Source organism: Triturus cristatus, chromosome 1_1 (genome assembly GCF_964204655.1).
Source record: "Triturus cristatus chromosome 1_1, aTriCri1.1, whole genome shotgun sequence".
NCBI classification, from domain to species: Eukaryota; Metazoa; Chordata; class Amphibia; order Caudata; family Salamandridae; genus Triturus; species Triturus cristatus.
The window spans coordinates 387,760,403-387,904,581 of NC_140579.1; the positions used below are offsets into that span (position 1 = coordinate 387,760,403).

The following is a 144,179-nucleotide window of genomic DNA, read 5'->3' on the forward strand; positions in this document are numbered from 1 at the left end:
GGCTAGGGTTCGGAAGCTGGGCCCGGACCCGGGGCTTGTACTCCGTCCCAGTGTCCCATGGTGCGGGAGCCCCCCGTCCTGCAAGCCAGCCGAGGGTCCGGGCGCTGGGGAAGGGTGTCCACCGGGGCCCGGGGAGGCTCTCCCCAGCCTGGCTAGGGTTCGGAAGCTGGGCCCGGACCCGGGGCTTGTGCTCTGTCCCAGTGTCCCAGGGTGCGGGAGCCCCCCGTCCTGCAAGCCAGCCGAGGGTCCGGGAGCTGGGGATGGGTGTCCACCGGGGCCCAGGGAGGCTCTCCCCGGCCTGGCTAGGGTTCTGAAGCTGGGACCGGGCCCGGGGCTCGTGCTCCGTCCGGCAGGCCCCAGGGTGCGGGAGCCCCCGTCCTGCAAGCCAGCCGAGGGTCCGGGCGCTGGAGACAGGGGTCCACCGGGGCCCGGGGAGGCTCTCCCCGGCCTGGCTGCTTTCAGAAGCAGGGACCGGGCCGGTGAGCAGGGGTGGATGGCTTTATCTGCTACGGTGGCGGAGCGGAATTTTCTGCCCACCCCTAGTAAATACGCCTATCTTAAGTGCACTTTTGTACATACATCTATCTTAAGAGCACTTAAGTACATACGTCTATCTTAAGTGCACTATTGTACATACGTCTATATTAAGTGCACTGAAGTACATACATCTATCTTAAGTGCACTTAGGTACATACATCTATCTGAAGTGCACTTTTCTACATACGTCTATCTTAAGTGCACTGAAGTACATACATCTATCTGAAACGTACTTAAGTACGTACATCTAAAGTGCACTGACGTACATATGTCTATCTTAAGCGTACTTAAGTACATACATCTATCTGAATGCACTTTTGTACATACGTCTATCTTAAGTGCACTTTTCTACATACATCTATCTTAAGTGCACTGAAGTACATATGTCTATCTTAAGCGTACTTAAGTACATACATCTATCTTAATGCACTTTTGTACATATGTCTATCTGAAGCGCACTTTTGTACATATGTCTATCTTAAGCGCACTGAAGTACATACGTCTATCTTAAGTACATACATCTATCTTAAGTGCACTTTATTACATATGTCTATCTTAAGTGCACTGAAGTACATACGTCTGTCTTAAGTGCACTGAAGTACATACGTCTTTCTTAAGTGCACTGAAGTACACACGTCTATCTTAAATGCACTGCAGTACATACGTCTATCTTAAGTGCACACTTAGCAAAATCAAAGGGGATGATGGATGGAGTGATGAACATTGCAAGCACTCACCCCCAGTCAACTGATCTTGGTTTAATCCATCATCATTCTTTAGCTCACTCCACCACCCCAGTTCAGACATGGCCATATGCAAATCAGTCTTGACCCTGTGCCTCATGGGAACAGTCCAGCCCGAACTGCCAAGCCATGTCTTCCCTGGACCGGAAACAAGCATCCTGGGACCGGTTTCGATTCCCAATTTAGGCCGAGTTTGCGCCATATAAAATTGAAAACAAAGGAAAATAATGATAGCTTGCTTACTGATATCGCCTACCGTCTATATGAAATGTATTTCATTGAGATAATTACCCCAATAACATAGCGTCGTAATTGACATAATTGACTACAATGAAAAGGTCATTATAGTTACCTCATTCCAAAGAGATGACTATTGCATGACATCACTTCCTGTCTCAAAACATGTCCCCCAAAAGACGAGCAGCCAGATCACGTCATATCTGGGTTCCAGAATTTTTTTTTACCGTTCCATTTTTGTTGATAAAGCTACCTCTGCGCCTTTCAGGTATGCCTGAATTTGCCTGTCAAAATCTCCTAAAGCACCCGATGAATCTCCTTGTTGATTTCTCCAACATGCCCAAGAGAGTCTTGAACAAGAATATTTATGTACAGCAGCCTAAACCATCGATGAAATGTATTTGTCGCTATATTTGGATCTTGGTTTGAAGGCGAATCCCTTAAGGACGGCGAGCTGGATTATGCTCCTCTTGGGGCGATTACCACTTTGATGTGACTTGTTTGTTTATGAAGAGGTGCATCCCGCCCACCTGCTGTGGTGGCGTGTACACATCTTACTTTTCCCACGTCTGTCCTGTTTCTGCGACCTGCTGGGAGCGTGCCTCAGTGGCGGCTCCCCCATAGGGGTTTTTGGGCGCCGCCCCCCTGCTTTCTCGCAGTGCGAGAAGGCAGAAACATAAATGGTAATAACTATTTCTGCCTTCTCGCACTGCGAGAAAGCAAAAGTGCCTGGTTGGGGGTGGGCTGTCCTGCTTGAGGGCAAGGGTGCTTGAGGGCAAGGGGGGCTTGCCCACTGTTGTGCATAGGGACTATTTGGTCGGCCCTGGGGCCGATCAAACAATCCGTATGCACAACAGTGGGCAAGCCACTCCCCCCCTACCCTTGAGCAGGACCGCCCACTCTCCCTTATAGAGAAAATGGCCCAGGTGGGGCGCGCTCAGATTCGCCTCAAGAGTTCTGATTAGTGGAGGGGAGGGAGGGAGGCTTTGTGTCCCGATGACGCAAGGAGAGCTGCAGCCTGCCGGCCGGAATTGAAGAACGCACGGCGGGAGTCGGGACCCATCTAGAAGATGGCGCGGGACACGGGACAGTAAGTTTTATTTTATATATATTTTTCCACTCCCGCCTCCACCCCTCCCCACGGCGCGACGACCCAATTTCAAATCCCCCCCCACCCCCCAGCCCGTAATGCAGTCCGCGAATGCTTGTGTTACCGTAAATAAACGGTTTTAGTTGTGCGCCTACGGGTCTGAAATTGAATCCCATCGTTTTTTCATAGATCTTGCTCCTGGCTTGTTCTGGTTTTATGCCACTCACTACCCACATGCCCTGCCCTAATCCCTTGTCCTCGCATAGTCTACTGTTTGGTACAAGTCCAATGCCCCGAGCAAGTGCCCTGTCCAGTCATGGACTCATGCTCTGCCCAATCAGCGTGTCTTTTTGTGCCACGCAGTACGCAAACGCTCTATGTACTGTTCCTGGTACCATGACTTGTTAAGTAAATGTTATCTCCTAGTCCCAGGCATCAGCCACCTGTCCTCGTTGGGCTGGTGTGCCTTTTCCTAACCCTTGCTTTGATAAGAGGCTGCTTTGCAGCTTGCCCATGGCCACTTACCGCTTCTTGAGGTACCCTGCCCAACTTGTATACCCATTGCCTGCAATAACCCCAGGCTCAGCCTTAACTCCTTATAAAGCTTCATATTATGCCTCGGGAAGTCCACACGCTGCCATATCCGGTTTCCCTTCACTAGTCCTCATATGTATCCTGTGCTAGACCAGGACCCGGCCCTGGTTCCGGGTAATCGGCTTTTCGCCCACATCCCACTGTTGCCTTCTTCCTGTGATCTGTGTTTAGGGGAGACATTTGTACGATTTAAGCTTAACAGGGCCCGTGGGAGGAACCAAGGGGCCACAATCTCATTGACACTCTCCACTGCACCCCTCTACCTTGAACTACGAGGATACACTCACTGGGATGTTTCCGCATTGCGCCAAATATGCGCTCAATCTGGAGGTGGAGGGAGATGTTGCACTTTCTCCGACCGTGTCCACCTCCGCAAATAAGGACCTATCCCACTGTGCACCCCAACTCCCCCCGCCCACTCCTCTCACTGCTGGGTGCAGCTGAAGCACGCATAATTTGCAAAGTTAACCTCTAAAACATGCGCAAAATATTCAGTCAGTGGCCTCAGGGCGCGAGAACCATACAATGTTGCAGAGATGTCTATTCAGGGCGAGGCAGGCTCTGACGCTGATTGGCTACCTTGGTTTCTTCCTGCACATCACCTTAATAGCCACATCCAACCTGTGCAGCCACAGAGAGGAGCCAGCGAAAGGCAGAGACAGGTAAGGGGAGAGACAGGGAGGGAGATCGGGAGGCATGGGGCTGAGGTGAGATGCACTAGAGAGAGAAGTGAGGTGAGGAGCCGAGGGTCCACTAAGAAAGGTAGGTGTCTGAGGAAGGTTGTGAGGGTGAGACCCAGAGGCGTGAATGTTGAACGGTGCAGAGAGATGTGTGGGTACCCTCAGCGAGAGCTATGTAGCCTACGTTAATAAACCGTGATTCTGGTGCCCAGAGCAGGGAGCTGCCCAGAAATGAGGTTAATTAATAATCTGTACCGAAAATCATACTTGTAAGGTGATTCATTTGAGCCCTGTGAGTCGTTATGTGGCTCGGTGACGGAGGGGGGGGGGGGGTTAGAAACAAGTGGCTCTTCTCAAGTGGTGTCCTTCTCATCTTTGGGCGGCCCTATGAAAATAACGTTAGTAATTTGCCTTAATAAAGTGTTTCACGATGCCTTTCTGCCTTTGCTAGTTGCTAGAAATTGCTGTCGCCAAGTTTACTGGCATGCATTGTCTATGGTTTGATGCAAGGAAAACAAGGATTTGATTTCTGAACTGTGAAGCGCCCAATGGGGGTTTCTTCTAGTCCAAGGTAGGCCTGTTTAAAATGTTGGCAATTGGTTTGTCTGCAGGGAGCGCCAATGACATTCGCCAGCTACTTATCTTTAACTTGCATTTTCAAGCGCAGCCTATGTGCTGTTAAATGAAGTGTAACATGTGCATCTGGCGATTATTGTCAACCCTATTGTTTTAAAATAATGCAGTCAGGCTAAATGGATGGCACGGGCGGAAGCAGGAATGAAGCACGATATGGGACAGTTTTAAATGTGTTTAATTATTTCAACTAATCAAAGAGGGGGGACTGAAGAGCTAATATTTTAGAGAGGTCCTGAACCCATGCTCCTCAATTATAACTGAAAAATATACAGGGTTATCAGTTCCTCTGTTTAATTCTCACTGGCACATACGTGAAAGGTGTCACTGTATGCCTAGAGATATCTGTCGCTAGGGGAACTTATTTCCAGATCTTTAATGCTCTCACACACCTTTTTAGGGGTGTCATGCTTCATCATCGGGCGCTCCTCGTCGGACCGGCGCTGCAATATCTAACGGGCCTGGTGGCTACTTTGGCGGAGTTCTTTTGATCTGTGAGAAGCTGTATGTGAAGTATATTCTTGTGGGCAATCAATACTATGTGTATGGGTAACGTGACTAAGTGACATTAAAAAAGATTTCCAGGTCTGTAAAGTGAGTTTATTCAGTACTAGAACTGGGTCTCGGGTAAAAACAGTGGTGCCAACAACAGGACTTAAGGTACCCAGGTGGCGATTCAAATGTCTTAGGTCAACATGTTTCGTGTCAATGAAAGCTCCAAAGATGAGCAACACTTCTTCAGGACCTCGGGTGAATAGTAACGAAGACCACTGGAGGACGTCATTAGGGGAAAACCTCCTCAATAGGAGGATATCATAGGTTCACAGGTAGATTACTGTGAAGGGCATAACCCAACCTTTCCACCTGTGTAATTGGGAAACAAAAGGTGGGGGGGGGGGTAAAGGAGAAAGCGACATGAGCTAATAGACTGAAAAACTAGGAGTCTACACGAAGTATTAAGACATCAATTCATCAACTAATACTCCCAAATATATCGAGGTCATATATTGAATAAAGCAGCCCTTAAAACAGAAAGATTCTGAAAAAGGGAGGCTCTAAGTTAAAAATGGTTCAAGAAAACCATAGTGTTAAAAACTATTGTAAGTCAGAACAAACACATAAACCAGCATACCAAAGACCAAACGCCAATTCGTACTTTCAAGACCCCTATCAGCACGTGACCACTACACACCAGGAGGGGTAGGTCTTACCTTAGTGTTGCAGAAGGTAATGCCACATGGGGGAGAAGGAACAGTCGGCCCAATAATTTATTCAGGATGCCAACTGCAGGAGTATGAGGAGGAAAAGAGGAAAATAAACAATTTAGTAGAAGGTGTGCCACAATAGACCCGTCTCCAAGGGGATGGTCAGCGGTTGATTGGGCTATGTAAGCGGGGAAACCGCCTATCGGTCTAAGTATATTCAGAGTAAACAGGGGGCAGTAATAGACCCGAGAAGGATAGAGACGGACTCGATACTAGTACCGCAACAATAGCAGACCGCTGGGTCTCTTAACAAGTGAATTGCTGAATTAGCAATGTGTCTACCAAACGATTAGAACGGGAAAGGTTAAAATTAAGCAGAGTAAAAAAGTACGAGACGTCTTAAATATCTCAAAACTAGTGCCAGAAAAATCGTACATAGAGGGCCTCCGCAGAACCACAAGCGGTATGGCAGAGCAAATGAGTACGAGTTGTCTTAAATGTATGAAAGGAGTGCCAGGATAATCGGACATACAGTGCCTCCGCAGGGCCAAAAGTGGTAATGGACCCGGAAGTGACCGCTAGAATCGCGGGACGCCGTGGTGGTAAACGAAATGGGGAAGTTCAAATCAAGAAAAGTGGTTATTAAACTGGGGAAGTTCCAAATGGGATCGAGACCACTGTAATTGTCAGTGGTACGGGCCGTCATAAGGAGACCGGGAACGACGATTTTTCTGGCACTAGTTTTGAGATATTTGTTAAGAGACCCAGCGGTCCGCTATTGTTGCGGTACTAGTATCAAGTCCGTCTCTATCCTTCTCGGGTCTATTACTGCCCCCTGTTTACTCTGAATATACTTAGACCGATAGGCGGTTTCCCCGCTTACATAGCCCAATCAACCGCTGACCATCCCCTTGGAGACGGGTCTATTGTGGCACACCTTCTACTAAATTGTTTCTTTTCCCCTTTTCCTCCTCATACTCCTGCAGTTGGCATCCTGAATAAATTATTGGGCCGACTGTTCCTTCTCCCCCATGTGGCATTACCTTCTGCAACACTAAGGTAAGACCTACCCCTCCTGGTGTGTAGTGGTCACGTGCTGATAGGGGTCTTGAAAGTACGAATTGGCGTTTGGTCTTTGGTATGCTGGTTTATGTGTTTGTTCTGACTTACAATAGTTTTTAACACTATGGTTTTCTTGAACCATTTTTAACTTATAGCCTCTCTTTTTCAGAATCTTTCTGTTTTAAGGGCTGCTTTATTCAATATATGACCTCGATATATTTGGGAGTATTAGTTGATGAATTGATGTCTTAATACTTTGTGTAGACTCCTAGTTTTTAAGTCTATTAGCTCATTTCGCTTTCTCCTTTCCCCCCCCCCCCCCCACCTTTTGTTTCCCAATTACACAGGTGGAAAGGTTGGGTTATGCCCTTCACAGTAATCTACCTGTGAACCTATGATATCTTCCTATTGAGGAGGTTTTCCCCTAGTGACGTCCTCCAGTGGTCTTCGTTACTATTCACCCGAGGTCCTGAAAAAGTGTCGCTCATCTTTGGAGCTTTAATTATTTCAAGTCTACATATCCTACCTACTTTTATAAATAATCTTGCTTTCTGAAATGTTGTTTACCCTGCACCATTTGGTCCTTTTTTTTTTTTGTTGTTCTTCAAAATGTCCTTGGCGTTAGGGTCCTGCAGTTCCCCTTTAGTCAATCAGGCTCGCTACGATACAAAACACATTTAGACCCTTTTTTTTTTACGCCTCACCACTTTCAAATGTCACCAGCCGCCACTGTTCAATACCATCTCTGTGAAATGATGGGTGCTTGGATGCCTGTTCTGCCTGCCTGCTGTATCACCGTGGTGAATTGCTGAAATAAGTGACTATCTGTTCTACCTGTGTGACCCGCTGGGAGGTGTGTGTGCCTGTTCTATCTCTGAACTGCTTGGAGGTCTGCCTAACTGCTCTATCGCTGAACTACTGGGAAATGTTCCTGCCTGCTCTGTGAACTACTGGCCTGCCTCCCTGTCTGTCCATCTCTGCTGCCTACTGGGGTGCTTGTCTGCCTGTTCTGTCTCTGAAATGCTTGGTTGTCTGTCTGCCTGATGGGGGAGGTGTGTGCCCAAAGGCTGGGGTATGCACTCCCCCCAGCTCCGGGCAAAGGTAATGCAAAAACGTCTGTCTTCTCCACCAGCCCCCAATGGTGGGGTGCAAAGCCAGAAGCTGCAGCTTTCTTCTCAGCAACTTATTTTTTCACCACAACTTGAACAAAGCCAGATACAGCTAAAAAATGGAAAAGTCAAGTGTCCGGAGAGGCCTTCCCAGCCTAAGAGGCTGATGGCTCAGCGGACTGTGGAACTGTGTGTGAGCCCATTGATACAGCGGGGCACTGTCTTTCATCCCTGAGCCTGTTCAACTGAGCACCTTTGAGGTACAATAAACACATTATATGTTATACAGCGCCAAGAAACCCTCGGACGAGGGCTCACGTTATAACAAGCATTTAAAATGCAATAAGTCTTGCCTTTGATTATTTGCTTTGCTAATTGTATTGTATAGCAAAGCAAATGGCTTTAATTTAATAAAAGGCGAGATTGCATTTTTAATGCTTGTTTAGACAATCCACTCGACACAATGTTCGCTGGGTTTGGTTCCTGCCTGCATCCAGTGGCGTATCTAGACCTACTGCAACCCAGGGCAGCTCCTAATTTTGCCGCCCGGTACAGGGGTGTGTGTGTGTGGGGGGGGGGGGGGGGGGGGGGAGTGCAACAGGTGGATGACTTGTTGGGGGGGGGGGGGGTTGGCTCGTACTTGGGGGGGGGATGGGGGCGATGGGCGACTTGTTCTGGGGGGCAGGGGGAAGGTGGAAGTCGACAGACACGGCTTGCACACCAAAAATAGTGCCACCTGGAGTGAAGCCCCCCCCCACACGCACCCTAGCTACGCCAGTGCCTGCATCCTTCTTGTCCAACATGACAAAAGTGAAAAATGTCCCCGGGGCGAAGCTTTAAGGGGGGGGTGTTAAACCCCTCTAATAAATGTATTATTTAATAAATAGTTGGGTACAGAAGCTTTCAGTATGGTATGGTTAGGTCTCTGTCGGATTTCATCAAGAATTTTAAGATGTTGACTCAGAGAAAAACATACACACACACACATAGACACTCACACTCTCGTCTCTGTTTTGATGGTCTTAAAACACAGCATTTTTACAAAATATTGTGTGTTAAGCATCCCTCACAATACAAAATGCTTTCCCTTTCCACTGGGCCTTAAGCCCCCTCATGCACTGCTTCTCATGTAATGATTAACATGTGCCAGTGTTTTGTCAGAAAAGCTGAAGCTCACCACCGCCCCCAGTCTTACTGACTAAGTTATGCCCCTGAATGTCCCCACAGCCTAGGACAGCAGCCTTAGAGCAGATGGCCCACCAATAGGAAAGGGAGACACTTACGACTTTGTCTCCATCTTGTTGATGGCGGACGGGATTGAAAGGATGCGTGCTAACAACTCTAGGAGTAAAATAAATTAGTAGCAATTGCTTCTTTCAGGAGCATCAGCTCCCCCAAAAAGGGGAATGTGCTACTTTTTGTACTTCTTTATCCTCACACAGGCGTACAATCCGTGCTAGTAGGTTTAGCAGTTTCAGCTGTTGTTTCATTCTACACATACAAAATGCGCTGATATGCAATATCTGACTCTTTCGTTTGTCAAACTTTACACATTTTTTTATCATGTTACAGGGCCACCAGACATGGCAAGATTCTCTGAGGAGAACTATGTTGGTTTGATTTAAGAAACAACATGCAAGATGCAGAGATTGGAAAGATAAACGCTATCCACATAGGGGAGATCTTCGCTCAAAATAAGTATAACGCACCAATTTTTCTGCTTGTCCAGGATGCACTATATAACTTCCTCAGGAGTTGTTTCATCAGAATGAACTCACCTCTAGTGTATTTTATTTGTGCACAAAATTCACGCAGTTTAAGTTTGTCGGCTATGATCTCCTGGGAGATGGCCTGTGGTTTCATAAACATAACATGGAATAGCTTAAATAATTCTTTAATAAACATTTGGTGATCCAGATAACCACTGGAATCAGTCATGAAATTTCAGTTAAACATCCGATGCTGGGCATACTGCTGCAGCCAGCTACCATTGTCATTGGCAGAGAGACACGATGACCTTGGGCATAGCCTTTACACCCCTGCCTCCGAAAATGTGACAGCGCTCCCCATTTTACTAAAATAAACAGGGGGTCTCTTTGGATTATAGATTAGCCAAGCCCACTCCCTCTCCCCACCACCAGATATATTTTAAGAATTCTGCATTTTCATGTCATCACTGCATGAAAACATGGCAATGGATTTGTATAACATTTGTGACTCAAGTTATTTGTGCAATAGAATTGGCTGAACTAATAGAGATATCCTCAAGGTTTGGTAGATGCAGGATATTCACTGTAAATTGGGATATTTCCCATTCCAACAACCCTGTGGTCCCCCCACACCTCATTTAGAGGTGGAGATACCGCATGGTTTTTGACAGCAGAGCCTCAGCAGCTACGTCCCCTTCAGAATACTTTAGCAGGTGGCCATCCAACACATGGCCTTTACATTCTCTTTCGAAAGTCCCACTCTTTTTAGGGCAGGGTTTCCGGGGTTCATTTGTCCTGCCTGCTTCAGGTGTGTCCCTAGCCAGGAAAGTGGAATAAATATCCCACAAATGCAGGGAGAAAACAACTTTTTGTATTTCAAGCACAACCCCTTGTTTTGGGGAGTTGTTTCTGAGAAACAGAAAGAATGCAGAGTTTATTATCAGGACACGGTGGCCCACCTGGCATTTAATTTTCTCAGAAAGTACGCCTGCTGCATCTGAAGAAGCACTTTATGTGAAAATGCAATGCCACAGCAGTGGGGAACTCATGATATTGCAGGTGGGCTGTAGTGGTGCTGGCAGTGGGACAAAGGTGGCCTGACTGCCCCACATGACAGATGCAGAACTCTGAGCTCCACTAGTCTACTCACAGTAATCCTTAATAATCTGTGCACGGCCCGTGGACTCGCGGCCAAAGAAAGGCAGCAACATACAATCAATGGTGGAGTGACTTTCCAGCTGAGCCCTTCGCAGAATCTGCATGCCATCCACTCTGTGACATCTGCAGCCTACCTGGTGTTCACTGTGTGGCCTGGAGGAATACCGGAGCAGGGAGAGCGACGAGTCCTGGGACCACCATTGGCCTGGTCAAGGGGTGCCTGCCCGGCATGCAGGGAGTGGCACAACAGATCACAGCGTAAGTTACGCAGGAGTGACTCGAGGCCTACGGAGAAGCACAACTCTCTGCCCGTGGTGGTGGGCAGAGAACAGCAGCCAAAGGCAGTCTGGTGATGAGTTGGTAACCCCTGTGGGGAGATGACTTGTCCAGGGTCCTGAAAGGGCCCTGTGAAAATCCTAGCCTTCAATCTCAACTGGAGACTGCATTGGTAGTTGTTGATGCGCGGAGGAGGCTTCTGTCAACCTACGGAGCACCTGCCCAAATGAATAATGCTATACCCTGCCGGGAAAAAGCCTGAACAGACAAACTCAGCTGGGATAATTCAAGAAGCACCATGAGGCCTGCAGGTTCTCATCCACAGCAATGTCAATGATTGGCATCCAACAGGTAAAACACTAACCCGGACTGAGACCAAGTGAGGGACGTCCCTGCGCTGACAGTGAATTCCCCATGTCAGCCGAAGACCACTTGGGTCCACTGAATACCCCCACCCCTGCCCGTTTCAGGGGAGGAGATGTTTGGAAGCACCTAGATTGCCCTTGACCCCGGCCCTTGGAGAGCACTGTGGGGCATATCACCTTGGGAAAGGCGGTGCTGTGGCTGGACTGAAAGTTCGGGGGCTTCCCCGTAACATCGTACTGTGTGTCCGACACCACAATTTCATAAAGACAGAAGAGAGCAACGAATGCCTGCGTTTCAAGGATTGGTGCAATATTGTGGGGTCTTGAGGAAAGACTGTGCTCAGGGACTGCTCACAGCCTGAGCCTGTGGGTTAGGGAGAAATGTATCCTCTGGAAAGGACAGCTGAGTGTAGGCTCTTATGGCAAATTCCTGAGCATGAGGGGATCAACAAGGAGAGACAACCTCACCCCCTGATAACCCCCAACAAAAGACAACATTAACTATCTGGGCCCAGACAATGGGAAAGCATAAGAATCCACCACAGACTGGCCAAGACCACATTGATGTGGAGCTGCTAGTCCCATCACAATCCCCAGTAGCCCACACGGAGGACTCCGCGACAATGATCTTGCAGGCGATTCAAGACTCCAGACTACCTTTGGAGGGGAAAATGGAGGAACACAGCGTCAACCTATGGCTTCTTTTTCAGGACCTGCCCAACACAGTGGACACGGTACTGAAGCCGAAGGCTGCATCTAGGAAACAGAGAGCACTGTCGGCACACTCTGAAAACACATCATGCAGCTCCAAAAGACAGTCCACACACTGGAGGGCCAAGACAAAGATGTGGAAGGCCATTTAAGGTGCAACAATATCCACCTCATGGGCATCCCCAAGGGAACAGAAGGGCCCAACCATACACACCATCACACAATGACTAAAATCCTTGGTACGAGGAGAGGAGCTATCCTCGTGGTACCTGATTGAACGTGAACACAGATCCCTGGTCCTTCGGCCACCCCTGGGCATGCCACTATGTCCTATAATAGCACCCATCTTCAATTTTGTGAATAGGGATGCAATTCTTCAACTATCCTTCAAGCACAATAGCTTTCCCGATGACTTAGCCAAAATCATCTTGTTCACTGATTACACACTGCAGGTGCAACAGCTGCGTCGCTCCTTCCTTGGCGTCAAGCAAAAACCGAGAGCCTTACAAATTCTGTATGTGCTACTTTTCCCAGTCCGCCTTAAAATCCTGTATGGGGAAGAAACTTCCTTCTCTGACTCCTCAGAAATTGCATGGCACTGGATCGAGGAGTGCCCAAGCTGTCAGAAAAGAAAAATTTATAGCGGGGAACGTCCAATGAGCAGAAGGTCCTTTAGGGCCTGAATGCAGATACTGCGTCACAATCAGAGGAACAAATGCTGACACTGTTTGGTGGAGGTGATACCGGGTAAGACCAGGTACCAGGATTCGTCCCCTGGAGGGGGGATCACACAGCCAGTTTACCCGATGATCCATTAACGGTAGTATCCTTGATGGGCGCTGTCCCCTGGCCTGTGATAAGTGGACAGTGTGCATGCCATGCTTTGATGCATGGTGAGACATGCACACCCAAACTGAATATATTTTGTTGATGGGTTGCTTCCAGTTCTTGGTAGGGAGGGGTTTGGAGGGTAGGGACAGTACAGACGTTCAGCTGCCTTGGCAGTTGTTCCTATCACTATCTGTTGTAGATACTTCTTGTTTCGAAATACTGGGGGTGAGGGTTTTGTACACACTGTCCAACAATGCACCACCACTTTGACATGGGCCCACATGCCATATATCACGACTGATCGGGCTCTCAGGGTGCCCTCTGCAATCAGTCCACACAGATGGCATTGCACCCAAGTGACACAAGAGACTACCCAGGGGACCAGTGCCACTTGAGACTCCTCACCTGGAAGGTTATTGGCATTCTGGATAAGGTAAAGAGAAGGGCAGCCCTAAAAGCAGCACAACATATCGGCCCTGATGTGCTAATGCTCCAAATCTAGCGGGTGACGACTGCCCTTCCCTGGTCTGAGCTGGTTTTTCACAGGTTTTCCATACTTCTTTCATGCACGGTTCTCTCAGCTCGGCAATCTTGTTTTAACCCTCCACCTCCTTCCAGAAATCAAGGGAATGGAGGGACAAATGGGGAAGATATGCGGCAGTCTTGGACCAATTGCAGGGAACACACGTTTCTTTCAATGCCTATGCTGCACCTTCATTGTCGGAAAGATACCTTAGGTCTCAGGGTGAAGTCCTGCTTCTGTACCCCGAGGGTATTTGGGTCCTGGGTGGCGATGCTAATGGATTGGGTGACTTGGTGTTCAACAGATTCTCATGGGTTAGCTTGTCCAGGAACCCTGATGCGCCTGTCCAGTTTCTTGGACAACATGAATCTGAAGGACGCTTGGGGACTCCATCACCCTGACGTGCTAGGCTATACCTTCTACTTGAATTCCCATATAGCCTTCTACTGCCTTGTCTACTTCCTACTCCCCTCTTCTGAAGCCCAGTAGAAGACTCACCCATCCAGACCTGTAGATTGTCCGACCATTACCCTGTTGAACTTACCCTGAGACTTGGGCCATGGCAATCCAGGCCTACATGGCCGCTTGAAGCTTGGCTGTTTAAAAATTCACATGCAAGGGACCACTTTGGAACAGAAATAGTCTACTACCTGTCACATAACAAGGGGACGGTCACCTCACACAGGGTCCTCTGGGAGGCCCTCAAGGCTGGACGGTCACCTCACATGGGATTCTCTGGGAGGCCCTCAAAGCCACACTAAGAGGGGTAACTTAAGTTATCACATCGGGATGAAACGGAAAGCGAGGCAAGAGGTTGTGGAGCTGGAAATGTAGTTGCTCGAAATGGAGCAGACAATTCCCAACCTGACACTCCTCCACAACACTGTTTACATCCAGTCCCCATTTCAACAGACTCATGGACCAGGCACTGCTGGCATGGTTAGCCCTGCAAAGTATCATCTATCTTTGGAGAGACCAGATGAGCAAAATTCTGCACTATCTCTGTTCACCTCCTACCAAACGTACGTCAATTGTCTGCTTAGTGGACAACACAACAATTTCACCCACTACGAGTCACAAGTCACTGCAGAATTCACTGCCTATTACGCCAGGCTCTACTCTACGAAAGCTAAACCTACAGAGCCTGAAATGATCTCTTCATGACAGACCTGCCTACCCGCCGCCTTAGCACGATGGACAGAGAACCTCTGGAAGAAGCAATCACAATAGAGGAACTATTCACAGCTCTTTCCCAACTTCGGCCCAGCGACACCCCAGGCCCTAGTAGGTTTCTGGTAGAATTCTTATAGACTTCTTGGTCCCACCTGGGCCTGCCCATGATAGAGGCCTTTAACAAAGTACTTAAAATTGGTCGGTTGTCTCCTGACCTGCGCCTGGCGGACATCATAGTTATCCCAAACCAGGTCAACCTCCAACCCGATGCTTCTCCTACCGCCTGAACTCTCTCCTAAATGTGGAGGTGAAGATATGGGCTAAAGCCCTGGCCAACCGGCTGGTAAAGGTGGTTGACTCTCTAGCCCACCCACACTAATCAGATTTTTTGCCCGGCCGCACCACAAGACAGAATATCTGGCGGGTCCAAAACACCTTGACACTGGCACCAAGAATACAAGGGGAGAAAGCGTTCCTCCTGGTCAATTTCCCCAGGTCATTAGACTCTGTAGGATGGACACATCTTTTTGCTCTCTTTACCAAGATGAACTTTGGTCCCCGTTACATTAACTTCCTTAACATTCTCTATAATGACCTTCACTGCCAGGTCTGGGTGGGGGTGCAACCTCCCACAAGCTCCTCATACAATGGGACACACAACAAGGGTGTCCTCTGTCCCCTTTGCTCTTCACCCTGGGAATCGAACTGCTGGCGGAGTGGGTAAGGATATATTCGTTAATCCGCAGATTTGATTGGGATTCGGGAATGCCAGACAATAATGCTTTGCATGCGGACAACGTCCTTATTTGCTTGTCTGACCTGCAATTGTTGGGCCTGAGGGCTCATTAGATCTTACAGATTTTTTGGTAAGTACTCCGGTCTACATATCAATACAACCAAGGGGAGAGGAGTTGGCCTAACGGCTAGGGTGGTCGATCTCGCATCTGGGGAACTGGGTTTGAGTCTCGACAATGACCCTGAACATCCTGTGATTTTGGGCAAATCACTTAATCTCCCCGTGTCTAACAAAAATGAATATGTGTCCTCATGTAACGTAACTGGTGCTATGTAAAGCGCTCTGATACCCGATTCGGGTCAAGTTCGTGCTATATAAAACTCTGCAAAAAAAATAAATAATAATCTTCTCTATACCCTGTAAGGGGACAGACACATATTCTAACCGGGGTAGGTGGACTGTGGATGTGTACAACCGACTTCTGATACTTAAGTGACTGCATCACGGAAGATGGTCAGAAAGTCTGGGATGAAAACCTGTAGTCTCACCTGACTAGACTGCATAGAGACTTTGACTTCTGGGCCACTCTCCCCCTCTTTATCATGGGTAGATCAGAGATCTACAAGATGGTCTGCCTCCACCGCCTTCTATATCAACTACAAAACATTCCATATCCTATACCCAAGACCTTCTTTGCTGCACTGGATGCTCCTCTGCAATGTTTTCTATGAAAGGGATGACCTCCCAGAATCGCATTGGCCAATGCTAAAAAACAATCTTTGACGGCTTTCTGGCCACAACGGACATATTCTCTTATTACAGAGCTGCATACCTGGTGGTTCTCAATGAGTGTTGGTTCGGAAGATTAGAAACACTAGTGTACTCATTTATTTATTTGCAAAGTTTTATATAGCGCTGGCTAGACCCGGAGGTATCAGAGGGCTTTACATGAGGATCAGCGAGTTACAGGTTACATAGTTACATCAGTTAAATCATAGAATCACAGAGGGAGGAGGAGGGGGATTGAAGGAAACACAAACGGGTAGACGAGGAAAACAATGTCAGATGACCAGCTCGGTAGGTGACGGCCAAGGGGGTGAACCAGAGCCAGACTCCTCTAAAGCTGCATAGGACAGCTCCACCGGGCAGCGGCCAAGGTTGCTCGGGCTCCGCGGTAGGTACAAACAGTTTTGGTATCCTCCCAGGGGGGCATCATCATAGTTCCATCAAAAGCCTCCGGTGTTACTGGGAAGCGCTGTTCACCGTCCGCGTCCAAGTAACTCCAATTGCAGACATCCTATACGGAGGTCCACTTCCCCAGTGCTACACCCAGCAATGCGGGTGGAGTTCGAGATTTGGCAAGACATTCTCTAGCACTGGGGTGTAACAAACGCTTAAGGAGGGAAACCCGCGGTGATCAGGCACTGGTTTCCAAAGGTGACTGGGCTGGAGGGCTTTGGCAGCTGGGATCTCTTAAGGATCTCCACTTTGGGAGATAGTACGACAGGGACCACTATCACATCCTTCTTTGACTTACAAAAAGAATATGAATGTCACAAAACCCAATTTTGCTGCTTTTTACAGCTAAGTCAAGCACTCCAACCCTATATCTCAGGCATGATCGAGCCCCCAGAGTTTAGGGCCAATGAAACATGCCAGCAGTTGACAGACATGTATGTGTGATTTCAGACTTATCACAATGAAGCATAGGTTGTATACACCAAGAGGGTAATCCCAGTCAAAGTTTTTACATTCTAACATAGAGCCTTAGTTAGAGTGTGACAGATGGTATACCTGAGCAAAGTGTGATGGATATCCTGTCTATCTTATTATAAGTGCAGTTGGCTATAACACACTTGTCTACAGAGGCTGGGCCATCAGCCACATTTGTGACTTAAATAAGGCCCTTAGTCTTGCTTGTTGAAGTCAAAATCCTCCAGCAGGTAAGATTGAAGACTATATCTGACTGAGGTCTACTTGTTGAGGCCCCTCGAAACTATTGGTTGTGGTGGGAAAAGGTCTGAGTGGGAAAATTAACTTTTCATAGCCAACGACAGGCATGAAAAGTTGTGTTGGATCTGTAGGAGAGTAGGATCTGCTTCACATGGGTACCCCCACTTTTTGCTGGTGTTTCACTATTTTTCGACCTTAGTCTGGCTGTGGCCCTGCTAATCAGGCCCACAGCCTAGCTGCTTCCTCTCTAAAATGGTTTCCATGTACATTAGGTACATATCCAATTGGATTCTGGAGTGCCTTATAAGCTCCTAGTATATGGTATACTATGTACCTAGGGCATAGGTACCTAAGAGGCCTACCAGGGGCTGCAGCATGTATTATGCCACCCCTGGGAAGCACTCCAAAATGACACCACAGGTCTTCTACTGCAACCTGGGTAAGGGTGTGCTTGCACCCCTTACTGTGGTATAGGCTACCTATATCACTACCTTATACAGACACATATAAACCTATAAGCCACTCCTATGGCAGGCCTTGACAATCCTGCGGGCAGAGTGCTTGGGTTTATGTGAGAGGGTGCCCAAGCATGAGCTGAGCCCCTCTGCAGCATTCGGAAATACTTCCTTATGGCTGTTCTGTGATACAGCCATACCATATACTCTTAAGTGCATTATAACCACGCGGTAAATGCTAACTTTGGGATGGCTGCATCAAAACATGTCGTGTTTGGTGTCAAACGCTTTGGAATACTACCCCCCCCCCCGCCAGTTCTGGCGGCGGGGGTAGCATTCCACCCTTCTAGAGGGAGAGACCTGTTCACACTGGCTAAACCCGGTAAATCCTTTCAAAGCCCTGGCATCACAAAATGGATGCCACTGCCACAGACACGGGTCAGGCCTCCTGCTGCTGGGGGAAACACCGGCAGGGGAGGCCTGGACAATAGGTTTCCTGTCACAGGGAGGTGTAACCACCTCCCCAGACAGGCAGATGTGTATTGGGGCAGGGTGGGTGCATTCAGAGAATGCTTTTGAGACACTGCCTGGGGCACACAAGGTGTCCCTGTGCATAGCCCAGTTCAAACCGGTTGCAGGGGCAATCAACCCCTGCTCTGGCGCGAAACTGGACAAAGGGGAAGGGGTGTAACCACCCCCACCCCAGGCCCACCCATAGGTGGAGCCTTAGAGTTAGTCCATCCCCTAAACTTAGTATAAGTATAGTAATCCAGTCCCTAGGACTTTAGATTACCCTGGACGAACCTCTGAAACATATATCCTGGACCTTCGACTTTCTATCATGACTAGAAGACGGAAGAAATCTCCCTTGGGGTCAAGGAGGGACTCCCCTGCTTGGCAGGCACCAAAGAAGCAACTGAGTGGTCTGCATTGCTGAAGCTCCCACCGGACGCCGGAGTCTTTGCATCACCAGAGATGGATTTCCAGACTTCCCCATGGCTACCCTGAGTCCACAGCAAAGCTGAGGCCCGTGGCTATCGTGGGTAATGTGGAACCGTGACCCCTGGACACCGTGAACTTTTGGAGCACCAACACCTTCCTGGTCATCCTCGAAGTTGTGCTTTGGGCTCTGAGTAGCCCCAGCCTTGAGCACCTCCTGCACCGAAGATTGTTGGCCTCCACTCCACGAGTGACCCGTGGGCCAGCTTCCAGTGCGACCGCTCGAGGCTCCTTCGCGATCACTAGCCCGTTGGCTAGCAGGTCCCCACAAAAGCATCTCCACTTCTGTTGGGGCTTTTCTGGTTGCTCCAGACTTGCTCTTACTTACCCTTGCTGGGTGAGTCCATCAGACCTTGCTGGTCTGCACCGCAGTCCTTTCTCTGATTTCCTGTGACTTGCCGGTGCCAAGGCTTGTTGGGCCCTTCCTGGTCGCTGACACCGCAGCACTCAACAGACTTTGTGGGACAGCTCGAATCCGGCTCGTGGACTTCATCGACGCCTCCGGGACCTCGTGGCTGAAGAGTCAAGACACCCATCAACTCACCTGAAGCACCCGACATCTTTGGGCATTGGTCCATCCTGCCCTAGGTCACTGGCAAGTGACCCAGACTCTGTCCCCACTGCTTTCAGGTTCCTTACATCCTAGATCCAGGATTGGATCTCTCCGGACACTTCTCCTCTTCACGGCAGCAGCAGTTCTTTGCAGGCTTCCATTGAAATCGACGACGCGACCCGACACCAAAAGACACCTATGCACCCGGCTTCCCTGGGTGAGGTAACTCGACTACTCCGGTACTCTCATGGGTGCTAGCCCTAGAACTTCCTAAGTTCGGGAGGGCTTGGTCCTTACTCGATTAGAAGTGTCCCTAATCTTTAAAATTCCAACCGCGACATTCCCTATAGAAAGTAATAGGAACCCGCGGTTGTGTTTCCACACTGCATACTGTTCCCGTTGGTCCCCTGTGTTCCTACCTTGGGTGGTTCCTTGGGGTCCCAGCGATTCTAGAGGCAATAGGCCTAGTGTCTATTACAGTCGTGGTTCTTATACCACATTTTTAGTATATGGTCTGGTACGCCCCTAGGGCACAAACGTGTATTTGTGCTTTTACTGATGCTTAATCACTTGTAACTTTAGTACTTCAAACTCCAGTCTCATAAAGAGATTAGAGGGGTGTGTTTAACCTTAAATACATATTTTTTGAATATATACCAGGTGTGGTTGTCTTTTCTTTGATCATTCAAGAGATTATAGACTGGTAAAACAAGCTCCTTTACATTCCTTCAAGACTTGGCCTGAAGGCTGCTCTCCATAGCTACCACTAGGGTAGCTTTCACATAAGGTTGTCTTTAACCATTCACCATAAGGGGGTGTTTGGACTGATACAAAGTGCCCACTAGAACTAGTGGACAGCATATATCAGGCCACCTTCTAACAGGATCTATGTTAAAGTTGTGTTGGATAGTAAGCATATTATTAAGAAACAGGGATGTCTGATTTCTAAAGTCAGATGTGAATATTTTATTGAGTTCTAATTTTGCCTTGTGGTTGTGCCTTACATATCATAGCTTGAGAACTATAAGATCGTGAAGTTAAAGAAACAAGCTTCGGTAAAGCCAGTAGGTTTGACTTTTTTTTTTGTGAAACTGCTTGCCACTTGATGGGCTGGTTTGTGTATTAGCATGAGGCTACATGGATGGGAGAGTCAATAAATGTGGGAGTTTATGGGGAATGTTGGATGTGTATCTGCACCAGGAATGGAGATTAGCCTTGAACCAATATGTGCTACAACTAGTGAGTGTAAGTACAGACATTAATAAATTATGATCAATTGGCCCAGACAGTAAAGCATTAATGGGCCCAGGGAGTAATACGTTTCAATGGTGCTAGACAGTAGCAAGCATTAACGAGACCACAAAGTATTAAGCCTGGATGGATACAGGCAGGACCCATACAGTAGTTAACATCGATGGGCACACTAGGCAAACAGAGTAAGAAGTATGAGTGGGCCAATGCAGTAAACTATTAATGAGCCCAACATGCAATAAGCATCCTTGTGACCAGAGATTAATAAGACATTACTACGCAACAATGGACCCAGAAAGTAGTAAACAAGCCGACAGAAAACATTAGTGGGTCCAGACAGGAGCAACCCTCAATGGGTTCTGATAGAGAAGCATGAATTGTTCCAGAGAGTGAAAAATCAATGTGCCCAAACAGTAATAATAATTATCAAGTGTCCAGAAAGTTTTAATCACCAGTGGACCCAGACAGCAAGCATACATACTACTTAACCACCTCATTGTAGACAATCTGAGTCCTACTCCTGGACTCTTACCTGTTGCTCAGTTCCCTTTTGCTCCACAGCTAGGGTTGCACTTTACAACTACCAGTACGTGCACTTTCCATTGCAGTTCTTCAGCCAGTCCATGTCCCCGTCTACCCCTCCGCCCTCGACCTCGTGTGCTTCCTTCCAGAAGCGGGATCCACCACATCACGGACTTCCACCAATGGGTGCTCTGACCTCCTTTCACGCTTAAAACTTCAAACCAGGTTTGCCAGCCTAAGCGTCCAGATAAATGGGAGACACAAGTGTGCCTTTCATGTTTGGGTCCAAAAAAAGGACTGGGCCCAGAACCTCTGTCCTTTTCCATCCTCTCTTACACCTCCCTCACTTCATTCCACTTATAACAACCGCAGACCCCGCCGGAATACCACCATACCTGATATTCCACTGGGTTGGAATAATTTCTACACCCCTGGTCACATTTCACTTTCTTATTCTTCCACTGCTCATTTCAGCGGTGTCCGAGCTTCCAGGAAGCTGCAAGATTTCACCTCAGAGGATCCACCGGACCGAGCATTGTGGTGTCTGTGATCACCCGTACACCCTAAGGCTATGGAAAAGGCTGCTCCAACTCGGTTAATACTACTCCAACCCGGGCTTAGCTGGCTCACAGCTGTTGTGTTTTTGATTCGTCCTAGGCTGCATCATGTTCTCACCTCAGTAGATCCAACAGACCCCTTAAACATTGTGGTTATATTTACCCTTAGATTAGATTTCCTTCTTTGGCACAGTTTGACTAGCCTGGAAAAACTAAACATACTAGACTCCTCTGGTCTGCTGATTCTGCCTGTCTGTTAACATGGTCCTTATAGCGCATCAAATACACTGTTTGCCTTTTCCAGTTTCTTTTAGGTGGTTGATGTCTCGGGGGTGGGACCAGAGAGAGTGTTTCCGTTCTTGGGAGGTTTTTGTTTGCTATTTCCCTTTGTTCTTCTGGGTGCTGCTCTAAAAATCAAGAAAGTTGCTGTCCTTAACAACTGCTGGAATTGTCCCATATATAATGGGCAAGTTTGTGTGTGATCTGCTATAATTTCACGACCTGTTTCTCAGACTTCTGCAATGGTTGTTATTAAAATGATAATAAAGACCAATTTAACATAGATATTTTCCCTAATATTGGATCATTTTTCTTTCTGGGTTGAAAGCTGGCCCACTACAGGCCATGGCAATCTCGCTACTGAGCTGACATAATTGACCTAATACCAGTTCTCAGTGGACAGAGGTGACTTACTCCTGTAGATTCTTTTCAGCAGCGTTCGGCTACAATTGTCTGGCGTTTGGACTGACATAAGTGACCCAATCCGGCGCAAGGTGAATGTAGCTGAATCACTTCTTTGATGTCTTTGATTACTCTTGGATTAGGCACTCTCACTTCTTGGCGGACCTAATTTCAGTCAGGTGACTGCGGTACTCCTTTTAGGGGGGACCTGGCAAGACCCGCACCAGCTGCGTCTGATTTGAGTGGGTTGTCACAGTTACTTTCCAGCATGGACTGAATAGAACTGCCACTGTGCAAAGATCAGCTTTACTTAAACTGCTCCTAGTTATCACTTAGCTAACATCTGAAGAGAAAAAAGAATACAAACACCCAATCACACAAAGAGGACCTAATAGCTACAATTCTGCACACTTCTTACTACTTGCAACGGACAAGAAATGGTCTAGTAGGTGTTAAATACCCAAACCACTTAATAGCCAGTTTCCTCTTCTACAGAGCTAAAACAGCTAGAGAGTAAACCCATTTAAATTTAAAATGGGCTTGATTAGTTTAAAAAAGTGGGGGTTTGGTAGAGAGGTGTGGAAGCCTCACTCAGGCAGCAATCACAATCCTTTCCACAAAAAGCCACAAAATTAACCTGTGGTTACCGCTCTGGGAGCTTGGCACAAAAGTAGACTGGATAAACTTAGTGGCAATGTGTGAAGTGTTTCTGCAAACAGTAATAAACTGAAAAGGCAACACAAGAAAAATCCCAAACCAATTCAGAAGAGTAGAGTGAATTTTCATTATTAAAATGACACCAAAGCAAATTAATTCCAATCAGTAAAATTGGAGTTATAATTTAAAAAAGTTTTTTACTGTAAAATAGTGCCTAAAAGATCACAGTGCCATCTGTGGGTATGTGGTCTAGCGAGATTTGGTCAAAGTCAAAGGTTAAGTCCGACCATGATGGAGTGCGTGTTGGGTACAAGGGGTGGATTTCGCCCAGTCTCTGCTTACCTGCGGGCTTAAAAAAATTCAGCAAAAAACTTTCCTGAGTAGGTAGAGTTCAGCTGAGCAAGACAGCACGGGTGTCCAATGAGGAGGCGTTGTTGTCAGGGACCCACTGGATGAGGCAGCAGTGAAGATTTTTACCTTCTGACATAGACAACCTTTTGGAAGTGGAAAATCTCTTGCGTATGAAGCTGCAGGCTGTAGCCAAAGAGGGCTACACAAGACCGGATACCTTCACTGGGAGGCCCCATTGAACAGGATAATCTGCTGCGGGCAAGAATTTAGCAGGAGCTACGTGCAGTCAGGTCGAGTGGCAATGCACCTTGGGTGGAGCTGTGGGCAGGTAGGTCCTGGTCTTCTGTCCATTCTCCAGGACCTTTTATGTAGAATTTATTTTAAGGCCCAGCTTTTGGAGAAGTTCCACTAACTCCACTAGCAAGGGTCCAGGACATCGGGGACTTGGGGGGGTTAGGGATCACTCCGACAGAGGCCAGCAGCAGGGTTCAAGCTCAGGAGCTTGTTATGTCCCTGAAGCTCACACAGAAGGCCTGCCTACTTGCCCTTGGAATACTTCGGTGTGGTCCTGGGTTCAAGGAGAGGGTCCAGTTATCCCTTAAGCAGCAAGACAGTCCTTCAAGCAACAGGGCAGTCCTCTAGTACCACCAAGGATGTCCTCTGTTGGCAGGGCAGTCCTTCTGAAGTCTTCCACAGGTCCAAGAGTACACTGAAAGGTTGTTCTGGGGATTCAATATTTATACCTGGTGCTAGCCTTTATGTGTAGGGAAACCCCTATTGTGTCCCCACTTCTAGAAAGTTCTCCCCTTCCCCTATCAAGACTCCAAGTAGTCTGGGGTGACAAAAGACTGGTGTTAGGTTCTTTTGTGTGCTCTGGAGGCAAGCACCTTTGAAGTGTTAGTGGGGCATGGAACAGCTCCGCCCCCAGCCATCCTGGCAGAATACCCTGTTCACACCTAATACCCTTTGTGTCACTGTCTGGGAAGAATATCCAACGCCCTGCAGCAGAGCCTTTTACGGTCATGTGATCCAGGACACTGGCAGAGGCACAAACTATTTAGGAAAGGAAAATGTCTACTTTCTAAAAGTGACAGTTTCAAGATTGTGACTTAAAATCCGACTTTACCATTAAAGAGGATTTTAAATTACAGTTCATTTGAGTCTAAACATTACCTCTCTACCTGCTCCCAATCCAAAGTTAGCACTTATTAAATGTAATAAGGTAACCCACTATTAGTCAATAGGAGAGATCGGCGTTACAGTTGTAAAAAAATACTTTAGGAGTTATTCACAAAAGATGCACACTAAGGAGCTCAAGTGCTTTATGTCTAGCAAACAAGGCTTCTGCTTCCAGCAAAGCAACACTTGCTACAAACAATAAAGGATCCAACAATGGCAAAGATATCACTATCTAACAGGAATGTTCAAACCTTCATCAAAACCATCCAGAGATGCTACCACTTCCATGCTTCAACCCTTTTACAACTTACGCCTTCCATATTTGTTCCCTTCAATAACCATACTTTCTTCCTCCATCTAAACTTCCCTTTAATTGCCTCCAAACTCCAAATTCCTCTGTGTACCTTCTCCATCATACAGCTAACAGCTCTTCAATCATCATCTCAATCTCCTTCCTCATAAATAAAACCTCTCTATAAGAACTTTCCATCTCCCTTTTCTGGCTCATGCTGCTAGATGCTGTGTTCATCATAACAGATGCCGACAGGATCACCTACATTTCCTCTCTCCCTCCAACACCATCCCCTACCTCAATGCCTTGTTATACTTTCCTTCATACCTTCTCCTAAAAAAATTCAATCTACTCTCCTGGACTTTTATCACATATCTTCACAAGCTTTACCTTACTTAAGTCCTACCTACCTCCAAACAAATACACCAGATTATTTCACTCTAAAACCTTTCTGCTTGCATGCTCCCCTTCAATCCTGACCCAGCCTTGTTGTTACGCTTCCTACTTGAACAACTAAAGTAACTAACTACTACTCCTTGCTCCACCTTCTGCTGCTACAACGACAAAACCTACACTTGAAAACAAACTACCAAACTGTGGTCAACTAAGTTTCCAGAACCCACAACGCATACAAAAATATTTTCTCTCTTTCCTACAGAGCAACCATCAAAACAGTCTTATAACTGAGCTATCGAAACAATCCAAACTGTCTGTTCAAATATCTTCTGGACCAACAACCAACTACTTGAGTAGGCTAACAAGACAAGAGGATATCTACCAAATGAACAAAGGGAACCAGTATAACAGTTATCTAAAGACCACCACCCAACGTTTACTCATTCCCTGCAAAACCAGAAAAACTGAATCCACAACAAAAACTCTGCTGCCAGGTTCCCAAAGCAGCATAACAGAAAGGCCACATGGAGGCAGTTCTGCCCCTGCCATTGCAGCCAGGGAATTGATGAGAGAGGTCCCTAGGGTCTTCTGGGCTGTATGAGCGCCCTCACCTTGCTACCACAAGTGATGAGTCCTGCACTGAACAGGGGCATGCAAGCAAGTATGGGCCATCGTCTCACTACCTTCCAATTCTTTCTGTGTTGGTGCGGTATGTTGCACCTAGTCCTCGGTCTGGCTGCTAATTTAAGGGGTAATTTGGGAGCCACGATGCAAGTCGGCTTCTCCAGGATTCAAGTGATGTAATCTGGCAGGGCATGGACAGCCAGAGGTAAAAGTGCAGAAACGTGAGCACCGAGTGCTGGTGCTGACTACTAGCTACCACTGCCTCAAATGACCCACTTCTAAGGGTACAAGAGAGGAAAGGAATGTCGCATTATTTGTTTAATGTAGAATACAAAGTGTGGGAAAATATGATAGCCCCACATATGCACATAATACTTGTTTGCCCCCATTACCTAAGGTGGTGGTGTTTGTATTCTTTACCAGTTTGAATGGCAATGCAGATGGATTACATGGCTGAGACAATGAGCTTTTACCCGGTGGCCTCGCCTGCTATAGCAGTAGGCATGGCTTAGTTTCTTTTGACTGCAAAGCGTGAGTTAACCAACACTTACCAGAAGTGTATGGCAATCCAGTATTGCACAATTTTCAAAGTCGACACTACTCCTGGAGGACCAGCTCCGGTAGAAAGGAATACATGATGCTCTTTTGACAACCAAGGACGGGTGATAAGACAAGAACCCAACGCGTCTGCCATCCTTTTCACAGGCATACAAGGGAAACGTACATTGCTTTACGCTTTTGCTGGTAATCGGTTTTAGAAGCATCGCGTAGGTTTCTTTTTCAATAATGTTGTTCGCAGACCTAAGCAACACCTCCCAGTGGGTACCAAAAAGATGAAAATGCATCTGCCACTGTTTTCTGTCCCATGTCGTCAAGCAGTTCAGTCAGGTCCAGAGTTCGACCGGCTTATTTATCTTAGGACTGCTCCTGTGATGACTGTGAGGGAAAAAACGATTCAAAAAGCACTAGTAAAGACAATAGCACTAGGTTGCATTTTGAGTTCTGAAAAAATATTTTAAAAGCCTTCTGGAGTGAAAAAACAGCACACAAATTATGCAACGCATCTATGGAATAAATATTCTAGTGTGTGAGGATTCAGTGTACTTTTGAGATGTAAAATAGTCCCTCATGCAAAGCAAGTGTAAAGCACTCCATTGGAACTGCGATGATACACCAAACAGCCTCTAGGCTGAGGTGAAAGGGTAGAACCTACTCTATCTATATGTACAGCTGTGTTGTCAAATTAGTCTTAAAAATAAAGGAAAGCTGCTCTTTAGATGCAAAGTAATAATCATTAAGAAGTGCTGGCTGAAGAATTTCCTTTACTTGCTGAGAGCAGCTGAAACTTAGAGTGAAATACCTAGGAGAAATGCTGAGTAACCAGTCCTTCCTCATTTCTAAGGTGCAATCTTAGTCCTACACTTAACATTCAATAATTCCGCCCCCCAAAAGTTACTGATGTTGGTAACTTAACTTGGAGGAAGAATTACCAGAGATATTCAAAACAATAGGTGGGGTACACCCTAGAGACATTGCGATGCCTCTGAAGTCAAAAAAGAGGTGCACACAAAAAAGGTAAAATTCTCCTTTTTTAAGAAGACCCCTCACTCGCCAACCTAGTTGGTGACATGCTTCATCGTTAGGGTCCCACCCGAACAGCCGAGTGCCGTTCGGCTGTGCTGCGACACCTGATTACAGTGGAGCGGGTATTTTTTGAGTGAGTGAAAAAACAGTGAGTGAATTAAAAAGGGGGAGAGGGAGGGGGATGCTGCTGCTATTGGTCGAAGAGCCAGGTCTTGAGTTGTCTCCTGAAGGTCAGCAGGTTTTCGGTTTGTCGAAGGTAGAGGGGGAGGGTGTTCCAGGTCCTGGCGGCTTGATGGGAGAAGGATCTGCCTCCGGAAGTAGCTCTCCGGATGCGTGGGACCGTGGCCAGGGTGTGGTCAGCGGAGCAGAGTTTCCTTTTGGGTACGTAGAAGGATAGTCGACTGTTGAGATAGGCTGGGCCGGTTTTGTGGAGTGCCTTGTGTGCGTGGATCAGGAGCTTGAAGGAGATTCTTTTGTCAATGGGGAGCCAGTGCAGGTTCCTCAGGTGGGGGGTCATGTGGTCGCGGCGTGGGACGTCGAGGATCAGGCGTGCCGAGGCGTTCTGGATTCTCTGTAGTCTGTTGATGAGCTTGGACGAGGCTCCAGCGTAGAGCGCGTTTCCGTAGTCGAGTCTGCTGCTGACTAGGGCCTGGGTGACTGTTTTCCTCGTGTTTGTTCGGATCCATCTGTAGATCTTGCGGAGCATGCAGAGGGTGTTGAAACAGGTGGAGGAGACTGCATTGACTTGTTTGGTCATGGAGAGTTTCGAGTCGAGGATGACTCCCAGGTTGTGTGCGTGGTCGGTGGGGGCCGGGGGGGACCCCAGTGATGTGGGCCACCAGGAGTCGTCCCATGCGGAGGGGTTGGACCCGAGGATGAGGATCTCCATTTTGTCTGTATTCATTTTGAGGTGGCTGTGCTCCATCCAGTCTGCGACGGCCTTCATTCCCTGGTGGAGGTTGGATTTGGCAGTGAGGGAGTCCTTGGTGAGGGAGAGGATCAGCTGAGTGTCATCGGCGTAGGAGATTATGTTGAGGTCGTGTTGTCGGGCGATGCGTGCTAGTGGTGCCATGTAGACGTTGAACAGCGTCGGGCTGAGGGAAGATCCTTGAGGGACGCCGCAGATGATCTCGAAGGCCTCGGACCGGAATGGGGGAGGCGGACTCTCTGGGTTCTGCCAGAGAGGAAGGAGGTGGTTCAGTCCAGGGCCTTGTCTTGGATCCCTGCGTCGCGGAGGCGCGTGCGTAGTGCGCGGTCGCAGTTGGTGTCGAAGGCGGCGGAGAGGTCCAGGAGGATGAGGGCCGCCGCTTCACCGTTGTCTAGTAGGATCCTGATGTCGTCTGTGGCGGCGATGAGGGCGGTCTCGGTGCCGTGGTTGCTGCGGAATCCTGATTGGGATGGGTCCAGGATGTTGTTGTCTTCGAGGTGACGGGAGAGCTGGGTGTTTACTATCTTCTCGATGACCTTAGCTTATCATGCAAGAAACCCTCTGCGGCACTGGTGTGCATAATCAGAAGGACATCCGTCCATGACATGCATTACAACCCACTGTACATAGTGATAAAGTGAGTGTCTGCGCGCTCTTACAGAATCATGACTGTCATGGGGAGTACAGTTGTATCGCTCGTACATTAACTCCCAAATGATATTACAACTGTGAATACCTGAATCAACCACACTTATTAAATTTCAAAAGTGCGGGTGTCTACACTCTCACACCACTCCATGAGTGTGTTAGATCAATAAAAAACATGCATGTTGGTAATAGCGTGAACAAAAAGGAATGCTGTTGATAAAAGGAAACGAAGAACACAGGGCTTACTTAAAATGCAAAATTGCGTTCCTCATGAAAGCCGGGTCGAGGTACTGGTGCTATGCACTATCTGGGAGTAGGCAGAGAACAGGGTTAGTGCCTACAAATACCGGGCTTCGACCAGTCACCGGCTGTTACGCCTAGCCTAAGACCCACAACGGCGCCCTGAGGAACACCGACGGGGCCTCTGCCTGCTGCATAAATGCGCTTCATTTCCGGGTACGTGGTGGGAGGCGTGGCAGTGTCGTCATGTGGTAGGTGTGTAACGTCTGACGGTTGTTGGAGGCTGGATTAGCGCGTTGCTAAGGTCGCTGCGTTGAGGCCGCTGATCGGCCATCGCGGGGTATAGCCTGGGCTGGGTACCTAACAGAGGCAAGTGATAGCAAGTAGGAAACCGTAGGTAGAATTGCTGGTGATGCTGATCTATTATAATATAACGCGGTTCAAGAGAAAAGCAGGCGCAGCCTAACAATGAGTGCAGGGGAACGTAAAGGGCAATACTCTGGGTGCCTGGCAATGGAGAACAGTGCTGCAGGTGCCTGGTACTGGCAAGCTAGGGGAGGGTACTAATCGCGCAAGTCACTGGATTGTAGAGCTTGCAGTGCCTAGTGCTCGGCTATATAATAACATAACACGGATTAAGGGAAAGCAGGCACAGCCTAACAAGGAGTGCCTGGGAGCGTAAAGGCAATGGTCTTGGTGCCTAGCAATGCAAAACAGTGCTTCAGGTGCCTGGTAATGGCAGCCTGGAGGAGGGTATTGATAGGGCAAATCGCTGGGTTGTAGAGCTGGTAGTGACTAGTGCTCAGGGCGGTTCATATATGCAAGGGGAACAAGCATGTCCTCATACAATGGAAGCAGTACTACTCGTTAGTGTCATGAGAAAAGGAACAGGTTATTTAGAAAGGATTGAGTTCCAAGAAATGTTATCATTCAGCCCATTTTTATGCGTCGAATGTCTGTATATCCATCATTGTTCTTTCTCGAATAAGCGTTGCTGTAATCTTTCTCCAGATTTTATTTGCTCAACGACTGTCCATCGTATGTCGTTGGTAGTGTGATTATTTTGGAGAAAGTGCTCAGTTAGTCTTGTTGTTGTTGTTTTTTTGTACCGGATAGTGCTACGATGTTCGCTGATCCTCTGTTTGACCTTCCTACAAGTCATTCCCACGTATTGTAGGTCGCAGGGGCATTTGATCATATAAACGACGTTGGTACTGTTGCAGTTCGTGTGAGCCCGTAGAGTACACACTTTACCAGGCTCTAATGATAATGTCTTTGTGTTGTTGGTTAAATGGCACATGCTACAGTTCCCGCATTGGTAGTATCCCACAATGTTTGGTAAACCCCACGCGTTAAGGACGGTGGCTTGGTTTTCTGATCTCATCTCCCTAGGGCGTGTGCTTACTACAGAGTCCTTTATGATTCTCGCTTTTTTGAAGGAAAAAAGGGGTTTCTTCCAATGCAAATTCCCTGTATTGAGAATGGCCCAGTGTTTGTTAATGGACCTTGTGATTTGGTTAGACGTAGTGCTGTATGTAGTCACACAGGTCAGTGGAATTTCTTCTTCGGTCCGTGTATTCTCTTCCAAAAGTGCCTCTCTGGGCTGATTCCATGCCACCTTCTGACATTTGGTGAGAATCAGTTTTTTCGTGAGATCCTTTGTTTGACTCCTGTAGTCTATGGTCTTGCTACAATTACGACGTAGCCTGAGATATTGGCCGTAGGGCAAATTCTCCCTTAGGGGTCTGGGATGAAAACTTTCAAACCTTAGTAGATTGTTCTTGGCAGTGGGTTTTTGTTTCTAACTGACCATTTTCCTTGTTGATCACAACGTCCAGGAAGATCATAGTGTTTTTGTCCTTCGTGTGGGTAAACCTCAAATTTGGATCACAAGTATTGATGCATGTGATGTAGTCTGAAAGGGCATCGTCTGGACCCTGCCAAATGGCAAGGACATTATCGATGTACCTCTTCCAGAAGATGATGTAGGGACTAAACAGGTTTTGTTCATTGAGTATGATTTTCTTCTCAAACTCGAAGACGTAAAGTCCTGCCACACTTGGGGTGAAGGTGCTCCACATTGAAGTACCCCCCGTTTGTAGGTATAGGGTTCCCTCAAACTCAAAGTAGTTCTTTTTAAGAGCCATTCTGGCACATTCAAGGATGAAGGCCTTTGGTGTCCTATATGTCCAGTCAGTCTCGTCCAGGGCTCTCTTGAGAACTTCCAATGTGTCGTCCTGGGGGATGCTGGTGTACAAGCTCTCGATGTCAAAGCTCACCAGTATCGTGTTTTTATCCACTCTGATATCATCGAGAAGTTTCAATAGGCTCTTGGTGTCTTGTAGATATGTTGTGGTGTTTTGTACTAATGTTTTTAGAAAGAAGTCGCAGAATCGCGACAATGGTTCCAGAAGAGACCCTATGCCTGAAGAGATGGGTCTGCCTGGCGTTTTTTTTTTTTTAGTTTTTATGCATTTTTGGCAATGTGTAAAAATAAGGGGTTTTACCTTCACTGTTGCACAGAAAGTCAGCCTCCTGCTTCGAAATCTGTCCCATGGATTCAGCCTGATCTACTAGGGATTTGATTTCTTCCTTTAGATCCATGGTGGGATTAGATGTAAGTGAACGATAGTTCCTCTCGTCTGATAATAGTCTTTGGCATTCTGCCCAATATGTTTCCTTATCCTGGACCACTACGCCACATCCTTTGTCCGCCTGTTTTATGACAATACTGTCACATTTCTTCAAGCTCTCCAGGGCCCATCTGTCCTCTCTGCTCATATTCTGGAAAGGTTGTTTCTGATCTAAGTGTTCAAAATCATTGAATACTGCCTGATCAAAAGTTGCCACCTCCACAGGAATAGTATGCGGTGGAGGTGTGAAAGTGGATTTTAGACGGAGTTCAGTTTCATTGGGATCTTCAGTGGGGGGTTTTTCTCCTTGTTTTTCAAAAAAAGCCTTTAGTCTTAATTTTCTGAAGAAACCCGATAGTTCACAGTGGAGATGGAACTTCTCCAATCTCGCTGTGGGAACGAAGCCTAAACTTTTGTTGAGGACTCTTTCTTCGCTGGGTGACAGTGGTCTAGTCGCGAGGTTGGTAACTAGACCCTGCTGTTGCTCGTCCCGGCCTGGGGTTCCCGTGCCTTGCTCCGTGTGAAGCTGCCCACTGGGTCCTCCTCTTCCCGGTGCACTTGGTTCGTGCCCTTTCTTCTGCCTCTTCCCCTTCTGCCCCTGCCTAAAAAAGGCGGCCTAAAGGTGTTAGGGGGAAATAGTGGTTGTGGGAAAGGTGGTTGCCAACCATACATAGGGTATTGTTGCGGCTGGTTATAGGGGCCCTGGAACCCGGGGATCATTGGTGTGTTGTAAGTGGGTCAGTTGTTCTGGATTCTGTTCCTTCCTCTCTGTCTTTGCCTTCCACTCCCTGTACTAGAGCTGCTGCTGATTGTGGAATCATTGCTAGAGGCATCTGAGTCCCGATCTGATTTGATGGGAGGTGTAAATTCAGGGTCTGAATAGGGATTAGTCTTAACATAGGAGAACCGTTTCAGGTCCTTTTGGAATTTTGGCCAAATACCAGGGACCTCATAAACTGCTCTAACTGCTTTCTGTGAAGTAGATCTAGTGGAGAACATTGCTGTTAGTCTTAAATAAGAAAATTAGGATAAAAACTGTTGCAAAAGCCTCAGTTTTCATCAGGAAGTGGCAAGGGGAAAATTTGTGACCCATATGGATTTATAAGTTTGGCCTGAGGATTCCATCAACATCTCCACTGATTTGGTCATGCTTCCTGGTTTCCACTCATTTTAGCAGAAAAGATCTGTTTGTTACAATGGTGCCCTTGACTCTGAAGTACTGTATCCGGGCGTTGCGAGGCCTGATTCAAGCATTTTTTTGCTTCTGTCAATGTGTTATTTGTGTTTTGCCTTATGGCATGAAATCAGTCACAGAAGATTTTCATGAAGGAAATTGGGCGGTGAAATATGACAACTACTGATAAAATACAGCGTGGCAGGAAAAATTACAGTTATAAGCACTCTTGACTTTTATGCTCCAAGGAATGATAACTGCACAGTTCAATTTATGTTTCTGTGGTTGTGTGACATCACTGGGTAATACATTCACAATACCGTCTTGGGTGCAATCAGGCTAGTATATAAAAACCTTAGCTCAACCCTGGGTAGCTGTACCTTCGAGCAGTCAAGCTTAAACAAAGGAACAAATGCAAAGTATTTAGAAGTACCAAAACAATCTATTAAGAAAGACAGACAACACAAAAGAAATCCAACACCAATTTATAAAAATGGATCTTATGTTTATGAATTTTTAGAAGCCAAAATGAACAAAATCCAGAGATATAGATTTTGAAGAAAAATGTAAATCACTGCATTTCACTCAAAATATAAAGAAGCATTGGCAACAACCTATGTTATCCAAGGGGGGCTTTGTCAGCTTTTGTGGCCCTGGAGCTGTAACAGGAAGTCAGTCAACTGACACTTGAAGTTCACCTCTTCTGTCTGGGCGTCTGGGACAATATTTCCTTGACCAGGGCACCATAGGAACAGTCCTCTCTTTGCTAGCCCAGGAGCAGCAAGTGCAACCCAGTCTATGGTGCAGCCACTCTTTGCCAGGTCCAGGGAACAGCAGGGCAGCTCTTCTACGGTCTCTCTCTATGAAGACTAGATCTTATGCTCGGGTGTCAGGGAACCATATTTATGCCCAGAAAGTACCCTTGTGGAATGCAGCGGTTATGAGCCAATGAGTTAATAGGTCCCTTTCCACCTGATGACAAATCCTGTAAAGTGTGGCATCTAGCTAACCCAGAATGCATTTTTCTGCCCACTCTCAAGATGACAGGACCCTTCTCTTGATGTGTGGAGTTTATAAGCCCACCCTAGAGATGTGACTACTTTGGATGCTATATGCCCACTGGAAAACCATTTTGCCAACTGTTTTCCCATCTTTGTCCCCATCGCCAACCTGTCTACCAAAACAAAATAAACCCCTCAATGTGGTCCACCATTTGCCCTTCAAAGGGGGCTTGCCCTTTGAGGCTTGCCTTTCGGGCTCACACCCTGTGTGGCATCCTTCCAGGGAGAGACGGCATTCCTCTACTGTCTTGTGGCCTGCATCTGTGAATGTCCAATGGAAAACTTGGGCAACAGAGTGACAACTTTTTAAAGTTATCTGTTACTCAAGAGCTACATAAATTCGACTTGGGCATCAAGTTGAGTTTAATACAAGGATTATTTTGATATCCTGAAGTACCAACTTTAATAGTCCCATTCAGGAGTTAGTACAGCTGGGTTGTCAATGTGTAACCCTGTACTCGCCAATGGGGCCGCTATCCTTTCCCCAGTAATTTGAGGTTTCTACTGTTAGGACATATAAAAATATATATCCTACTTTTCAATATACAGTACCCTGCCTTAGTACCCGATAGACTTGCTGTAGGGGTAACATATATATTAAAAAGGGAAGTCTGGACTTTGTCACTAGTGGCAGGTTGGGAGAAATGTTTTACTTTGTCACACTTCGGGTTGGAACAATAAGCGCTGCCGTTCCTGGGGGACACTTTCACTTACCGGCCCTGGGTACCCCTGGTACCATGTACTAGGGACATATAAGTAAGTTAACATATGCCAATGGGGTATAAGACAGTCAAGCAAACGCATTTGGGGGTTAGAGCACTGGCACTGAAGTATGGTTAGCAGGCCTCAATGCACTCTCAGTCAAAAAATAAGCAGCATCAGTCTGAAACATTGGAGGTGATCTTGCAAAACAAGGTATTTCCTTACAGTGTTGCTCCCCTTTCTCCCTAGGTACTTTCTCAAGAAAGTTATACATACCTTTTCACAATTTCCTGCATTTTTTCATGCCAACTTCTGACTTTCTCTTTTCCTCAAGGCACTTATAAAACAGATGAAAGGTCATGTGCTCTCGAAAGGTTCTGAGAAACTGCTTTTAGTTAAATCAATCATTCATTTAAGTTATTTATTCAGAGCTTTGTTTCTTATATGGGCCATGAAGCCCTTCTTTCCCCCTAGGTTGGTGATACATAGCATAAAAGGAGCTACGTTTTGTACTACAAGCATGTTCCCAATTATTCAGCATATTAATACTTGTCAATGAATACATTCCTATGGTTCTTAAGGTGGTTTTCACCATGTATAGACTATATACATGTGACATTAATCTATTCACCTTTTCCTCTCTTATTGAGGTTTGAATGTGAGATCTTAGTAAGGAGATTATCTGTAGGTACATTTGACCTTTCACTACACTCTTGAGATTATTAGACACAACCTAGTTATTATGGATTAACATTCCCCGCTCTGAATGAGGGTAAGGAAACTTGATTCAGTTGGTACTGAAGAAAGGCCCCAGATCCCTCCTGGACCAAGCAGACGTGAACATGTTGATCTTTTAAGCACTTACCAAGAGATTGTCGCACTTCGTAACACTTCCCTGACAATCCACACTCAACTGCTTTTAACACTACCAAGTGGACCACTGATTAAATATTCTCAGTACCCTGTAGGTAGTTTTAACACACTTTTTCACCGCACACACTATTGAATCCCTACGCACCTGCATGCATCATCCAGGCTAATAATAAAAGATTTCTGCTAAAACGCCCTCTTGCTGGGCCCATTGGGCATTGCAGCGCCGGCCGCATGACGAGCTAAGCCGGTGATGAACCATGACACCCACATAGGTGTGTGAGCGTAACATATAATAAGGAAGATCCCCTCGCCTCATATACATTCCAACTAGAGGAACAGCTACCCTCTTTTTGTGCAAATATATTTGGCTGGCAGGGGCTCTACTGTGCTCTGGTTGGGCTGCAGCAACACCTGGAAGTTAAAAGTGGCCATGCCACATAGACAAATGTATTTTTATACATTAATAAGTCGCCTTAATATATGCTTTGTATGCTCACAGGGTTGGGTGCCTAATACATAAAAAAGTGCTACACATGTTTGGAATAGTGAGTCATCACAGTAACTAAATGACCAAAAGCTATTTTCACTGTGTAAATTGGCTAAATTCTTTAGGAACAAATTTCGGTATAGTTAAAATCCTTAAATTATATTTTCACAAGGGAAGATAGTAGCAAAATTAATCAAAAATATTTTCCACATAGTTTTAAAAATCAAATGTAAAGATTAAATGACTGATTACCCCCACAGATATCCCGACAGACGGTACTGGGTTGAAATGAATATATGTGCACTTCAGAGAGCTGCTTTGAAGTCACCCCCTCATCAAAGGCACTTTTGGGTGTAAGTACTGGGTCTCTGACCCCGTCAGATCAGACTCTACTGGACTTGTAACTGAAGCTCTGCCAGAAGAACTGCTGTGCTGTTCAAAGGACTAAGTTGGACTGGTGATCTGGAAAGCCTGTTTTTTCTGTTTGTTGCCCTACTGCCTGCTGCTCTCTGACTCTTATGAAGGAGAGCTGGACTCCGCTTTCACTCCAAGTGATCTCCACGGGCTTGTTGGCTTGCCTCCTGTTGCTTGAGACTCTGGGATATCAATGTCACTACCCTGCTCCTGTGCCTGGCTCACTGAAAGTGGCTCAGACACTTCCAACAGGGATTTCGATATATCTCCTGTCTGTGTGTAGCAGAACCTGCGCATAAATCCTGTTGCGGGAGAAAAATAGGTGCATCGCCTCGGAACCAGCGCTTTGCCTCCAGAGATCGATCGATCGGTCAGCGTATTGCTGCGCTGCAGCATGGTGATATCAATGCATGATTGCTATAGGTTGGGTTTCAAAGGTTGCAACGAAAGTAAAACATTGTAGCTAAGCTGGTCTTTGACCACCACAAATACTATCATATTTCAGAATCTAGATTTGCCCTGCATGGCCTCCAATTCGAGCAGATCAATATTAAGATATGCTGATTGATTAGTTGGGCTTACTATACGACTATGCCCATATTCATAGCAGGCGGTGATGAATGTCTATGGTAGATTTCTGTAGGCCAGTGCTCAGACCTTTTCCAAATTCTGTATTTTAAATGGACGCAATGCAAATCTAGAGCTTTTCAAGTACTTTGGATATGACTTTGAAATGAGTTACATTACATTTGTGTTCAACAGACCACCACAGACGTCTCTTAAAAGAGTTGAAGACACTCTTGTCTTTTGAAGTTAACTCTTAGTATGTCTCACTATTCAGAGTGGTGCTCTACTACTGTTCGACTTTCGGGTTCCTAGCTCCATGGTACCTGCTCAATGTAAGTGTGCTCTAAAAATAAATGAATAAACAAACCGGTTAATTAATATATAATTGAATAATCTAATCCATATCAGTCAATTGCGTTTCTTGTAAAATTATGAACATTGCATCACTTCAAGAATTGTACCTAAAGAGTGTACATGGAAGTACTGCTAACCATCAAAGCTTTGATGGTTAGCAGTACCTGAATTTACACTCTCCAATGGAGATTCCATTAATTTAAGCATTAAGACTCAATCATTATGCCCCCAATCAGTGGGTCATTTGCAAGGTGGGCTAGGAAGCGTCACTCAAAGGTTACAAGCAAAGAAGCATGCAATAAGGATTGATGCCATAATTATATCTATAGGCAAGTCCTAGGTCCTTTCATTATCCTCACAGACCAGGTAAGTTTTGTTGCACAAAGTACCCGTGTCACGTGTACCCCGGAAGGTGGGTCTTATAACTATAGTGCTACTTTCTGGTAGAGATCTAAACTCCATTGGACTTTACTGGGGCTGCCCAAAGTTCCCATGACCCAGAGATAACATGACTATCTGTTTGTGACAGCTCATTCATGGAAAGCATACCTTTTGACATGCACCTCAAGTTGAGGAGATTTTCTGTTGGGTTTGCCTGATAGTTCCATATAGTGTTTCGTGACTGTTCCCGTTCATTCCTCACCAGTGTGAGAGGTGTGTATGTGGTGATATGAGGAGTACTTGTGCACAGAACGGGCGGGGTAACTCAGTATGAGGGTCCCTCTCAACCAGTGTAGTCTCTCCTTTTTAGGTTGATCCATAGGCTGATCCATAGGGACAGTGGAGGCCAGAATGCATTTTGCCTATCTTAACCTGTTCATCCCCTGTGATGCTCTCTTCTTTTCTCCCCTGCCTGCATGAATAATTGCAAACCAGGTTTTGTGTGCCTTACTCAGAAACCACACCCCATTCAGTAGAGCAGAAATATTTCTTGGTGTTAACCTTCAACGGATCAAGCCATTTCTTGCAGGGTAGCTTGAAGCTTGAGAGAAGAACACTTTAACAAAAGAATATGACCAATGCCACGGTTAAAAGCGAGAATATCAATAAAAAAATTATCTCAAATAAATATTGTGGCCTAAATATTGTTTACAGAAATATTGCTCCATTGACTGTAGATGTTCCATCTTTAACTTCAAAAGAGCAATATTTATGTAAATAATATTTAGGTCTCTATATTTTTGCCAGACAATATTTAGGCTATGATATTCCAGTGCCATACCATTGCCACTACAGAGTACCTTCACAAAGGATGTGGGCTGCCTTCTCTATTCCCCCACATCCTGTGCCCATGTTTGAAAAGGAGACCAGACACTAGTAACATCCGTTAATTGGCCAAAGTAGTGTGTGAGTGAGATAAACAAAACAGATGTATATTAAGTGATTCCTGCCATCACCAAGGGAGCCAGAGTGACTGGACACATTTTCAATACTGGTTTCCATATATCTGAAATAAACCTATAGTGAGATGCACTTGTCACAGATTGGCTACCTCCAAAATTTCAAGTATAACTTTCAGTTTGAAAAGTTAGCTTGTCACCAAATGCAACTGTGTCTGCATACAATCTGGCCTGTGTATGCAAGTTCAGCTTTTTATGTCATGCTTTCTGCACTGTCACAGAGGAGAGGATAAACAAAGAGACAGGAAGTGTGGCTACTTCTTCTGAATGTCTAGGGATCCTACTACAAGACTAAGAAAACAACCTGTTGTGCCTGCAACCTAAAGGGGGGCGAAGACGACCCTGTGTGTAAAGAACCTGCCTTAATCAGTGCAAGAACTGCAGGCTTTGGAGTTTGTGATAAGGGACAGTGAGTCTGAGACTATGAAGCTGCCCAAGACTGGAAACTCACTATCAACGCTGAGCCTGACAATGAAGAACGCATTGCACCAAACACCACATTGCTTCCAGTCTCTCACACTCTTCCAGTGAGAGAGAAAGGGATCCATGGTCATTCCTTGCTGGTGTGGTAAATAAGGAACAGCTCAAGCAGCCATTTAGGATCAACTGCTAACACTTCATAGTTTGGTGGGGGGGCACTTAGGGCCTGATTTACAGGTCGGCAGACCGGGCACTCTGTCACAAACTTGGTAGATATCCCATTCTCTATATTACAGGTGCCATAGGTTATAGTGCATTCTAATAAGGTGGATGGGATATCCGTCACATTTGTGTCAGTATAAAACATCCGCTGAACTCTAAATCAGGCCCTTAGTTTCCCACAAGGCCACCCCATTTCATTGCTATGTCAGTGATATGTGGCTCCCTGAACGTCCATGCAGATCTACCATGTGGTAGCCTATTGGAAACGGAGCAGGTGGAACTGCTCAAATGCTTCACCATCGTTGGAACTGCATGCTTTTCAACAACCATTCCCTGCCAGGATGCCCTTATGCCAAGCAAGCGCTCTGAAAACAAAAAACTGCATCATCCTCCTACCATGCACCTCCATGCTATGGCTGTTGCTTGTATTGGAGGAAGTTGGCAATCCTGAGATACTGTAAAATTCAAAGTTTACAAAGGAGGTGCTTGGCCTCAACTGATCTCCCAGTTGTACATGATTCCTCTGTTACCAGGGAACAGGCAGTACTTCTCACAATTATTGCCCAAGTGCTCCTTGGTGAAATAGGCTTTGGGAAAAAGGCCTGACAGCCACTAACTATTAGTCTTACATCCAATGACACGTATGCTTTTTTCCTATCCAGCCAAATGTACTATGCTGGCCACTGTGGCATCGAAGACCATAATACTCCTGCCACCAGCCAGTAGATTGCTAGTAAAAGATGACCCCAGGTCAGTGTGGAAGCAAACTCAGAAGATAAGCTGTGTGCCCATCTCTCTATTCACAATTACAGGACCCACGACTGGCCAGAACTGGAGCTAGGCAAGCAATGCCTTGGGAACTCCACATTCCGGAACTCCAATCATGACGTGGGGATAATTACATACATAGTATTCCTTAAAATTACAATACAACTTATGCAATACATTTCTTACACACTACAGGCCCTCGGTGTGACATTAGTGGTTGTGTGTGATACTCCTTGTGGCAGTCACAGGCAGCGAGTGCCCCTTACTCAGACATTGTGACATTGTCCAGAAAAAACGATCTAAGGTGATGTCTGTCAGCAGATTGGTTTCGCCAAATGTCTGTCAAGCAAGAGGTCAAGCGAGTTCTAGTTAGAGATGGTAAGTGCCAGAAAGTTAACTAACCTGCAATACAAAGTAAGATTTTGCACAGTGGTAAGTTTCTTGCCAAAGGGGGGGTAATTTATCCTAATCCAGGGTGGGAGGGATGGTGATGAGACTAGACATTGACCAGGATATCAGTGTTGATCCCCAGGACGCCAAAGGGCAGGGGACTCTTCAAGCAGCAGTACATGGTAGAGAAATGACATATAAATAACTAGGACAAGGACCGAGTCAAACCCAAAAAGAAGAACTGGAAATGGAAACAACAGGAAAGCATGCAAGGTTAGGTGGTTGAACTGAGTGGGAAAGCCAAGTCACTGCCATGCAGAGAGCCATGAGTGCGACTACAGTGCGTATAAATATCCCCTACCACTGTCGACCCGGAAGTGGAATCCTGAGCTATGCGTGGAATCACAGGCACAAAGTAGTTAGCAGTCTTGTGGTTCCTATTTCCCGATTTTCCAAAGTGTCCAGTTCCTTCCCTGTCTGAATCGAATGGGAGTGATGCTGCAATACTGATGCTGTTTGTAGCAGATCCAGACAGATCTTACTTTGAGTGAGTGGCTATATGACTCATTCATGACTCACTTCTGGCTGAAATTTTGAAAATATGCTACACTTTGAGGGAGTGCTTGGTTGTATAATAGCACAAATTGGAGGGCGGAAGTGTGGTGCTCTAATTTTGTTTTAGGTTGCTGCCCCTGGGCATGTGATACGAGAAAGATGTGCGAGAGAGCACAGCAACTTTAAATTAATTTATTGTTGGTTCTGTCTGGTTATATCTGACTATGCATGGCTATGACCGTCTCAATTTATCAGCTCCTAAATGGAAGTCTACGGTGGGTACTAGATACAGGCAGTCATAGTAGAGAAACTGTTTAATGCACAAGGGTGAGGAATCCCACAGGTCTGGGCTGTATTGATTGATCTTAGCAAAGTTCATCCGTTACAACCTACACGTACACCACAGGCAGAGAAAGGAAGTTGGGCCACATTAAGAGTTGTTCTAGGGACTGCTCATGGATGGTAGTGGAGCGACACACCAGGTGTATCTGGTTACAGCAATCTGGACTTCATTGTTATCCCACCCCCCCTAGTTGCAGGGATACAGGTAGCCACTGAGAAGATAAAGGATCAATTGGTTATGGGCACTCACAGTATACATACTTATTAGAGGTGCTATTATAGATGATGATCTTTTAGCATCAACTCATGACCGCTTACGGATGCTCCGTTGGCATGTACTGGCTGTAAGAATATAGGGTCTCTATTCTCAGCAAATACCATAGATAGATGAACAGGGGAAGACAAATAATACAAACAAAAGTGGTGAGTCTCACATTTTTTTAGATTATGGCCAACTTGTTCAGGTTCTATAACATCCCTGTACTCTCTAGCTAGCAATGACAAGGATGCAGCCAAAGGCATGTAGGTGCTTTAAAGATATTTCTATGTGCGATAGAGGGCAAGCCAGAGCTTGCAGTGGTGACCACCAAGTGACTATTTTGTAAGGTCTGTAGACCTGAATCTGTTGATGGTGATAGTAATGGATAGGCCAAGTGGGCTGTGATGCAATTCCTTATTATGAGTTGACTCACTCTATATGGTTAGCTCATCTGTATTCTCTAGAATCAAATGTCAAACTCTCAAGTCATGTCCAAAGCTGGATTTAACAACCTCCTTGTTGAGTGTCCAGAAAATCGTGTCCTGAGAACGGGACAGATTGTCCTATTATCAGTAATGATTTCTTGATCCTGGGCAAGTAAGCTGTAACATCTATCCAAGAGTTTACTTATTTTGGGAAGAGACACGTTTTCACTCCTTTTCTGAATTTTGTGTGGCATTGAATGTTTCTAGTCTTGGTTGTGAGGGAGTTCCGTAGTTTCTCTGTCTGTACAATAAACATGGTTGCTCCAATATTTTTCTTTTTGTAAGGAGGGAAGATCTATGCCAGGTGCTGGTCTAGAGTGGAGGTATCTGTTTTGTGAGCATCTAATTTAGTGTTAATAAACAGAAGGCATTTACCTTGGTTGGCTCCGTGCATGATGTGAGTGTCTTGAAGGTAGAATATCTGGCTATTAGGAGTAAACGGAGTGCCTGAAGAGCTGGTGGGATTTTTCCCATGGGCAAAGGTGCCTTGCTGCAGGATTCTTCACAGTTTACAAACTGTGGAGAGTTTTGCCCAAAGATACGGACAATTTGCACAGCCTACATGTGACATAACAAGGGAGAAAATTGGCCTATAGTTTCTGGGGATATGTTAGGCAACAAAATATGCATCTATGTGTTTGCATTGTGCAAAATGTGTTTCTTGTGACTTCATTGACTTGAATACTCAATGAAAGGTTAGAGCTCATGATTACTCCAAGTTTCTTACTTTCTTTGATGTCAAAGATGGGAACTATTGTTTCTTAGGCCAGATAGTTGAAGAATTATAGTTTACCATTGTCTGATTGTGAAGTTCTTTCTTTTGTAACCGTTACTTATTAGTGGTGACTGGCATGGATTGGGGATGGCGGGGCATGCGGTATGGGAGGAGGTGTAAAAAAAGAAAAAATCAACTTACCTTAATGCCGCGTCTCTTGCGTTGGGCCGGAAACAGGAAGCACCTAGGCTCCCCTAAGCCAATCACAACGCTGTATCGCAGCGTTTGCACCTTTCTTTATTTCTCCTTTTTCCCTATTGTTCACTTCTAGAGCTACTTTTTATTCTTTTATGCTTTAAAAGTTTTTCATCTCTCTCTGTCGATACATTTTCTTTTCTTCATTATGGCTAATTTCAATAATATTAAAATTGTATCCTTAAAGGTTTAAGACTATTTGCGAGGATATAAAGCACATATTTGTTTCTTACAAGGGACACATCTAGATGATACGATCCTAACGTATATGCAAAAAAAATGGGTTGGTACTGTTATATCTTATTCTGCTGTACATAGGAAAAATGGTGTTGCTATCCTCCTTGCAAAAAGTTAACATTTTCAGATTTTGAGCAAATCTTCAGATGCAGAAGGTTGTTATATTATAGTGAAACTTAAAAATCACACATTTTTGGTCTCTTCTAACCACAGAAGTGCTCACGTTAGGCAATGTCCCACTTATTGTTGGAGGAGATTTTAACCTTATATGTGACTCTTTATTAGACAGATTATCACAAACTAAATATCGACCGCCTAGAGCTTTTTTTTGCTAAAGTCCTTTTTTAAAACAACTAAGTTGGTTGATATTTGGCGGTTGCTTCACCCTACTGAGAAAATGTTTACTTTTTTTTCAAACCCTCATATCTCTTACTCAAGATTAGATTATTTATCAGTTTCTCGTCAATTAATTCACTCAGTTACTACTCCACACATCTATAATATTGATATTTCTGACCATGCTCTCATTTCTATGGGTCCACATCTTAATTCAACTTCTCAAGCTCAATCCAGATGGCATATGAATTCACATTCTGTTTTTAATTAATACAATAAACCAAACATCTTATCAGCACTTCAGGATTATTTTACTTTTAACTCTGAATGTTCTACATCTATGATAACTCGATGGGGTGCCTTTAAGGCATCTATTAGAGGGATATCAATTTCTCTGATGGCTTATGAAAACAATGTATTCAATTCTAAAATTAAAGAATAGATAGGATAAACAAATTGCTGTATTTGAGAGACTTTTCATAACATCTAATGATCCCCAATTTAAAATAAAATTGCAAAAGCGGCATTATGAGTTTAAATCAATATTAAGGAAAGGAGCTGGAATACAACTTTCTAACACTAAAGCCAAGTTTAGTTTTAATGCTAATAGACCTGAAAGGCTCTTGGCAAACTATCTACATATTAGAAAAGATAAAAATCAAATTAATTCAATTCATGGTCCCACTGGAAAGATTGCATTATCCCAAATGGATATTGTTAATACATTTTTAAATTATTACTCAACCTTATATAATAAACCTAATTTTGAAAACCCTTCCCTGATTGATCATTTTTTACATAAATGTGAATTACCTAAAGTTTCAAAGTCAATCAAAGATAATTTGGACTTGCCAATTACTATGGAAGAAATTGAATTGGCTATTAAAACCCTTAAGTAGGGTAAATCTGCAGGTCCTGATGGTATTCCAGGAGAATTTTATAAAGAATTTGCCTCACAACTCATTCCTCATTTATTTAAACTGTTTACTTTTTTTGGTGCGTCAGACTCAACTTCTGGTTCCTTTTCTGAATCTTTGATTATAGTTCTTCCAAAACCTAACAAAGACCCGACCATTGTATTGAACTATTGCCCTATTTCCTTACTTAATCAAGATTGTAAACTCTACGCTAAAATTCTTGCAACCAGATTTGCCTTCATACTGGATTCCCTTATTCGTCCTGATCAATCTGGTTTCATGAGAAATAGATATTCTGTCAACAATACTAGTCTTATTACATGCTATTGAACAGGGGTCTTCCTTTTCTTTACCATCTGGAGTGCTTGCATTGGATGCAGAAAAAGCTTTTGATAAAGTTAATTGGCAATTTTTTATTTCATACCTTATCTGCATTTAATTTTGGTGATCCATTTATTTGCATGATATCTGCTCTCTATTCTAGTCCATCTGCTAGCCTGTTCATTAATGGACACATTTCTAGCAATTTTTTTCTTTTCAGAGGTACCAGACAAGGTTGTCCCTTGTCTCCGTTGTTATTTCTTCATGTTATTGAACCCTTACTTACTACTTTTAGAAAATGTAGTGCTATCACTGGTATTAATATCAAGGATGTTATCATCAAAAATTAGCATATGCAGATGATATACTTTTGTTTATTAACAATCCAAAATCCTCACTACCTACATTATTAGATATTATTTGAATATATTATCAAATTTCAGGTTATACGTTAAATACCAACAAAACTGAATTTTTTCCTCTAAATATTCATTGCACACCTGATCTGTTACCAATACAAGAAATAATTTGGCAAAGGGATAACATTAAATATCTTGGTATTTAGTTTTCCACTTCTATAAAAAAAAAAACAATCACTTTAAATTGTGAATTTATTATACACTATATTAAAGATAAATTCTCTAAATGGTCTGCATTGCATCTGTCATGGTGGGGAAAAATGGATTCAATAAAAATGGTAATAGCCCCTAAAATGTTCTATTTCCCAACTATGATTCCTAGTCAATTTCCTATGCAGTTTTTATAAGACTATTGATCAGCATTTTTCTAATTTTCTTTGGAATAATAAAACACCCTGTATAGGCTAAAAAAAAATTAAAATGGCTAAATGTAATGGAGGTTTTGGCTTGCCAGATTTTTTTTTAACTATCATAAAGCATTTATATTAAAACAAAGTTGTCTTTAGTTTAATCATTCCCACCTTAATATCCCCCCCTACATGGCTTATTATTGAAAAAAGATTAATAATGCCATTTGCTTTACCTACTTTGCTAACTATATCTAACACTTCAAAGTTAATTAGGAAATCTATTATTTTGAAATCTACAAAGCTAATATTTCAAGATTTAGATTCCCTTTTGCATTCAACTATTTCACATTCTTTCGATATGTCTTTATGGCATAATCCTAAATTAAAACTATCTCGAACAGTAACAATTTGGCATTCACAGATTAAAGCAGATATTTTTTATTTAAAAGACATATACCTAATAATTCTTTTTTATCATTTGATGAATCACAAATTAAATGTTGCTTGCACCCTTCTGATTTTTTTAAATATGAGCTTTTATGTTAATCTATTCTAGACTCTTTTCCTAATAATTCCCCCTCTAATATTTACTCAGATTCAACAATTTATATTCATGCAGTATCTTCTTCATCTCATGCTGTTTTATTCATTTATAAAAAATTTAATAATTTTCAAGGAAACAATATTGAGATGATTTCAACATTTTGGAATAATGAACTTTCAACAATGTTTCTCATATGATATATGGAAGAAAATATGGTTAAATAATATTTCAGGATGGTTACCTGTATCACTATATCAAACAAATTCCTTTATTCTTTTTAACTGCTTATGGACTCTGTTAAAGTTATTTCAAGCTAAACTTCTATCTACTTCGAATTGTTGGCACTGTAATTTACATCCAGGTTCGTTAAAACATATGCTTTTGTAATGTAATTTTGTTCTTACATTTTGGAGTGAAGTTTGGAACGTTATAAAACAAAATATTTCAATATCCCCATTTAATATTTTGATTTGCAAATCCATTGCTCTTGCTACGAATCTGTCTGACTATTGCATTTTTTATTGCTGGCTGCTCTAAAATCGATTACTGCTTGTTGGAAAGATGTGTCCTTATTGGTGATCATTGATTATTTTTTACTATAAGAGGTGCAAATGTATCCTTGTCAGGTATTGTTCATAATAGTCCCGCTTATCATTCATTTTGGAAACTGATTAATGATTATATTACTTCATACTTATAATTTTTATTTTATCTCTTAATTAGAATTAGTAGATGGTAATTATAAGCAGTTCTGTTAACAATGGAACTGTTTCACATAATATAATATTCTGTTTTTCTTCCCTTCCCTTTTTAATTTACTATTCTTCACATTATATTGTACCTGTTAAATATTTATATATATATATATATATTGTTCTTAATAGAAAGGTTTTTCAGGGTACTTACTATGGTGCTCTTTTTAGGTCTCACATGAGCCAGCGCATGCGCTGCTCTGGCGAGACATTTAGTAACTGGGTTTTAAAAGTGCCACCCAGAGGCTTTTTCCGGCCACCAGCTTGCTGTTACGCGCACAAGCGCCATCTGGCTTTCAGTAATGGCTCATTAAGCCTTACAGTGCGCGCGTGAATCCCCTCCCTCCTCCCCCCTCCCTTCTCCCACTCCCTCCTCGTCAGCTTCATTGCTTTCACTTTCGTGCCGAGCGTGAATCCCCTTCCCCCTCCCTTCTCCCACTCCCTCCTCGTCAGCTTCATTGCTTTCACTTTCGCACCGCGCTGCCGTGTCACTTTCACGGCCGCGCGGCCATTGCTTGTTTTTTAATACCAGTGGGCACGCCTTATGTTTTACAGCTTCCAACATACAAAGAAGTGACAAAACGCAAGGGGCCATCGTGTAGCTTAAACATTTTATTTGTATTTACAAAATGCACATCGGGCTTTATCTTTAAAATAGCGCTTGCTTTTTAAAAAAAACATTTTATTCTACCCAGGACGCATACCACGTTTTATCTATAACACCGGCACACACTTTTAACAATGGTGCCCGTGGCTCTCAGCCTGTCACTCCCGTCCAGCCCCCAGGCACTGAGGTTAATGTTTCAGCAGGGCGCCCGCTTATACTTTCACAATGGCAGAGCGCCTTTGGTGTTGTGTGAGCAAGCAGCCAATTGCTGCTGCGCACCTTTTATTTGAAAACACGCGCTTCACCCTTGTATAATATTTGAGGCTTGGGGATGTGTGGTTTTTTTACTTCCCCTTTTTTCGATGAAAACTGGAATTGGCAGCTCTCGACCCATGATCTGGAGAAGCAAGAAGAGTTTTAGACAGCAGCCCAGGCACCTCCAGTAGCTGACGGAAAGGTAAGTGCTAGATGATTAAAGATCAGAAACGGATGCGTGTGCAGCCTACGATGCGTATGTCAGGGCCCAGCCTTTCTTTGCTTAGGAGGTCTGTCAACTCGCATCCTTTGAAGGTGTCAGCAATATTTTTATTGGTGCTTTTGGTTCAAGTTTTTTAAAATGTTTGTTGTGCGCAAGCTGCAGGGACATGGGTAACATGCATTGGCATAGCCAATAGGTCTCGCCTTTGGGACCTTAAAAGTATTTAGCCATGCAACACTTGATGTTGTTGCACCAAGGATATTGTGCTGCATAACTAAATACTTATTAGGTCCCAAAGCAAGACCTATTGGCTATGCCAATGCTTGTTTGTATTGTCTTTGCTTAAAATTCAATAAACTTTTTTTAACAGAAAATACCAAGTGCCTAGTTCTAGCCCAGGCCAAATGGGTCAACTCCATCATCAAAGTGGTACATCATCTCATTGTCACTAAATTTCATATGAAATATTAAATATTCCTAAAACAAGGTCAGGAGTATGTACACAGATCTAATTTATATTAACATGATCTAGATTAAAATAATGCCTAAGTCCTTTATTTGGGGACTGGTGGGGTAATACAATCTGGAAGGACGAAATGCTTATTGCATTCTTAACTTGCCTGACTTAGAGCTACTAGTTCTTCAATTGGGAGCCCTAAATCCCAGGAGTTCCATCTAAGGGCACGGTTACGATGTGGTTAGGAAAGCTTTCCCACCAAATCTGTTTGGGAATGGTTTCCAACCGACTAAGATCAGGAGAGTCCGACCGACCGATTATGATGCATCTGGATGCTTCCAGATACGATTGGGTCCGACTCCCATTGACTTCAATGGGAGCCTGTGTTACGAAGGGGTGGCTGGGAAAAACAGGCACCCTGTGGACGGCACCCCCTGGTGCCTGCTTCGCTGTGCATGTCTGGTAAGGGGGGACCCATGGCCACCCCCACAGGCCCTATTGGGAAGGCTCTGGTGTAGGGGGACCTGCTACGGGCCCCCAAAGTCTGATTCCGACTGCTGATTCGAGTCGGATGGCACGATTGGGGAAAGGCGGTCTGAATCCAGCATAGTAATCAGTCGTTTGGAAACGTAGCCTGTAGAGATATACGATCCTGAGCCGTACGGCTTGGTCATTCCAAATGCCATAGGGTTTTGATTGGGATATTCCTAACGCCTAACTCGCATTGTAATCGGTTGGTCGGAAACCTTTCCGATTTCGTGGGAAAGACACTTTCTTGATCCCATTCGGACGGAGCAAATGCCGTTAGAAGGCCTTCCTAACCGCATCATGATCGTGCCCTATGAAGGATTAAACCTCACCACCGGGCCCCACCTATCCTAGGTGTCCACTGTCTTTCCCAACGGCTCTAACTTACACTCCTACAGAACGGGTAAAAATTACTGACATTATTTAGAAGGAAAAGCTGTTGCCTGGGTGTTGAACATTAATTTATTTAAGATGTTCACAAATTTAGCACATCTCCCCAGCCCCCCGGGTGAGCTGCTGCTGAAGCAAAAGGCTGATGGCTATGCACAAGAGCGAACTACCTCTGCCAAAAAATGGGTTTTAGCAGTAGTCTCCTTTGTTGATCTAGGGCAGGTCAACAGCATAACAAATGAAACCATGATTCCCGATAATTTCTGCATAGCCTACACGTAAAATCACCCCCACCGCCAGCCCAACGTGGGTTGAAATCTCTTTTTGGAAATGCAAGCACTCTAATATAAAGGATTTGGTCCCAAGTATTTGAATTAATGACATCCCAAAAATATTTTTGAGGCTTCCCAACATGATATGAATCCGTTAGGGGCTATGCCCATCCTCGACTCTCAATGGACTGTAAATCCTGTTCCCAAGAGGACTCTTTCATTTACATGTTAATAGCTGTCTTCCATGTCTGATAATGGATGGAACCATCCCCCACAGGGACATCTTAAGGATTTTGGGGGCCCTGGGCCAAACGTATTTTGGGGGCCCCTGTTCAGAACAGCTTTGAATTTATGAGCCAATTTGAGCCCCTGTTTCCCACGCAGTTTCTGCTTCCTCAGCTGCGTTAGCGATCCAGTTTGCATCATAGGCATTAGCCTATATATTCCATATGTAAACGGACGTGCGCAGCTGACAGCAGTAAGATTTAGTGTTTCCTGCCCTGCTATATTAATACTTTTTAAATTGTATATGTGTGGCTTAATTACTCTGTGCTTTTTAACAATTTCTCCTACCTACGCACACTTGCACTTTTCTTGATTCTGCTTGCCTACAAATCCTTAGCTGCTTTGATTCGCATCTTGCTTTTCCTCCAGTCCTGGTCCACCGCGGCTGATTCTCCGATCGTGCGGAGGGCTGGGGCTCCTATCGGGCTCCTCACTTCTGGCAACGTAGTTTCCACTTCCTCAGTTGCGTTAGCGATCCAGTTTGCATCATATGCATTAGCCAATATATTCCCGATGCAAACGAACAAACGCAGCGAGCACGCCAAAGGCAAGTCTGTCTGTGCTGTGAGGTGTCCCGGAGGCGTCCAGCGCCGGCCATGCTGCCCATTTCCCCTCCGGTGAGTTTTTTCCACTATATTACAATAGAAAAAACTGCTTAGCCTTAGCGGCTACCATTATGTCAGTGTACAGTGGCTGATCCGAGCTTGGAGGTAGACTTTCGATGCAATAAGTGCAACTGGTCACTCTTCCAGCCCAGGAATCTCGCACCCAAGATCCTCCCACGCAACAATAAGTGTAAAAACAATAAGAAAATAGAGGACTTAAAGGCCACCCTTTTAAATTGTCACTCTATGCAAAAGCTTGAACCACACATTTAAGGCCTACTTTTAGACGAACAGCCTAATTTTTTATTTCTCACTGAGACCTGGCTGTCTGAAGCCTCTAACCCTACTATCACCTCGGCCATCCCTACGGGTTATAAAATCCTTAGGAGAGATTGGGAAGGGGGGTGGTGTCGCCAAAATATACAATCAAAAACTAGACTGCTCTCCCATCCCGATGGAAAACATCGAGAGCGCAGAGTCCTTGGGCTTCCGCCGTACCTTATCCCCCCATCAAAGCACTGCTGTTTTTCTGATTTACAGACCTCCCAGCACAATTGGAAATTATATTACTACGCTTAATACAGCCACCACCTCCCTGGCTTTGAAATATAACAACTGACTTCTTCTGGGAGATTTCAATATACATCTGGACAATGGAAAAGACCCTCAAACAATTTCCTTGTTGGACACGCTGCAGGCCTGCAACACGTTTCCATCTATTTCTTCGGCCACCCATGAGAAGGGCCATACTCTGGACCAAATCTTTCACAACTTTGACATATCAGTAAGCTTACTTCTTCCCATTATCTGGTCTGACCACCTCCTATTAAAATTCGTCATTCCCAACTCTGCCACAGCCCTCGGGCTAACACAGAGGAGAGAGACCCTAATTACAGGACGTTCCATAAAATATCCATCCCGATTTTAGCTGATGACCTCGGTCATTCCTCACCGGAGCTGTCTGGCTGCCCCGACTCGGACACCCTCTCAATAGATTCATGGCTCCGAACCAACATTGATGCAGTGGTATCAGTTGTTTCCTGCTCCTCAAAAAGTTCGGCCCCACCAGCTCCATGGTTTAATGATTCCCTCAGATCTAGCAAAAGAAATTGTAGAAAAATGGAACGGAAATGGCGTAAATCCTATCCACCTGAGGACAGGAAGGTGTATAAAGACAACTTAAAAGCTCATTACATTCTCGTGAAGGCAGCCAAGAAAAACGTCTTTCAAACCAAGATAGAAATTGCCCAAAATAAGAGTAAGGAAATCTTTAGTATAGTTAAATCCTTTAATGCCCGAAAGCCGGCACAAAGGAAGGGCCATGCACGGAAGAATGGTCTAAGCAAATAGCTCAATTCGTCCACAAAATGATCTCCGTTATCCAACATGACTTCACTAACCGCTCAGAGGAAGAACTGGCCTTCTACCTTGGTTCTAATAGCATATTTCACCTCTTGGATCCTCCATCTTCACTAGCTTTCCCTGAGTTTCAGCTTGAAGAGTCACTGACCCTTCTCCAAAGCATTAAGTCTGGCTCTCCTACCGACCCATGTCCAGCGAATATCCTGAACCTATTAGCTCCCACCATAAACCCCACGGTAAACCAGCTCTTTAATGCTTACCTCGCCTCAGGCAACATTCCGAAATTATGGAACAATGCGAAGATTCTTCCACTGATAAAAAAGGCTAAGGCCAAACCGACGGACCCTTCCAACTACACAGCAATCTCCCTTCTTCCGGCCCTCTCCAAAGTACTAGAGAAGCATGTAAACCAGGCTCTCAAAAAATACATTGAAGATGGGAAGCTCCTTCATGAGTCCCAATCCGGTTTTAGGGCTAACTATAGTACGGAGACCGCTCTGCTGGAAGTGACTGAGTTTCTCAAGGGTAAGCTGGACCAGGGAGGCACGGCTGTTCTGATACTGCTCGATCTGTCGGCGGCCTTCAATACGGTCCCATATGAGAGGCTCCTGGAGAGACTTGCTAACATCGGCCTGGGGGGACCACCTTAACATGGATGTCATCTTTCTTGGCAAATAGATGTCGGGACATCTGGCTCCCCCCTTTCTCATCCCCGGTTCCGGCCATGAATGCATGTGTCCTTCACGGCTCCATTCTCAGTCCTACCCTTTTTAATATATATCTATCCCCCCTTGCATTTCTGATAGAGGAAGAGGGCGCCAAAATTGTTTCCTATGCTGATGACACTCAGCTGATTTTTACGTGTGAAAATGGAACTGACTTTGACGGGGCAATGATTAGGTCTTGCCTCACAAAGGTTTTTAACTGGCTTATGATCAATCAGTGGATGAAGTTATTTTCTTTGGTAATCCAGAAACACCTGACTGGAGCTCTTGGTGGCCATAAGATCTGCCGCCCCTGCCCGCGGAAAAGGAGAAAATAAAAAACGTAGGAAATGTCATAGACAAGACACTCTCCATGTGCTTTCAAATCTAAAATCTAACTGCCGTTTGCTTTGGCATACTCCGGATGCTAAAATAATTCCTGCCACTGTTACTGCTTGAGAGCAGAAAGATCGTGCTGCAGGCTCTGGCGACATCAAAGCTTGACTATGTCAACAGCTTGTACCTCAGTCTTCCCAAATTCCTTATCCAGCGCCTACAAGTGGTACAAAACGCGGCGGCCAGAGCCTTCCTGAGACCTAAACCCAGATCTAGTATGACCCCTATTCTTAAGTCTCTACACTGGCTCCACATAAAAGAACGGATCGACTTCAAAGCGATGACCATCTTCTTTAAAGCTTTCCCTGGCTCAGGAGCCGGCTACCTAAATAAGCACGTTAATGGCTACACAACATCTAGACCCCTAAGATCTTCCAATGCCAACCTGGCCATCGTGCCTAAAATATGCCGTGCCCGCACTGGAGGCAGATCCCTCGGCTTTCTAGGCGCAAAATTGTGGAATAGCCTCCCTGAGGCTCTGAGACTAACCACAGACCTACTCTTTCAGGAAAAACCTGGCTTTTTAATAACTGATGGGTCTTTTACGCACATTTTCCTCCCGCTGTCAAGCGCCAGGACACTCTAGTCTGAGTAGCTGCACGATTTATTAAATACACTATTTCATTTCATTAGGGCCCTGACAGTGCAAAGGAACACATGTTCAAATTCTAAGGGCCTTATTTATGAGGCCTTGCTTCACTTTTATGCTGCGGGTGCGTCCCTTTTTGCGACGTACCGGCAGCGTAAAAAATGTGCCATGTTGCCCCCTATTTACAAAGTGGCGCATCTAGGCAGATGCATCACTTTTTAAACCCCTGCACCACATTATACCTGCTCCAGGTATAATGTATGCAGGGTGGGTGTTGCCCCGCAAAAAGCTTTGTAGAAGTGGCGCATTGAAATCTATGAGAACTCAGTGCGCCACTTCTAGGACGCCATTGCGTCAATATCTTACACCTACCTCACAGCAGGTGTAAGATTGATGCAGGCAAGCCCCATGTGAAAGGACACATTGCTGGAGTTGCGTCTATATCAGACATACCCCAGCAATGCATCACTTTTGCGCCTACAGATATGTCAGAAATACTGACGTATCTGTAACATGATGCATCATACAGTAAATATGACGCATCCATCATGCGATGCATCACTTCACATAAATAAGGCCCTAAATGTGTTTACATCTAATGTTCAGGGATAGTTATGTGTGTTTTCAATATTGTAACACAGCTGCAGCTCACCAATATTACTGCAAATAATTTCTGTGATGCCCTCCCATTTCTTATATGTTAGGCCTTGTTTTGATCTAAAATAAACTTTTTTATGTATATTGCATGAAACAAGCACACCATTTCTCAGCAAAATGGCTGTACTAGACTTTCACACATCAAATACATAAAAAATAAATTAAAGGAAAACCGTATTTAAAACAATCTGTTTAAGCAATATTCAAGGTCATTAGGGCAAAACTCTGGAGAACAGAGCTGACTTTGTCAGGGGGCCCCCTGAAAGGCTGGGGCCCTGGGCCAGAGCCCACTTTGCCCATGCATTAAAACGTCTCTGATCCCCCAGAGCAGACTCCTTGATCTTGAATAGCAGAATCGCCTTGTTAAGTTCACTAGACCATGGGTTGCCCTGTTTTTCATAAATAGCTTTCAAATTATTTTTTAATGAATGCTTAGGGTCCCCTCTACAACTAACGAGTCGCAGTAGATGGAATATTTTTTTATATGCTCTAAAGTCACATTGCTCTAAATGCCCACACTGCAGTGCTGGGAGTAAGGTTGTCTTTATATCTCTTAAACTGGGTGCAGCTGATGCGCTTCTTAACCCCTTCGATGTTCATGATGGAATGGTTGCGTCATGAGCATCGGTACTCCTGTGCTCATGACGGAACCATTCTGTCATGAGGACAGGGGCACGAATGGGATTTCTTTTTCTCCCCCAAAGCCTCGGGAGCTGGGGAAGAGCTTCCCCAGCTCCCGAGGGCCCCCCGCCGTTTCTGTGAAGTGACGATCACTGCGTGCATGTCGTGCTGATGTCATTTCACAGAAACCGAAACTGAAATGAGCCTTTAGGCCCATTTCAGTTTCACTTTCTACGTGCTCAGGGGGCTATCTCAGCCCCCTGACCACGTAGAAAGGGAGAGGTATCATTCTCCCCTTTCCAATGGCACCCCTCCCCAGTGGATCCCAAAGCAGGGATCCACCCACTAGACACTGGGCAAGGGCCTTCGGTCCCCCATAAAGTAATGGGCATAATTAAGTCTTTCTGCCTCCCCGGGGGGGAGGGGGGGCAGAAAGTCCACTAAACGCCAGGGATTTTTTTTGCACAATTTTTTTAGGGTGGGGGCTGCCTGAAATGGGCACGCCAATGCCCCCACCACCATTACAGCCTTTCTGCCCCCCTGGGGGGCAGATGGGGCATTAGCCCAAATCTGCCCTTTCGGGGGGGGCAGAAAGCCCACTTGACGCCAGGGATTTTTCGTTGCCATCTATAATTAGGGTGGGGCTGCCAAAAACGGAAATGCCAATGCCCCCACACCCCTGCCACCATTACATCCTTTCTGCCCCCTTTAGGGGGCAGATGGGGGTAGTGGCTCCCAATCTGCCCCCCCAGGGGGGGCAGAAAGTCCAGTTGACGTCAGGGATTTTTTTGGGCGCATTTGTTTTTAGGGTGGGGGCTGCCTGAAACGGGCATGCCAATGCCCCCGCCCCCACCACCATTACAGCCTTTCTGCAACCCCTGGGGGGCATGTGGGGGCAGTAGCCCCCAATGTGCCCCTCTGGGGAGGCAGAAAGACCACTAAACACCAGGGATTTTTTTTGCCCAATTTTTTTTAGGTTGGGGTCTGCCCGAATCAGGCACGTCAATGCCCCCACCCCCGCCACCATTGCAGCCAATCTGCCCCCCGGGGGGGTGCATAATCCCCACTAAACGCCAGGGATTTTTTTCTGATCAAATTTTTTTAGGGTGGGGGCTGTCCGAAACGGGAACGCCAATGCCCCCCCACAAAAATGATAGTCGTTCTGCCCCCCTGGGAGGCAGATGGGAGCTGTAGCCCCCAATCAGCCCCCCCGTGGGGCAGAAAGCCCACCAGAAACCAGGGATTTTTTTGTTTTATTCGTGTAGGGGTAGGGGCTGCCCAAAATGGGCATGGCAATACCCGCACTCCCAGAGAAATTCCAGTCTTTCTGCCCTGAGGAGGGCAGATGGGGGCAGTGGCCCCTGATCTGCCCACTGGGGGGGCAGAAAGCCCACTAGGCGCCAGCAAATACGCTGGAATTTTGTATGAGTGGCGGTGGGGGCTGCCCAAAATGGTCAGACCAATGCCCCCACCCCCACAAAAAATAGCCACAGTCTTTCTGCCCCCCTTGGGGGCATATCGGGATGAACCCCCCTCCCCCGATTTTCCCCCAGAGCGGCAGAAAGCCCACTAGGCTCCGACTTTTTTTTAGCAATGTGCCTACCTGCGGATTTTGGGCCCTAGCGCAGCTGGCCCGTAGGGAAACTTAGCAAACCTGTAAATTTTTTAAAACTAGACACCAAGGGGAATCCAGGATGGGGTGACTTGTCTGGCTCTCACCAGGTTCTGCTACCCGGAATCCCTTGCAAACCTCAAACTTTGTAAAAACACATTTTCCTCACAATTCTGTTGTGGGAAAGTTCTGGAATCTGCGTGGATCCACAAATTTCCTTCTACACAGCATTCCCCCAGGTCTCCCGATAAAAATGGTTCCTCACTCGCGTGGGTAGGTCGAGTACCCGCGACAGGCAAGGGCCCAAAACCTAGTGAGATGACATCAAAATTACCTATAAAAAAACAACCTGGTTTTGCAAGGGCGGTCACCTGGGTTTTTGGCCCCGTGCTCGGCGTCCAGCTAGGGAAACCTACCAAACCCATACATTTCTGAAAACTAGACACCCGGGGGATTCCAGGAAGGTATGGCTTGCGTGGATCCCCAACGTTTTCTTACCCAGAATCCCCTGCACACCTCAGAGTTATCTGAAAAAATCACCTTTTTCACACATTTTTGTGTGGGAAAGTTGTGGCATCACTGGGTTGACACAAATTCCCTACCACCCAGCGTTCCCCCAGGTCTCCCGATAAAAATTGTGCCTCACTCGTGTGGGAGGCCCAAGTACCCTAGGTGCCGGCAGAGCTAGGGTAAAAAAACTACAGCTTGGCACTTTGCAAAAAAAGGGTCATTTTTCACTCTGAAAATGTGGTGTGTCCACCTTGCATTTTGGGCCGTTTCCTGTCGCGGGCACTAGGCCTACCCACACAGGTGAGGTACCATTTTTATCGGGAGACTTAGGGGAACTCAGAATTGTAGAGCAACTGTTATTACCTGTTGACTTTCGATGCTTTTCCCAAATATAAGACAATGTGTAAAAAAGAAGTCATTTTGAAAAATGACCTATAATTCTCATGCTAGTATGGGTACTCCCAATTTCGGAAATGTGCAAATATCTACTGTTTCTAAACTCTATATTTTGTTCCCATTTCAGAAATACATAGGTGTCTATCATACCAATTTTTCCATGTATACATTTTCTCAAAATAATTGCTATATACCCGGTACATAATAAAAAACCATTGCAAGACGCTGCTCAGTTATTGGCTCTGGGTTTGTCGAGTTATTGGTGAACCTACAAGTCCTATATATCCCCACAACCATAAATGTCCAGCCAATGTAACGGTATATTGCTTTCATACAGCTGTCATAATTAGAAGAACTTACAGGTGAAAACGTTGACACAAATGGCTGTTTTTTTCAACAAATTTTAATTTTTCTTATATTTAACTGTTAGTTTCTCTGAAAAAACCTTAAAGGATCTACACAAGTGACCCCTTGCTGAATTGAATCTACTTTTCTAAAATGTATAGCTCTCCAGGATCCATTATTGCTTTCATACCCATTTCTACCATTAACTGGAAGGAGGTTGAAAGCACAAACAATAGGAATAATAGGCTATTTCCCAGAAAAATGCCAAAGCTGTGCAAAGAAATTTGGTTTTGGGACAAAAGTCTGCTTGTCCCTGAAAGCTGGGAAGATGGTGATTTCAGCACCACAACCCCTTTTTTTGATACCAATTGCAGGGAAAAAACCAGATGCTTTCATCTGGAGCCCTTTTTTCCAATTTTTCAAAAAAAACTTAGCGGTATTTTGGCTAATTTCTGGGTCCCTTCCAGGGGAATCCACAAACCCTGGGTACCCTTAGAATCCCCATGATGTTGGAAAAACAGGACGCAAATTTGGCGTGGATACCTTATGTGGTCAAAAAGTTACAGGGGACTAAGCGCAAACTACCCCAAATAGCCAAAAAACGGCTTAGCACGGGGAGGGGTGGGGTGGGGGGGGCTTGGCTAGCGGTGAAGGGGTTAATAAGTGATTCAGTTGGCCAATTCAATAAGTAATGGCTGACACTTTCTTATTAAGATCTTTGACTTGGGCTACTGCAGACCCAGTTTCACTAAACCACACGCCCAGGTATTTATAATGCCCTGCTGTGAAAATGGTCTGACCTCCCAACTGCCAGGTTGCCAACTTCTTCCTGGGGTAACTACCGAATATCAGGACTTTAGTTTTGGACTGATTTACCAGTAAATGGTTCGCCTTATTATATCTACCTAAAGTGTTTAAAGCCCTTTGCAAACCTGATTTGTTGTTGTCCATGACCACAATTTCATCAGTGTATTGGATTATTTGTAATCTAACTGTGTTTAGATTAGGAAGGACCAAACTACAACTGTCCAGTGCTTTCCCTAAATCCGCTGTGTACAGATTAAACAACATGGGTGCCAAAACACAAACCTGTTTTAGCCCTCAATTAGTTGTTACTTTCTGTGTTACTGTTGTTGCACTGTTTTTCACTTGGACCCATTTCTCTGTATATATGATGGCTCTTAACAAGGTTCAATGGTATACCCCACCCTGCAAGCTTCCTCCATAGAATGGCCTTATCTACTCTGTCAAAAGCTGCACTGTAATCTATGAAACAGCACAAGAGAAGTGGTCTGTTCTTCTGAAAGGCCTGATGCCTAAGGACAATACCGTAGATGCTCCAGCCCTGAACCCTGTTTGAAAAAATGGCAATATTCCCTCCTCTGCCACCTAGGATTCTAATTGTTCTGGTAGGATTCGAGCATAGACTTTTGCTTCAATATCCAGTAAGGCAATCAATCTGTAATTTGCGGCTGAGGTCCGATCTCCGCTCTTAAATATAGGGCATAAAATTGATCCTCTCCAACCGTCTAGTATGTCAGCCTTACAAAATAATGGTTATAGAGAGCTGACAACACTATTGCCCAACCTTCATGCGCCTCCTTAAAAAGGCTAGCTGGGAGCCCATTCGGGCCAGGGGCTCCGTTAGCTTTCAGCTTTATTAATACCTTTGACACATTTTTTTTGCTATTTGTTAGATTACGCTCAGCTTCCTGGAACTCTTCATCGGGCTGGCCTAATCCTGCCACCAAAACCTCTTGATGTTGTAGACTTGATTCAGATGCCACCAGCTTTTCTTTAAAAGATGAAGTTGGAGTGTAGGACCCACCAGCCTCTATTTAATTATCAATCTGTTCCACATACAGCTCAGCAATATGGCGCATCCAAGCTGTGTCTGAAACCCCATTTTCCATGCCTGTATTGTCATTTTTAAATTTATTAATGTGGGCCCAAAATCGCGCATCATTTGAATCCTTTAATAGCTGAAAGATTGTGACCCATTCCTTATCCTTTCTTTCCTTTGAATCTCCCAAATGAATTTATTATGGGACCTTCTTGTGAGTTTTACTGCCGCAGCTGTTTTTTTAGAAGGTTTGCACCGGTGCACGGGCCGTGCTTTACGCAGTCTGGATACTATGACTGCCTTACAAAAATTGCCTGACCTTGCTGGGATGGGCCCCCACTTTTGAAATATGGACCTGCCCGCCAGATCCAACATATACTTTTGTAGGTTCTCCACTCCTGTAGGGAACCTGCTAAATAATTTGCATTTCTAATAGCCTCCAGATCTTTTAACCAGGTACTAACGTTGGGTTTATAATCAGATACCCATTTGATTTTTCTAACCAGCTTCACTACCTCCTCTCCAGATGAGTTACCTGTATTAATGACCTTATGAGCCGGTTTCAAGGCTAAACTCAGCTTGCTCCTTAAAGTATTGTGATCATTTCTGCTCTAATTATTATGTCAAAGTGATCTAAACGTGTAGCCAAACTTGTAGATAAAAAGGTGTAATCAATGGTTGATACATTTTTGCAGGTTGGCGGGAATATCAGCTCCTTGTTTCTCGACTCACCCTCCAACTGAGCTGATACTAAGTTATAATTCTCCATAAAGCTGTTGATTCCAAAATCTGCATTTTCCTTAGAAAGTCCCTTAGTTTTTTCCCCCAGACCCCTAATGTTGAAGTCACCAGTAATAATAAATTCACGGTTCGAGTAATCAAGAAAGAGGTTTTCAAGGTATCCGACAAACTGCTTTACCAAGATTGTCCTTGCATTCCGGGGAGCATTCAAATAACAGTTGACCACAATCAAAACCATTTGTTTGTTTGTTTTCAAACCGTGAATACAAATCGCTTGGGCAGCTGAACAGTTACTGTCAAGTGCCGTCACAGACAAGTTTGCAGTATGCTTGATGAAAATTGAAAGACCCCCAGATGGGCGACCAAAAGGGCTAAGCCGTGAGGCAGCAGCAAAAATCTCGTAGAAGCCTGATAGAGCAGTGGGGGCCATTGCCCAAGTTTCTTGAAGACATAAAATGTCACCAGTACCCAAATACTGGCGCCCCTCCTCGCTTCCCGTACATTTTTTGAGCCCAGCTACATTCCATGAGATTATTGTAATCTCAGGATTTGGCATCCGTGCCAACTGTTTTGGGCGTCGAGAGTTAATTAGAGCCTTCAACTGCGGTTTCCAATCAGTAAACGAGTACTCCCATCAGGACTGAGGCGTACAGCCCAAAAAACTGTGTTACTATTGCCCTTCGCAGTGTCTCCTGCCCAGTAGGTTTTTTTGGGCTGAATCTCACCTCTCTCAGGTTGCGCGAGCAAACGATCTTTAGTGCTCTTGATCTTTTGGTATCCTCTGGTTCCCAGTTTCTACTTCCACCTGATGAGCCCATACGAACACTGTGGATTAACTGACCTGTGGGCAGGTTTAATAGAACATACGGAAAATTTGGCGGGGATGGATTTCACGAGTTCTATCCCCCAGTCTGCAAAGGTTTCTTTTTCACCCCACACTGCATCTCTCAGAGATCCACTCCTCCATGCTGTTTGAGAGTCTTCTCCTGTGCCGTTCATCCCATTCAAGTCACATTTTCCCCATAACAAGTGCTCAACCTTCTGGTAGCTTGTCACAGAGCAATCAGGCTTAACATAGAGGCAATGTGTAATGTATTTGTCCAACACTTCAAACAGTAATAAAGTGGAAAACACCACACAGAAAAGGGTCCCACACCAAGTTAGAAAAAAGAGAATGCTCTTTTATAAATAAAACAAGATCAAAACACAAAAATCAAAACAGTAGAACTGAAGATATGCAAATTTAAAGATTTTACTGAAGATAGCAACAAAAAGCATTAAGCACCAACTGTGGATATCTGGTCGCGCCGGGACAAAGTCACAAATTCAGACTGACCATGATGGAGTGCGGGTCGGTTATAGGGGCCCAGATAGGCCCGCTTGAACGGAGTAATAGATCCTGGTTTGCGGAGCATTGCAGGGAATCTGTGTCAAAGATGCTTTGCACAGCTGAAGCGATGCCATGTGTCAGTTCTAAGATGCAGGGAGGCTGCGATGCAAGGGCATGCGTCGTCATCAAGGATCTTGTCAACAGGGCTTGCGATGCGAAGTTTGGCGTTGGGGATGCGGCATGCAGTGCGGGTGATGCGTTTGTTCTGAGGAGTTGCAAGGCTGTGATGTGGAGTCTGTCATTGTCATCTAGGCAGCTGTTGACAAGGGATATGGGGGCCTGCACTTAGGATGCATCATGCAGTGGCAGTTCTGAAGGCATTGTGGGCTGTGGCGACGATGAGTCTTTGCGATGGGTCCAATCCCTACAGCAGCAGAGATTTGTTGGTTCTGCTCGCGGTTGCGCTGAGCAGCAGAGGTGATGCGATGGTTCCATTGGATCCACAGAGGCTGGCAGAGCATCTTAAGCCCATTTTTAAGGGTCCAGGACTGGGCTGGCACCACTTGGCAAGGTGCAGGTGCAACGTTGTTGGAAGCCTGCTATGTCCCTGAGGCTTCAGATCAGGAGGCCAGCCAACCAGCCCCTGGAGTCACTCTGGGTTAAAAAAATGCAGATCCAGTACTTCTCACCCAGGCAAAAGGGAAGCAGGCAGCAGGTCAGCACATCAGGGCGGCAGTCCTTCAGAGCAGCAGTCCAGCAGAGTGGCAGTCCTTTCAGCAGCACAGCAGTCCTCCTTTCTGGTATCCACAGGTCCAAACGTGTACTGAAGGGGTGGTGTCAGGTGCCGTATTGATACCCAGTTGTGCCTTTGAGTAGGGGAGAAGCTTCTAGAGGCATGCCTTTGAAGTGCACAGGTTCTCTGCTTACCCAGCCCTGGCTCCAGACTAACAACCGGGGTATACAGCCCTTTATGTGGGGACAGGACACAGCCTATTCAAGTTTAAGTGGGACTGGGTCCAGCTCCTCCTTCCCATCCTATCAGAGATGGCCCATCCATTCACGCCTGAGCTACCTATTTAGTATGGCTGTCAAAAATACACAAATCCCTCCTGTCAACTACACCCAGTCATGTGACACAGAGACATGCTACAGGCACCAAATGGCTAAGACAAGAAAATGCCAGCTTCCTAAAAAGTGGTCTTTTCAAAATTGTAATTTAAAATTCAATGTCACCATAAGATAGGATTTACGATTCCAATTCCAGGGACACCAAACATGAACTGGTTACCTGCTCCCATTTGGAAATTACACATATAAGACGTAATAAGGTAATTCCAATGTTATCCTATGAGAGAGATAAGCTAGCAATTGTGAAAAATGAATTTAAGAGTTTTTCACTACCAGGACATGTAAAACTTAAAAGTATATGTCCTGCATATTACATATATTACACCCTGCCCTCTGGCTTGTTTAGGGCCCACCCTAGGGGTGACTTATATGTATTAAAAAAGAAAGGTAGGGGCCTGGCAAAGGTTTACATTGCCAGGCCAAAATGTCAGTTTAAAACTGCACACACACAGGTTGCAATGACAGGCCTGAGTCATGTTTAAACTGTTACTTAAGTGGATGGCACAATCAGTGCTGCAGGCCCACTAGTATCATTTAATTTACAGGCTCTGTGAAAAAGTAGTGCTACTTTACTAGGGACTTACAAGTAAATTAAATATCCCTATTGGTATAAGCCAATCTAACATTTTTTAAGGAGCGAGCACAAGCACTTTAGCACTGTTTTGCAGTGGTAGAGTGCACAGAATTCTAGGCCAGCAAAAACGAAGTCAGCAAGAACAGGAGGTCTGAAGACAAAAAGTTAGGGGGAACCCACGCCTAGGATGATTGGTCTAATGGTTTACTTGCATTTACTCACCATAACACATAGTTTTAACCCAGTGTTCATTCATGCAGCTATATGCAATTACTGACAAGTGGCTTTGGGAAAAAGTAAAATGCAAAAAATAAGTGTACACTCAAAAAAACTCTTGGAGAATCGCACTACACGATGGAGAACAAACATACTCATTTTAAATATGAGATCTGTCTGTAAATAACTTCTGTTACCGCTAAAGGAATTTACTCACATACATTTAAAAGGAATATTTTAAAAAAACGTTGATGTCAAACAAAATGCTACTATTTTAAAATTAGCAAAGTATTAAGAGACAGAGAAGTTGGGTATCTTGAGTAAACAGACATGGGCAGAGCATGCTGGGCTTAAGTAAGGCTCTCTCTGTTTAACTGCTTAGTCCTTTTGAAATAAATGATGCCTCAAATGAGTAAAAATCCAAATCTCCCCATACATTTATTTTAAACAGCTGGTTTTCAGGCGCAGCCGGTGCAGGTAAGAGCGGTGTGGCTGTGGGGAGGGGCGGGGGCAGGACAGGGAGGGGGTAAGTATACAGATGACAAGGTAAGTGCTATTTCTTTTTTAATTTAATTTTACCTATTCCGTCGTCTGTTGACTTCCTTCCTCACCCCGCCCGCCGCTCTTACCTATGCCGGACGCGCCTGCTAGTTTTATATCTGCATGAAAGCCTCAATGCTCGTTCAGTTTAGCCTGCTACATAAGAATGTGTTTAAATTCTATGACAGGACTATAGGTGGGAATATGCCTTCTCTTTCCATTGTTTTTTTTGCGGCTACCTGAAAGTAACATGAAAAAAAACTTCCCATGAAAAAACAGTTCTGAAACTATAAGTTACATGGTGATAACACAACCAATTAATATAGCCCCCATCTCACAATGTATTTAAGTCTATGAATAGAAGGCCTCAGGAAGTATCTGTTTCAGCCTCCTAATGCCTCAATTCGACTCGAACAATATTCAGTAGTGAGTAATATGCACCCTAATTGTTCAGGTGGGGTATACCCAGTTTTGCACTTTGATATGCACTCTTAATGTAGACCCGGGGAAGGAGAACCCATTTTTCCGGCACTACCAGAGTGCCAACAGTCCTTTGCAACAAAGCTGCTACTAGTTTTACAACTCCCTTCTTTAAATCCGGTGGTAGCAGGGTCAGGAGTGTTTGTGTCGCTCCAAATGCAAAAAGAGAAGAAGGTCCATCTGCATAACCCGGCCTGACTTGCATATACGATGATCTGACACCCAAAATGACTGCAATCAAAGACACCGATAAAAGAACACTGCAGGGGTATGTTGCAGCTGAGTAGAGCACAGAGGCTTGCGGAAGGTAGTCTCTGCAGCCACTGTAAGCAAATAAAGGACAGCATTAAGCAGAGCATACGCAGCATGTCAATCTCCCTTTAAGAAGAAAGTAGGGCAGCTGAGTGTAACCTAGTCAAGCACACTAAAATTCACCTCTGCTTAAGTACGCTGTTTGGAGCTTCTCAGCTGTTAAAGCAGCAATATAGGAGAAAATGGCAGCATCAGACAGTGTTATGACCTGTGGCTTTATTGATTAGACGCGTTATCATCATGTGACTTGTAGTTCTGAACTGTTTCTCCTGGGAGCTGCAGTTTTTTACTACCTTCAAGGTGCAGCTAAATAAAGCATGGCAAGAGACACCTTATCTTTGCCTCCATGTCCTTAATAGACCTAAAACCTTCAGATGCCAAAGCTAGGAAAGTTTGTATTCACCAGCTCCTATTCCAACAAAATGGCATTCAGGGGACCTTCACTTTTGTCGTAAATACAGAATGTTAGCACTCTTGTTGTTCATTAGCACACTGCGGTGAAGCTACAACAGACTTAGGGATTCAATAGACAGACTGCTGCTAGGGTTGGATGTACATGCTTCTTCCAGCATGCAACACTTTTTTCTGACATGGATGAAACAATTGATAATTTCTAGAAAATGTGTCCTCATTTTAGATTTCTAGAGATCTAATCATGATTTCTATGACAAAATTAAACCACTGATATTTTCTAATTAAGCGCAATTTCCTTTGTGGGAAATACTTTCAATTCAACAGCTCTGATTCCTGCAACATGGCGCTCAGGATTGCCTCGCACTTGCAAAGTATATTTAGAGCTCAAGTTGTTTATTATAACTCTGTGGTGAAGATACAGTGGAACTACTAGAAATCGAGTGAAAAACTGCTGTTGCTGTTGGAAGTACATGCTTTAGTCAGCATGTCAGACTTTGTTCTCATATGACTGTTGAAGATATTTGTGAATTTATAGTAAATGTATCATTTTAGCTTCTGCAGCACCTTCCATAATGACTATGAGAAAATCATGAGAGAAAACCTTTTTATCCCAAACATGGCTCATCAAGTCTCAGGAGCAGAGAAGCATTTTTCACAGGGTAAAATCACCTTAGAAGTCAATCACAATTCCTAAAAAATGTATGATACCACCAACAAATAATTTATATTGCGACTAAAATTGTTATTGCCTTTTATATTTGTTTCTTCATGTGACTCTCAAAACCAGGATTTCACTACAATGCATTTTAATGAGACAGACCTGGTGGAGCATTTTCACCAGAAAAAAAGCAACAGGTGTGCATCTTGGTAACATTTCACTTAAATAGTCCCATGAAAACAAATTTTAAGGATCTGATTCACAATACCAATATTATCCATAGGGGAGGGCACACCCAGGTAGTTATTGGAGTAGGATTCTTACCTGTGCATTTGGCTCTGTGCTCTGGAGTGGTTAATAACGGTCTGTGACTGCCCATGTGATAATACTGCGTGTTGACAGAGGGTGTGAGGATGGACGCCGAGAATGAAAGAAAGAGGTTCAGATTTACTAAGGCCCTGTGCCAGCTCAAATCTACTCAAGGAGTAGCAAAGTGGTGCATGGTATTTACTTTCCATTGGATTTTGCACTGGAGGGGTACTCTTTTGTGAGCAGAAAAGGCACTTTGCCCTGCTTTGTGTCGCCGTGCATCAAGAGGGCACTAACGGGATGTTACTTGCGCTGATTACCCCAAACACCCATAGGTTTTGACCCAAAGCCTGACCTACTAAGATAGCCAGACAAACTGTGCAACAAAAAGCAATGTCTCCCTGAAGCAGGCACGAACAAGGAGAATTGTTTGCCTAGACATAGGAATTTGTACTGGAGATGTCTGGTTCTAATATAAATCCCACGCTACGCAGCACATACTGTCCTGTGCAAGGCTGTGTGTCACTCAAGGCAGCCTTTTAGAGCGCCAGCATAGGGGGTGTGAGAAGTACGCCTGGCATATGCTGTTTCCTAGTTATAGGGGACACCTTGCACCAGTCCAATTTGACTCTTATTGATGATAGGTTTAAGACAACCTTTAAAGAAAGCTATCCTAGTGGTAGCTGTGGAGAGCAGCCTTCAGGCTAAGTCTTGAAGGAGTGTTAAGCTTATTGTTTTACCATAGATAACCTCTTGAATGACCAAATGAAAGAGTAGCCCACACAGGTATATATATAAAATATATGTATTTATTCTAAACAGAATCCCACAAGTCTCTTTATGAGGCTGAGGCAAAGTTACAATTCAAACAAGCATTGATAGATACAATAAAACAGCACTGGAATCACAGGGCCCCAGGGGGGGACCAAACCATATATTAAAAAAGTGGTATAAGAACCACGACAATTCTACAGACCATGCCTAGGGCATTTAGGATCGCTGGCCCCTTAAGAATCCAACCCAGGTTATGAGGAAGGGGACCCACGGGAGGCGCGTGCAGTGGAAGTAGCTGCTATCGGGATCTCTATTAAAGCCTATGGAGAATGTCGCGGTTTGATTTAAACAGATTAAAGTCAATTCTAGCAGGAGTACAAAGTTAAAACTTTAGAGTTAAGCTTTTGAAGAGCCCACTACCACGAGAGTACCGAGGTACCACTGTTACCTGCCCCAGGGAAGCCGGGTGCATAGGTCGTTTTCGATGTCGGGTCGCGGGCTGATTTTCAATGGGAAAATGTACAAAACTGCTGCTAGCCAAAAGCGTCGATGATGCCGTGAAGATTGAAGTTGTAGATCTTGTAGAGAAGAACCTGAAAGCAGAGGGGACAGAGTCTGGGTCACGGCACAGTGACCAGGGAGCTCAAAGCAAAGAGCTCTTCAATGTCGGGTGCTTCAAGTGGAAAGAGGTGTAGCTTGGATCTGCAGCCACGGGCTCCGGGAGGCTTCAAGGAATGCCAGCTTCGGGAGGGCGACTGACCCACGTCGGATGAGGGTAGCTGCAGTGTTAGTGACTGGATTGAATCCACTAAGCCTTGGCAACTGCAACCCACGCAAGATAAACAAATCAGCTACTGGTGCAGACCCACGAGGTCTGTGAGAGGTCTCCTTTGGAGAGACTGTAGAGCAGGCCTGGAACAACCAGGGGAACTCTTAGATGTCGAGATAGTCCTCTGCTCGGGCCCACAAGTTGAGAGACAAGAGACCGCAGAGTGCGTAAAAGGGAGCCCACGGGCCACCGGAGGGGGCTAGGGCGCTGATCTTTGGCACAAATGCTGCTTGGTGGTTGGCTCAAAAATGGGCCAAAGCACAACTTCCCCACTGGTCAGGGTCGTGTGCTATGCAAGAGGTGGCTGGTGTCCTGGGGTATTGGGAATCTCGGCACCCACGCGGTCCACGGTGCTCAGTTTTGCTGTGCACACTCACTGGCCTCTGGGATGCTTAGGAAACCCACCTCGAGGGTGCTGGAAGTCGTCGAGGTTCGTGAGAGCAGCAAAGTTCCAACCGGGTCACTTGCAGTGTTTCAGGTGCCTGCCAAGCAGGGGGGTAACTCCTTTACCCCAAGGGAGATTTCTTCAGTCAGCTGGGCAGCAGCTCGTCGAAGGTCAAGTCTGTAAAGTCCAAGATTAATCTGAGGCTCTGGGGCCACGTTATTCACCTTTATCCCCAAGATTAGGGGAGTGTCCAGAGTAGTGTCCACTAATGAGAGGTGAGGCGGGAAAGGGTGGCTACACCCTCTCCCCTTTGTGTGTTTCCCGCCTGGGCGATGGGCAGGATGCCCCTGAACCGGTTCCAGGCAGTGTATGCAGAATGTAGGCGCTGTAGCTGTCTACGTGCAACTCTGAAAGGCAACTTTGGTGCACCCACCCTGTTCCAATCCACATATCCTGTCTGGGGAGATGCTAGCACCTCCATGCCACAGGAGCCCTATTGTCCAGCTGGCGAGGCTGGGGTTTTCCCCAGCAACAGCCAGCCAGAGTCGTGTGGGTGGCGGGTAGTAGCCATTTTGTACTACATGTGCACTTTTAAATTGGTGTCCGAATTCTGCCGCATTTCCCATATCGCCCCTCTAGCAGGGGGGAATCGTGTCCTCATGTCCATGGCTGGACTGGGGGTAGGTTTCCTACATGTTTGACACCAAACACGATATGGTTCTGTGTAGCCATTCTCAAGTTATCACGCTATCGCGATAGACTTATAATGCGGTTAAGAGTATATGGTATGGCTACACTACAAACAACCCAGCAATGATTTTACGAAGGTTGCAGAGAGGCCCTACTCATGTAGGGGTCCCCCCTCACACATACCTCAGCACCCTGCCTTGTAGGATTAGTAAGGCCTGCTATAGGGGTGACCTATGAGAGTATATGTGTTGTAATGGGGTGGGATATAGGGTACCGATATCCCTGTAAGGGGTGCTAGCACCACCTTACACAGACTACAGTAGTGGTCTGGCGGTGTCAGGTTGTATGGCTGTCCCAGGGTGGCACAATAAGTGCTGCAGCCCTGGTAGGCCTACTGAGGGACCCATGCCCTGGGTACCTAGGGTACCATCTACAAGGGACTGTCAGGGCATCCTCAGCATCCAATTGGGTTTGTACCTAGGGTACTCACATGAGTTTTAAGGAGAAAGCAGATAGGCAGGGGTCCTGGATAGCAGGATCCCAGCCAGACTAGTCGAAAACCACTCAAATACCAGGCAAAAAGTTGGGGGCAACCATTAGTCAGATTCCACCTTCCTACAGGGGGTGACAGCAGCAGCAGGCAAATCTGAATATATATATAGCTTTGCACTTTGTTTTCCCCCATCTGCAATTTGGTTGCTGTATTACACTGCATGAAAAACAATTACATTCATGCTAGAGAATGTTATTGAAGAGGCCATCCAGTGATTTATGTCAGAATGCATATCAATGCCAAGCTGACATCATCGAACAAAGCAACATCCTATAAAGCCTTCTGCTGATTGCTAGTGATACAGGGGTGGTCGAAAGGACTGTTTTACTCCACACTGGGTGGCCCCTTTATAGACTGTAGAAAAGGGACAGGAGAACGAGTTGCAGAAGGTATGAGGATGTATTAATGTACGGATAGAAAATGTTATTGCAATTTTGAAAAATGTAGAATGAATGGAATAATCAGAAGAATGAAGGCTGTAACTATTGAAGCACAGAAAATGTGTCGAAGGTGAAGAGGTCCGCTTCCATCGATGCCACAGGGATAGTGTTTCCTAGATGGGGACCGCGGTGTGAAGACATATGCAGCGACAGTTCATATTATGGGCAAATTAAGATGAGGCAGAAAGGATTTAATGTCTGGCAAAGTAACAGGCTTAAAGGCCAGAAAATGACAAAGACAAAGTCAGCATTTTAATTAAAGCGTAACTTAAAGGAAATGAACGCAAGTCAATACATGTATGTGCTTTATTGACTAAGGGGCAGATTTACAAGAAAGTGATGCATCTGTAGAGATGCGTCACTTTCCCTGCTCCAACATGCCAAATCCTTGCGTCACCATGGATGCGCCGTGTTTACAATACGGCGCACCATGGCGCATTGATTGACAGATGCGTTAGAAATTCTGACGCATCTGTTGACGGAAAAGTCACGCATTGCTGGAGTCGTTTCGCAAGCACGACGCAACTCCAGCAATGCTCAGGACCGCCCTATGCCTAACATGCTGCGTCACTCCTTACGCCTGCTTCAAGCAGGCGCAGGGTTTTTGACGCAGCATGGACGTAAAAGTGGCTCAGTGAAATCTTGTAGATTTCACTGCGTCACTTTTACGGGGCTTCCTGCGACGGAACGCCCACCCTGCATACATTAAACTTGATGCAGGTTTAATGTGGTGCAGGGCTTCACAACGTGACGCATCTCTCTAGATGCGTCACGTTGTAAATAGGCCACAACTTTTACGCTGCATCACAAAAGTGACGCAACGATGGTACAAAAGTGACGCAAGGGGCTTGTAAATCTGCCCCTAAATGTGAGAGTTTTGATGTCTCTCTCAAACACACTTTCTCTAAACCTCTCAGAGGGCGAGGATACGAAGCGCTTGATGACAGAAAGGGGTGGATCCGCTTCCATATCCACTCCAGGCCCAGAGCTCCCATCCCCCTCGAACCAGCCTAGCCCATGCAGGAAGCTGCAGCAAGCCACGCTGGCCGCCCACGTTACCTCTAGAAGTGTGCACTGTTAAGCAAAGTGTCCCTTGACATCAGTGGTCGAAGTGGGCGGGATATGCAGGGCATGGCGTGCCCCTACTTCTTCAATTCTATAGATTCCATTCCCCTACTTTTTTATTTTTGAACATGCGTCCCTGGACGTCAGAAATATCCAAGGCCTGCAGAGAAGGCTCGGCATTAGTGGCTGTTCGGGGACGGTCGGGGAGCAGGGAAGGAAAAGGTCTCTGTCTCTTGCTTCCTGCCCAGACAAGACGAGGAGAGTGTCCGCTTCTGCTCTGCCGAAAGCAGCGCCCCCCCTCTCTTTCTTACTCTTATTCCCACTCTTTCTGTTTAGCTCCTCCTCACTTACCGAAAACCGTGACTCAAGAAATGGTTCTCACCCTTTCTTTCTTCCTGTCGTTCATTTGTTCCCCTGTGAAATGGATGCAACAAAGAAAACCACTTTTGCTGGAAATGCAGTTTTTCTATTCCAAAGTGCAGCCTCGGAAATAAAAGGTTCAAAATATGAGAATTAAATAACTAAAGAAAGCAAGACAAAGTGTTCTTAAAGTGGCCAGATTGATTTATTCACACCCAAACACATTAGCATCACTTGACAGAGTTTGCCAGTGAAGCAATACTTTTGTTTGCTTGTCTTTCTTTGAACAGCATTGTTTTCCCCCAGTGGGGAAGTGCACCAAACCTGGAGGTACTGCAATACTTGGTTGATGGGTGGATTGAAAAACAAAATGTGTACGGCGGCTTTGTGTTCACGAATTATGTCTTTTAAAACATACTGCTTACGTTTTGTAATGATTTAAGCAGTGGACATTGAAATGGGTCCTTTCTGGGCCCTGTCGTCATGTCCTTAACTTTTCAGGCTAAAAAACTCCTTGATTTCTGAATAATGACTGTAAAAGCATTAAGTTCACCATGTTGTTCCTGCTTACATTTCACATACTTTACTTACTTTTGCATTCCCTATGAGTGTTTGTTTTTTCCAGGATGTTGTTACTTTTTCTTTTAGACAGCATATTGCTCTTGCCTAGTGCGTAATTTGAATTGAGTCGTATCCAGTTGTTTATAGCAGGTCAAATTGGTTTGTAGTTGAAGGCAGTGTGAATTTCTCTCAGTGGGGCAGTATGGTGTTTAGTGAGGGAGCGGATGTAGCACTGTGGTCAGAGCTGCCGAATTTAGAACTGGAGAACCTGGTTCAGCTTTCATGACCAGTCCCCAAGAACACTCTCCTGAGGGAGCACATTTCCATGCTAGAACTTAGAAGGCCCCGCAAAACCGGAGAAGCCCTGGTGTCTTAGCACCAGCAGGTGGACCCTAGCAGTGGCAAGTGTGGGTTCACCTTGAAGGCTTGGCCACCACAATCCATACTGAAGTTCACCTCCAGTCTTGCGGGCAGGCCTACGAAGTAGCAGACCCTAGAGCAACAGTGACTCTGTCACTGAGGTCAAAGGACCCCTGAGAAGAGCTGGCTCTAGGGCGGTGCGACCGGTGTGACCGCATCGGGTGCTAACTTTAGTGGGGGCGTCGTATATTATGGTGTTAAAAGCACTTGCTGCCTCCTTCCTGGTCTCCAGCAATTTTCGGCAATCATAAAAATGTCATGATAACTCCGGTGAATAAACTTCTTCCTAGAGCGAGATCGGAGTTTTGTCTAGTGGAAGTTCTGACTCATGGAAAGATAGCTCAGAGGGTTAATGTGCCTGCTGCAAAAAAATCTGTACCATGCCCATCACAAAGTGCACATAATGTAAATAGGTCAGTGGGTTACTGCTGCTTTTGTCAGTGAGATCCTTTTGTTACTTGAAGTTTATAAGTTAAAATCCTAACAAAGAGCAGTGAGCTATTAACTTTCATCTAAGAGCTGCACACAAACTGCAAGGTAAACAAGAGCGTTATTATTGTTTCCCTCAGCCTTTGATTATAGTAATGTTGCAAAAAAGGGTCATTTGGATCGAAATCAATAATGATTATTAAAGAGAACCCCCAATCATGGTATTAAGTTTTAAAATCTGAGTTTGTGTTTCTCTAGATCAATCACTATTAAACTATACTGCCTACTAGTATGGTTGTCATGTTACTCCTACACCTTGTAGTCCTTTGTCTTATGTAACATTTCCTATACAGTGATTTACACACGTAAAATTGATTGTCTCTGTGTATATTGCTGACGACAGAAACTCCTTGGCTCGGAAACAAACTGCTTGTGCTTCCACTTTTAAGCATATTTGGGACATTCTGTGATTAGAAACATATCCCACTTTGTGAATTTATTTTAATGTCAATAACTCATATTAATCGTTAAATAATCATGTGTATCCATTGGGACGTCCTGGTTTTCCCCGGACGGTCCCCGTTTTTGGAGAAGTGTCCCGACACTTTTCTCCAAGTGAATGAAATGACCCGGTTTTTTAACAGTGTCTGGATTAAACATAGAAATGTCCCAGTTTTTCATTAGTGTTCCGGTTGAGCAAGCACGCGCATGCTCTCTTTGCACTGCTTAAGGCGTGTGACGTCACTTAGGTGAGCGTTGTAGCAGGAAGGGAAATCCTGTGAAGAGAGATATTTTCTCTCGGGATTTCCCTTCTCTTTGTACACGCAGCGCCACCTACGTGCCAGCCATCGGCACATCACCAATGAAAGACTGTAAGAACACCATGAAATGCACTAAATTTCACAATGTGTACAGCAAAACTCTAAATCAGTAGGTAAGTAATCGGCGCTACAGGGGACTAATTTCTGATTTTGGCCAGGACTCTAAATGAGGCTAGTGGGCTTTAATTATAGGAGCTAATGTCCAGCTTTCTGTTTTCACAAGATGTAGCATTGTTTATTCTGTTTACACAGCGCACCACTCATTCTTTTGACATTTTACGAGCTCTGGCGGACAGCATTTGGTCAACAGACCATAATAAGAAGCCAAGATTTTAAACTGACCACAAGACACACAGAGCCAAGCATATCCGCCTTCCAAAAGCCTTTCCTTTAATAGAATTAATTAATAACTGAAAGAAGAGGTATTGCAACAATCAACTTTTGTCCGGTCAGCAAATTTTCAGGTTTTTTTCTAGCAATTCTTTTCATGACCTAATTTTTGAAATGAGAACAGATGTTTCTTTTGTTTACTTCATTAAAACAATTGTCTATTTTGTTTTCTTGTTGTTGTTACTATGTGGAAAATAAAAGGAATAAAATAGTCATATGAACCTTCAATTCCAAATGGATGTAGATGATACCAACATCAGTGCTCGAAAGGAAAGCATGACAGGATACAAAGATAATATCAATTCTGGGTGAAGGAGAATTAGCTCTTCCAGATCTAGATACTTAGTAGAAACAAGAAACAACTTTCCCTTTTCGACCAGCCATCATCTAATTTCTAGAGTTTTTTTTCAAAAAGATGCAGTTGCGTTCTAAAACATGCATGGAGTATAATTGAGGAGACACCTGTGGCTAAACATATTGCAATGATGTACACAAGACCCCCCTATAAAAGTTCTGAACTTTACTCGAAGCAAAACCAGGCAACTCGGTTGAACCAAAAGTAAAAAGATGGGACCACATGACTTTTGCCTTCAAAGTGCTCTGTTGCTCTTAGTGTAGACCTAGATCAAATTTCAAATTGTATGTCCAATGCACAGACCCAACGGGAGAGAGAGCTAGGGTACATTGCAAAGTAGTCACAGCTGGAGTTCTGATATCAGCTGTCCTTCCATCATCTATCCAAAATACAAGGAACAGAAGCCTGGAGCCAGGTCATTGGAGTTCATGTTCCACAACTATGCAAATCCTTGAACCAATCACTGAACATAACCACTTATGCTAGAGGGAATTCCCAAAAACAGAACTATTCAGGAAAGTCTTTGACCAAAGGAAGTCAAAGCAGTAACAAGCTGCCTTGGGATCTATAGAAACGTCCACAGATTGAATATAATGATTCAATAGCATACTGACTGGCCTTCCAACCTGCCAAGGGAAGCACAAATTAAATAAACCCAACACTGTTCATAACCAAAGTATCTGATGGATACATAAGGTAGCACTGTCACACAGGGCTGAATTTAGCCAGCTGTGATCAAAGTATGCCATCTGGAGACTCAACTAACAGTAGGATCCAACTGACTGCCTGCAACATGACCATCAAGTCCTTTTTCTATGTCTAAGACAGCTGTCAAATAGTCCTACTTTTATGTCGATGGTTACTGCAAACTGTAGTCTTACTTCCATGTCTATGAGCTGTCCCCGATATTTGTTTTGAGAATCTGGTCACCCTAATTACATAACATAATAAGCTGTAACTGGTCAGTGAAATGCCAAACAAATACTAAAGATTGGGCTGTTTTGCGCCCACTGATCCAATCCCCATGTTTTCCCGCCCTCTGATTCTCCGCCCACAGTTCCCCTACTTTTTTTCCCCCACTTCGACCACTGCTTGACATTGATAATGATTTGAGGAGAGACTGCATCGCAGGAAGCGTGGATGCCCCATTTTATGAAACAGGAAAAGAGCTTAAAAGCAGACTTGGCCTCTTCATGTAGTCAACATCGCTCAGATCCTGTGCAGGTCCCTCTGGGGTCTCCTGTTCACTCAGGCCTTGGCACCGCCACAGGGCCAGGCTGTGACCTTCACTTTCTATCGCTCTCCTCTGCTCAGCAGTGAAATAGCGCACTCCTTCTCTTAACCTGCCCTGCGGCACTTCCCCTCGGGGCAGCTCAGCGTGCTTTCGGTTCAGTGCACTCAGTGGAACCAGACGGACACTGCACGATGAAGCCTCTAAATGTGCACGCCCTGCTACTCTTGCATTTTTGCTAGAGAGGAGAGACGTTACTGTATTGTTCTCCGGCCCCCGTTGCTTGTATAACGGGGTTGCGACGGCCGTGGGTCGCGACTGAGGTCCTATTATTTTAAGGATCACGCGGAGACAGGGTAATTGGTAAACTTGGTCCGCCGCCGTAGCCTCAGTGGCGTACACGACCTTCTTTTATTGCCTAACACCACGTGACCTGACGCGTATGCATCAGGCGTATCGCGTCATGGTAACGACATTACATTCCTCCCCAACAAACAGGAAGACCAAACTTTACTTAAAACATTCCGGACATTGGGGTCCCCGCCCGAGGTCCACTTTTATCACCAACATTTCAAACTCAAGACAAAACACATGGAACAATCTTACGTGAGGTAGTACTTGAGACGACAGGAGAGCTCAGGATTATTCCGCAGGCGGTATTGCGACGCACCCCGGCCTTGTGAGTCTCCGATGTCCCCACCTGGCTCCTCGACGGAAGTCACAGCCTCGCGAGACTGTCGCCCGGGACTCATGGCTGGGTCATACAACTCTCTCTGCGGCGATGACTGTGGACAGTCAATTTCTCCGGGGCCCTCCGTGGCCGACTCCGTCTCTCCACCTCCAGTGGCAACATCTTCTACCCGGTTTTCCACACGCCTTGTGTTCCAGGTGCCGCCCCCCTGGTCAGGGCCTGCTTCTCCTCGCTGCGGGTGATACCTTTTGAAATATGAGACGTTTCTGGTTATTCTCTCCCTCCCACGAGTGGCCATGACACAAGTTCCCTTGACGGACTCCACCGTCCACGGCTCCTTCTCAAAGTTCAAACGGAATTTGCTTCCCTGGGCCTGGTTCTTGAGGAGCACGGTGTCTACTCGGAGGATGCTGGGTAGGGCAGCTCTTCGCCGGGTACTGGCATGAGCATGTGCTTTTCGTCACCGGGTGTCAATGGCACTGTCCTCAGGAGTATCTGGTCGCCACTCTGGGTGCTGAGGGATCTTGTCCGTGACAATTCTTCCCATTAGTAGATGTGCGGGAGCCACCCCAGTGGTCGTGTGAGGTGTCTGGCGATAACTCCGGAGAAACGTGAATATGGCCAATTCTACGGATTGAGCCTTGTCATGGGCAATACGTATCACTTTGAGTGTCCGCATGAATCTTTCAGCCTCCCCATTCGCTTGCGGCCAGCGTGGGGTAATCCGGCGATGATGTATGCCCAGCGCTTGCAGGTATGCGGCAAATTCTTGGCTCTGGAAAGGGGATTCATTGTCATTTCTTATCTCTTTTACGAGTCCATGGGCAGCCATGATTTTTTCGAGTTTCGGTATGACTTCAGTTGCACTAAGTGCCGACAGTATCTCCACTTCAGGATACTTCGAGTGATCGTCGATGGCTACCAAGGTATGGCGTCCGTCTGGAAGACTATCAAAATCTACACTCACTCGGGACCAAGGGACCCTCGGCCGAGATTCCATGATGACTGGGGCAGGTCTGGGAGCCTCCCCAGTGACCTGGCACGATGGGCAAGCCCGGACAGTGGCTTCTAACAGGTCATCCATTAGTGGAAACCAAACTTTTGTGCGAAGTCTCGATTTTGTTTTTACCATGCCTTGATGTCCTACATGGGCAAGGTCCACCACCCTCTGTGTTAGCGATGTAGGAATTACTAACCGGTTTCCTCACAGCAGGCACCCGGGTGTCATCCTCGATGAGTTTGTCTCGAACGTGGTACAAACTGTCCATTATTCGTTGTGCCATGGTTGTCAGACTCTTCCACTCTTCTTTCGCTTTGTGCCAGCCACTGCTCCGGGTCGCTCCCTTGGCACGCTGCAGACACTCATCCTGGCTTGTGGCTTTCTGGAGACTGACCATGGAAATGGGTATGGGACAGGATCGAGCAGTGACACACCTTACATACTCTTCCGTGTCAGCGGCCTCCTCCATTTCTTGGGCTGTAGCTTTCTGAGGATGGCGGGACAGGTAATCAGCCGGATTCTTGGATCCGGGCTGGTATTCTATCTTACAATTATAGTTCTGTAGTTGCAGCATCCACCTTTCAATCCGTGGCGGCGGCTTAGTTGAGGTTCCTGAGAGAAGCGATACCAGCGGCTTGTGGTCTGTTGCTACTACAAATGGTTTTCCATTCAAGTACAAGTGAAAATGGTGGCACCCCCAGTTAATCGCGATGGCTTCCTTTTCTATTTGTGAGTATCTTTGCTCCGTCGCGGTGAGGGATCTGCTGGCCACGGGAGCCCACTCTTCTTGAGGATTCCTCCTTTGTAAGAGGACTGCTCCCAGCCCGACCGGACCAGCATCCACGGCAACCAAGGTTAACTTGGGGTCAAAGAACACCTGGGTTGTGGCTTCAGAGAGAGATTACTTGATTTTCTCAAAGGCCTGGGCTTGTTCACTGCCCCACTTCCAAGGGGTAGATTCCTTGGTCAGTTCCCTCAGGGGTGCCGTAAGGTTGGCCAAATCTTGGATAAATCTTCCACAGTAGTTGACCATCCCAAGGAAGCTGCGAACTTCCGTGACATTGGTGGGAGCGACCGCTTATTTATTGTCCCTCGCTTTCTCGGGATCAGGGTTTACCCCTTCCGTGGAGAATGTATAGCCAAAGAACTGTAGTTTGGTGCACAGGAATTCGCATTTCTCTCGGTGAAGAGTGAGGCCGGCCTCTCGAATCCGGCGTAGCACTTGGAGTAGTCGTTCATTGTGTTCTTGAATGGTTTTGGCGTGGATCATAATGTCATTGCTGACATTGATTACCCCTGGGATACCTGCAATCAGTTCTTGTATCACATTTTGGAACACCTCTGCGGCACTGGACACTCCAAAACTTAACCTAGTGTATCGCCGGAGTCCCACATGCGTGGAAAAAGTTGTGATATTGCGGGAGGCTTCGTCCAATACTAGTTGGTGATATCCGGACCTGAGGTCCAACTTTGAGAACCAACGGGCGCCAGCCATTTCTCCTATGAGATCATCTATCGTGGGAGTGATGTGGCGTTCCCGCTTGATCGCGACGTTGGGGAGTCGCATGTCGACGCAGATTCTCACCGCGCCCGGCTGTTTGGGCTACCGGGCGACTACGATGGGAGACACCCATGGAGTGGGGCCGGACACCTTTTCAATTATCCCTGCCGCTTATAGATTCTTGAGTTCCTCTTCCACCAGCGGCCTCAGATGAAACGCTATCCGCCGGTGTCGTAGGGCAACCGGCTGGACCGTTGGGTCGATGTGGAGGTGGATTTCTTTCCCTCGGAATTTCCCGATCCCCCGGAAGATCTCCTCGAACTCGCCCAGGATGTGCTGCAGGGATTCCTGGTGTACTCCGAAAGCAAAGGTCACAACTGCCAGGTCTTCGGCCGCTCGGCATCCCAGGAGCATTCCCTGCCCGTCTTCTGTGACGTAGATGTTAGTGGTAACCGACTGCGTGCCGTGGGAGACAACCGTCCGGAATCGTCCCCGTATTTTCATCGGGGCTTCCTGGCCATACACAAACACTGCTATCGTTGAGGGGTGTAAAGCTGGTTTCGGGTGCATTGTGCTGTGTAGGGTTGCGGCCATGATATTAATGGTGGCCCCGGTGTCCACGACTGCGGTGACCTCCTGCGACCCTACTCGGATATTACACTGTGGTAGGCATCTTGCTTTGCCAATCATGTGGATTTTGTGCACCACTCTCTCTTCCTCCTCATCGTCATCCATGTCGCTGGGTACTGGATCCTCTTCCTTGATGGTGTTCGCCGCTTGGCGGGGCCTGCGGTACTTTTTTGACCTGCATACTTTTTTAAAATGAATCTTCCGCACCCCGACCATCTTTTGTCCTTCGCAGGACACTCTGCTGCTGCGTGCGGCGATCCCCCACAGTATCCACACGACTTTGGCTGTCCTGGGGGTGAGGTTCCCGCTCCTTTCTTGCCCCACCTCTGTGTGGGCCTAGCTGACACCGCATTGACAGGTTCAGTCTTCACTGGCGCTTGAAGAACCGCTTCCATGTGCGCCGCCCGCGCTTTCGACAGTTCTTTGGTCCGATCCATCGTCAGGATCTCCGCCAACGGCTTCTAGTATGCGCTCTCGCAGTTTGGCTGATGCGCAACCCTGGATGATCTGCCCTCTGATTTCTTCCGTCTCGTCCCGGAATCCGCACGAGGCCGCAAGGTTCTTCAGGCGGGCGTGATGCGTGTCAAATGATTCCTCCGGAAGCTGGCGCGCTTGCCGGAATATGAACCTCTCATAATCGCGGTTGGCCATCGGTTCGAAGTGTTCATTAAGGGCGGCTATCAGCGTTAGGTGTGTTTTGGGAGTGGCTCCCGCTAGCGTCTTGACAATGTTGTGAATGTCTTTTCCTCCCAGGTGTATGATCATTGCCCTTTTCCGGTCCCTGTGGACTTTGGTGGCCTCAAAAAATATGCGCAGCCGATCCTCCCAGTCCTTCCATTTGGCCGCAATCGAAGACGGTGACCGTTTCACTATGAAGGGTTCTATTGGCGGTATCGTGGCCATGACTATTATGCAACGCAGTGCGTGGGCCCCCCCTGGCTTCTGCGATTGTATGTCCTGCTTGTCGTGCCTCTAGGCTTTGTGGGTACTCCTCTCACCGTGTATACCCCTGACTGACTGATGGGCAACCCTCCTGGGTGAAGCTGTGCAATGCTGGGCTGCTGTGCTCTAATGTGAGTATGCTCTAGCTTTCTACCACTTGGTGCCACAGGCACTCAGCCACCAGTACTCACAGGGTGTTCCAGAGGTTGCCTCTCCTTCTGCAGCCCAATCGACAGCACTTGCGGGGCTCACTCGCGGTGGGGCAGCAAACCCAGCCTTCTTCCAGGCCTGGACCACGTGGTGACAGTTTTAGCACTTCGCGCGCCTCATGCGCTAAGCCCGCAGCGCCGCCGGGTAGCGCGATCATGCCGCGCACCAGCCACGCCACGAGAGGCACCAGAATCCGTCTTCCGCGCTGCGCTGGGGCACGAGCGCCGCAAGCCGAGAACGGTGCTCGCGGCCGCCACACCAGCGCACCACGCGTCAGCGAGGGCATGTCCGCCCTCGTCGGCAGTTACTGTAGTGTTCTCCGGCCCTCGTTGCTTGTATAACGGGGTTGCGACGGCCGGGGGTCGCGACTGAGGGCCTACTATTTTAAGGTTCACGCGGAGACAGGGTAATTGGTAAACTTGGTCCGCCGCCGTAGCCTCAGCGCGCGACCTTCTTTTATTGCCTAACACCACGTGACCTGACGCGTACGCATCAGGCGTATCGCGTCATGGTCACGACATTACACACGCCTATGCGTTTAATTTTAGGAGTGTGTATGCTTCTCAGAAAGAAACAGATACTGACGGAAAGATACTCTCTGTCCGAGATCTACCGCATCCGACCGATGACTCAGTGAATTGATTTTAGCGTGCTATATGATAAACTAGGTGTTTTAGTTGTTGTTGCATATTTATATAGCGCAAACTCGACCTGGAGGTATTGGAGCGCTTTACATGAGCACCGTATTTACATTACACATTCAGGCACGTATTTACATTACACATTCAGGCACGGGGAGATTAAGTGATTTGCCCAGAATCACAGGATGTGGACGCGACCTTGAGGCTCGAACCCTGGTTTCCTGCACCAAAGTCGGCAGTCTAGCCGATGGACCACATCCCCTCCCATAACAGCATAACATCACACATGCTGCAGGCGACACATAGGAGCTGCTCAACCAATAACCCCACCCCTAAAGCGCAAATGTTCAAACGTGTATCTAACTTTTGAATGCAGTTGATTCATCTTTTCTTCACCCTTCTTAGGTCTCGCCTACCAGATAGCACAAAATACCTTTTGTGGGCATACCAAAAACCTCTAGTGGGCTTACAGCCTGGCATTTGCTTATCATTGGTTGGCCTTGGCTTATTGTCACACTCATTTGCTTGTTTCTAACTTAATGGCTTGCCTTCCTCTTCTTATGTTTGACCCTCCCCTGGAGCGTAGCATCTTTTGATTGGCTGACTTCCACTGATCACTTTTAGGGAACTATTTTTTTTTTTTAGGGTAATCACTCCATCAGAGAGCATGGCTTTCCAGCTTTTTCTTTCTCATGTGCTTCTCCCCCGCCTGATCCAGTAGCGGCCGGTGGTGGGAGTGCTGCGGGGCGGTGCGGCGAGGCGGAGGTGGAGCAGAGTGGGGGGTAGTAAACTATGGCATACAGCCCAACAGAGGTAAGTAAACAAATAAATAAATAAAACAAATTTAGTTGCGCGTGCTGCATCGCATTTGGCAATGCACTCCTACCACCAGCCGCTACTTTCTGATACCCAACCCGTGCTCTGTGTTACACTCTCCCTCATAAGCTGCTTTTCCACCCTTCTCCTCACTTCTTTATATTTATTCCCTCATGCCCACTCCTCACTGTGTCCCCTCAATTGCGGGGGCCTGCTCCTTCATTGCCCCTCCAAGATGCTATGGTCATTTTTATTTTGGGATATATATATTTCTTTGGGAGCTAGGCAGCAAATTGCTGCTGGTCCTTCTGCCTTAAAAAAAACACTTTTGCGCTGATCCATCTTTGATTGGTAAATTTAAAAAATGGCACCTCGTCTTTGTAAGTAGGTGCATGCATGCACAGTGCGCATGCATGCGCTTGTGTGATGACACATTTCTGTGCACCTTTGAAATGACAGTGCAAACACATCATTGCACCTTTCTTTCTTTTTTTATCTTTTTATTTTGCCAGCGGTGGTGCGTCCATTGGGCGCTTGCGCGGCGTTGCCTCACTATTAATGCAACGGCCCACATGGCCACATTCATCATCAGAGAGTGGCATCGGGCAATTTGGGCGCAGGCTGCAGCAAACAAAGCTTATGAGGCAGTCAGGACGCTATGAAGTGGGTGTGGCAGCAGCCGGGTTTGTGCATTGCAAGCAAGCAAGGGTGGTCTAGTGCAGCAGAGTGCGCATGTTCGGTTTGGGGCTCGTAATTTTTCGGCCGAGCACAAACATGCGCACTGGCCTGCACAATAGGAGAGCGAGGGTTGCTTCATACCGCAGCCCCTGGTCTCCTAATGGGTGGGGAGTATCCCCTGCTCAAGCCAATCCTGGCGCTGCTGGAGCAGCGTCTGGATTGGCTGAGAGGCACGCATTTGCAGGCCTGCTGTGCGTGGGTGGCACTGGCACTGTAAGTTGACCATCACTGTTGCTTATGCAGACAGTGATTGGCCCGATTTTGACAGATTTCTCTAACTACAGTGATGATGACGACGGACGGGCCGTGACGTCGCAGCAGACTGCTGGCGCCACACACACGCACCTCGTGTTCAGTGCGATTCCTGCCGCTTCCCTCATGAGAACAGCTGCAGGATTGGATAGGTTTGCGTTGGTGTCAGTAGACAGCAGCTTGAGCCTCGGAGATAGAGCATCGCGCTGAGAAAGACGATCAGTAACAAAGTCTGCACGGTGCAAGGAAGGTAAACACTGCTACTGCACCGACCCAGTGCCTCTGAGCCCCTGTGGACTTCTCGATCGGGTAAGATTGCAGAAATTACACAATCATTTGTACTCACATTTGCATATATATTATTGTCTTGAAATGAACGATAACATAATGGTTGCATACGTATTCTTTCCGCTGCTCAACATCCGCCGATTTGTGCAGTGTGTCCTTTGGCCAGCTATGTTTGAATACAGTTTTGCTTGGTATGGCTTTGTGCGTTTACACTGGGTTTTTCCTTTCAAGCAGGATCCTTCCTTGTTCTTTTTCTTGCTCTTTGCGTTGGGGTTGCGTTCCCACTCTTTCAGGGCTGGCCCTCTCTGTGGCCCAGAGTTTGATGTTCCTATTCTCTGGAGTTGGCTTCGGATTTATTAACTCTGCTTGTTTCTGTGTCTTGATGGTGAACATTTCCACTGGGGGGAGGGGCAGCAGGATTATACCATTTATCTTTAAATTAACAATATTAACTATTCTGCAGACTCCGGGGCCAGACTGACTTGTATTGAAGGTACCAATCTTACAAAGTTCCCAGGTCCTTGCATGACTATTTAGGCCAGTCTGGACTTTTTTCTTATAATCTGGAACTCATAGTCCTACACTTGCATAAAACTAAGACTACAAGTCCCAGAATTCTGAGAAAGAAACAAGCGTGGCCTAACTAGTCCCGCTTTAACCTGAGAAACTTGGCAGCTATGCTCACCCAGATGAAAAGTACTTAAGTACAATTATAGCAAAGTGGCCAAGTAAGTATAAAATGTTCTCTCAGAGTCAGAGCTGTGCATTACTATCTAAAGGTGATCATTTCAAAAAGTGCACAATTGAATGTGCACGGAGACAGATGGTGTCTACCAGACTCAGAAGGACACAGATGGGGTGGGACAGTCAGAGGAAAGTGTAGAGCAGATTCTGGTAAAAGGAGACCAGGGTGAGGATTATTGGAACAACAGGAAAGTTGGAACTACTGACCAGAGAGGGGGGGAAGATGAGGGAAAACTGCTGAGAAGAGAGGGCAGATAAAGAAGCAATGTTGGTGAGAAGAGAGGGCTAGTATCAAACAAGCATTTGCAATGCAATAGGTCTCGCAATTACGCAAGTTTAAGCTATTGGCATTGTAAATGACTCCGCCTTTTATTTATGTTTTAAAAACAAAAATAAAAAGCATTGTTATTTCCATTGTTAATAGCTCAAACTCGCGTAAATGCGAGACCTATTGCATTGCAAATGCTTGTTAAGACGAGCACCTGAAAAGGGCATATCTGATATCCGAGATGCAGGCAACAAACCTCTTCTGTGAGCCCGGAAAATGAGGACACAGCTGAATCCTCGTCAGGGGTACTAAGCGCTATATCATGCAATTAAGATATAGCAGGATAATACTGGAACCCTCGACCGCATGTGTCAGAGGGGGGCCCATCCTGATCTTAAATCTGAAGTCTGACGGCGTCACAGCCCCTGCTGCAGCGCCCAGTGTCTAACAGCACCGCGGCAGCCATGAAGCGCTGTAAATGAATGGACAGAAGAAACGCTCTAGCCTTTAAATCCTGTGCAAATAAAATATCCACCAAATGCAACAACCAACTCGATCCAGTAAATTAAATATCTTACTTTTTTTCCTCCGAAATTCGTTTGTTATAAAACTGTTTGCAGTAGTGCCTGTGGGGGCTGGGGGCACAGATCATACTCGCGGACTACGGACTGTCAGAGACCCAGAGCAATGGGGGTCATGGAGCGTAGGAGCGCTATCAGAAGATCAAAGAACAAGCTGCTGGGAGAGGGAATGGGAGGAGGACGGGCAGGGTGGACGCAACAAGCAGACTGTCTGGAAGCTGCAGGCAGAGAGCTTTGTGACTGAACCGAGCTCTTCACCTTATAAGTATTTAGTTATGCAGCACAATATCCTTACTGCAACAACATTAACTGTTGCATGGCTAAACACTTATAATGTCTCAAAGGCGAGACCTATTGGCTATGCCAATGCTTGTTCTTTCTCTTGCTCTTATCTTAGTCTGTTGCAACCTCAGACCAAATTGGCCCCTGCATCTCAACCACACGCCTCTGAGCTGTGCTATATTGTAGTGAATAAACAAAGCAAGTGAACACCCACTGGGAGAAATTTCCGTAACATTCTGCACTTAAACTAGGGGTGGGCAAACAATTCTGTTCCGCAAGCGGAGTTTTGCCGTTTTTTTCTCGCGCAAAAGAGAGAGAAATTGCATGCTAGACCACCTCCCGGAGAGATTTCTAAACGCGGGCGGTCGCGGCAGGTTGCTACCGCTCGCGTGGAGAAAGCTGCCGCTCGTGTTGAGGAAGCTGTAATTCGTGTAGAAAATCTACTCAAGATTCAGATAGAAGCAGTACCCTCTGATGCTACGCATGATGCTGTTCATGCTATTTTACAACGCAGGAGAAACTCCTGGTGCTAAAAATCAGCGCAAATAGCACGACGTAGCACACTCTGCTGCTCGCAGAACTCCGCGTAGCGAGGCAGAGTTTTTCGACACTTCGCAGAGCTCTGCATAGTGCGATTCAGCAAACTCCGCCCAGGCCTAACTTGAACCTTGACTGGAGGGTTCAAATCCTGCCTTCTTCCACTGAACCAACAGCTATGTATTTGTGGGCAGCTCACTGTATCTTTCTGTGCCTCAAGTTGGACTAATGTCTGGAATTTCATAAAAAGTAAAACAAAATAAAGAAAACTGTACAACTATGCCTCGTAAAAAACTAACATAACACGAAATTGTCGCAGCACTAGTTAGCGCACTGCACTGACTGCTTCCGAATGTCCCTCACACTACATCCTGGTTTATACAATCTATTGTGCTACTGTTGTTGGTACAAGACCTCATGTCTGAGATGCTGTTCCTGCTGCAATAAAAATGTACGCTTTAAAGTTCTTGGCTGCTTCTAGGTGCAATGTCTGATCTGTCGCAAATACCTAAAATAAAACTATTGCTGTCGCGTTGTGCCAGGGTGTGGCTAAATACCCCAAGGTTGTGCTCATCACCACAGTGACACTAGCACTAAGGTGCTGCAAAATTTGCCAGGGGTGGCACTCAAAGATCCCATAGGGCCTGTTAAATGAGCAAGAGGTGGCACTCAAAGATCCCATAGGGCCTGTTAAATGAGCAAGGGGTGGCACTCAACAAGTCATGATTCCATCCAATATTGTAGGGTAAATTCCTTGCCAAGTCTCCCAGGTCCATGCATGAGTGATGTCTTTTGGCTTTGAATTGTGGGACTTGTAGTATTGTTTATTCCATTATAAAACAGAACTACAAGTCCCAGAATTCCAAGCCAGAAAACATGGACTGGTGCAGCACATCGCACATGGACCTGAGAAACTTGGCAGCTATGAGGGTATAACCCAATGCACCACAGTGCTACATAGTATGGAGGTGCTAAGGAGAAGCTTACAGAGCATTCCTGCACTTTTGACGCCTACAACTGAGCCATTCAGGGGGCAAGGAGGAGCATCTCTTGAACAGTCCTTGGGGATTACAAGTGATGCATCTCAATGCCAGACACTAAAGCACAACATTTGCACATCAACACCACTCATGACTAACAATCCCCTCAAAAACATGAAGACACAATGCACACTCAGCACCCAGCAACAAACCAGGGGTACAACAGGCCTCTCACATCACTGGATACTAACATTAACTCAGCACATAAGATTCGATACTCCAGAGATCAGAATATATGGTCTGCAATAATTATTGCCTATTACAAGTTTAACCCTGCAAAATGCGGCATAACATGCAGATTCTAGGGCATAAGGTGAGCCCATGAGTCCAACTGAGCGAAGCCGGGATGGTATTTGAAAGGGGTGAGGGGGTGGAGTGCAGCAGCAGACAAAAGAAACCCACACAGCATGAAGCGTGACACACATGTACCTAAAGTGCCCACACAGACAAAAACACAGTACAATGCCTGGTTGAGTGTGGGGGAAGCACTGCTGGAGTGAAAGCTCGGCGAAAGGGAATCACGCACCCCCTGGTGACGCCTACAAGCAGGAAGAAGGGATCGCAAGATAGCCCGCACAAAGGCCGGGCGCCGATGCGTTGTGGCTAGGAAGGTTAAAGAAAGGAGAGTGCGGCGGGAGAGAAGCATGACTGATGGTGCCCGCAAGTTAAGGACCTGCAGCCTATGCTGACCCTCCTGCAAGAGGCGAGAGGCCTCTCCCGTACATGAAGTGCCCACGTGGGTAGGTAAAAGGATGGCACCGATAGTGAAGCAGGCTAAGGGCACACCAGCGTGGTAAGTGGGAGTGGATAGAAAGCACGCTGCCTGTTAGTCTGTAGCACACCCCCGGTGTGGCCCAAAGTACTGTTAATAAAGCGTAGCGCAATTGGGTTGGGAGGAGGCCCAGAGTGGAGACCTCGGCTTGAGGAGCCTGAAAATGAAGAAACTCTGGGACAGCCGTGCCACCATGGACACATCCGTGCCCTCGTCATCACTCACCTGCTTGCTCTGGGCTGTGCAGTGCTGGTAAGAGAAGGGGGCGATATGGCGTGTGCCATTCCGCTGTCCGTGAGTGCTGCTGGGTGTTGATGTGGCATTCAGCCAGCAGTAAAACTGGGCCTGCACTGGCCAGGGGCTACTCAGGGCTGCATCTGCACCAAAAGCCCCCAGCAATCTGCCATTTATTCGCGTTTTCGTGTCTGGGACTGATCAATCGCTGCATCCACACAGGGGGAGGCTGTGCGGCCGGGAACCCCCCTCTCCGTCCCACATGAGGAACAACACCCGGGACCACTGGATAGCTTGAGGCTGGCGGACTGTCCCGACCCCCTCCCGAAGGTAAGGCCGGGGGAAGCGGCGCCGAGGATCCTGTCTGTGGTCGGCGGGAGGAGAGCAGCCCGGGTCAGGGGCAGGAGAAGCGGAGGGCGTGGGAGAGGGAGTAGGAAGACACGGAGGGGAGATGTAAGGTGAGGGCGTGGGGGAGGAGGCAGATGTGGAGAGAGGGAGCAGTCAGGGCAAGGAGAGGTGAATGTACGCACAGGCAGGGAAAGGGGGACGTGAAAGGGAGGAAGAGAGGGGAAGAAATGAAAGTGCAAGAAAACAAGAGAGAGAAGAGGAGGAAGACGAAGAAGGAAGGGAAGGCGAGTGAGAGCAGGGGAAGGGCGGTAAGGAAAGGTAGTGCCTAAGAGGTAAGCAGAGATAGGAAAGAAGTAGGGGTGAATGCAATAAAACGAAGAAGGACATGAGCTTCAGGATGCGAGGGGGGCAGAGAGAGAACAAGCTTTCGCCACTGTCCTCGGCCACGAAAGTGAAAGTGATCGCGATTGCGATTGCGATCGCGTGCTGCAGAGGAAAGACACATGGCGCTGCGCGCGTGCACGTTCACGTGCACTGAAGCTTTAGGCCACGGCAGCACTTTGAAAATCCCAACTATAAAATGTCTCTCCGAGCCAGCGCAAGCGCTGGGGCTCAGCGAGACCTAAAAAATAAGTGAAGTTACTGTGTTATCTGTGCCAATGTGTATGCGGGCTGTGTTGAGTGGTCTGCGTTAGCACGTGTGTGTTCTGTTTTGACTGTGTGAATGTGTGTTGTGTTATCCCTGCCAGCGTGGCTGTTGACAGATAGGCGACGTAACGCGATTTGCCCTGTGGCCTATTTTCTCCAGCTACTGACAGGCTTAGCTGCACATTATGTAGTGGCTGAGCACGTATAAAACCCATGCAGCATACATGTATGATGCACCTGGGCATTTTTTACGCCTCACCACTTTGAAAAGTCACCATCTGCCACTGTATTTTGCCCAATGCTGCAAAGCTGGTAAAGAATGTGCTCATAAAAGTCAATTAAATTCAATTCAATTTATTTATTTTGTTATGGAACTCCTACGGAGGTCCACAAAAACACAAATCAGATTAAAAAAGACAAATTTTACAGACAATACAAAACAAAATTCTTCCTTATACATTGCTGTAAAAATTCTTATATCAAACATACTGAGAGGTGTGCAAATAGTGCTATAAATACATAATGAAATAAAATAACCGTCCAATAAAATTCTTATATCGACATATTAAGAGATGTGCAAATAGTGCTATAAATATATGAAGCAATCAAGGGACCAAACAATCAATATTATGTCATGACAATAGAATTACTGTTCATAAATAGGCAAAAAAAAATTCAAAAATTGATATATCGTAAAACAAACCATTTCATTCGGAGGGGACAAAATGAAAGATCGTGCCTCCTGGGCAGAGTGAATATTAAATTTAATACAAACTGGCTTTAGGAACACTCGCCTGGCACATTGCAGCTTTGAGCATACAAATAAAACATGATCTAAATCTTGGATCTGCAGCTGGCACAATTCACAAATTCTCTTCTCTCTAGGTGTTTTATCCCAGATACCAGTGATATCTCTAAGAGGCAGCAAGTTAAATCTCAGTAGGAGAATCAGCCTTCTAATCCCGTGAGGGATATTACAAGTTAAATAGGGCTGGGGTTTATTCCCCAAAGCACTCCCTCTGACCGCCTCATTACTGGACCTGGACTGGCTTCAGGCAGCGTCTCTCGCCAAACTGATAGGGGATCTAGACTTCTTTAGAAGTTGTTTCAGTACAGATTTAGACATAGGAGAGAAGCAGAATTAGAGCAGAAAAGTCAATATCAGTGAAAGTTCTGGTAAAGATCCTGTTACCTCTACCAGTGATGTTGCAGACCTCTTTCAAAGAAGGATCAGAGTGAAGGGCAGAGTCAAAGCCATAAGTGGCAGCAAGAAGAAATACTCTCTGTTCCAAACAATAAAAGACTTCAGTTGAAAATTCTAGTCACAAGAACACCACAGAGGAAGAAAGCAGTTCACAATGAACTGTGCAGACAAGATTGATCAGGGTTCAAGTCCGTCAGTGAGTGGAGAAGCAGGTGAAAACGTGAGAACTGAAGAAAATTAGTCATTGCACAGAACCTGCAAAATAAAGCAATGTCAACAAGAGAAACAAGAGAGAATTAAATAAATCAATGAAAGTTCATAAGTAATTCAACTTAATGCAGAAAACAATGGAAGTGAATCACCTGTTGCTAAAAGAGCAGGAAGAAAGAGAACACCAAATAGAAAAAATGCATTACCTGAATGGGTATATCTAGCTACAGTGTCAGGGGAAGAAGAAGAATCAGTCAGCGCTCTACAGCACAAATAATCGTTCCCAAAACACTTAACCTAAAAGTGAATCAGAAGAAGAACCACCACCTTGAAAAGTTTAAAAGACTGTAAGTTAAAGTGAAACGTCCTATTGAAATAAAAGAAGAAAGACATTTTTGGAGAGCATGTAATGGAATGAACTTTTGGAGAAAAAAAAATAATATCATTTTGAAAGTTTGTTTTCATTATTGTTTTAAATGAAATAATATGAAAAGAATCTACATCTATGGATCTTGTTCTAAACATGACCCTAACACTATAGGATCTCAGGAACTTGGACAACCACCAACCCTTTTGATTGAAGTGAAGAACTTGGGAATGATCATTGACTTCAACCTCTCTTCGAACAAAGTATAATCAAGTTACCATGACCACCTTCTATCTATGCTATTAGAACATTATGCAGCCCCTTTCCTCACCTGGGATAACCTCCGAGTACACAGGCCGTAATTGCCTTGTTGTTGTCACATCTTGATTAAATGAATGACCTCTACATTGTGCACCGTAGGTACTTAGTCTGCAGGCTACAATAAACTCAGAATGCCCTGGGGAAACAACTTCTACACTTCTGCAGAAACCGTCATATCAGACTTGCCTTGCAATCCCTTAACTAGTTACCAATTGAAAGATATACCTCGTTCAAGGCACTTTGCATCGTCTATGGGGTGATCCATATCTTACAACTCATTTTCCTTCAATCCAAACTCCAGATATATACCAAGAAACAAACGTTCTGATCTTAATCATCCCTTCATTAAGAAAATCTACTGAGAAGCTTTAGGTCAGCCCTGTTCACAGTGCTTTAAGTGGGATGAAAAAGGTGGGTAATCTCTAATAGGGTCACAGCTAAAGATGTGTAACTAGGAATACTTTCTAAAAGGTGAGGCAAATGTAAATCAGGTCAGGGCTGGAAATATGTGCACTTGTGTGCTGTGCTTCCCACAACACCCCGCCTGACTAGTATTTCTACCCAATGTGAGTTTTCTGGAATTGCATTCTGATATTTGACATAACAGCCAACACACATCCCCAAAAACGTGAGACCTACTGGCTTTGCAAATGCTTGTCAGGTGTATCAGATAAATGAATAACAACAATGATTTTGTCGTGAATAATTACAAATTAAAATGTTTAATTTCTGAAAATGTGACTCTTTATTAATCATCACTAAGGTTTGCAGAAAGAGCATTGGTCTTCAAAGTGTCTTAGACACTTCTCTTCTACCTTTCACACCACTTTCCTCAGCTTGTCTCTCGTGCTAGACACATATACCCCTTTCATACCCACATCTTTCAGAAATCATCCATCTGCATATCCCATTTGTCATCTCTCTCCTCTTCAGCACCACTTTTTCGCTCTCTACTTCTGCACCCATTTTATTTCATCTCATCACTTCACCATACCCTCCTTCCACACATACAACCACCCCCATTCCCCTGTAAGCACTGCATTTTCATTTTCTTTGTCACTGTTCCTATTTTCACTCCTGTCTATCTACTTCACACACTTTCCCGGAATTACAATTGACCCATAAGCAACCATTGCTCTGTGTGCTCTTCAGGATGGCCAAACCCTGGATGTGAATGTAGTCTGCGCACCTTTATCACCTACTGCCAGGCACTGTGAGGAACTTGTATTGCTTGCAGCCTTGGCTTCAGAGCTCTCAATCATCTGCTGTTAAAAATATTCACAACCTGAAATCACACAGACAGCAGGAGGAGAGTTGGTTCAAAGTATGCACTACACAAAAGTCATATGTTGCAAGAATAAACTACAGAAACAAAACAGCTGGAAAAAAACAAATAATTTGGGGGATTGCAAGTTGAAGTAAAACATATGAAATGTAAATGAGGATTGCACAGCTGAAATGGGACACCGTAGGAATTTTTACACTCATTGAGAAGTTGATCAGTAGTTTAGGCAGGAAAGTTAAGGATATGAATAGAGACTGAAAGGATCCTTTTTCAAAGTTGATTTTATCATTACACGTGTGCCTGAGACCCGGTAGGACCTTTTCATCTATTGAGCTGTCCAGCTGCCATTAGCTATTTTAATTCCACCCACCACAGCATGTAGCATAAGGAAGTGGGTCAACTCACTTTAGCTATTAGGTCTCTTGCATTGTGAGTGCTTGCATTTTACCGTATCAGGTTTGCACCTCGACCTATATTGCCCAATACTTTACTTTGCCAATTCTTTTCTTCTTTTTAATCTGTAGCCTTTTTTTAGGTTACGGCTACAGTCTTAAACCTTTTGTTGGTCAGACCCATTGTTTCCAATATACAATTAGTGGGCTTTGGGTAAGCTCATTGCTCATGATTGGATGACTTTGTCTATGTGCCCTCCATGCTCTTGATTCAGTGGCTTTTCTCCCTTTTCATGTGCATGTCCCGCTTAAGAACATTGTAGTCTTGCATTGTTCCGATTGGTTGACTTGAATACTTCCACTGTTGTATTTGCTTGAATTCAGGGGCCTACTTTTTCTTTAATGCTCCATAGGCGTATATGTTTTTTCTTGTAGTCTCCTGTGCTTCTTCACCTTCTAATCTACCCCACCCGCCTGCATCCCTTCCCCTAACTGTCTTAATTCCACTTGTTTTTTTCTGCTACCAACACCATATCTCCATGTGCAATCTCTTTCCCTCCCTCAACACCTGCTCCCCAATACTGGCTGTCCATGGCTCAAAATTATGTTTTTTTAAGAGGGCCGGGCAACTGAAAACCGCTAAGGTGCATGCGTGTGCATGCCTCAAGATGCTGGCTGCCATCTTGAAAAGGGTGTCTCCAGCATTCCCAAAAATATGTGTGCATGCTTCATTAGAAATGCGCAAGCATCCAACTGCGAAAAAATATTGGACAAAGACCGTAGCACAGAGTTTTAGAGCTGATGTATATTCATGAACAAATAATTGCTTATTTAGTCATCATCATCAGTCTTTATTCGATTTTAAAAGATCATAAAAGACACAAATATAGAACAAGGCATAACATCTGATTCCCAGAAAAATTATTAAAAAATCCATCAATAAATACTTAAAAGGTTTTTTAAAAAAAAGCATTAAACATCAGAAAGACTGGAAAAATACAATTACATGGTTAAAAAGGCAACTAAATCTACTACAATATGTAAGTATATCAATTAATAAGATTCATGTCGTGATACAAGAGGGAAATCCCAAGCCCCAAATTTTAAGTATTTTAATTAGAGAACTTCAGGGGTTTACTTAATTGCTTTATTCCTTAAAATCCACGCCCAACCCAAGAATTTGGCTAATGCTATAGAAATGATTGGTAAAGTGCTTGTTCGTAAAATTCTTAGTGCAACAGCACTACTCCTAGTACCTAAAGTCTTGCACATTGGAGTCAACCAGACTCGTCTTGGAGTAGCAAGTACAGGGTAGACAAACAGGAAGTGGGCGGTTGATTCTACTTGTAACCCACAAGCGGGACATATTTCCTCGCGTACACTAGACCATCTTCCTGTCAGAGACCTAAGTGGTAAAGAACCAGCTCTAAACTAAAAATAAAGTTTCCTAGCTCCAGGTTTAGTGACCAGGTCCCAGTACGGTTCTAGAGCGGGTGTAATTTTTGCCTCCAAATAACATCCAGACATCCCCGAGGAATTTGCTCTACTCCATACATGATATTCAACTCTTTCCCAGTATGTCATTTTAAGAGATCTCTTTGAGGGGAACAGTGCAGCCACCCGGTCACTCCATAGCCCCTCCATACCCAAATCAGTCAAGGTCTCATGGAGGTTCTTCAACCATCTAATCTTATGGAACACATCTAGTTGTATGATGTCCATGAGACCTTTGGCATAATGGGAAAGCTCAGGAGTGGTCCAGAGTCTCCGCCAGTATAAAACCGGCTGAAGTTTTGCTATATCCGTAATGGCATTCCTACCTAGTTCATATCTTAAAGGTACCAAAGGGGTACTCTGGGGAAGACCAGTTATGCTTCGAAAAAATGTATTTTCAACTCCGATTAAGGAAGCTAGCTGGTCAAACCCCCATAGCTCTGCCCCGTACAACACAGAACTTAGGGCCTTAGCCTCATAAACTTGAAGCACAGGTTTTATTGGTTTGGTAAAAGATTTTTTGTGCTCCCTGATTAGGGCTCCCGATATTTGTCTAAATTTCAGGGCGGCCATCTCTATGTGCTTGCTCAATTTATTATCTTTTGCTACGTGCATGCCTAAGTACACAAAATTGTTAACCATCTCTAATGGTTGACCGTTCATAAAAAACTTTTTCCCTCTATAGCTTGGGTGTGGATTAAAAACCATAAGTTTCGTTTTAGCCACATTTACCTCTAGACCATGACCAAGACAAAAATATTCAAACACAAGCAAAGCTCTTTGCAACCCACTCGGAGTTTTTGATACAATAAGCGTATCATCCGCGAACATCAATATTGGAGTAGTGACTCCAGCCAACTTTGGGGCATCAGTGTTGGCGCTGAGCATACAATCGACTATCCCATTGATATATAGTGAAAAGAGCGTGGGGGCCATGGTGCAACCTTGGCGCACACCGCGCTCTACCGGGAACTCCGGGGTAACATCACCAGGCCCTCCCCACTGTATTTTGGCGAAGTTAGTCTCGTGTAGCCTCATTACCAAGGTCAAAATTTCTACGGGGAGACCTAATTTTTCTAACACTGCCCACAACCGTAGACGAGGCACAAGATCAAAGGCAGCTCTCAAATCCACGAAAGTGGCATAGAGACTGCCTTTTCCCAGAGTAACCACCTTCCAGTGGAGCTGAACAAAACGAAAAACCTGGTCCACTGTACTGGTTAGCTTGCGAAAGCCAGCTTGGAAGGGGGACAGAATCTTATTGTCTTCGATCCACTCTAATATCTGGTTCAAAACCATCCTCCCTATGACCTTCTGATTAGAGTCTATCCGACTAATTGGCCTGTAGTTACCTTGGAGTGCCTTATCTCCCTTCTTAAACACAGGGATTATGACTGCACCCCCCCATGATTTAGGGACTGGCGCACCTTCGGCCACAGCATTTGCCAATAATGTAATGTACTTGCTCCAGCAAGCTTTATTGTGGAGAAAGACATCAGGTGGGACCCCGTCTGGTCCCGGAGCACGCCCACTTGCAACAGATCCCAGGGCCATTAAGGCATCTTTACTGCTAAAAGGGCCCTGGGAATAAAAAACGTAAATTATAGCCCAAGTGGGATTAGATTTGGGATTACAAGCATATTGTGGTTTAAAATATTTTAACCATTCGTTTTGAGTGATATGGTTTGAGGGACTATCGGGCAGCCCTCCTCTATCCCACTTGATAATGTTCCAGAATAATCTGGAATCCCTAGCATAACATGCTCCCTTCAAATCTAGCCAATAGAGCTCATCCCATTTCTTTTTGGCCTGCCTTACGCATTTTTTATATATTTGTCTAGTCTTTCGGACGCGATCATTGTGTCCACTAGAAAGGGCTGCAGCCAGATCAGCTCTGGCTCTCCTACACTCGACATCATACCATCGTAACCGCTTGGGTGGGGCCTTTTTGGGTTTTCTTACTGATTTCATAAAATACAATCTTATTCCCTCAAACAGTGTTTCATGAAATCCAGTAGCCAGAACGCTGCCTGCCTTGGTGGCCAAAGCACCCTCAAGGTCCGATATCGCTTTGGTTAATTTATTGTCAATATTAGCAGTGACCTTATCATTAGTCTTGACCTCGCGCCACTTGAGTCTGCGCATGTCATTGGAGGGGACAGCTTCAGGTGGCTTAAATTCCATCACCTCTTCTTCTGTTTGGCTACTCTTCCACCACCAATGCGTTACGCATATAGGATTATGGTCGCTCTCAACTCTTAATTCGACCACCATGTCCTTTATAGATTGCCATAGCTTCAAACTACAAAGGACATAATCGATCCTGCTTGTGTGGCGGCCATTGTCAAATGTATTGGCCCCTGACTTATCACCCGGCGTCCTACCATTCAATGCCCTCAGTCCTCGCTCATAACAAAGAGCATTGACCTGGACTACGGCCTCTGTCCACCTTTTAATTGGTTCGAGGTCGAGTCCAGGTATACCCCAAAACTGGTCTTCCTCAGGATCAAGACCCCAATCAGAGTCTGGATCCAAGAGGGGTTCAAAAGTTACATTCAGATCCCCCGCGACGAGCACTCCCCTGTCACTCGAGTGCTGGTCTATAAGGGAATCCAAATTAGCCAGGACCCGTGATCTAGTCCCCTTGGTCCCTCTTAGATACAGGTTATAAATATCCAGGTCACCCGAGGGGCCCAGTTGGATATCAGGGGACCCAGTTGGTATTTCAGTAACCGTCAAAAATAAATCTTGGCGAACCCAAGTTGTTAGGCCACCCATAGGGCGCCCTTTAGGTCCCTTTGTTGCTGGAACATAAAGATTCAGATATCCCAGCATAAGCTGGGGCTCACAGGACCAAGTCTCCTGAAAAAGGCAAACATCGAAACTACCAATGAATTCAACCCATTTGGGAGAATCCATTTTTGCCTTCAGGCCAGCAACATTCCAAGAAATCATTGAACCCGCCCCTAATCCAAACTTTTTAACCTGACGGGAAATATTAGAACTTACTTCATATTCCCTCAGGTTCTCCCTATTCGGCCTTGAATTTTGGACCCCTTTTGAATTAGACGTCCTGGATGGTACAGGATAAACTACATCTACTCCACCCGTGGGCGCAACTCCAGCGATGGTTACATTACTAGACGCTGTTAGAATCGGCCCCTCTGTCACCGGTCAGGCCGAATCGGCTGGATTACACATACCATTGGATTGCTCAAAGGGGGGGAATGATGAACCCAAAATGTGATCCTCTCCTTACCCGGTCCTGTCTAGTACTTCCGTCTGAATAAGGGGCTGAGTTATAAAAGTAACTTAGATCGTGCACCCCAATCCCCGACCAGTCCCCAGGGTATGGATTATCACAGATAAAGCGCGCTATGCGCCTATCTTTGAAATTAACAATAATAGAATCACCCAGAACGTCTTTTGATCTGGATCCCACCCAGCTGACCATTCTAACAAATAAGATCTTTCCATTCATGTAGCTGGGGATAGGTCTGTTCTTATTTAACCAGAATGTTACTTTGTTTTTAAGTTCTTGGTAAGATTCGGGTTTGTCGCCTTTTAGCTCGGGGACACCAGTTAATACGACAACATACGGAAGGGAATCTGGTGGAAGATGGATGTGAACCATGGGAGATTTAATAGATTGATCACAAGTCTCTGTTTACATCTTCTCTCACACCCTTGCTTTCCTTGTTAATATTAACATTGCCCCCAAAATCGTTAATTTTTTGGCCTACCCCTGAGTTGGTAGGGTTGGCTTTGGCTAGAACCTTATGTGGGACATTTCCTGGGATAACCTTGGTTGTCACAACAGGGTCGACAGTAGGAATAGATACAGGAATCGTGGATGCACCAGAGGGCATGGGGTTCAATTTTGCTCTCATTGGTAGCTAATTTTATAAAAAATTTTAATGAGCAAAAATGATCAAGGATCGTTTGTTCTAGGCGTTCAACTCTCTCATTAACCAGTTTTACCCTTTCTAAAAGGGGGAGTATTAATGATCGCACCACCTGCTCAATCTGGGGGATCATTTCTCCTGTTTGAGACTGGTCAGAAAGGCGCTTGTTTGCCTCGCCCAGAATCAATCAATCGATCATCAGCTGGTATAACACCAGGCACTCTGGATGCATTTTTCAAAACATTGGGAATTTTCGACTGCCTCCCACCTTGAGTATCCCCATCTCTTTTCCTCTTCAAGTTGGAAGATCTTGTTACTTTTTTACTGGCCCTTGTCTGGGGATAGGCTACCTCAGACTTTGAAGAACCTTCAGTTATAGAAACGGCCTCACCGAAGGCCTCCATGTTCTTCCCACTATCCTGTAAAATAATAGGGCTACCCACAACGTCCCCCTGCTGAAACAAGTCGCTAGTACCATGCCCTGCTAACCTAATAGGGGATTTTGCTAACGCTAATGGCCCAAGAGCTGAGCGTCTAGCATACATAGGCTCGGTAGAAAGGCGCCGCTCAGTTATAGCGATTTCATGTTCTAGGACCGAGACGGCCCTAGTTATAAACTGATCCAAGGTACCAGATACTGTCCCACCACCCCCTGTACGCTTCCCTTTCCCTGTCATTTCATAAAAAACACACCAAGGTCCAGTGTCTTAGTTTTATACGCCTCCGGGCGTGATAACAGCGATACAGGGAAGCAGGACAGCGGAACAGACTGCACAATGACCAACTATAGCAACAGGAGAGAGGTACGTAATGACGAAAAGACACAGGTAGTACTCGATTAAGTTTTCCCCAACAGCAACACCAACACAACAGTACCTTATGAGCACAGGCGAGGAGTCGACGTTAGGGGGGGTAGCCCAGCCCTGCCTATTCCTGTCGATGACAGGTGAGGGACGGGCCCGCCCTTGGCCTGGGCTTCGCCCGGGCGAGTCCTGCGCTGCGGGAGGCGCTCCCAGCTTAAGAGGGCTTCCAACGCCCTCAGATGACGTGCGCTGGTGGCGCTAAGGCCTCTGGGGTTTGTGGTCCGGATTGGTCACAATGTTGGTGCCGTTCCCCTCACGGCTTGGAAGTAAGCGGACCCAGGCGGTTGATGGAAGGTAAGCAGCTGTTCCCCTCACGGCGAGTGAAGAAAACAAAGCTTCGCGTCCCGCGCTGCGGGAGGCGCTCCCAGCTTAAGAGGGCTTTCAACGCCCTCAGATGACGTGCGCTGGTGGCGCTAAGGCCTCTGGGGTTTGTGGTCCGGATTGGTCACAATGTTGGTGCCGTTCCCCTCACGGCTTGGAAGTAAGCGGACCCAGGCGGTTGATGGAAGGTAAGCAGCTGTTCCCCTCACGGCGAGTGAAGAAAACAAAGCTTTGCGTCCCGCGCTGTGGGAGGCGCTCCCAGCTTAAGAGGGCTTCCAACGCTCTCAGATGACGTGCGCTGGTGGCGCTAAGGCCTCTGGGGTTTGTGGTCCGGATTGGCCACAATGTTGGAGCCGTTCCCCTCACGGCTTGGAAGTAAGCCGACCCAGGCGGTTGATGGAAGGTAAGCAGCCGTTCCCCTCACGGCGAGTGAAGAAAACAAAGCTTCGCGTCCCGCGCTGCGGGAGGCGCTCCCAGCTTAAGAGGGCTTCCAACGCCCTCAGATGACGTGCGCTGGTGGCGCTAAGGCCTCTGGGGTTTGTGGTCCGGATTGGCCACAATGTTGGTGCCGTTCCCCTCACAGCTTGGAAGTAAGCGGACCCAGGCGGTTGATGGAAGGTAAGCAGCCGTTCCCCTCACGGCGAGTGAAGAAAACCAAGCTTATTTAGTCATTGTTATATATTTAAACCAGAACAGAAATTCAGGGCCAAAAAGGCCTTTTCTTTGTACTAATAAGAATGATAGTTTTCTGTGATGTGCATTAAAGGGGCTACGTGTTGAATGATGTCACAATAGCTTTCAAAACCCTAGTAGACCTCTTCGAGCATGGCAATATTCTGGAATAGTTATGTTTGGCGATTGTTAGAGATGCAGGACTGGGTAAAGACCGATTGTTGTTTATGTACATTGGATGGCCACTTTAAAACCAAGTAGACCTGCCTGCTAGGAAGCACTCACACTCTTCATTCGCAAGCATGTTTTATTCAACATGTTTATAGCATAAGTATACATTCATTCAGTAAAACATAAGCACTGTACATCATGTTATATTTTCTTTACTTTATTTGTGACATATGCTTGAAAGAAAGAGCAAAAAAATAACCATTCTACCAGACCTATTGACTGATCCAATGCTTGTTTCCTTTGGCCCTCCCCACCCGGGGCCTGTGTCTCCAGCTCTCCATGGTAGCACTCTTTCCAGTATGCAAGTCTGAGTGCCTTTTGATTGAACCCGCAGATAAAGACCGAAATCTGCACAACTCGGGATCCCCGGAATGCCGCTTCCCTTCTTTCACAAAGAGAAAGTGCGGATAATATGACGAGTGCGGAGAGGTGTTTATAAATATTCATGAGCGTACCGTCGGCTCTCTTTTGGACGGGGCCTTTTGAAGCACATGCTTTCATTTGTGCAAGGAAGCTGTAATAACTGATGCTGTGATATAAGTATAAAGAAATTTGTAGAGTGCTCTAATACCGAAGGTGTCTTGGCGCTGTGGTGTGTGTAGTCAGGCAAGAGAGCAAACCAAAAATTATGGTTGGGCCTGAAATAGGTGATGCTTCAGCATTTTCCTGAAGAGGGCATGATCAGGTTGAAGTCGCAGCTCCAAAGGCTGGAGGTTCCACAATCTTGCTGCACGCCTGCCAAAAGAGCGACCACCCCATCTAGCCAATTTGAATCTGGAGGTACAGATAAGGCCTTGGTTAGCAGACCGCAAAGTGCGAGGCAGGAGATAGGGTTTGAATCTATCTCTTCCATCATTGGCGCCGCCCCCAAAATGGGCCCCGGTGGACCAAACCGAGAGCCTTGAACTCGATCCTCTGCTGGACCGGAAGCCAGTGCAGGGATTTCCTTCCTTCAGAGGTAGGGCAACCCCTAGGTAGGTTCAAAATGACTCGAACTGCAGCATTCTGTAGGGACTGGATTTTTCCCACCTGAAACTTATCCATCCCCAGAAACATGGCATTGCAGTAGTCCAGTCTGGACATAAACAAAGCGGCCATCACAGTCTTCTGGAGCGCCTGAGTGATAAATGGGAGAATTTTCCGCAGCGTTTTTAGGAGAAAAAAACATGATGACGTTAAGCTATTGATCTGGGCAGACATATCCAATTTATCATCCAGAATCACACCCAGGTTCCTTACCTTAGTGACCGGGAGGGGGCATTGCCCAGCTGCCGCCGGCCACCAGAGGGAGTTCCAGATTGAAGGACCCTTCCCAAACTCCATCACTTCCGTCTTCTCAGTGTTGATCTTTAAAAAGCTCAGGCGCATCCAATCCATCACGTCAATAAGGCAAGCATGAAACTTGGCCGCTGTTTGGTTGGGGTGTTCCACAGTTGATATTACTAACTGCGAATCATCCGCATAGGATACCAGCGTGAATCCATGACGTCTGACCAAACTAGCCAGAGGTCTAACATAGATATTAAAAAGGGTCGGGGATAACGCTGACCCTTGCGGGACTCTGCACGGGAGGGAAAAATTGGCCGAACGTAACCCGGACCATTGTAGGCTTTGTGTACGATTATCTAAGAAGGACGCCAATAGTGCCCACACACAGTCCACAATCCCAACTCCCTTTAGACACTGGAGCAGTGCCTCATGGTTGAAGGTATCGAACGGAGCGGACAGGTCCAGAAGGACAAGCACCGCTCGCCCCCTCCATCCACTGCATCTCTAATCCCCTCGGCTGTGGTTATGAGAGCCGATTCCGTGGAGTGTCTGGGTCGGAAGCCGTGCTGAGACCTATCCAGTATATCGTTATTATCGAGGTGCTCCATCAGACTCTGGTTTATGGCCTTCTTGGCGATTTTAGCCACTAGAGGAAGGCCGGAAATAGGACGGTAACAAGAAAATTCTGCGGGGTCAAGCGAGGATTTCTTCAAAAGGGGTTTTATGCTCGCCGTTTTCCACATACTTGGATAATGTCCCGCGGCTAGTACTTGATTGATCAAAGCCGCAAGAGTAGGTATGACCTTGTCAACGGCCTGGAGTAAAATATAAGGCGGACAGGGGTCTGATGCGGCTCCTGATTTTTATAGAGCCCAAAAGAATCCCAACCTGATCACTGGACAAGGGAGGGATAGTTGACAGGCTGCAGCTGGATATCTCGAGAGGGGGAGACGGGAGACCTACAGTGTTTAGTAGATCAGCATAGATAGTAGTGACCTTTTTTTTAAAAAAATCGGCTAGCTGATCGCAGAACAACTGATCAGGTCTGAACTGGCTCGTCTGTTGGGAATTCGCCAAGGAAGATACTGTTTTAAACAGTTCCTTGGACGAATTGCCAGCCTCTGAGATTTTCCGAGAGAAGTAATCCCTCTTAGCATTCTGAATGGCGAGTTTATAGTTAGACAATGCCAGACCATAAGCTTGCTTACAGATCCTGTCGTAACTTACTCTCCACAACCATTCCTGCCGCCTACATTCCACCTTGAGACGTTTCAACTTTTGGCCGTACCAAGGGGCACCAGGCAAACGTCTGTTCTGGGTGGCTACCTGGAGAGGAGCGACCTGATTAACAGCATTAGTGATCCAGTCCGTAAACTGCGCAGTGGCTGTGTCATTATCAGTGTCCAGGGTAGTGGGGGGGGGTACCCAGCATCTCAAGAAGGGAAGAATGTGTGATTCTACTCCATATCCTAAACATAATTCTGGCAGGTCTCTGCGGACCCCCTCCAAGTCTAGTCTGAACTCCAACACTAAAAAGCACAGCTCGATGGTCAGTCCACGGAAGAGCTTCTGTCCCAAGATATAATAGGTCAGGATGGCTAGAAAAAAGACCATCCAACGTATGTCCCCCAATATGGGTCGGGTCGGAGACCAACTGCCTGAGACCATATCCCTCCATACTGTCCAACAATCTGGCAGTGTCCGAGAGATTCTTGACCTCCAGATGAAAGTTGAAGTCCCCAAGAATGATATAAGGCTCGAACTTGGTGCACGACTCCAGATGTTTTTGGAGGGCCCCCAAAAAGACGGCCTGTGGTCCAGGCGGTCTGTAGACTAAAAGCCCATGGGAGACAGTTATATCTTTAGAAAAAATACTGAATTGTAATGCTTCAGCATCCAAGTTTTCAACCACCTCAACCTGTAACTTCAGGTGGTCTCTATAGATGATAGCTAAACCGCCCCCTCTGCCGTCCTTTCTATCCAGGCAGTATAGCGCATAGCCTGGGGGCAGAGCCGAGTTCCAATCTGGGCAGGAGGCCACATTGGTCCACGTTTCTGTGATAAAAGCCAGGTCTGTGGAAAGAGCCGTTAGCAGCAGCTCCAGTTCTACATGATGTTTAGTCACGGAACGTGCGTTTAAGAGAATCCCTAGCAGGTGATTACCTAAGTGTGCCTGTGAGGTAGGGATAGATGCTCGGGCCTGTGAGTCGTATGGAGCAGTCTCCGATCCACCCCCCACCCTTATTCTATCCCCAGTCCTACATGGGACGGTAAGTAGCTCACCTCCAACAATACTGGCCTCTCTGATCACCGAGTAGTGACAGCCCGGGCACCGATAGTTGCATATGTCCTCATGCCCATATAGGGGAATACATTGGGGGATACTTCTCACCTGTAGCATCATCATCCTCTCCCGAGTATAATGCAGAGGGTGCTTGGCGACCAAGGGCAGGACGTCTGGCGCGGACGGGCGCAGACGGGCTTGCCTTTGGCGCGCCTCTGGCGCTGCCGGCGCGCTCGCGCCAGCGTGAGCTATGTAGGCAGTAGAGGCGCGAAAACTAGAGCGCTAACCTCACCGGAAATAGGTGGGCGGGCCCGCTCGCACGGACGGGCACCGCGCACCAGAGGAGGTGGAGCCGGGAGAAGTGCTCCCGGTGAACAGACGAGAACAAAACAAGGTAAAAGGAACTTTAAAGTCAGCCAGGTCTTCAAACAATAATTAATTTGACACATACCCGGCGGCGCTAAAGAAGACATAAGCTTTGCTCTTCCGGATTCACAAGATATGATGTTGTCAGTCATAGTCGCCTCGGTTTGCCGTCTACACGTTGCTATAAACAAGTTTCATGTGATTGAGCCAGCTTTGAATGTAAGTGATCGTTTACGCGTTTTTTTTCTTCTGTTTTTTGCTCTGCGACAATAAGGGTTCAACGGACCTCACAATAGCGGCGTGGATATTTTTATTTGCGATTTTTTGAGGAAGGGGGTGTTGTGCCCTAATTCTAGTGCACGGCTTGGATAGATACCCTATAGGTTCCTCAGCACGGCTGTTAATTTTTTCTGTTTCAGCAAAATTAATATTTTGAAAACAGTTTGAATGTTTGACCCTGAAGGCAAATACACTTGCCTTTTCCTTCTGCTTTGAAACCCAGTTTCTCATGGGAGATATGAAAGCTAGAAGTGACTGCTGTGACATTCTAACCACAAAGTTACTTGGTCTCTGCAAGGGCGTAAAACTGAGAAATAGTCATGAACAGACTTAAGACTAATTTTTCGATTTTTACATACAACTGTTATTCCTTCGAATCCTGCACCTCCCCCATCCATTGGTTATCTTTGCCCTTTGAAACAGTTGAACATACCATGCTTATTTATCAACCCCAAGGGCTCGACTGACCTTCACTAACCCACAGTAAGTTCTCTCCCTAGTTCGCTTTCTCATCTTTGGTTGCCGGCAGTCACTTCCGGGTTCCTGGAGGTCCTCTTGCCTGTTTATTATCTATGTCCATACTAAGGCACACCTAATCCCATCCGACGGTTTGGGAGGCTTGTGGGGTGTAGCCGACCGCAGGGGGGTCCCCCCCACCCCGGGCAGATTGGGAGGGGCGTGGGGGGGGGCAGGCTTCATGCCAGCCATTTTGTTTTGGGCTATGTATTTTTATGGCCCAATTGTAGCCCAATGATAAAGGCTTTGGGCTCCTGCTCCTGGCCACCATTTTAGGTATGGTGACCTGGTGGCTGGGAGCTTAGGCGTAGATTCGTTTTTGATTAGTATTTTAGGATTCTTTGATAGGCAGATTAGTGGTAGTTTAGTGAGTTTGTATTTCAGGGCGATATTGAAGTCCGTAGCACTCTTACCTCGCAATGGAAGATTATCGTGTCCTGGAGGCCCTCCGGTTGCGGAGTGATGCGGGCAGGATAGATATGGTGGTGGGCGCAATGCCTGCATGTCCTGCGAGCCAGTCTTCTGCCGGCGTTGCGGCCGCGGTGGCCCCCTGCACTTCCCCAAAACGCTGTCGCATCTCCCCGGTGAGTGTGCGGGGCTGCCCACGTGGCAAGAAGGCGGCCCTGGCGTATGCGGGGAGGGCACCGGGTCATCGTCGGATACGGTGCCGGGGAACGGGGAAGCTCTGATGAGGCGCGTGGCTCCAGCAGCAGAACCGCGGGATGCCCTGCAGGCCTCGACGCTTGTTGCACCCAATCCATTTATATAAGTTTATATGAAAATGATTAATAATTAATTCTAATAATTAATTGATTGATGTGATGGTACTAAATCAACCTTATTAACAAAGAGAATACACTTGGGAATGCATTTGCATGGCTTAAATTAATAAGTGAACTAAGCTGTATGCATATTAAACGATAAATGTTGCTTGAGCAGTGTTAATGTGATTTGCGCTTAAATAAACCAGCATTAACGGCTTTGACTGTTGCATATGGCTAGATAAATACATACACATAAGGGTATTAGCAAGGGATTAACACTGTTTTAATCATTTCTATGTATTAATTACGATTTTGTGTTTCTTTGCTTAAAGTTGACTATTCTGGCCTACCAAAAGATGGCCGCCGACTGAAACCTAACTAAAGTACATGACTTCATCATTTGAACAATGGAGAAAGGCGCCTGCACTGACTTCGTTCGTGTCCCTTGTGTGACCTGTCAGACCATGTCCATGAAGACTACCCTGGGCGAGGTGCCAATGTCCCTGAACCTGAAGCTAATGTTGCAAATTGCAAATGAACTACCGAACTCAATTTGTACCTGGGAACAGTCTTTCCCATACGCCTACTGTAAAACTTCTTCCACATGAGAAAATTAGAAAATGTTTCCTAATGTATTGAGATGCATTTGAATTCAGCCAATCATTTGCCTGGGAATTGAGAAAATGTTACCGTTATATGCAAATTTTAGTATAAATGTTAGTAGTCTAGAGAGGGAAGGGGCTACACTCTATGCTGCTGCTCTTCGCTGGAGACCACTATTGACGGAGAATCGATGATCAGAGATCCTTATGCTGACAGAAGAGGACGGAGACTTTAGAACTCTGATGAACTTTCTGAGGACCAGTTCTGACTTAGAAAACGACAATTAGCGAGAATAGGTAAATATGACAAAAGATAATATTGCATTATCAGGATTTTACCTGCATTTAATTAGATAAAGAAAATCATTATTTGAAGAACTGTGTCGGGTGATTATTTCTTTGAAATGTTTATTGATTAATGGGAGAGTTAAAAGCGTCATCAAACTATACAACAACTAAATGATCTAATCGACCTCCGGATGGAGGAACTGTTAGGGTAATTCAGTAGAAGGGGTTTCCTCTATCCAAGTGAACAGCTGTAGTTCGGGATTTGATATCCCTCTGTAGGCACGGATAGTTTGTGAGAATGAATGTTGGTGTTATGGGCCCCACCAGTGTGTGATGTGTGTATGTGCGTGTGACTGAGAAATCATTCCGTCCGTGGAAGTAGGGGGAGATTTGGTAATCAGAACTGCACCAGTATTTCTGGTAGCTAGAGATGGTTTTTATTGTTTTGGTTTGATGATTTTGGCATGTATATAGCTTATCGATTATTGATTGGTATTGATATATGTACTAACACTATATGTTGAAGTCGTCTTGAGTTCTATGTCGTCTGTATGGCTTCTGGGAGGTAGGAAGTCGGGAATTGGTAACAGTTCAACAGTTCCGTAGCAGAGCAGAGGTAAGTGCTGCTCTGGGGAGAGACAGAATTGTGGTTGCCCGTAGGTACACGGGAGAAACGTGTGACAATTGAAGTTGCACGATGCATTGTCTGGGTTCGATTCGGTAGCATTGCCGAGTGTTACCATTAGTGATATTTCTGTATGAGAAAAGTGTGAATGATAGCAAAGGGTTACCTGTGAAATTTTGGTCTTAGGTACCAGGAAACCAATTGGCATACCGATAACGCTTATCACTGAAAAGGTAGCAGGTGTCCTCTGAGCTTGTTAGAAGGACAAAGTAGAGGTAAGCGCTGCTTTGTTAACGTATGATATAATTCTGTAGTAGGACAGACTGTTCGCTGTTCTCGGAAAAGACAGGATTCTGTGTGAATGAACTATATTTTCTTGTGTGAAAGTGCGTGAATGAAATAGCATTCGGATTAATTGCGGAACTCTGGATTTATTTCTCAGGAGCATTGCGTTTCCAACTATGTGTCTTAATTCCGGAGAAAACAGTTAATTGATGTTTGGTAGAAGGGTGAAGTAGAGGGATGTGCTACTTTGCCAACGGACGTAAAGATTCTGCAGTAGGGCAGAGGTAAGCGCCGCTCTCGGAAAAACAGGATTCTCGTGGGAAAGGTCTTTTGCTATTCTGTGGTTAGCGGAGCAGACAATGGAGATGTTTGTATGTTGTAACTAACAAGTATTGTAAAATTGAAACAAAGTCTACCGAGTAGTTTTGTAAAGGAGGGGTAGACTGGAGATAGGAGTCAGGAGCAGGAGCTGCTGCAGCGACTGCTGACGTCAGGAAGACCGCGCTGGGATTGGACAGCTAGTCAGTGACGTAGATGCTCCAGGATTGGTGCGTTAGTGTGAGTCGTGCAGGGATTGGAAATTGTGACAGTGACGTAGACGCTCCAGGATTGGTGCGTTAGTAAGAGTTGCGTTGCTATTGGACTAGAGACCGTATAGTTGACGGAAAACCTTAGGGGTTCACGAAAGAAGGGATATGTATTAACATTCAGCCGAAAAGAAGAAGAAATCCCTATTTAGTAAAATTAAGGAGTGGTTCGTAAAAGACAAAGAGATTGTGACAAGGGAAGGACAGTTGATCCCTCCGACGAAAACTCCCGCATCCTTCATGGTTGCGAAGTATGGGTACCTTAATTGCATCTGGTTAGACAATTGGGCGAAGTATACAAAGGAAGACGGAGTTTTAGCGTTTCCAGAAAATGGTTCCTTTAATTTGGCAATATTAAGGAACTTACGGGAGAGGATGATGAGCTTAGATCCGCGACCTAGGCCTACGCAGTTTGAGTCGTTGACACAGTGGGAAGACGAGATGCATGAGCGAGAAAAACAGAGAAATGGCAGTAGATATCGATATATGTTCGGACGGCCAAATGATCGCGAAACTCATTGTGACCGAATGAGAAGGTGGCGAGACGCAAGTATGACTGAAGGATTGTTCCCAGTGAGAACTGCAGGGGAAAGTGAGGGAAGAAAATGCATAGAGAAGAAAAACCATGTAGAAACCAGGAGGTACGGGGCAAACGAAACGGATGATGATGTCTTAGATGATATGTTTTACAAAAGCCCACCTCCGTACAGGCAGGAATCAGAAACACCAACCGCGGATACACCAGTAAGGGAGACTCTGAGAATCATTAAGACAGAAGATGTGACTCCGGAGGTAAAAAGAAGGAATTTTCTTAGGGAACGGGGAAAGGAAAATAGGGTAGAGAGTGAAAATTCCAGGGAACTAGCAAAAACCACATTAGAACTGACAGAGAAAATAAGAGAATTGACGAAAAATCTAGAAGCAGTCACCGTCCCTGTGACCATAGGTCCTGTTATGCCTATTTTTGAAAAGCAGAGAGACAGTGAGCACGGACTAACAGTCCCGTATGTGAACAATAGACAGACAGAACAGCCCCTGATGAGAGCAAAAGAGAATTCCTGGAGACACACTATGAGTGAAGGTGAATTACATGTGTCAAATAACCCATTTTATTGTCCTGATACTGTAGAGAGAAGCCGAATGGTAGGAGGATCAATATTAGAACCACAGAGACTGACGGAACCAGGAAATGTAGAAAAATCAGTGGGTATAACCACCGACGAATTGAGCGAATGGCTGAAGGGCTTGCAGGGTAAAGAGAAAGAATCCCATACCATTGATGTGGCAAAATTACGGATGGTGTTAGAAGAATTGATAGTAGGGACCATCCCCACAGAAAAGCTGAAAAATTACCAAGATGAGGAACTATTGTTTTTGTGCAAAGGTGTCACCTGGAGAGCAAAGAATTTACATGACAGACTAGCAGAAATAGCAAGTGAAATGGGAATTGACATGGACAAGGTAAAAGCTTTACAGAAGCCATACCGAGTGGATTTTACAGAAAAAGACATTGAGAATCTGAACACTGCAGGACGAATAGGGCAGATTAGGGACATAATCACAGTGTTGAGGAAATGGGGAGATGTGGACAAATGGAAAAGCAGGTGGTATAGGAAGCGGGATGACACCTCGGACAAAACATTTCCAGCGTTTCCTGTGAGAGAAAAGGAAAAGGTAGTGACAGAGTTCCCCATGAGAGAGATTCCAGGAGGGGGATATGTGCATGTCCCATGGACCAGACAGGACATTTTGTCATTTACAAATGACTTCCCTCGATTACGGGAAAAGCCGGTCGAGTGGTACAGACAGGTAGACAGATTTGTTAAATTGTCAAAAGTGCTGTGGGTTGATCTGAATAGTCTGTTTGATATAATAGTGCCAGCAGACTTGTGGGTAGAATGCAAGATAGTCATAGATTGGCCAACTAAAGAATACCCGAGAGATCCCAAAACAGGCGCACCAGACCCAGAGGTAATGAAGAAATATGAACAGGTCATGGTGTTCTTGAAAAATAAAGTGCCTCCCAAAGAAACAGACTGGGTTAAAATAGATCGAACCCATCAAGAAGCGAAAGAGTCAGTTCACGCATACTATGAAAGGCTAATATTAGCGTTCAAACAGTTCAGTGGGGATGACAATCTGGGAGAGAAGGACCTGAGTCATTTTGTGTACAGATTTGTGTATGGTCTGCGCCCTGAGATTGGGGAAATGATTAAGCAACACACTGTGGACTGGCAGAGCAAGAAAATAGATGAAATCCTAAGGCATGCTAAATACTTTAGCGATGAGATTGAGTCAAAGCAGCGAAAGCTAAAAGAAAAGGCAATGTGGGCTCAAGTGAAAGTTGCAGAGAGACAGGAAGCTCAGCTGGTTGAACAAGCTAATAATCCAGGCATTAAACCGAGATTTGGCCCAGGAAAGGGGAAAGGTAATATAGAAGAAGCTAAAAAGAAGTTTCCATGCCACAATTGTGGAAGGTTAGGGCACTGGAAATCCGAGTGTAAATATCCACCAGGTACTAATAATGAAAATCCATCATTGAATCCACAGGTGCAGTGTGAGGGGAGTGGACCACCGCCACAACAGCAGAAGGCTGTTAATCCACAGAATCAGGTGCCAAAACCGCCCTTACTGCAGAGCCGGAACACCCAGAGATATAGTAAGGAGACGGGATTCTACAATGAAGAACAGGTAAACAAACCGCTACGCGCGAACTCTGTGTCACAATATTGGCTGCAAAATGACGAGAGTGAGTCAGAAGAGATTTATTGACGGTGCCGAAAAAAGGAAGCAGGGTGCGTACTTGGCGCATCTCTAGAAATAGATCAGACAGGACCATTTGTGGATGGGAAAGTTAATGATGAAAACATTACTTTTCTAGTAGACACTGGAGCTACGCGATCTACTGGCAGATCGGCAGACGTGAAAAATCTTCCTCTTTCGGATGAAACAATCCAAGTAGTTGGTGTATCAAATACCCAGATTAGAACGTACCTAACTGAACCGGTAAAGGTCAGAATAGGGAAATTTTCAGACATGCACCGATTTGTAGTGTGTGACACCAGTCCTGTGAATTTGCTAGGTAGAGATTTGTTGTGCAAAATGAATTGCACCATATTTTGTACACCAGACGGAATAGCCTTTGAAACACCAGATGAGGATGTTCTGTATAAAATGACCATAGCTAACAGAGAGAGTGAGGTTACTGGAACCTATGCCATATTCAATCCAGATGAATTACCCCCAAAATTGAAACAGACAGTGAAGGCAGCAGTCTGGGATTTCGCTGGAGAAGATGTAGGCCTGATGAGAAACATAGATCCAGTGAGAATCGCTGTAAAGGAAGGAGCAGTTTTCCCAAACATTCCACAATACAGACTGACACCCGAAATAATTACAGGAGTAACCCCTTTGATTGAGAACATGATCCAGCAAGGAGTGTTAAGAGAAATATTGAGCAGTCCATGTAACTCGCCTATAATGGGACTGAAAAAGCCGAGTGGGAAGTTCAGGATTGTGCAAGATGTGAGAAAGATTAACAAGATTGTTGTCATGTTGTCCCATTGTTCCAAATCCATCAGTAATTTTATATCAGATTCCTCATGATGCAGAATGGTACACAGTAATTGATTTGTGTCATGCTTTCTTTTCCATTCAGTTGCATCATGACAGCCAGCCGCTTTTTGCATTTCGGTTTGGAGAGCGTATTTTGGCATGGTGCCGAATCCCACAGGGGTACACAGAGAGCCCCTCCATTTTCAATCAGTTTCTAAAGAAATCTCTGGAAAGTCTTACCATGCCTAAGAATTCAGTTTTGGTCCAATATATTGACGACCTATTAGTGGCGTCAAAGACACGTGAGGCCTGTGAAACCGACACCCTAGCTTTGTTGAATCATTTGGCAGATGGAGGACTGAAGTTATCTCCGACAAAATTGCAATACTGTAAAAAAGAAGTACAATATTTGGGTCATACTATCGAAAAAGGGCTGAGAAAAGTAACAATAGACAGGATCAAAATCATTAGAGGAATGAGAGCTCCAATGACCCAAAGAGAGGTGAATGTTCCTAGGAATGGTTGGTTACTGTTGTCAGTGGATAAGTAACTTTTCCCTGATTGCCAAACCATTGGTAAAATTGACAAAAAGTGAGGTTAAAGACCCCCCTCGAACTGAACAAAGAAGAATTGGCAGCATTCAGACAGCTGAAGAACAGTCTTTGTGAAGCCCCAGCTCTGGGAATGCCAGACTATGAGAAAGAATTTGAACTATACTGCAGTGAGAGAAACGGATGTGCGCACTCAGTGTTAATACAGAAACATGGAAGGCAAAGGAGACCAGTGGCATATTTCTCGTCAATGTTAGATCCAGTGGCGATAGGTCTGCCCGGATGTCTGAAAGCAGTAGCTGCTACATGCCGAAGCCTAGAGCAGAGTGAGGGAATCGTGATTGGGTATCCAGTAAGAGTGTTTGTACCTCACAGTGTGGCGATCCTTTTAACAAGGAGTCGAACACAGTTCATGTCACATAGTCGGCTGACTAAGTATGAGAAGGTCATTCTAGGTGTAACCAATGTGAGTCTGGAAAGATGTAGGAATGTGAATCTAGCTACACTTTTGCCTGATGCAGAGAGAGTGGAAGTAAGAGAGGATGTTGATCATGATTGTCTGGATGTGCTTGCTATTGCACGAAACCTCGACCCGACATAAGAGATCTGCCATTGCCTGAAAGTGATTATGTGTTTTTTGTGGATGGATCATGCCTGAGAACAGATGAAGGAGTGTTGAGCGCAGCATATGCAGTATGCACAGTTTCAGCAGTTATAGAAGCATCACTCTTGAAAGGAGTTAAATCTGCTCAAGTAGCAGAAATAGTGGCATTGACAAAAGCATGCAAAATTGGGAGGAATGTGAGAGTGACTGGCTTCGGAGTTGTCCACGACTTTGGCCAATTATGGCTACAAAGAGGTTTCCTGACCTCAAGTGGAACTCCCATAAGGAATGCAGAAGTGGTTGGAAAATTGCTTGAGGCAATACAAATTCCCAAAGAACTGGCTGTGGTGAAATGTGCTGCTCATGGTCAAGGTAGTGATTACATCACTACAGGGAATCGCTTTGCAAATGACATGGCTCAGTTTTGTGCCCGAAACCAATATTCTATTAATCGATCAAAGGAAAGGGAAATGTCTTCTTGCTCCTTAATGTTTACTAACGTTGTGGGAACATGGGATGAAGTGAGGCAGTTACAGGATGAAGCAGGTGATGAAGAAATGAAGCAGTGGGTAAAAGCAGGTTGTGCACCCAGGGAAAAAGATAATGTGTGGGTCTATCGGGATGGAAGACCAGTAATGCCTGATAGCATGATGGCAACCATGGCATGGATGTATCATGGCCAAGGACATCTGGGAAGGGATGCCATGATAAGGGCTTTTAAGCAGACCTGGTACAATGCAAAATTCAGGTTGATAGCAGAAAGTCTCTGTCAAAGATGCCTGATATGTCGGCAGTACAATCCTGGTAGGAAAACTGTGGTGAGTCTAGGCACCATAGGTCGGGAGGGAGGACCTTTCACCAGAATGCAAGTAGATTTCATTGAAATGCCCCCTTATAACAAGCTGGGGTATGTTTTGGTGGTAGTATGTCTGTTCTCTAGGTGGGTGGAAGCATACCCAACCAGAAGAAATGATGGAATCACAGTGGCCAAGCTCTTGTTGAGGGAATTCATCCCAAGGTACGGGTTCCCAATAACCATAGAATCAGACAGAGGACACTTTTACAATGAGATCATGAAATTGATTTGTGAAGCATTGGGTGTACAACAAAAGCTGCATTGTGCCTACCGACCAGAGGCTTCTGGTGTGGTTGAACAAATGAATGGTACCATCAAAAACAGAATAGGGAAGATGTGTTTAGCCACAGGAATGAAAGGGCCTGATGTCTTGCCTCTAGTTTTGATGACCATTAGGTCTACTCCAGACAGAACTACAGGTTTGAGTCCCCACGAGATCATCATGGGACGCGCTATGAGACACGTGTTTGTACCAGTCAACAAGCTGATGACTATAACTGATGACATGATTTTGGATTACTGTAAAGGCCTGGCTGACGCAGTCCATTCCGTGTTTCACCAGGTTGGAGCGGATGCCACCACACTTGAAGAGAATCCAGCCCATGATTTGAGCCCAGGGGACTGGGTGAGAATAAAAGTCCACAGAAGAAGAAATTGCTTGGTTCCGAGGTGGGGAAGGCCAAGGCAAGTCATCTTGACCACAACCCCTGCTGTGAAGTGTGCTGGATTGAAAAATTGGATACATGCGAGTCACACTTTGAGAGTTCCAAATCCAGCAGATAGCAATGGAAAAGAATATTTCGATGAATCAGAATCAAGTGATGAGTCAGGCAATGAGAATACAAAGTCAAAGGAAAATCCTGAAAGGGGGGAAAATGAGCCAAGACTAGTTCAGACTCCAAGAGAAGAAATTCTGAGGAAAAGATTGCAGATTTCAGATGGTTCAGATTCTGGAGGCGAACAAAACGCCAATGGTGAGCACAGAAAGAAGAAAAGGAAAGCAAAGAATCTCCAGTCAGAAGTAACATTTACACCAAATGAGAATAGAAGAAGTTCCACCTGAGAAAATATTGGAAGGAGAAGAAGGGACAGTCACAGAGAGAGAGGGACAGATTGCGGAAAAACCCCGAGGAGGTGTAGGGAACTGCAACACCCAGCTAGGTGAAGGGACAAGTAGTCCGCAGGAAAATTGCATGCCGGAGACCCGAGGAGGGACAGAAGTAGGGCCAACACAAGAGGTGGAAAAAGAGACTGTTGAAAAAAAAAAAACGAACGAGACAGAATCTCAAGACAGTGAAACTGAAATACCAGAGGGTCGAGTTCTAAGAAAGAGAACTTGGATTGAGGAAAGAAACAGTAAAGACGGCAAAACAAGAAGGAATGCTAAAGGAGATCTTTGGCCAAACAAAATTAAGAGACTGAGATATCGATTGACACGAGTCAAACCCTCAGAAGCTGAACAAGTGAATGAAGTAACCAGTCAGCACAAAGAGAAAGAGGGAGAGACAGAAGTGTCTGAAGCAAACAAACAAGCGAGAAAACCAAACCAGAAGTATAGGTCACCTGAATGGACGTACGTGGCACTGCCTGAACAAGGAGAAGAGGTAGATAGTCAAGGAAATCCAGAGGAGACTTTACTGAGAGTGGTAAAGGAAGAAGAAACAGAGGAAATCCTGAGAGTTATCTTATCTGATATCGGAGAAGAAGCGGTAGATCAGGAAATTCTGTATGTGGATGACGAGAAAGAAGTGAAAAACGACGAGAGGCCAAGCTGAGTAAATTCAAACAGGTCCTTGTAGAAATATAAAGGATTGAATAAGAAATTGGAGTATTTAGATCACCTGATAAGGTCTTAGTTCTTGTAGAAAAGCTACAAGAGGCGGAGTAGAAGAGGCCAAGTCAAAAGACACGGTTAATTTTAACAAGATGGCTAACATAGATGATAACAAGAGTAGATGTACCTTTATGAGAAGATGGTGCAAGACATGTTGTTGTTGTACAGGACTATTAACCCCTTCTGTGCCACGCCCTTTCCCCCTCCTGTGCCGGGCGTTTTATTAGTGGGTGGGTTTCATGACGAGATAGTCTCATCATGGGCACAGCGCGACCGTGCTCCATGACGAGACTATCTCGTCATGGGCACAGAAGAGGTTAATGCTTCTTTGGAGCGTATCGCTATTTTGATCTCTTTTTAAGTAACTTTAGATACATTAGAGGGACATACAGAGAATATGACTAACATAGTGAAAAGTTCACAAAAGGTAGTTCCATTTAGAACAAGCACTGAGCATATGCACAAGGATAGGTCAATAACTGATTTTTCTAGCAATGTTTTTTCAAGATTATTGTATGAATATGTAAAAACAATGGACGTAAGGGATTGCTACGTATGTATGCAATTACCTGCCTCTGTTTCAGAAGGGGTGACTTATCATCACCTCCCAGCAACTTATGGAATAACATGTAGCATTTTAACTAGTATATTTTATCAAATAGGGAAATTAGAATATAATTTGTCTAATATAGATAATATTCTTGGACAATTGCCCATGAATAAAGAATTGAATCCAGCTAAAGCTGCTAATGTATTAGGTGAGATTTTTATAGAAACTAAAGAACTAACTTTAGAATATATTTTTAAGAACAAATTAACTTGCAGTTTGAAGACAGAAGAGAAAACATTTTTGGATATGGTTGAAGAGAGGAGATTGAAAATACACAAGAATGCAGAAGGACATAAAGAAGGGGAAAACATTTGGGAAATAGATGGAAAAAAGGAGACAAAGGGTGATGCTAGACCAACAATAGCTATAGATTCACCACAGAAAGGAAAATTATGCATTATGAGGGAAAGATCCCAATATGATTATTATTATATAGGGACGAGTGAGTGTCATGATACATATTTTATTGCATCTGGATGGGGATTTAGAGGCGGAGAAGATCCAGTTTTCCCTGGACTGTACTATATTTGTGGGAACAAGGCTTACTACAGGTTGCCCGACCATTGGTATGGCACATGTTATGTTGGCCTGGTCTTTCCAAAGATCTTTCAAATGGATAGAGTAGAAAATAGTGGACCAAATAACCTACTAATGCGTAGCAGAAGAGAAACCTGGTTAGAAATTGTAGGTGATATTTTTGGAGCCTTGATACCAGCAGTGGGAATAACTTTGAATGCAAATAATATTCGGAAATTGTCAACCATAGTGGATCGCTTGTCAACAAGCACCGCTGGAGGATTTCTTTTGGTAAACACTGAGCTGGTTGCCATGCGTGCTATGATTATGCAGAATCGACTTGCCCTTGATATCCTATTGGCAAAAGAGGGTGGAGTCTGTGGAATGCTGAAAGTTCAACATTGTTGCACTTAAATTTCTGATGAAAGCAAAGATCTAAAAGTCTATATTAGAACTATTACAGAATTGCATGATGAAATAAAATCACTGGAGGTTGAAAGTATCTGGACTAGAATTAGTAATAAGATGGCTGCTATTAAAGCTTTATTAGGTAAATTAGGTAGTACGATAATAGGGAAAATATTATTTCCATTAACATGTGTGATTTTCGTATTATTAATACTTAGATTAGGATGTATGTGTTGTAGACATAGAAGAAATAAAAAGAAGGTTAAACGAGAAATTTACAAAAAGAAGGAAAAGAAATCAGAAAGAGATCTTAATGAAATAGAATTGGAAGAATGGAAGGAGAATATGTATGACAAAACCAAAAGAGAAGATGAAAAGGAAACAGAATTCTAATTGAGCAAGAAAACATTTCACATTTCTGTAAAAGGGGAAATAAATTGATTTTTGTGGGTTTTGTTTGTGGTGATAAAATCACCAAAGGGGGGATTGATGGAGCGGGTAAAATGTTTTCTTTTTATATACCCAATCCATTTATATAAGTTTATATTAAAATGATTAATAATTAATTCTAATAATTAATTGATTGATGTAATGGTACTAAATCAACCTTATTAACAAAGAGAATACACTTGGGAATGCATTTGCATGGCTTAAATTAATAAGTGAACTAAGCATATTAAACGATAAATGTTGCTTGAGCAGTGTTAATGTGATTTGCGCTTAAATAAACCAGCATTAACGGCTTTGACTGTTGCATATGGGATAGATAAATACATACACATAAGGGTATTAGCAAGGGAATAACATTGTTTTAATCATTTCTATGTATTAATTACGATTTTGTGTTTCTTTGCTTAAAGTTGACTATTCTGGCCTACCAAAAGATGGCCGCCGACTGAAACCTAACTAAAGTACATGACTTCATCATTTGAACAATGAAGAAAGGCGCCTGCACTGACTTCGTTCGTGTCCCTTGTGTGACAGTCAGACCATGCCCATGAAGACTACCCTGGGCGAGGTGCCAATGTCCCTGAACCTGAAGCTAATGTTGCAAATTGCAAATGAACTACCGAACTCTACCGGTTACCAACGAAGAGATACAATTTGTACCTGGGAACAGTCTTTCCCATACGCCTACTGTAAAACTTCTTCCACATGAGAAAATTAGAAAATGTTTCCTAATGTATTGAGATGCATTTGAATTCAGCCAATCATTTGCCTGGGAATTGAGAAAATGTTACCGTTATATGTAAATTTTAGTATAAATATTAGTAGTCTAGAGAGGGAAGGGGCTACACTCTATGCTGCTGCTCTTCGCTGGAGACCACTATTGACGGAGAATCGATGATCAGAGATCCTTATGCTGACAGAAGAGGACGGAGACTTTAGAACTCTGATGAACTTTCTGAGGACCAGTTCTGACTTAGAAAACGACAATTAGCGAGAATAGGTAAATATGACAAAAGATAATATTGCATTATTAGGATTTAACCTGCATTTAATTAGATAAAGAAAATCATTATTTGAAGAACTTTGTCGGGTGATTATTTCTTTGAAATGTTTATTGATTAATGGGAGAGTTAAAAGCGTCATCAAACTATACAACAACTAAATGATCTAATCGACCTCCGGATGGAGGAACTGTTAGGGTAATTCAGTAGAAGGGGTTTCCTCTATCCAAGTGAACATCTGTAGTTTGGGATTTGATATCCCTCTGTAGGCACGGATAGTTTGTGAGAATGAATGTTGGTGTTATGGGCCCCACCAGTGTGTGATGTGTGTATGTGCGTGTGACTGAGAAATCATTCCGTCCGTGGAAGTAGGGGGAGATTTGGTAATCAGAACTGCACCAGGCGCACGGCTTCTCTGACGGCCTCAGAAGCCGCATGCATTTCAACTGATGGGGCGTCGGCGGCCTGTCTCTTGGACCGCACGCCACCCGATTAGGTGAGAGGGAGGGGCGAAGCAGCTGGGAGGTGGCCGGGGAGACCAGGGATTCCTCTGCAGGAAGTCCGGTAGGGAATGTGCACGGCAGGGGGGAGGGGGGTCAGGAAATTCCCACTTTACCCTCTCCTATCTCGGGGGCGGGGGGATGAGAGGTTCCAATACACATGATCGAGGCATGGAGAGAGAGCCTTTTTCTGCGGGGGTAATGGAGTTAGATGGGGAGGGGAATGTGGGTAGCCCTCTCCTTTTTTCGCCTCCAGGATCTGTGAGGGGAGGAACCTGGTTGGTTGGGGGGAGTTCCAGGGGGATGGGGAATGGGCCCAGGTGGGAGGGGGGAGGGGCACCAGAGGGTGTCTTTCAGCTGTGGAGCAGTGGCGGAATGGGCAGGTCCCTCATATACTCGGGGGATTCTGTGGCCTCCACCTTGGGGGCTTGGGACCTGGCTTGGGGGATGGGGCCGGGATACCGGGGTGGGGGGTGACCTGGATCCGGCAGGGGGAGGCCCAGCTTGGGAGGGTCTGGACATCTTACTTAGAAGTGAGGGACCCAGCACATCAGTCCAAACTTTTTCTTTACAGGGCACAGAGCGTCGCAGTGCAGCGGACTCGGTAGGGCGGGGAGTGGCCCACTTGCACCGAGGTGGAGGGAGGGTAGAGACTCATGCGGCGCAATCCATACCGGCAGGGGATCCCGTCGCGGTCAGCACGCGAAGGTCCGGCACGACCTCGCTGGCCCCAATGACAAGCAGGTCAAGGTGGTCTGCCATGCCAGCGGAGATGGAATTACAGAGAGGTCAACGCATGGGGAAGTATCGGCATGTACAGTCTGCTCCCCCGCAAGGAGTGCATGCCGGGTCCGGTGGGGCCGGTATGCGGTATGCTGGGTCCAGTAGGGCCCGTGGTGTTGAGTTTGCTAATAATGAGCTCCAGGTGGAGGAACCTCTTGTGCTTGATTATGATGAGGATAGCCCCGAGGAAGGGGAATAGCGGTACAATGAGGAGGGGCCCTCATGTTCTTCGTAGTATTTTGTAGGCAGCGGCGGTGGCACTGCACAAAAGGGCACCAGCGTTGGAATTAACGAGAGAACACGGCCCCTCGGTGAGGACTCCTCGGGCAGTGGATCGGACGGAACCAGCCGCAAAACGGGCAGTGCCTGTCCGAGCATCCTCCTTAGAGCCAGGTGAGACCAGTAGAACACAGGCCAAACCTATAATGGTTTCTGTGGGGACGGGGGGAGGAGGGGGGTGGGGGCGAGAGGGACGGGAGACTATACAAAGGAAAGTATGTTAAGGATACGGGGGTAGGAACAGGGGACGGGTGAGCAGTGCTGGGCGCCAAAGTAGACGTACACAGAAGGGGGTAAGGAACCTTTGGAGAGTAAGGAGTTGAAAATTAAAAAACTGCCCTATATGGGAGTGACAAAGCCTTTGGGGGGAAATAACAACAAGTGTTCCTATAGTTCCTCACTAAAGAGAGAATGATGTCAATAAGAAGGTTGACATAAGTTAGTAGCACCGTGTAGACTTGATTGGAAAATCCATATGTCGGATTTAAATGCCCTCACACACCCTTGCAGGTGTCATGCTTCATCATTTGGGCTGCTCCTCGTCGGGCCGGCGGTGCAATGCCCGACGGGCTCCCTCGAAGGGGCACTTTAGCGGAGATCTTTTTATCCGACAGCCTTATAGGTGAAGTGCGGGTGTGGGGCCTGGTAGTTGTAGATATGAGGTAGTGTGATTTAAAAGAAGGTTAGGAGTGCCAAGTGAAAACAAATTTTATTCCGGTGGCCTCCTACCTAGGATTAAAAACGTGTGTACATAGCACTCATACGGGTTTAATGTCCCTAATTAAAGTGGTATGTAGCTGTCAGAACTTGGTCAACATGTTTCTCGCAATGAGTATCTCTACTCGCGATTCTTCAGGACCTTATAAAAAAACTTTTATATCTACAATGTCTATACCTATTGAGGTGGTCGTTGTAAATAGTCTACAAATTTAGACTCAATACCTGTTGGTGTCAGGAACTACCTGGAAAGAAAAAAGGTATGGTCAAATATTAAAACAAGTGCTTCTAGTATATGGTGGTACGTTTGAAAACCTTCAATGTGACACACACTCTGTAACTTAAGTAAAATGTGGTGCAGAGTCGCAGCATCCATCAAGCTTTATAAAAGGACGTAGTGGTGGATCCCTTGGTGAGCTAAAGTGACTACTCGCCAAAGTGGAACTTCTAGCCTTTGGGGGCTCACTTAATGCTGGCAACCAAGGAGCATATTTGGAAAGGGGAATACGTTGAAATGCTGAAGCTTCTGCACAGGGAAGTTCGGTCTAAGGAGGGCTCTTAGGAGGAGGAATATGAGTTAGCCAAGAGGCCTAAGGTGCCGTTGACCATTGAGAATTGGACGGCAGCGTTTTTAATTTACGCCAGCGTTTACTGCGAGAAGTTCCCCAAGCGCTGCGTAGCCATTTTTAAATACATGGACGTAATTCGAAAGGCACAGATTACAGGGGGTGGCTACGGGGAACAGCCATTACAACGCGGATTTTACCACGCGCAGCTTTTACATCACATGCGTTACAACGCATGCGATGTTACAACGCAATGCCATTACAACGCAAGTCTTTACATCGACTTGCGCTAGATGGCGTGCTAACATTACAAATAGTGTAGTTTACTATACCAACACCTTCCCTACTGTTACGTGGACTGGAGTTGGAATAGTAAATTACACTTTTCTAATGTTAGCACGCCATCTAGTGCAAGTCGATGTAAAGACTTGCGTTGTAATGGCATAGCGTTGTAACATCGCATGCGTTGTAACGCATGTGATGTAACTGCACGCGTTGTAATGACACGCGTTGTAATGTCATACATCCGGTGGCTACGCTTGGGCACAATATGATGAGGAGTTTCAGGCCCATATGGCTTGGGACCCGAAAGCGAAGTGGGGGGAACTGGACACCCATTTGTGGCAGCACATGATGGGGGCTGCGTCCGGCGTTAAGACCATATTTACGGCTAGCGGTCTGCCGTTGGTGTACCGGCCCTTTCAGGGGAAGCCCACCTGGGGAGGGGTGGGAGGTGCAGCCGCTACACAAACGGGGGCAGGAGGCGCATGCTGGGACTTTAACAAGGGCCTGTGCGCGAGGGAGTATTGCAGGTTTAAGCACGAGTGCTCAAAGTGTAGCGGTCGCCACCCCCAGGTTAAATGTTGGGGAGGTAAAGCACAGGGAGGCCAGCAATGGCAGCAGCCAGGCGCAGGCACATCAGGACAATCTCAGCAATACCAGAATAATAGGGGGAGCAAAGGACCTCAGGGTACTGGGCCCAAAGGCTCCTACGCCAGTTAAGTTAGCAAAGCTAGAAGAGGGCTTGCAGGGGTACGGGCATCTGAGGGCAAAGATGGTGCTTCTGGAGGGGTTTACAGAAGGGTTTCATCTGGGTTACCAAGGGCCACGTCCGAGGCGGTGGGCGGATAACCTAAAATCAACTTCAGAACACAGACAGGTGGTGCAAGACAAATTGAACAAAGAAGTGTGTGAAGGGAGAATGGCAGGCCCCTTTGATGATTGGCCTACTGAAAACTTGATTATTTCACCAATCGGAGTGGTGCCTAAAAAAGAGGAGGGTCAATACAGACTAATTCAGCATCTGTCATGGCCAGAGGGGTCTTCTTTTAATGATTTTATTGATGAGGAGGCGGCCTCAGTTTCATATTCCTCAGTTGACGTGGCTATGTCACTTGTGGTGACCGCGGGTGCAACTGCAGCGATGGCTAAATGTGACATAAAGTCGGCATTTCGGTTGCTTCCAGTCCATCCAGATGATTGGGATCTTCTGGGTATCCATTTTGTAGGAAAATGGTACGTGGACAAAGCTTTACCGATGTGTTGCTCTATGTCGTGTGCTTTATTTGAATGTTTTAGCACTTTCTTGCAGTGGTACTTCACACAGCACACAGGTCACACATTGGTGACGCACTACTTGGACGATTACTTCTTTGTCGGTTCACCGGGCTCCACGGAGTGCCAGACAGCTCTGGACATGTTCCATGAGCTCATGGAAGAACTGGGGGTGCCGTTGGCATGGGAGAAGACAATGGGTCCCTGTACGGCTCGGTCTTTCTTGGGGATTGAAATTGATTATGTGGCAATGCGGGCTCGCTTGCCGGCTGCCAAAAAGGTTAAAATGTTGGAACTGTTGGTCAGAATGCTGTCAAAGGAGAAAGTAACAGTAAAGGACGTACAGGTACTCCTCGGTCATCTCAACTTTGCATGCAGAGTGGTCAGGGTGGGGAGGACTTTTTGTAGGCGGCTGGGGCGGACACTAGCTGGGCATCACTTACCTCACCACCATGTTCGCCTGTCAGAAGGGGTGAAGGAGGATTTGCGCATGTGGGCAGTTTTTTGACAATCTTTTAATGGAGTGCCCTTGGCAAGGGAGGAGGACGTCCAGTGGGACGTGCAGATTTTTTCTGATGAAGGGGGCTGTGACGGCTTTGGTATATACTGGCATGGCAGGTGGTGTGCTGAGCAGTGGCCACAACAGTGGAAGGATGGCGGGAGGAGCATGGCTTTCCTAGAGCTTTTCCCGTTACTGGTGGCACCAACACTGTGGGGTGAAGAGTTGGCACAAGAAGGTACTGTTTCGTGTGGACAACATGGCGGTGGTGGAGTTCATCAATAGGCAGTCTGCAAGAGATAAGCAAATTTTGAAGTTGCTGCGGGTTTTTGTGTTAGGTTGCCTTAGACATGACATTGCTTTCAGGGCATTGCATATACCAGGCGTGGACAATGACATAGCGGATGCTTTGTCTCGTTCACAGTGGGAGAGATTCCGTGGGCTGGCCAAGGAGGCGGACAGGACACCTACCCCAATGCCGGATCATCTTTGGTATGTAGGCAACGTCGGGTGCTACAACTGGTGGTAGGCTCTTTGGCGGCGTCTACATGGGCGGCATATCATCTGGCCTGGAGGAATTTCCTGGCATCTGGCGCCAATAAGCAACCCGAGGTATGGCAGTGGTCTGAGGACGTGATTCAGTTTATCCTGGATCTCATTGAAAGGGGCCTTTCCAAAGTTACCATCGCTGGGAAATTGTAGGGCATTGCCTTCATGGGGAAACTTCTGTGGGGTTACACCCCGTCAGCGGGGGAAGTGGGGGAAGTGGGGAGGAGGATGCTAGAAGGCTTGGCTAGGGAGAGGGGGGGAGAGTATGGCGCGTAGCCCCCTTTCATGGTAGACGCTAGCCCGATTGCTGGAGGCTTTACCAGCTGTTTGTAAGGACGGTTTTGAAGCTTGTTTGTTCTCAACCCTTATGGTATGTATGTTTTTTGGGGCTTTTAGAGTTTCTGAGCTCTTAGGCAGCAAGGTTAAAAAGGGTGTTCTTTGGAAAGATGTGGCCATTGAGGACGGGGGGGGTCCATATTTGGTTGGCCAGCTCGAAAACGGACCAGAGAGGAGTAGGAAAAGAGGTTAGGTTGGAAGCGGCTGTACCCATTGCTACGTGCCCACTTCATTAGGCCCGCCGTTGGCAAGAGTTGTCTGGAGGCTCGGAGGAGGAGGTGGTCTTCAAGCATTACAATGGGAAGAGGGTGACAGATTACCAGCTGTGCATGGTGTTGCGGAAGGCTTTGCACAGTATTGGGTTGGATGGGGCCAGTTATGGGACGCATTCTTTCAGGATTGGGGCAGCAACAGAGGCACATAACAGGGGCTGGACGCGGGGGGAGATAATGCGGCTGGGGCGCTGGTCTTCTGACTGTTTTCAACGCTATGTAAGGAGGACTGCGGAGGAGGCGCATGCGTCATCCTTCTCTTTGTGAGGCTCATTCTGTTTTTCTTGTTACAGGTACGGTGGCTGGGCCCCAATCGAAGGAGTTGACCATATGGATAGTGGGGCTTTCTTTTATCAAACAGGCGCAGGTCTAGGCATGCCGATGTTATTTTGGTGCAATGTTGGGTTTTAATGAACGTCTTTTTAAAATTGTCTGGAAGGGCAAAGGAGGGATGCTGTGGAAGGAACTGATACCTTGCCTTAATAAATGGATGTTAAAGGGTCAGTGCCCAGATGTGTTGTTGATTCACCTTGGCGAGAACGATTTGTTTGGTGTGAAGGGGGTAGTCTTGATGAGGGCTATGAAGAGGGACTTGTCATGTTTGAGGGAGCAGTGGTCGGGGTGCCGTGTTTTGTGGACTGAGTTGGTTCCGCGCAGAGTTTGGAGGGGAGCTTTGAACCCTAGGGCCATTGATAGGGCACGGAGGAAGGTGAATTCTGAAATGTCGAGATTTTGTCGTCACCTAGGATTTGGAAGAGTGACACACAGGGACATACGCTTTGAGGCAGTGGCATTTTTCAGGGATGACGGAGTGCATCTATCTAGGCTGGGAATTGACCTCTATTTGCTTGAGATCAGGGAGGTGTTGTCGAGATGTTTGAAGGTTCAGACACATCTATGTTAGATGGACCGCAGCTAGCCTATTTGGGGGGGCAGAATGGAGGGGTAGTTTTTCTCCCCCCCACTTTCTGGGTGATGGGGGTAATTGGAAGTTTGCCAGGGTTGGCAGAGATTTTTTGGTTATTGATGGAGTTGGGTTATCGACAGGGAAAGGGTAGGCAGGTTAATTTATAGTTCAGTTACACATGTTTGGTGATTGACAGTTGTAAAGAGGCAGGCAGGGGAGATTGTTTAACGGATGGGTTGAAATGATGGGGTTATAATTGATGCATTGCTTTGTATTGTTTGTAATGTTGTAATGTACGGGTGGAAATTTTAGGGGTGGGGTCCCTGCCTCAGCTAAAAAACAATGCGCATTGGTCCGACTTTGAGCTAATGTCGGAAAATTAGGTCTTTAGTATAATATCTAACCTAAAACCTTCCTCCCACACTATGGACCCCATCCCATCCACAATTATAAAAGAACTCAACCACACCATTTCCCCTTTCTGGACTAAAATCGTCAACTCCTCTCTCACCTCAGGCTGTGTTCCAGACTCCCTTCAACTAGGACAAATCACATCCATTCTCAAGAAACCATGGGCCGACCTTAATGATCTTAACAACCTCAGACCTATCTCCAACCTCCCATTCCTTGCAAAAACATTGGAGAAATGCGTTCTCCACCAACTCAACAAACACATTGATGAGTTCAACCTCCTCGACACCTTTCAATCAGGATTGAGGAAAGGCTGTAGCACGGAAACAGCTATGCTCAACGTCTCTGACGATATTCATAAAGTTGTAGATGAAGGTGATGCCTGCCTACTCATCCTTATTGACCTATCTGCTGCATTCGACACAGTAAATCATCCAGCGCTTCTAGAGACCTTGTCGAAGCGCTCCTGCATCAATGGCACAGTACTAAAATGGTTCGCCTCCTTCCTGCAACACCGCTCGCAACAAATTAAAATCAACTCCTGTCTCTCAAAGCCAACAAAAGTCACACTTGGGGTCCCGCAAGGCTCGATCCTCGCCCAATCCCTCTTCAATCTCTTCATGGAGCCCCTCACAATCATCTTAAAAAAAGCTGGAGTGAATTACCACTTTACGCTGATGACACCCAAATCTATTTCAAAATCAAGTCTCCCAGCAACATCCGTCACCTCAATGCCACTCTAACCGAGAGCCAAACTTGGTTCAGCGCTAACCACTTAAAGCTCAACCCAGATAAAATGGAACTAATCTTATTCTCTCCAAAAAGCAACCATCCTCCAATCCAAGAGTGGCTCAAGAATCTGGTCGCACTAAACTGCCCCATCGTCCTATCCGACTCAGTTAAGTCTCTAGGCATCACCCTTGACAAGAACTTATCTTTGGAGGCCCACATCAAAAACTCTGCAAAAAGTGCTCTTTTCTCTCTAAAACACCTCAAGAAATTGAAACCTTTTCTTCCCCATGATGCCCTCAAGACAGTAGTCCAATCCCTAGTTCTCTCTAAAATCGACTACGGGAACGCCATCCTAACAGGGACTCCAAAAGCTCACCCAGCCCCTCTAAGGGCAGTGCTGAACATGGCCGGTCGACTCGTATCTGGAGTAAAAAGATTTGAACACTCCAGCTCTCAGCTCCCTCAACTGGCTTCACTTGGAAGGGAGGTGTATTTACAAGCTGGCCTGCATCACACACAAAACTCTTCACTCTACGGCCCCCAATTACCTGAACAACAAACTGGTAAGAGCAGGTGAATCCAGAAATCTGAGAAACTCCAACTCGCTCCTTCTTATTCCTCCGAAACTGAAAAAGAAAACCACTCAACAACGATCGTTTTCTGGCAACACTCCCAGGATATGGAACGCTCTCCCGAGAGTCCTCAGATGCAACCCCTCATTCTCCTGCTTCAAAAGGGACCTGAAACTCCATCTCCTTAACAAATTTTTTCTGGACCAACGTCAACTAACCTAGACTTCAATATCCGAGTTTACTCCTCTCTCTTGACATTCAAGGATAGTTGGTGACCGGACTGTGTAAACCACCTTATTTTTCATGCTGTATTTGCCTGCCTACTATGTACTGCAATTTCCGTCTGTTTTTTTTTGCAGTATGTATGTAACGCGCTCTGATACCTACGGGTTAAGCTAGCGCTATATAAAACTTTTAAAATAAAATAAAAAATAAAAGGTATATGGTTATTTAGTGAGGTTTAGTTTTGTAAGGCGTTTGACGATGAATTATAATGTTATGTGCACCTGTTTCAATAAAGCGGCCTTTTACACACAATACTGAGTTTGTGGTCTGTTCCCCTCCCCAACCCCTCCCTCCCAATCGCATCCGGGTCAATGCTGATGACATGCAGGTCTTCCTCAATGTGGATTGTTGGGCAGAGGGGGGGGGAGGGGAGGAGTGCAAGGAGTGCGCATTCCGGCTTACATGGTGGGACACTCTGACCGGAAGGGCAGCCAGGGCTTTAAGTGGGCCGCACCGTCAGTTCTTAAAAGCTGGAGCAGTTCACTGTTTCTGATGTAATTTTTATTATTTTGCATTCTATATTGCAAACCTCAAAGTGCTTTACATGAGCACCAACAAGGACATATTCATTTATGTTTTGGTAGGCAAGGGCGATTAAGTGATTTGCCCAGAAACACAGGATGTTGAGCCAACGCTGAGACTCAAGCCTTCTTCTTCAGCTCAAAAGTTGGCACCTCTAGCCATTACGCCACACCCTCTCGCGAGTACTAAAGCATTTTTCAATATCATATACAAGGAAGTCATAGTTGTATGTATGCATGTAGTATATTTATCTTACCCAACTAACAACCTATGACAAAGCCAATAGTCATGGCTTGTAGTAGGTGTTATGTTATTAGTTGTTTAATATATGTAGAGGCAATAACAGAAGCAGCAAAATACCAGCTGGGTGGCACATTATCTTGGCACATATTTTTAGCATAAATGTTTTAAGCCACGCCCTTAATTATATCGGCCACGCCCCTTTGAGAGACCCCCCCCCCAGTTTTTTAATCCCACTTAAAGCCCTGAGGGCAGCCATTGGCTCAGATTGAACAGCAAGACAAAGCTCATGGTTCTGGAGTGTAACAATGTGCTCGGAGGTCTGTTCTTCACTCTTCATTTAAAAAAAATATATATATATTTCTGAAAACTCTTTTTGTAAGGTGCAATTTTTGTCAGTGTATTTTATTCTCCTCTTGAGCCAATGTTACCTAATCATTCATAGATGAAGTAGAATTGAATCTCAGCTATGATGACATTATGGCCATGATAACTATTGGAGACAGCTGTCACATGAAAACTGATGGAAACCACCTTCAGCGTCAAGCGAATGTCACTTTATGGAATATTTGTGAAAAGTACCTTTTAAAAAGTTTGACTTTGTCTGCTAGTGGGCTAATGAGCACCACCACCACCAGCTAGCCTCTATGACTGATTCCCCTTAATGTGGCATGAACACTGCTCCTAAAGTAGAAACGATGGCATAAGCCTTTTGCCAGCTTGTGAGGTATGTGGCTCATCTGACTTGAAGCAGGGCAAGTGGAGAGGGCTCTTGAACTTCATTAACTTGAACAGGATCACTGTGAGGTCTGCCCTAAGTGTAAAAGGAGACCTGTGAAGAGAAGCTTTAGTTCCATGGACCAACTTCAGCCAGCTTTGCACCAGCTCTGTGGAAGGGTGAACTAGCTATTCCCAGAAACCATTTGGTGTGTTTGAGGTGGAGGGGACTGCTTATTTCCTCAGACTCGCCCAGGGATACAAGCAAAATCAAAGGGCAAAACATCAGTTGGCTGAGCTCCTGTGTGGCAACAGGGACACAACAAGCTGCAAGAGGTCTTTTTCCTGAAGTGACAGGTTGCCCAGTTACAACTGGACTTGGTTTGGACCCTGCTGGTGGCCTCTGTTGGAGTGAGTACAGGCCCCTAATTGCTCTCCTTATTGTCCCTGGAGTCTTAGAAGAGACTAAAAAGAAATGCTCCAGAAAGTCTGAAAAGCTAAACTTAGAAAAGATTTGGACTTATAAAACCTCAGGACCCTCAGCATGACCTTGCAGCAAATGCTTCAATTTCAAGAGGACTTCTTTGGAGAAAGATTCTAGGTTTACCCTTCAAGAGGAGTTTAAACTCCAAAACATATACTATATATAGGGTTGAGGATGTAGCCTTACGGCTAGAGCGGTCGAACTCAAAGCTGGGGAACCGGGTTGGAGTCTCAGCAAGGACGCTCAACATCCTGTGATTCTGGGTAAATCAGTTCATCTCCCCGGGCCTAACAAAAATCAACGTGTCCCTCTGTAACGAAACTGGTGCTCATGTAAAGCGCTTTGATACCCGATGTCTCGGGTCTAGTTCACGCTATATAAAACTTAAAAAAATATATCTATATGTATACTAAGCCCAGAGGTAGAACTCTTGACCAGATATAGGTGCAGAACGTTTTTGACCAACGTGAAGACTTCAATGGGCACAAAATGAATATGTTTCCACTCTGAGTTTTCCCTTCAAACCCATGGCTTCAGTGGTTACTCTCCCAATGGCCTTATGGCTTCAAGAGGTCTTCACTGGTTGCAACTTGTAACCTTGCCCCACTGGCAGATTTTGACTTCCATTTCAGAGACTAAATCAGAAGGTACTGTATTGTATTGATCCCCAACATTTATTTAGTGCTTACTGCCCTTATATGAGGTGCTGAAGTGCTTACCTACTTGGGTAGTACGTGAGGACTCAGAAAGGCATACATTACTAACTTGACATCCAATTTCTCACAAAACTTTTGTGATAAGAAAAGGAATTAGCATAATTGGTTCAGGGCCTGAACCTATCACTTTTAAAGGTCAGGTTAACTGACAGTCTGTGGAAATGTGCTTTTCAATTAGCACACAGGTGCAGGGGTCACCCTTCTCTGTCCACGGGTCCTTAGACCAACAAAATAGAGTGGCACTGAAGCTGGAATTCAAATAACAAGTTTATTAATCACTCATGAGTGGGACTACGTCCACACAGCACTCTCAAGTGCTGCCTGAGGTAGTACATTGAAGTCACAGAACACAGGCCTTATATACAGCTTTTTCTGCACTGGTAAGCATGTGGCAACAAATAGAAGGTACCGGCCTACACAGGAATAGTTACCGACAAACATGGGCAGGTGGGAAATCACTTAGTCAGCACAGTGAGAGGGGAAGCAGGAGTGCTTATGACAGCACTAAGATATTGACAGTTGAGTGTGAGACCAGGTGCTCTGGCAGCTACACACTCTTTAGCATGCATATTGCTTTTAGCTGAGTCAGGAATTAAACTAAAATAGGCAGCACAGGCAGGAAAAAAGACGAGCAGCAGAGGATGGGAGAATTACAAAGCCAACAAAATGGATGCCATAACCAAGATGGCTTCAGCTTATGCTAACAGTAATTATTTCAGATTTCCACAAGTCAACCACTTCAGCTGACCCTCACTTGTAAATTACCCTTAAATATTTAACAAAATAGTCTTCCAATCTTCAAAAAACATTTGGGTATAATGTCCTTGGCTCAGTGCCCATGTGACATCTTGCTCTTTATTTTCTCATTCTAGATGACCCAGTATGCTTGTTGCGAGAGGAGACCTGTGTCATGAGTCTACTGACAAACACTTGCACAGTTTTGATTTGGTGGTCTCCTACAGACTGCTAGACTCCGAGGGGCAAAAGTACACATTTTAACATCGATAGCCATCACTGCTATTACACTACTAATGGTCGTCAGAGCTAACTGTAATAATGGGGCACATGACCTTTTACCTTTATTCCACTTAGGAGACTGCCTGCCCATTCTCACCTTGTAAATTGATGTACTATGTAATGTTCAAAGCCCCTGCTTTCTTCTGAGTATACATGGTGGGCATTAGAGTGATTAGGCACATAAGGAGTCGGATACTTATGTTGGGCCTCCCCTAAAAGTTGGTAACCTTGACATTTGTAGGTTCTTCAAGGGTTTAATGGTAGTCAGTTCTGAAGTCTACTCATCTCCCTACTTGTGACCCCTCATTTTTTAATTAGTTGTAAAGTTAAGTACGTTTGTCTGGATTTTAATTAACATATGTGATTTAGTTTTACAGATAAGGGAAAGCTTTAAATGCCTTCTGGATAACTGCTGTTGCATTAGATAGTTTGCTTTGTACTATTTGTTTTCCTTTATGGAGGTGTCTGCACACACCAGAATCACTCTGAATCTGCTCGCCTCCAATGTCTGTTTTTCTAGCAGAGTTTTAAAGCACAGGATTGGCACAGTGCCATCCACGCTGAGCTAGAAAGAGACAGAGAATTATTATAGAAAACTCTTGAAGCGTAGGATTTGCTAGTGCCATCCACGTTGAGCTGTAAAAGGACAAAATCCTTTTACCATTTCAGGCACAGCTTTGGGTTAGTAAAATACCATCCAAGCCAACTTGGAATGCATAAAAGCAACCGCTGACACATGGTTTGCTCTTAACCCCTTCAGTGCCCATGACGAGCTGGACTCGTCATGGGCCGCGGTGGCGCTGTGCCCATGACGAGTCCAGCTCGTCATAGACCCCGCCCGCTAATGCAACGGCCGGCACTGGGCGGGGAAAGGGGCGGGCACTGAAGGGGTTAATCGAGCTCTTCAGAGAGCTATGGCTGTGTCCAGACACAAGGGAGCACACAGTATAAGTCAAAACAATACCCTTTCAGGCTCAGAGTGCTGCATAAATTATTCACAAAAGGAAGCAGGAAACTCTGGGTAGTTCCAAATGGTAGGTAGAGAATAGCTCCAATATAAACTTCCCTCCAACACCAGCGACACTTGAAATCTGCTCACTTCAAATGTCTGTTTTTCTAGCAAAGTTTTTAAGCATAGGATTAGCACAGTGCAATCCATATAGAGCTAGAAAGGGAAAACGTTTTTTTGCCATTTTTACAGCAAAGTCTTTAAGCACATGATTAGCTAGTACCATTCATGGGATCCGTAAAATGACAAAAGCGTTTTACAACTCACAGAATACAGATTTTGATTGGTAAAAAACCATCCAAGTCAACCTGGAATGCATAAAGCAAACCCTGACACATGTTTGTAGGTTGGTGTGGTGGGCACTGTGCCGCTCCTATGCTCAAAAACTTTGCTAGAAAAACAGAGTTCTCTGCTTCCTTTTCGCATAATTAATGCAGCAGGGGAAGCCTGAAAGGACATTGTTTTGATTCGTCAAGCGGGGGCTGAGAAAAAGGGGAGGAGCAGTGAGTAAAATCTGAACGTAACTATAACGTCCCCATAACCTTTTTCTTTATATCTATATTATATATATATATATATATATTTTTTTTTTTTTTCTGGATCTTTCACATGTGTAACACTGGTTTTAAATGCACTTGTACGACGTTTCAATTTTAATTTTATGCAACATTGACAAATGATGTTTGTTATCTATATGTATTTATACATGCATATGAAGGCAGCCACACGGGTATTAGTCTTTTATGTCTATTTGTCACGTGCACTGTTGCAGAGTATATATAAGTGAAGTTGTAATGGAGCCCGGTGTGTGAACAAGGCCGGTTTCGCGTCCGAAACACGTTACAAGCAGCCTGCAACGCTTGAATAAGCAGCTGCGATGGGAATCCCTGCAGTGTTGGTCCTGTGTCCTTGGGAGTGGCAGATTTGGAGGTTATGTGTTATCTAGTAAGCTGATACTGGCAACTGACACCCCCCTCGTTCAAGAGCACCGCAGCGAGCAGCAAATTAATGGAGTCTTGTATTAAAGTACAGCTGCGGAGCCCACTATGCTGAAATGGAACCTGCTGCCGGAGTGTGGAAAAACGCCTGAGTCTGTAGGTGAGAAAAAAATCATTGCAATTAGGAGAGGGGATGCAGCATTTAAGCTGCTTGAACGGAACCCAAGAATTTACAGCTTACAAGGGACAAAGGGTTGGAAGACTGCAGAACAGGGAGGACTATGCAGTGGGGAACTGTATGGTTAGTTAACAAGCAACACCTTTTCAGTTCGTGTGGTGGTTTGTGTACAGAATAAATCAAGTGACTAGTACACAAGAGGAGGAAGATTACATCAGAAGCACGAACTCCTTTACTATATTGGGAAACAGATGCTCAATGAGGAATTTGTTAAACACTGAAAGGGTCAGGTGATTAACTGCATCGTGAGGAATGAACTCTGTGTACTTCGCGGAATGCAGGACAAAACTCTCCAAAAAACAATACTTTTCTTCTCCCTCTGCCAGTGTTTTTAAAGGGATCGGTGTGCCACGGAAATATGCTATTACGAAGTTATGTCATTTCAGTGCCATTGAAAGTAACTATACCCCGTTTTCCAAAGGAATTTCCCATGCCTTTAAAATTCAACATTATATGTAGGCTTTTACCCAGTTGTTTTACCCGTGTAGGGGTTCTGACCGAAGGCTCAGACACTGGTCTTTGGTATTTTACTAGAGGTCCTCATTTTTCTGGATCTTTCACGAGTGTGACACTGGTTTTAAATGCACTTGTACGACGTTGCAATTTTAATTTTATGCAACATTGACAAATGATGTTTGTTATCTATATGTGTTTATACATGCATATGAAGGCAGCCACACGGGTAGTAGTCTTTTATGTCTATTTGTCGTGTGCACTGTTGCAGAGTATATATAAGTGAACTTGTAATGTTGTCCATTGTGTGAACAAGGCCGGTTTCACGGCGAAATGCGTTACCTGCAGCTCGCATCGCTTGAATAAACAGCTGTAATGTAAAGGGAATCCGTGCTGTGTCGGTCCTGTTTATGTTACATATATATATATATATATATATATATATATATATAATCTACTGGCGGTCGCCAGTAGATAGTTATAGTTAGGACCGTGTTTCCATAGGAAATCTGAAAATTCTATTTTAAATAACTTTGGCGCCGGTTGACGAATCTTCGTGAAATTTTCAAAACTAATGGGGCGCTCCGCTCAGCTCCTACCCTGAAAGTCTCGGGGGGGATTCGTCAAGCGGGGCACGAGAAAAAAGGGGGGTCCCAAAACACGTTTTCCCCATGCATTTTCCCATAGGACCTTTAGTCGAAGGTACAGCCCGAACGGCTGAACAGAATTACTTGAAATTTGGCAGAGAGGTAGTCCTCAGGTCAGGGATGTGCCTTTTGCATATATGGAGTCAATCTGTTCAGTAGTTCCTGAGAAAATTGCAGTCAAAAGCACATACATATCTATAGCTGCGCAAAGTGCGCGCACCGTGCGAGCACCCTAACGTGCGCGAGCGTAATTCTGATTGGTGGTTACATGTTAGTCAACGTTCGAATCGGTCGAAATCAGGAAGTGTCGGCCGCCATTTTGTTTGTTTTCAGGGCGAGAGTGAAAAAGGAAGGTGGCGAACGTGAAAAGGGGGCAGGGTAGAGAGTTCCTGACCCCCTAGTCTTTGTCAGGGGGTCCCTGAAGGACCCCGAAGGCAGAAAAAAACATTTTAATTTTTTTTTTTTTAAATCGCGGGGGTGCACGCACCGTGCGCGCATGGGGAAAAACCAAAAAAAAAACAACATTTTTAATACGTAGTTTATTGTAAAATAAATACATTAAAAAAAAAATAATAATACATACATAACTTAGCATTTAAAAAACCGTACAAATTCACTGAAAAAACCATAGGTTTCACACAAGTTATAGTTAGGAATTAGCATTTAAAAAACCTTGCAAATTCACCCTAAAAAACCATAGGTTTCACACATGTTATAGTTAGGTGGATATTTCACTCGTAAAAAACCAATGAAATTCCCCCGTTATAGTTAGTTCAGATAACTATAACTCGCGCGACCGCCACTCTATCACAAGAATGATGTCATGAGTGATGCCACTGACCATGTCATGAGTGATGTAATATGTGACGTCATGAGCAGGATTGCGGGCGCAGGAGTTATAGTTATCTGAACTAACTATAACGGGGGAATTTCATTGTTTTTTTATGAGTGAAATATCCACCTAACTATGACATGTGTGAAACCTATGGTTTTTTAAGTGAATATATATATACATATATATTATCTACTGGCGGTCGCCAGTAGATAGTTATAGTTAGGACCTATTTTCCATAGGAAATCCGCAACATTCTATTGGGAATTTCTTTGGCGCCGATTGACGAATCTTCGCGAAATTCTCCAAACTTTTGGCCAGCTCCGCTTCGCTCCTACCCTGAAAGTTTTGAGGTGATTCGTCAAGCGGGGGCCGAGAAAAAAGGGGGGTCCCAAAACGCATTTTCCCTATGCAATTTCCCATACGATCTGTTGTCGCAGCTACAGCCCGAACCGCTGAACGAATGACACCAAATTTGGCATAGAGGTAGTCCTCAGTTCGGACTCGTGCCTTTTGCATATTTGGTGTGAATCTGTTCAGTAGTTCCTGAGAAAATTAGGGTAAAAAAGTTAGTGATATCTATGGCCGCGGAGGATCCGCGGACCCTACCCGCACCGTACGCGAACCCTCCCCGAACCGAGCGCGCACCCTCCCGATCGCGCGCTGAATGCTAATTGGCTGTCGAGTGTCTCTCTACATTCGAAACCAGGAACTGTTGGCGGCCATTTTCTGCCTTGGTAGAAGCGAGGCAGAAGAAGCAATGGTAATAAGTGCGTAAAACATATAAAGGGGGCAGAGTGGGAATACTCTGACCCTCTAGAGGTGCTTAGGGGGTCCCAGAAGGACCCCCTGGGGCCCCCCGCGTTGGATGCACGGATTCTCTCGTGGTGGGTGCGCGGATCCACGGCAACGTTTTTGGAAAAACGACAAGAAATCACTGGTTGTATAACAACTTTCTACACTGAAAGGTAGGGTGTATATTTTTGTTTTTTAAAGGTATGATTGTTATTGGTTAACAAAAACAGATATAGACATTATATATGATAAGCTGATATGTTGAAAAGTCAAGCACACTTCCTGTCTTGTGTAGGAACATTGTGTGCTGAACTTGTGACCTGTGAGCTCAGTGCAGTGTTCCATGACCTGTTTCTATGGTAACAGGCAGAAGGCAGATTGGGGGAAGGGTTGAAATGTATTTCAGTTGGAAAGGGTTGAAATGTTTAACCAATAGAAATGTGTGTTTGCTTTTGAGTTTATGTGCGAAGGATTGTGATTTGATGTTTACATGTATATGTGTGGAAAATGAAAGGGAAACTTTTCCATTCTTTGCTTTTGCTGAGAGGTGCACAGTGCAGAGATTCTGTAAAAGAAAATATGGTGAGTGATTGACATACTCCTTAATCTACAAAAGAACTTGAAAGATGAGTTATTTAATTGTGAGGGGATGTATGTGGACTATTTTCATTTTAATCAGACTAATGTATTTTTCCTGCTAAAGTGTAGGGAGTACTTTTTTTCTCTACAATGTGTGTGCATGTAGAAACCATTCTGTGATTGGCATTTGTGTTTTTCATGTGTTTGTAGACAGATAACTGTGCAGTTTTTATATTTTGGTAGAATTAGAAACCAGTCATTGTTTATGAATTTGTGAACTGAGTTATGTTATGTTTCTATACTAAAATGTAGTACTACTTCTAGATGAAGAAATGTGTTTTCATGTAGTGCAAGTGATAGTGTTGTTTGTCTAGAATCACACAGTGAGTCTGTGTGCATTTGGGAACCACTGTGAGAGAAGCATTTGGTAATATTGTGTATTTGCTGACAGATAAGTGTTTTAAAACCAGTCAGGTTGTCAAGTTTTAGTAGCATTAGAAGCCAGTCTTTGCTTATGTGTTGATTAAATGAGTCAGGCATTGACACTAAAGTGCAGTCGTGAAATATGTAGATTGTGTGCAGTTCCCTTATCACTTCCTTTTTTTTTTTTTTTAATTTTTTTTTTTTAATGAATCAGCGAGGAAGCATTAGATATTAAAACAAAAATATATGAGAATCTCCTACACACAGCACCAAAGAAACAAAATAATACATACAACAGATTATACACTGGCCATCATTCTTGTAACCAGTTTCTTATCGGCTCCCATATCTGAGCCCCTAATTTTTTCTTTGAGAGACCTTTTAATTTATACAAGGCTGACTCAGTGTTATATAATGAGATTATCTTCGCCCTCCAATTGCAGAAAGAGGGGGGGTCCGAGTCAAGCCACTGTGACGTTATACAGAGCCTCAGAACCGACATACAGATAAACTTAAAGCCTCTATGGGGGTCCACAGAACCCATCGGGTCTGAGACAGATTCAAATTCCATTCCAAACAGAACCAAAATTGCTGTAATACTTATCGGTATTCCCAAAGATTGCATCATAAAACCCTCGATCTCTAGTAACAGTGGCTGAAGAGCAGGGCAAGAAAAAAACATATGAATTGAATCTGCTGCAAAGAAACCACATCTTGCACATTTGTCGCCCCTCCCTCCCTTCCATTTTGCTATCTTTGCCGGCGTATAATACAAATTAAACAGAGCCATATATGACTGACTCTTAAGGCTGCCAGACAACAAGATAGAGCCAGCAATTTGTGTTACCAATTTTAACTCCAAATTAGTAACCGATAGTTTCTCCTTCCATATTGCTTCCTGTCTAGCCATATCATCCCGTTGCATACCCATAATCTCCATATAGATTTGCCGTATTTTAGAGTTCTGTTTTATTAAATCCAAAATTGGAATCTGTCGGGTCTGACATCTACCCCCCGTGACTGCACCCTGAAGAAAGCTTCTCAGCTGCAGATATTTAAAAAAATCAGAATTAGTAACCCCGAATCTCCCTTGCAAAGCTGAGAACGAGGTCATCTCTCCCCGGACCAGCAAATCCCCAATTCTTTTAATACCATATTGGGCCCACCTCCGCATAACTACGTCATGAAATATCACAGGTAAGATACCCATCGAATCTAATGGTGTATCCCATAAAATACTCGGAAGATGCAACTGCTTACCTAACCCCTTCCAGACTGAATATGCTGCCTGAACAATTTTAAACTTAGTTTTTTTGTAATAGCTCGGCTCCAGAATTTTTAGCAATAAGCCTTGTGCTGAATCACCAAGACACCATTCATATATTGAGGGTGAGAAAGCGACATCCAAAATCGCTAACCGACCATAGACCAAAACGCCCATAAATTGAAGTAGCGTTGCACAGTAATATAAATAGAAATTTGGGAGAGCCAAACCTCCCCGTTCCGTTGGGAGATAAAGCCATTTGATTGCCCTTCTAGATCGGTGATAACCCCATAAAAAACGTGGACACATTCGTTCTATTTTAGTAAACAGAAATTTAGGAAAAAGTATTGGAATAGCCCGAAAGAGGTACAAAAATGTTGGAAAAATAGACATTTTCAGCACATTACCCCTTCCATACAGTGACAAGTGCAGCCGATCTAAACGTTCCAAAGTTTGACTAACGGAAACAATCATCGGCTCCACATTCCTTTTTGGGATACTTTGAATCTGAGGTGAAATAGTTATCCCTATCGTTTTTCTCAGATTTAATTTATAACCCGACACTGCCCCAAACTCTTTTGTAATAACCTCAATTCTCTGCAATGCCTTATTCATATCACTAGACAAAACAGCCAAATCATTGGCATATGCCAGGACTTTAACTGAGTACGAATGCGCCATTACTGGACTGATTTCCGGGTCGGCCTCCAGACTAGAAATGAGAGGGTCAATAAATAGAGCAAACAAAAGTGGGGAACAGGGACACCCCTGCCGGGTGCCTCTATTTATCGAAAACCTCTGTGACTCCTCTCCGATCAGCCGTATTGTTGCCCCCGGAGTGGAATACATTGAGCGTATCGCCCGTATATAGCCATCAGGGAATGATTTCCACCTCATCACTGCCCAAAGAAACTCCCAGGAGACCCTATCGAACGCTTTTTCAGCGTCCAAAAGGGCCACCCCAACAGGAACACTCGTCCCCTGGGCCCAGTCAAATATAGAGATAACCCGTCTAACATGGTCCGTAGTCCCCCTCCCTGCAATAAACCCATGTTGGTGTAATGACACTAATGGAGGGATAACTACCCCCAATCTTTTAGCCAAACATTTCGAATAGATTTTATTATCCGCATTGATTAAAGAGATTGGTCGATACGAGGACAGCTCATGAGGGTCCTTTCCCTTTTTTTTAAAGACCACGATTACTGTTTGAGACCAGGACGCTGGGGGTACCCCATCAAACGCCCCTTGAAATACTAACATCATTATCTCCTCTAAGAGCTCCCTAAACTTGACGTAGAACTCCAGAGGAATCATATCAGGCCCCATCGCCTTCCCTGGAGCTAATGAAAGCATTGCACTTTTAATCTCCTCCCAAGAAAGGGATTCTAACAAGAAGTCTTTATCCATATCCTCTAAGCCTACACAAGGCATTTTATGGAGATAACTCTCAGGACTCAAAACTGACTCAGCCATGTATAATGTTTCATAGTATTTTTTAAAGGCATCCTGAACCTGAGACGGAGTCTCTACAGATTTTCCATCCATATCTCTAATTTTAACTATCCTGGAAGACCCCTCTTTTTGGCGTAATCTATTAGCTAGGACTCTCCCGACCCTCTCTCCATATTCATAACATTGATTCCTGTGTACCTGATACTTTGCTGCCTCCTCATCTGCATAGTCTTGGTATATTTCCGCTCGAGTGGCAGCAACTTCCGCCTGCACCTCTTTGACCCTACCCCCAACATTTATTTCCTGAACTAACCTCTGCTCTACCCGAGATAGGGCCGCTAGAACCTTTAGATACTTCAAACGATCATTTTTGCGTTTCCTTGCAGCGAACCTAAGTGTCTCCCCTCTCACCCCCGCCTTCAATGTATCCCAGACAATATCAACCCTTGCTGAGCCTATATTCATCTGAAGAAATTCAAGAATCCATTTCTTCATCCAACGGCAATAATCCTCGTTAAGAAGGAGCCTTCTATCAAACGTCCATTTTCTAGTCATAGAAATTAAACCAGTACACTCAAATTCCAATATAACCGGGTTATGATCCGATATTATTTTAGGTAAAACCTTAATAGATGACCTTGATAAAATAGCGTCAGAAACCAGAAAATAATCCAATCGTGCCATCTTTCGATGTGGAGCAGAAAAAAAATGTGTAGCCATCTTGGCCTGGATTCAACTCGACCCAGGCATCATAAAGCCCTTGGTCGTGGACAAGTGCTTGCAAACCCCTAAACCCTCTCGGCTTCCTTCCCATATAAGGTTCAACCGATCTCAGATTAAACCCTGACGGAAGATGAATGTTTAAGTCGCCACAAACTATCATAGGTTGTGGATACAGTGAGAGTTCTGAATTGATCTCCTGAAAAATATCCGGAACATCCAAATTTGGCCCATATATTGAGCAGAGTGTAATAACTTGCTGAGATATAACTACCTCGACCATAACCCACCGTCCCAACTTATCTACCTTTTGCTTCCTTACCTCCAACAATCCTTTCTTAGCTAATATTGCCACTCCCTTTATATTGACTGATTGGGATGTACAAGCTATTAAATCAAGTCCAAAAGAACTAAGCCAGGCCCTATTAGACCATGCTATATGAGTTTCCTGCAAAAATAACAGGTCCCATGAACAAGAATATATAATTCCGGCTAGCACCCATCTTTTCCTAAAATTGTTCAGCCCACATATATTTAAAGTGCAACATATTAATTTCCTCATCTGGAATCCTTCCCATTTCCAGGTTCTGACTCGGAAGCAATTTTAATGTGACAAAATTTCTTAAACCAAATGATTCTTATCAGAAAACTTAATGAGTCACTATACAATTGCTGTCCTCTAGCGCCTAAATCGACAATGTGCTGTATGGTTATTTTTTTGCAATAAAACAAATTAACATTCACATTAAACGTAGAGTCTTTCCTCCTCGCAGAGTCCTTTACACCCAACCCCCCCACCAAAACCCCCCAAACCCTAACCCCCCCAGCTACCCCAAACCCACCCCTTATCCTTCCTAGCCCCCTCCCCTTCCCCCCCTACCCCCCTCATGAGGCATTGGGAAACCTGTTCCCTAGTGATGGTAAAGCTTGATGCCCAACCTCCTCCTCTGCAGCTTACAGATACAGAAACGTATAGAAGAAAACAAAAAAGAAAAAGTCCATGACTTGACATGATATTGTAACCCAAGAGTCCACAAAGAATCATAATAAAGTAAATGTCCTTATATCTCCAAAATTGTCAAAAAAAATCCATTATTCAATCCATTAACCAACATGCAGTAGCATACCCTACATCAAATAGCAAAAAAAAAAAAGATACAGCTAGAAGTCCAGTAGCCGAGGAGAAAGTACTTAAATTGACTGACGATATTCTTTAGCCTTGACTTCAGATGTAAAAAAACTGGCTTTGGCCACCCCTGACCACCTTCAGTTTAGCCGGATTTTGAAGGAACACCTGAAACCCTTTAGCTTGAAACATCGGGATAAGCTGTCTAAGCCTCCAGCGTTGCTCAACTGTAGGCTGGCAAAAGTCTGGCCGGACAAAAAATTCACACCCTTTAGCCTTTCTCCGTTTATTCGGTCGTGCTAGATCATACAGTTCTTCTCTTGCACGAAAGTTATTCAAAGAGATCAAAATAGCCCTAGGGTAATCTACGCCTTGCACTTTCTTCTGCACAAAAGGGAATCTGTGTGCCCTTTGAACCTCTTTTTGCCACTCCCAATGTCCAAGATCCGGAAAGGCTTCTGTTAACAATTCGATCACAAATTTCACTGGATCCAATCCCTCTTTCCCCTCCGGCACACCCAATACTCTCAGGTTGTTACGTCTAAATCTATTTTCAAGATCAATAACTTTCGAATGTACATCATCCCTATCTGCTTTAAGGGACTCGACAGCTTTCTTCTGAGCCCCTAACTCATCCTCCAAGGTGGAAATCCTTGTCTCTGCCTCGTTCATCCTTATAGCCGTATCCGAACATGATTTGGCGACTCTTCTCACGGCATTCTGTAAACGTTTACAGGCATTCTGAGTGCGAGTTAGACCAGCCTGAGTCTCAGCCCTATGCGTCATTATTAAGTCATAGATTGTAGCTAATGTAATCTCCCCAGATGCTGGATCTCTTTTTGTTACTTGACCCTTCTCCAATAAAGTAACTTCACCCAATGTAGCAGCCCCGGCAAAATTAGGCGAACTCCGTTCATCCCATGTAGATGATGCTTCTGAGCCTCTCCTGGTTTCAGATCTAACCTCCATACCGGGCTGCGCCGAAAACTCTGCAGAGCCCTCAAGAACCTCTTCCTCTGCCACCAAGTTAGCCCCATCAAGCCAGTCCTGTACTGCGCTATCATTCGAGGACCTATCTGATAATGAGAAAAAATCCTCCGTGATTGAAACCTTATCAAGTATTGCGGGCGGCTCTCTCAGCAACCCCTTGTCGCCAGGCTGCATCGCTTGTTGCACCACCTCCTCCTCCTCCAATTGTACAGATAGTTGGTTTAACCCCTCCAGGACTACATCACCCAGAATCCCACTCTCCGGGCAGACTGAAGCAAGAGTAGCTGATGTCAATTGAGTAATTTGCTGAGATCTCTGAGTATCTGCGCTCTGCTGTGCTCCAACCACCACTGGGGGAGGATCATTAATTACACCTCGATCCTTTCGAGGCATATTATTTACTTCCAGTGTAGTGAATGAGTTTTGGTAAACTCCTAGGGATACTGGTGCTTGTCTAGAATCACACTGTGAGTCTTTGTGCATTTGGGAACCACTGTGAAAGAAGAGTTTGGTAACATTGTGTATTTGGTGACAGAAAACTGTTTTAAAACTTGTCATGTTGTCAAGTTTTAGTAGCATTAGAAGCCAGTCATTGCTTATGCGTTGATTAAATGAGTCAGGCATTGACACTAAAGTGCAGTCGTGAAATATGTAGATTGTGTGCAGTTCCCTTACCACTTCCACTGTAGTGAATGAGTTTTGGTAAGCGGTTAGGGATAGTGTTGTTTGTCTAGAATCACACTGTGAGTCTGTGTGTATTTGGGAACCACTGTGAGAGAAGTGTTTGGTAACATCGTGTATTTGCTGACAGATAAGTGTTGTAAAACAGGTCATGTTGTCAAGTTTTAGTAGCATGAGAAGACAGTTATGGCTTATGCTTTCATTATGAGTCAGGCATTGACAGTAAATTGCAGTTGTGAAATATGTAGATTGTGTGCAGTTCCCTTACCACCTGCACTGTAGTGAATGAGTTTTGGTAAGCTCATAGGGATAGTGGTGCTTGTCTAGAATCATACTGTGAGTTAGTGTGTATTTGGGATCACTGTGAGAGAATCATTTGGTAACATCATGTATTTGCTGACAGATAACTGTTTTAAAATCTGTCATGTCGAGAAGTTTTAGTAGCATTAGAATCCAGTATTTGCTTATATGTTGATTAAATGAGTCATGCTTTGACACTGATGTGCTGTACTTAAATATGTAGATTGTGTGCAGTACCATTAACTCTTCCAGACTAGTGAATGAGTTTTGGTAAACTCCTAGGATAGTGTTGCTTGTCTAAAATCACACTGTGAGTCTGTGTGCATTTGGGTAAGGATTGTGAGAGAAGCATTTGGTAATATCGTGTATTTGCTGACAGATAAGTGTTTTAAAACCAGTCAGGTTGTCAAGTTTTAGTAGCATTAGAAGCCAGTCTTTGCTTATGTGTTGATTAAATGAGTCAGGCATTGACACAAAAGTGCAGTCATGAAATATGAAGATTGTGTGCAGTTCGCTTAACATTTCCACAGTAGTGAA

At 45.3% G+C, this 144,179-nt stretch overlaps 1 long non-coding RNA gene across 2 annotated transcripts; it reads left to right on the top strand.

Annotated features, from left to right (window-relative positions):
• Positions 1-2,490: 2,490 nt before the first annotated feature.
• On the top strand, positions 2,491-118,522 carry LOC146870271 (uncharacterized). 2 transcript variants are annotated; one of them, XR_014959368.1, is made up of 5 exons: positions 2,554-2,607; positions 4,915-5,018; positions 106,095-106,661; positions 110,700-110,840; positions 117,944-118,522. It is a non-coding gene; the product is annotated as an uncharacterized LOC146870271 (long non-coding RNA). The 2 variants fall into 2 exon arrangements; XR_014959367.1 differs by lacking the exon at positions 4,915-5,018 and having other exon boundaries at positions 2,491-2,607.
• Positions 118,523-144,179: the final 25,657 nt, after the last annotated feature.